We start from the raw sequence: 140,547 nt of genomic DNA, 5'->3' as shown, positions 1-140,547 counted from the left end.
AGATAATCGTTGCACCGAGTCTGCTCTTTGTCGGAGAACGCCGCGCTGCACTTTCGTTCGCCCGAACAGTATCCAGCAAAGAATCTGGCGACGGGAAATCTAGCCTCGGAGAAGATATCACCTTTGTTTGGCGGTGGCAGCGACGACGGCCGGAGCATGAGGAGCGACCGAAACCCGTCCGAACAATGAGCGATATCGCTGCATGAGGGAGGCGTGCTCGAAGACTGGAAATCTTACACACGGATAAGAAGAAATCTGTACCCAGCCCATAAACAGTCAACGGACGATCAGCGCCGGATACACGGACAGACAGACGAACAACCACGCACGCACAGGAACGAGAGACAGATTCAAAGGAGAAACAAGACACGTTCTCGCTGCCTATTGGAGGCTCCAGCGACTCTGGCAGCGGGAGCGGCGGCCGGAGGAAAAAACTTAATAAATCAGATCCGAACGTCGACCTTTGGACGGAATCGGTTGAGGGAATTCAGCCGACTCGCTCGCTCGCCCGTTCACGCTCAGTATCGACAATCCATAGCTTTCGCAATAATTCTGGAAGTAGGTACATAATCTCCGACGTCGAGGAAGATCCGGAGCTAGCTCGATCGCGGTTTCGCCGGATGCAAGGTTTTCGCCGAGAATGAATTTGGGATGGATCCGGGTCGACCCTGAGACCTCAGACCTCCGAAGACTCGTGAAGATTCCGACTCCCTCCGCGTGAAAACGCCTCCGAACATATCCCGGGCCTCAAAGGCTTGCGGAGAGCTGCCTTCGTCGTAGGAGCAATAATTTTTACAATTATTTTCGTAGGCTCAGTGGAATTATTTAGAACGGCAGATGTTGTTCTTAGAGAGGTCGGATAGTAACACGCGGAATGCGACATGTTTCCCGCGGACGGGAAGCGAAACGGCCTTCATTAAAGAGGCGAATCATCACCGAGGAATGTATTATGTTTGTTTCAGTAGATCACTCAGATCAAGTCAGTGCTCGAAGAATAATCCTCTCTACGAGTGTGATCACAGCGTATCCCTGGGCGTCCGCCAGTTCTATGATCCATGCCTATGAGAGATTCATGATCTCTTCCCCGACTCTGGTGCGAAAGTTAATTTCAGTTCCTATGAGATCACCTTCTAGCGATGAGGACGACCTAATTCGCTAGGCGGCATGCGAGATGCTCCCGGTGTGCAGCATCTCGCGAAACATCGGATGTCCAGTGATCAGTGATGAACACGGCGATCACCCCGCGGGATGAGTGGGCATTCAACTTCTCCGTCCGGAGGGTATTAGCTCACGACTCTGATCACTTCGATATAGATGCATCATCACGTAGATACTGCCTTACGGAGAAAAATGAAGATCACAATGACTAGATTCCGGTATACATGTCTCGGAGTCGGAGTTTCTCTCGCGCACCTCGATAATTTCGGATCGGGATCTTTCCAGTTGCTCTCCCCGGGAACTTCATCGGATGCTACGATTCGAGTTCAAGGTGAAATTTGAAAATAACCTGGAGGAAGATGGTCGTTCTACCAATACAAGACATCTTGCCGTCCCAGGGAGACTGGAGTAGAGATTGGAATACGAAGCTCGGATTTCGACAGAAACTTTCATAATTGGTCGGGGAATCCTCCCTCCGAGCGGAGATGACTCGATCAATTAGCCTCATCGGAACGTGATAGAAGCTGCGGCGAACTTGAATGAGAACAACTTGCAGAGTCGGAGCTCTCTCCGCGCTCATGGACGACTTTCGGTGGTCGAAGCCACGTCCGAGGTCGATCTCCGTTGGAATAAGCGATTCGAATGAAACTTTCGAGTGACGCTGACCGTATGGAGGTAGTTTATTTTTAGCGCTCTGTCAGAAAGTCCATGGTGAGATTGCCAAAAAAGAATCAACTTTTTCGTTGCTATCGTCGTGTTCGCTAGCGTCGGTCAGGTCAACTACCTCAAGCGAATTCTTAGGCCTTCATAGTGACTCACGAAACACATCTTTCGAACAACAGCTCATTATGAAGACCAACCCCACAACCCCCGGACCGCCCATAGTAGGGCCTCAGATGATCGCTAGATCATGATAGCTTTCGTTCCTCTTCCTGTCTTTTCTCGTGCTCGTTCGCTAGCTCGCCGTCCGCCCGGTCGGCCGGTCAACCCATCGACTTGTCGCTCTCTCCTTCTCTATGGTTCGTTCTCAGGTACTGGTGCTGATGGTTGCTTTATTACTGAGTGATCGCTCCGACCGCGAAGCTGATAGGTCGACTTGACGACTCGATCGCTCAGCGACATGAAAACCCCTTATACTGCACGCATCGAGAGTTGAATTATTAAACGTCGGCTCGATCATTGTCCGAATGCAACTCCATGTAGCAATCGAGCAAGCGGAGTAAGACCGTACATACGTACTCGAATCAGAACCCGCTCAGACTCAAGAAACATATCCGATGTTACCCCGGAAATCTCTGATCCGCGGTCGACTTCTGTGAATCGACTCGGCGTAGCGCCGGGTCACTCTCTGAGAATCTCTGAATTCTCCTACAGGCTCCTCAAAAAGTCGATGAGCCAATGCGCTCTTTCTCGAAAATACCAAATAATATTCGAAGAAATCCGCATATACATCGGATATTCTTGGACGTGAAAACTCCCGCTCACGGGGTAGTTTCGATGTGCCTCGTCCTCTATGTGACGAAATTCGAGGCTTTTTGCGACTTTTGTGTCGTCCAGACCAGATCTAGTAGTTGAATGCACCAATGGGAACTGAATCTACGGATGTATCTGCCGTTTATTCTCGTTGGTCATCCCTCAAGGCTCTAGAGGTGTCAAGGAGTGATCCCTGGGGACACCGTGCCTGAATTTAGGTCCATACAGTACATGAATGAGAAAGTATTTTCTCCAAAGATCCTCATGGGCTCGATACGCGGGACACAAGTCATCAAGCTGTGGCAATCCATTAACCGGTGAGTGGGTGAGCAGATCGTGGGGATACTGATGCCTTCGGAGCGACGCAATAATGAGGTATATGCCTCCAGTGAAGACGAATGGTTAATAACGAAAGAACTGTCCCTCACTCTCACTGTTTCGGGAGTCAAAAGGGAGAATGAGACGCAACCTTGAAACTAGTAGGGCAAAGACACGGCATGGGAAATTCTACGAATCGATCCACGGGGAGGACAAGGACGCCTACCGGATGATCAGCGCGACGCCGGGCGGGGGATAGAACGGAAAATGCGTCCTCTCAAGTATCTGGAGCACCATGATCAATGTAATCAAAAAAAGGAACAATTCGAGCAAGTAGTTGAACAAATGACTTTGGTAAAGGCGCATCATGGACATTTTTCCCCGAGTCGATTTTGATCCCCTTCTCGAGTGATTGAAAGTCTCGACTCGAAGAGGTTCCAAGGTGTCACACGATGCCTGAACACGAAAATTTAACCCATTCCGACGGGTCCGAGCTGAAGGTCACGGACAAGCGGTCATTGAACGTGACCCTAATAGGGTAAGCCGAGAATGGGGAAGTCGAAAATAGCTCGCGCAAGCACAGGAGCGGCTACGGACGTATTCCAAGTCATTGAGGCTTTTGTTCTTATGGAGCACTTCCTCCAACGTTGACCTTGATCTCGAAATTGACGTAGTGCGTTGCGTGACGGGCGGTATCAAATTCCGGTCACAGTTTTGATCCCTTGCGAACCATCGAACAAATCCTTTTCCAATGTTTGCCAAAAGACCTTAGGGCCTCCGCGGCTTCCGAGAAGCCGAAGGTTTGTTCTCGGAATACCCACCCCACCATCATTTATGCCCTTCTCTGCAGCCCCCAGGCCGCGCAGGGCCGGAGAAAGACGACGGGAGTAGGGGTAAGGGAACCGTGCCATACCCAGTAACCCAGTTTGGCGAAGGTCCTCGTTTTCCGTGGGGCGTTTTCCAAGACCCCTTTCTACCAACCACCCGTCCACCCACCCACTCTCCTTGACTCTCGTCGGTGCTGTCCCTGCCGCCGCTACGTTAACCCGCCTCTTTTGGGCCCACCCAGCGACCCAGTTTCGGATTCCTGGAATCAAGACACCACCCCACCGTCGGTGCCATCCATGGCGGCCGCCGCCCCCCACCGCCGTTTCCTGCTCTCGTGTTCGTCGAGAACGTTGCGTTTCGCTCAGTGGGTCGTGGACCGGAGCCGCAAAATCACCGAAAGGGACGGCTGAAAATCTTGGCGGAGACGGCCTCAATGCCGTTGACGGCCAAGGTCGGAGCCTCAAGGGCTGACGCTTGTCCTTGGACGAGGACCACGACCTCGGCCCTACATGAACCCCCAATTTTTGAAATTTTTCATCGCGGGAACAAGAATTGCTGATATCGAGGCGCATATTGCTGAGTTCGGCCTCCTGTCGTAAACCGTGATCTTGTCATATCGTACCTCGATCGAAACTTTTGTCTTCGTGAGGCTTCCAACTGATATCTGTTTTGATTACGGGTCAACTGGGGAACCGACTTCTGAATTCCCCCAAAAGCTTCCCGAAAAGATATCTCGAGCTCGTCTCGTTGTTCACTGTTGTCCCCATGATCGTTCCCCGAGAACGCGGCGGCTCCACGTCGATGTTCTTCAAGTCGAAATCCACCTTTGTGGGTCTTCCACGATATCGGAGTTTCGGATGAGAGATGCATGGTCCGCAAACCTCCACACAGACTACACGATAACCAAGCTAGAGCTCCAGCTTAGATACAGGCGGCCACAACAGAAAGTAAGTGCGCGCTGAACAAGACGATGCCGATGCTGCGAGACCCAGCAGGACCCGTGGTCAAGTTCGGTAAGTTTGACGGTGAGAAGGTCCAGACTACTGGTCTCATGGCGACAAGCCGCACCGCTGGAAACTTCGTGTGTAGCTGTGTTCACTGTCACCACGGCCGACGTCGTCGGCTGGAGCATTCGAGTGCGATAACTAATCAAGCCAAGGTCGCAGACGATGTCCGATAACAGCATGACCGGAAATGTCGGTAGCGAGAAAAATCAGAGGAGAAATATGTTCTGCAGAAGGTCAAGAACGTAGTTCGCGCGACTTCGGAGAGCTTGCTATGCACGAATACCTGATATGCTGAGAAGCGAGCGACCTGCGGAGTCGATTTCTCGAGTCCGCGTCCCCCCATATATAGGGCTAGAGGGGCAAGCGACTGCCAACGGCAGGCGGGCATCACCTTTTGTGGACACTCGCTCGGTGTGAATGACGTTGTCGCCGAGTCCACAAAAGCAACAACTGCTGTATACAGAGTTCAGTGTGTCAAAATGCAGAGCGGTCTCCTTAACTCCCTTGTCACGTTCCGGAGGAAGGCGGAAAAAGAACGAAGCAAGAATGGAAGCGTCAGGGCGAGCCAGACCGCCAGTCGACCAGTCGACCGAACGGGCGGCCCGCGTCCAGCGGCCTCGACGACCCTGGTCTACCCTTGTGCAACCTCATCCAATAAGCAAGCACCGAAGGAGAGTCTTCAATTAAACTTAAGACAAACAGTTTGGCTGGTCTCTTCTAACGAAGTGTGTCCCGTCGCGCTAATTATTCTTGAGCCGAGCGTCGCCGTCGTCGTCCGCACTGCCTAAGGCTACTGTTTCATTTGGGCTGCTTGCAGCTAACGCTCCCCAGCCGCCACCTCCAGCTTTTCTCACAACCAACCAGTCCGTTTTCCCTTTGCGACTGTGGTTGTCTCCGATCCCTCCAGGAGAAACCGCACCGGGTACTATGGGGAACCGGGGAGAAACTAGTCTGAGAATGAGCCCGGTATCACCTTCCTCCCTCGTGGCAAGTCAATCAGTCAGTCGGTCACTCGGCCGGTCGACTGCCTGGGGCCGGCTGCGGTCAATTAGACAGCTAACTCGATTGAGAGTCGCGAAAATATCTACTCGGTCCTTTATCAGTGCGTCCTCTGAAACCATCTGCTCGAATTCAGTTTTTCGGATCGCCAATCGCCGGCGAAGACCGACGACTCGTTCCAGTGTCTCGAAGGCCGCCGCGAAGGACGTCAGGCGATTGCGCATAGGGGGCATTCGAGTCGAGGAGCGGGGAGCAAAGAACGCATGCCCGCTAGCTCTGATATTTCACGGAACACATTTCGTGCGTCCACTCATTGCGACTCCCGAGGCAATGGGTCTCCGGTGACATTTAGGACCTCTCGAGGACCATACATACAAATCGTGTATCACACATAATCGGCATATAAAGTCCCGGCAGGACGGGATTTTTGAGTAGCTTCCCAATGTCGCGACGATGGTGAGGTTTGTACCCCAGTGCCGCGCCGGTGGTTGTCGGTCAGCGGCGGTCAGGAGGATCGGCTAGCTCTCAGGCATGTTTAAACGGGAGAAGAGCCTGAGGAGCCGTCCGGCACTCTACTGATCAATTTTGCGAAAAGCAGTTCGACTTTGCTGCTGAGGGGACGGCCCGCGGTATCCGAAAGTGGTGGCGGCTCTTCCCGCCACCAGCAGTAAATGTCCCGCATGACACCATAAATTGCAATCGAGCACGTTTTCGCTTGTGCTCTCTTAGTTCGCTTTCTCTCCGGACTTACTCGTCCGTTTGTTTTCTCGCTTTGGCCTCTGACGCCATTACAAGATTTCACTTGATATTTTTATAGGTTCCATCCTGAGGTGGGGCGAACGAACGCTCGAGCGAACGTCCCCCGCCCATCCGGGAGTTGCCCGCTAGCAGCGATTTCGGAATTTCGAGCGTAAATCGCTTATTTGAAACTCTCTTGAGAGTCACGGGATGAGGGCCGATTCCGCTCATGGGCGACCACATCCAATCGGCTATGAGGTTGCCATTCTCTCGGAACGGTTACACAGCCGTCTGAGCAGTGCATCGTCTTTGTGGAACTCCCCCTCCTTCCCCGCTACAAATTCAATATACGATTCGCCTCTTTTCACAGATCGACCGGTAGGCCGGCGTGCGTCGACGACGCCAGTCGTCGCTGTCGGGGGTAACTCGCCGGGGGTGGGCAGCACTTCTTTAAAGCTAAAAGGTCCGTCGGTCTCTGTTTGTAAATCGGTACCTGTGTATGTGTCCGAACCACTCAAATAAGTCCATTGAAAGCGGACACGCGGACGCTTCTAACCCCATCGACAGTTTTTTTTTCTGCACCGTTTTCAACCCTAGAGAACACCTCCGTCCCAGTCGTTCGTCGGTCGGTCGCTCCGTCGGTCAGTTAGTTAGTTGAAAAGCAGCTCTCGAGAGGAGTTTATTGAGCACGTTTCTGTCTTGTATGAGTTCTTCGCTCTTAAAAGAGTTCCCCGTCATTCAATTTGGTTTCTCCGATTTACTTTCCTCTTCGTCCGTACAACTTGTATCCACAGTATTCTCGGCTCTCCCGTGAAAGCTTCCTAATGCCTGCGTCAACTCGCTCTTCTCCAGAGCCTTGCCGAGAGCTTCCAATCAATCATTTGAGAAAACTCGAAAATAAATAATTTTTTCCGCTGCGAGCATTCAGCGCATTTCTGTCGACGTTCAGCCCGATGCTCGACGCACGGAATCGGCTGGGAATTCTCGGCTTCGGAAAACGCAGAAAGATAACCAAACGCGACGCAGGCAGCGCGGCTTGTCGACTCGCTCGGGAAGGGAGAATTGCCAACCGAAGGGTTTCCCTCATTCAGCACCGCCGTCGCCGGTGTTTCCCTTCTTTAACTCTGGCTTTCTTTTTTCTACGATTTTAATCTTCGCTTCTCGCACCCATCTTCTCGAGGTCTCTAAGGGATTCGAGGATTTCCTTCAGGTGCAGCGCGAATGATTCCAAGCGCCGCTTTCGATTGTATTATGTCACGCCCGGCAGTGAGCGGCGAGCATTCGGAACGGATGGGCTCCTCTCTCGGAAGCCCGGAGCGCATTCTTAGAGAAAAAAGATGTCCCAGTCGGGCGAGCTGTGTAGAGATACGCGCCGAACCGCCGAGTTGACGCCGAGGAGGGACGGCGAGGATGTAGCCGCAATCTGGGCGTAGATAAAACTGTCAAAGTCTTCATCTCTGGCAAAATCACGAATACTGAGCAGTCGGTGGCGTTCTTGAGTTTTGTTGTTCATACTTTCCGCTGAGATAAGACAGAGGGGCATGCCGTCCTAAAGAACCGTCCCGCGCGAGCGGACTCTCCAGACGACCGACCGACCGACAGTCGGAGTGAGTGACTGACTGACGTCAGCCGTCCTTCGGACAGCGTTCGCCGCACACATGCTCCGCAGACACGGACACCGTCGATTCGAAGCGAAAAGCTCCTATGACGCCGCTCGTGCTCTGGTTTTCGTTGAATGGAGTCCTGAGCAAAGCTCTGCTATTAGGAGATAAATTGGAATAAATTCCGTCTTTCGTTGAAGGAGCTGCCAGCCATCTCGCGGTGCGTGATCGGCGGATGCCCTTTGTCGAGAGAGAAGCCCGCGACGACGGCAATGGAACGTTCGATCTTAAGCGGCAGTGGCGAGCATTGCTTGCGAGTACGCGTTCCACGATTTCACGCCTGACGGTTTTCCCTTCCGCGCACCGGTTAAGCCCCCTGCTGTCCCTGATGCTACTGTCGCCGCCGCTGCTGCTGCTCCGACTGCTTCCATACCGCTCGGTGCTGTTGCGGCGAGGGCCATTGATGCTACAAGCGGGAAGACTCTCGCCAACGAACGACATGAATAGACGACAAATTTTGAATAATCGTCGTACGCCGGGTAGACGAGATCCGCCGAAAGGAAGCTCTTTAATGCGTTGCTGGCGCCCTATAGAGTAGCTCAATAGCGGCTCTCTTAAAGTTTGAGCGACGACGTCCTCAACAAGGTCGTCACCCGCTCGTGATCCGCTCACTCGAGCCTTTTATCAGTCGTGTCTTTTGACCTCAGTCGGAGACCTTCTCGAAGCTTTTGAGATTCCTGGCTGAGATTCCGTGGGGAGATAATGCTGCTCCCTCGTGCTCGTCGCTGTTAGGCTCTGGTCTCGATTCCCAGAGGATTCGAGACTCGTCGTTCGATAAGCGACCGTGCTTCTTTGATCGCAAGGCTTGAGAAGCGAAGCCTTTGTGGCGACTTCTCCGAGAAACCAGTAGCGGATCAGCGATCATCGAAAACGATGGACGGCCATTTCCGGATCACCTGACACTGTGTGGACCTCAACGTCTGCAAAACGCGGATGACGATTGGGCGCGAAGCACTCAGAATCAGGCTCCCTTCGGCTAGAATTTGCCCCCACAGTATTCCACCGTACGAAGGGACAGGGATTCAGGAGCTTTCATAGCGTCGGCGTCGGACCGGCCAGAGCCCGAACTCTGGTCAACCGTTCATGGGCTTTACAAACTCTCGTCGAATCCTGAATTTGACACCACAATTACCGGCGAGCCTCAGGATTCGAACCCCTTAATCAGGGATGGTAGCCTACGCTGGAAGGGTGTCGTTGCGCCGATGCAGATTCCGCTTATGGCTGCTAAGTGCGTTATCCACTAAACCATTTCGATGGTACGACTCGTGAGAGGAGAATCTGGAGACAGCGGGTGACGTGTCGATATTTTCCGGGACATCGGAGCCCATATCACGGGATCACGCCGACGCAGAGATCTCGTGAACGTGATGGTTGTTGAGGGAATGGGGTACAAGAGAGCGATGCATCTGGTCGGCTCGATCTCCTCCGGCGTCATGATATGTGCAGAGAACCGTTCCCCGCGCGGCGTATCGTCCAAGTGAATAGTCCTGGACGGGAGAATAGGTGAATGTGAGAAATACCGAGTGAGTCAGGTTTTTTGCTAGCGGAGAATGTCGCATGCATGGTCGTCGTCTACGACGTCTGTACTCGTTGGCTCCCGGTGCTCATTTGTGAATTGCTTTTTCGAGGCTGGCGCCTTCATCGCTGCCGCCGGCCGGTTCAGCTACCGCAGAGATGGCAGCGGCATTCGAAATTGGCTTCCTGGAATCATAAAATGGGGGACATCCTCCACACCCACTACTTAGCGACTTCTCAATGGCTGGTCTCCCCACTCACTCGGTCCCCTCGCGCCATCCCTTCATCGTCGCGCGCCCGCCTGCCTTCCTGCCCGTCTTGCTCCCGATCTCTTCCCGTTCGCCATGGGTCCGGACTCCTTCCCCAAAGCGGTGCCCGCCTCGTCGCTCAGTCGCTACACTTGCAAAAAGCACTGCTGCCGCCATCGGCTCCGTCTCGCGCAGGACTCGATGTATTAGCCGGAAGTTTTATGGCTGACTGAGGTATCGGGGCAGATTTTACTCGTCGCAGAGCCGTTCGTTCAAATTATCTTGAACCCGTTCCCGTTCCGATCTCATCGAGGGGTTTTCTATCAAGTTCTGACACCCGAAACTCGACACCGTCTCGCGACTGGGTCCCGACCGTCAACGGAATCTTGCGCAATCCCGGAAAAACTTCCGATGAACTTGAACTTCATCTCCCCGCGATATATATACTATGCCTGTACGTGGGAGCGAGAGCTCCAATCTCTTCGTACTAGGACCCTGTATGATGTGTTCGGCTCTTCTGGTGATTCGGCAACTGGGGAACCAGTCGATCGGATTCCGCCACAGCGCTTTGTGGTGGTGGGCGGCACACGATCCTTAAAGACCGCTGCCGTCCGAAAGGTCCTTTCGCTTGTGCACTCGTCGTAGGCTTGATTCGTCCTTGAATGATTCGCGGGAACCGGTTTGGCTCGTCGACTGATTCGGCGAAGTTGGTCCAAACATCAACCAAACCACCCCGGTCACCGTAACAGTCGACCGACGGAGGAACAGACAACCAGCCCCAGTTACAACCCACTGACCCAGTTTCGACAGCAGATCCAGACAGCACAAAGTTGGGGCAATCAGCTTTTCAGACCTATGAGAGAGGAAACACGAGAAAAAAACCAACCAACGGAAGTTCGCCTACTCATGCCGGCGGTCGATCGACCGAAAATGTACCATGAGTCTTTCAGAGCCCCGTGAAGCTTCAAAGAAGCCTCTTGTGGCTTCTAGTGACGGTTTTCTCACGAATCACGGTGCACATTATACCGAATCGGAATGACTAAAGGTTTTTTTTTGCGTCCCCGACTGTTTCTCCGCTTCCTCTTCCCTCCATGAAAGCCTCGTGAGCGAATCTCCGAGGAATCTCGAACTGTGGAAATTCAGCGCGATGGAGGTGAAATCTATAGATTTGACGAAAATATACTCTTGGGGAAAATCCCAGTCGGAGACGATGCAGTGAACGAAAAATTTAAGAGAAAGCGAGTGAATGTAAATTGAATCATCTGTCCCCTAGTAGCGTTGTTTCCCGTCGTTCGGCTCGTCTCTTCCTTGCTACCCCTGGTCCATCAATAATCTGCTATCGTCACATCTTATGTCGCCGCCCCTAGTCGGGCGTCCCGTTGTATTTCTATGAAATTCTAGGAATCTTCGACCCCCCGCGCCATTGTTTGGCGCTGACATCTCTCTGCTCGGCTTCCTTTTTGCTCCGCTCGCGAGGAAACACTGAGCAAAGGAGATAGATCTGTTCTAGGAATCTTGCAAGATCTTCCTACTACTGATGCCGCTGCTTGTCTCCTGACTGTGTATGAAATCACAATAGTCGCAAGCGAAACTCTCACCGTCGTTCGCGTCGTCAGCTGCGAGCCAGTGTCTTTGGCTCACTTTTCCATTTTTTTTGTCTGTAGCGAATTTCGAACGCATGAAGAGGCGTTCCAAGCTCAGGGAATCTCAAGCCGCTCGTGATTGGAATTGTTTCGCTCCGAGTGAATACGAGACCAAACTAGTGGAGAATTAGAATGATATCATAATGTCTTTTAGGTATTTTGAAATGTACATTGATCTTTACTGCACGCCGTGGGAAGCTAAACGTTATCATCCCGATGGAGCGCGAAAGCGAAATCAAATCCTCGCTGTATCGATGGTCAAGGAAATTCCAAAACCCATTTCCCGTGTCTTTCCCCTTGCTCCTGTGGCGAGTGGTTGATCCGTTCTCCGGGGCTTCATATCGAATTAAGTGCTTTCTGAATCGGTTCGAGCTTGTCTTCCTTCCTAGAACTAACTTGCTGCCATTTCTTTCCCTCTTCAAGCTCCTCTATCAAGATCGTCATTATCATCAGCACCGGCGGCGGCGGTGGCGGTGGTACCATGGAGTTATCTCTCTTCCCCGTGTCCCTCTCCGAACAACATACGAACTTCCGATCCTTTCCCATCTCAGTCAGTCCCGACACAGCACGGACGAACTCGCCAGTGTGAGCGAGCTAATCCGAATCCGATAATGCGCGATGTTTGCACATTTAGACCCCTCTTTGTTTCGCCACTCGTCCAGCCACCCATTCGGGGAGCGACCGACCGACCGACGGACAGACACACGAACGAGCAGACATACTTCACCTCTCACTCTCTTACGAACACGGCTCAGCACTCTCTCGTGAGGAACACTTCCGAGAAGTCGCCGATTTCTTCCCTTCTCTAAAGGCTTTCAATAGCTGCTGATCCCCGATTCGTGTTATCCAATTCACCCGCGGTCCGTAATCTTCTCACGGGTTTACGCCGACACGACGCGACGAAGACTGGAGCTTTTCTCAAAGGGACTTGTCCGCATCGATCAGACTACAAAAAGATCAGTATCCCCAGAAAGTGAGCCCGCCGAATGTAGGCACAAGCATCCGGAGCCCTCACCATGATTCTCCGTGCATCTACCCTACGGAGTTAGATTGAACGTATGCCCAGTGCGTTCGTACAAAAGTTCTCATACTCTCCCATTTGCGGCCTATTTCTTTTCTACGACAGTCTGCGTAGCTGCTCGCACGCGCGCAAAATGCTAAGCGCTCCTAATGAATTGCAGGACACGGACGTGGAAGCGGTTTTCCCCTTCCGGCATTGCAAGATTGAGTTTTTAGATCCGTTGGATTCTTGCTCTATTAGGGCCTGATGTCAAGTGGTAGCTGAGTGACTATTGCAAGGCCGCTGTGTTGAGGATGGGTGGGGTTTTCCCACGCTGGCCCTTCCCTCCGCCAACCAGCTCTTCTGCGAGGCCGCCACGTACGGCCTGGAGGTGGTTTCGGCCAATGAAACAAACCAGCCTGCTGCAAAGCGAAGCCCGAACTAACAAAACGTGTGCAGTATGGAAAGCTTGTTGTTTGCTCCTACCAAAAACATGCCCCGCCACGGACGCTGGCGCAACCGCTTCCGCTGGCTCTGTTGTTGTCGCCAGTGATGGTGATGCTCTCGATGTTGTTGTTGTTGTTGTTGTTAGTGCTCTGCCATTTGTCGACGGGGTCCCGACTCAATTCCAAGAAGCGCTTCATGCCAGTCCCCTCATTCCGATGGGGACTGCAGCGGCGGCGGTGTCCCCCTTTTTTTGGCTCCTTTCTCTCTCAAAACACTCTAATCAGATGAAGATCAAACAAGGTGAGTGACTGAGTGCCTGTCTGTCGATGGTGTGCGACTATTTAAGCACTCGGTGAGTTCTTGGTAAGCACCAGAATCTCTGTGTCAACTCCGAATCGGAACACTAAGCTCGCTGATACCCTCTGTCATCGGATACGAGCCGAATCGCGATCACTGGCAGACTATCCAGCGACTAATAATAATCATGGACTCGAAGGTCTTTTTTTTCCTCGCGTGACTTCGCCCGCAGCTAGGCACTCAGCTTCTGTAGGCCCATCATCCGGTCGGAGAGAACCGCGGCTAATACGTACGTACATCGAGGAGGACTCCTACGGCCTGCGGAATAGTGTCAAAGCTGACACCGTACAAGCGATACATTGGAACTGCTCACAGCGGGACCGAAAGAACTCTAAAACGGGAAAGATCGATCTATCCGGAGCAAGGAAGAGAAAATGACTGCGAGAGAAGTGTCGCTTCGCTCTTTGCGTTTTACTGCGCCCACGAGCCGGCTCGCCTGCTTGCACGCCGCGCCGGTGTGTATTCCTCCGTCCTGGAAGTTTGGAAAAGGCTCCGTAAATCTCCGGAAAATTGAAGACAGCTCTCCAGAAGGAACCACATGCAGCGACGATGCTCGTTTATATCAATGAATGAACCGTTTCGCTCTATCGAGCAACGCCATTTCTGATTGGGAAATATTGTTAATTATCGCGGCGAACTTTCAGAGAGCGACGAGAACGTTCCCAGTCGGTAGTCACATCTAGAAGATGGAAATCCTTCTCACACCGGTTGATGTCTGCCTATATCATGATGCACGACAGGGGTATCCTGCGAGAACCGGCCGCAATAATCGCTCGACATGTCGTGAACCGGAACCGTAGTCTGCCCTTCGATTAGAGCACGCTGCTCATTGGTGGAATTGACCATATGCGTGACATCTCGGTTGATCGATGACTGCTCTTTTGGGTCCTGAGGTTGCATGTCAGCTGCCGCAGAGAATTACTTTTCGAGCTCCTCTAGATCTTTTGGCGGCCTGCGACAGAGCGAGAAAGTGTGCCTTATCAGCCTAGACCACAGCCATTACTGTAACTGGTCAGCTCGCTGGGGGGGGGCGTGTTATTGTTTTATTCGCCTCGTACCTCCCGTGACTCGATCAGCTCTCGATGGCTCTCGATTGAATTTTTCCTCCCGGAGTAATCATCGAGACGCAAACTGGGACTCGAGGAATAAAACGCGCCCTCCGTGAAATCTCCGCAGTCTGCTCATTATCGGGGTAAGCTGGATGATGTAAGCGCTCGACCTGTTTCTCAGAGCTTACTCGAGAAGAAAAAATATTGTTGTGACAAGTCTTCGCCCCGCTTCGTTCAAACCGGTTGTTTTCTCAACGTCTTAATCACAATGTATCCCGTCTGCGATGAGCGTTCACTGTGTAACATCACTTACGAGAAGATGATTCCGCTCATCTCATGCAGGAGAGGGACTGCGCTCACGACGGCAGCCTACTGGGAATCAGCCTCATACTCTTTGGATTCCTCGCTTCAAGCTCTCCGGAAGACATGAAACTATTGGTTGCTCCGATTGCGGAGCCGTCATCCATCGGAAGGACAAGCTGCCGTTCACACAATGAAGGTACTGTCCCATGCCTCGGCTTGCTGTGAACTAGCCGACTTCGAGGTCGGTGGGGGGTTACTGGCTCGGATGTGGCGTGCCGCTTCCCATTTTGTCCCACGGACACGGACAGTACTTCGGAACACGGTCTGGCTCTTTCGGGTCTGATTTCGCCGCTCGAGAGTACAAAGGGAAAACAAACTGCAGAACCTGAGGCGGTTCTGTCAATGCTCCTCGTCGTTCCGACCGAGCTCCCGGGAATTCGATACAGACCTGCAGCGGGTTTCACACTCGCTGCTTCAGTTTTAGCGAAATTTTCAAATCGACATTCTCCTCTTGAGCTTCCGAGCTCGACTGATTCGACTCCGTCTCATTCGATTCTTGCTGTTCGTCTCCATCAATCTATTTGAGGTTTCGACTCGCCTGCATATCTTACGAAACGGCTTGTTCGCTCGACGTTCTCACCCTTCAGCTTGAGCGATTGCTCGGAGAAGAGTTTCCTCATTTATCAATAGACTTCGTCCGAATTTTCCCGCTCCGGCATTCATGCTCCGAGAGCTTCATTACGGTGAGTTGAGTCTGCAACATTAAAGTTCTCCCGCTGCTCGAAGACCCAGTCGGACGTTTCGCCCTATCCGGTTCGTACTCAATCAAACGTTCCAGCACAGCTGGCCGAACGAGAGAATTGGAATAGCAAGCGATCTGAGTTCGCTACCATCATGGCGATGAATACATTCATCTCTGAGAAATACTTACAAAGCTCACCGGAATATCACACTCCAAGCAGGGAACCGTCAAGGGACGGGGGTCTGTCAAAGACAGTTCATGCATGCACGCATGCATGCAACCATCCATCCGTTTGTTTATCCGTCAGTTATGAGTAGTTGAAGCAAGCCGTGATTGCCTTCTCAGCACGAATTCCTCAGATAGACTTTCGAGCAGGCCCACAGAAGTGGGTGAAGGGGGGGGGGCGCGAGGGCAAAGTCGGTACGGTGGAAGGGAACGAGGCTTCGATCTCGATGCTTGATATGAACGTTCGGCGGTCGAATCGGTGCCTAACTGCATCCCGCACCTCCTAGAGCGTAGGATCGCAGTATTTTCGGCCGACGCCGTAACCCGTATAACTGGATACGTGTGCACAGTGCCTTCCGAAGAGGCTGACGTGTCGTACGGACCGTCACTTGCCCACAATCGCCTTTTCAGGACCATTTGCATAACTTCGGGATCTTTTTCCGTTCTTCATCGCCCCTCGACGTCCGTCGTTCCGCCTGCACACCTTCGGCCGACCGGAGCATCGAGCAATCGAGATAGTCAGCTCCGGCCTGTTCCCTCCCGAAACAGGTGCCGACAGCCGCGGAGTCCATAAAAAAAAAAAAACAATTTATCGTTTTCTGGGTTGCTTCCCCTCTTTTCATTAGCCTTTTCTTTCTCTTCTTTCGTGAATGAGCACTGGTTGCATCGTCGACCATCGCTACCGAAACCGCAATTTTTCCCTCCCGTTCAGCACGCATTCTCTCTCTTCAGTACGAACTCTGAGATTCCCTTAGTCTTCGGAGGCGCATTGAGCTTGAATCTTGAATATTCGGCTATGGAAACGTGACATGGGAAGGTTCGGATTCGGGGAATCAGCTGCCTCCCAAATCCTTCCGCGTGTCGATCTCCCGGTAAAGTTCTCCTGACGCGAGTTTTTCCCGATATATTTTCCTATCCCCGTGCCGTACGGATGCCGGAACTCCAAGGGCAGCGTTAGTTCCCACCACCTCTTGCACGCGACGCGTTCCAAGGTCCAGCCGCTGTGGCGAATGACAGCTCCAACCATTCGATCGTGCAGGACTGCGGAAGCTCGGCAGTCCGCGAGGCAGAGCTCAATTCAGATACTTGCAGAGAGACTAATCAGGGACAGACTGCTCTGTTCAGATGCTTTATCGAGCCGCCAGAATCCACCAGAAAAGCCAGCCTGATTGCAGGAAAGCCATCGAACACAATGGTGTGATTACGAACCATCGGCGACGAGATAGGCGTTCTCGTTGGATAATAGAACAGATACGAATGTATGTATCTATCTATCTGAACAAGTGTACGTATGCATGCATTCGTACATATGCGCGCTCCAGGGAGATCGAGCCGTGTATGTTCGTCGGCAAACGACGTTTTCAATCCGCTTCCAGACCCGCTCTGCTCGCGAAGCTGTCGCGATAGAAACTTGTGAGCTCGTCCGTTCCCGGAGGGTTAAGCACGCCCCGAATCTGATGCGGGAGCGACCGCTGGCTCAAGACCAGTGTCGCACTGCATCCAACCCATCGATGGGATCACTTCCGTGACGGCTATGCGGATCATAGTTCGAGAGGAGCCTGGTCGAGGAGCAGAGTCGAGGTCGACAACCCGTCGTGCGAGTCAGAACTCGGAATCTGTTCTCTGGACTCAATGATTTGCATTATTTGGAGTAGGTATACCTGCTTCGACGCCCGGCCTCACGCGTTGGGTCAAGCCTACTTTTGTCTCGCGTAGCCTTCAGCCCAATCGCTGAGTGAGATAATAAGTTTCAACAGGCGTTGTTGGAATCCGCCAGCACAACAGCCAGAATAATTGATATAGCGCAGATGCCCGGAGATGCCGCGGTGGAGCTGCTAATTGTTCCCACTTGATTGGCACTCGTGTTGCATGATTTCGAATCGGGAGCAGAACAGCAGGGCGAGCCGGAGGGATTCGGGGTAGCGAAATAATGAAAGATGAAGAACAAGAGATCGTAAGAGCCAATGAGGTGACCCCTGGTCTCGTGCCTATATCGAAACATCTACTCGCGAGTCCCTGGTCGGAAGCCTCGCTATCTCCATCAGATCTCCTACTACATCCGCGGAACAAGTCTAATTTCCTGCTGTGATATGCCGCACCTCAGTGCGAGTCTGTTGCAAACTTTGTTAATCAAAGTTGAACTTTTCGTTTGCTTCGCAAGTTTGCCTCGCGACGGCCGTTTCTCATCAAGATCACGCGATACACAAGCTGTGCCTGGTGTTCCCCATTGAATATCGTTGACGAAAACGCCGACGATTCTCGAGCGCTTCCTGTGAGCATTCCGGAACAAGTGCTGCTGGGACTCTCTTGACTCACTCTATCTTTCGCCCAGAGTTCCGTCATTCGAGAGAGAGACTCCGTTTGATGATCTCGATCATCGATGGACCCTCCACGGGGACGATGCAGTGAAAGCGCCACGCCGAGAAACAAATTCGAGCCTACCGTCGGACGGACAGCAAATCGCATACTGTACGAATTTCCGGCCGACACGACATCCTTCGCGAATTTGCGTCCGGAAGGAAAACCATTCCAGCTGAAACCGCGCGAGCATCACTGGGACGTGTCAACGAGGACGTAAACAAGTGTTTGACGATCCCAACCGAAAAGCTTGTTACATAATTCAAGAATGAGGAACTTTCGGTTTCATTAAGGAAAACGCCAGAGTGTTCTCGTGATGTCTCGCAGCGCTTCCCGAAAGCGTCCTCGGTCGCGACACTATGTCACGTATTCCGAGCCGCGTCTGTTGCCCGTTTTCCGCTTACTGGACTGGAGGAAAAGCTCAAGAGCATAGTAATTGCTCTCTTCGTTCATTTCTTAATTTTTACTCCGGAAAACTGACGAGAGACAAACTCGACTCGGCTTGTCGGCCTCAGGGAAACTTTTTGATGCTCACGAGTGAGCTCCTGTTCCTCGAGAGGGAAAAAACATTCTCCAACCGGAAGCTCCGGCCTCCTTCTTCGCTCCACGATGAGAAGCGAGTCGCCGTAAATACATTTGGCTTTGCGTCGGGGCGTTTCCCTCGCCCCCCGCCGCTCAGCCGAAGAAGAGATTGACGAGGTGAGATTAGGCGAAGCCTCGTTGATTATTTCGCGGCTCTTAATCATTATCTCGGTGATGAAGTACATGAGCGAGGCTTTGATGGTGATGTAGGAACTGTCGTCGCATCGGAGGTCACTTTGGATCGAGCAGCAAGTCCCGTTGGGACCCGGACGTCTTGTCGATGATCAGAAAGTCCGGATGGCGCGTTGCACGCGGAGCACCGACTCCCATTGAGGTTATAAGCCTGTAAGCCGCCTCTGGAGGCGGACCATTCAATCTGTCAGGCCGTGGCGACGCTTCTGCTGGTTGGTTGCTCGTTCATTCATTCATCGAGTCAGTCGCTCCGTCAGTCACCCACTCCGTCACTAATCCTTCCGCCCTCACTGCTACCTCCCCCAAATAATAACCACACAACGAGCAGCAAAAGATTTGGAAGAGTTATTGTAATTGTTGTTATCCGATACTCGCACTAACGAATCAGAGCTGTAGAGTTTTTTGAAGGCATCGGAGTGAGCGGTCCTGCGATTCATCAAGTCGGAAGGTGAGCGCGCCTGAAGCATCGGCGGCTCTTTTTGCGCTTCATCGGAATCATCCTGACGCTTTGGATATGATGGACTGACAGGAACCTGACCATGTATGTACATGATCTCGCCGTCTCCTCATCTCGGATTAGCGTAAACGAGCGATGGTTAGGATCATTCACTGGAGCCGCAGCTCCCGCTAAAGTTCGACTCCATTAAATTGCGGATTCCGCTCGAACAAACTTACACGTGCCTGTTGCTGCTACTCCTCTCGCTTTGGCTGTCGCTGTCTGCCCACTGGTATCGGAGCTATTGCAGGTCACCCACGTCGGCCGAGACCGCGGTCAAAGGTTTCAGCAGGTGGAGCCCCTCCGAGGGATAACGCAAACCCAGAAGCGCGGATGCAAACTTTCGCGGAGGCTTACGACACTCCTCCGCCGACCGCCGTTGCCGATACCATACGCGGTAACATTCTGAGCCTGGAATGAGAGCTTACTCGGTGGAGTTCACAATCGACTACAGATGGGAATTCTCATTTGCGGAATAATCTTCCCTGGACCTAAGGTGCTTATATTCTTCTTTGATCTATCAGCCGGTCACTAGTCTCGGCTCACGACCGAATTCGGCCATATCAAGAAATCTCTCCCGCGTCACTTATGCAGGATTTTCATTAGCTTTGAACCGTCGGATGAGACCTCGTCTCTGGCCTCAAGTTATTTTCCAGTAATTTCCAAATCGCTTCGGTGCGACCGCGACGAGCTTCAGGACGCTCCAGGGACAAGAGAGATCATGGCTTCGCGCAACAATACAGCGAAAACTGGCGATCCATATCGCCTCGGCTCCTACATTGGCAAAGCACTGACTGCAGCCTTGCTCTCTGGCAAACTATCGCGTGGACGGTCGTCTACAGCTCGCTCTGCCTTGCTCGATGATGCAATTTGTACTAATTGACTCAGTGAAGAAGAACCTTCCGCGCGTTTTTTCCTCAGCGTAAGACCATACCAAACGCTCCACGTGCCACATTTGCATATGTATATATCTGATATGGAAGCGTTTCTTAGGCATTATCAACAAGGGAGCAACGGGTCGAGTAACTTCGTCAAGTCATCGTGAGAGCTAACCGAGTTAACTTATACTGTCCCTCAGGACATGAGTACCTCGAGATGCTTCTCATATTGTTGCTCTCTTCGACTCTGGCGAGCACAAAGCAACAGCATTTCAAGTTTTTCAACATGTTAAGAAGAGAACACAGCTGACGGGCTTCGCTTCCAGGTTCAAAGAATCGGGTATTCCGTCGAGGAACGCCTTTCCCTCCACTGGTTTCCCGCCGAAATATCTGAAATCTCGATCCAGTCAAAACCTTTCGAGAGCATCGCTCAAGTAGGTTCGACAACTCACAAATATTATTTCACTGCTCGGACACACGGTCGATTGAATCGACAGCTACTGACGATACGTGTGCATTTCCGTTGTGAGATGGCTAATTTAAGGTATATTTATATGCAAATGCCGGAGACGTCCTTCGTGTGCTTACCTGAGCGTCTTGCCATTCTTCCGCCTCACTAATTATACCTACCTTCTGAATAAGTTGCCAGTCGCGGAACATGCCATCGACCAATATCGAGAATCGAGACAAAGATAATAATTGACACCTTCCTCAGTGTATGCCTCATTCGGGCTGCGACTCTTCCGCTTCGCGAGGACAGAAGCTGAGGCCGGACTTCTGCTATACTTGAGGATAGCTCAGCACAATAGTTCTGCGGGCTCGGATACACGTAAAGGGCGCATGACGGCCCCCGTAGTGATTTTCCTCGATCCGCCACTGGACGCAGTAGAGAGTCCATTCTCTGTCCCAGGCCCTTCATGGAACTAATATCAGTTCTATTCGATTCCGGAGAATCTATCGCTAAGGTGTTCTGGTCGATTCTTCTACTCACGGATGGAATATACATCTTCATTTCATCTTCCGCCGCGAGCTCGGTCATCGGCTCCTCGACTCTTTTGCTCCTTGGACCACAAGCCAACTCGGGCCAGTAGCCGCACGTACCCCGAATACGCCCCCGGAGCGCTCCCACCCCTTGGTCTTTGTAGTCTTACGGCTGCAGAAACTGAGGCACGACAATGGAGTCCAATCTACATCCTACAAGGAAACAGTCATCCAGTGAGTCCGATTGGCCTCGTTGGGACATGGGAATATATTGAGCGAGCATCCTTGACTTTCCTCTTGTCTCTACTGTATGCATGCATCGGATGAGGTCAGTTTCGCTCAAGCCTCACCGATGACTCACAACGCCATGGAAGCAATCAAGCGAGTAGGAGAACGGAGTTGCCTCCTTATTATCTTTCTACTCGGCTCTCAACAATCGTCAAATACAATCGTCGACAAGAACGATCGGTCATCGCTCGATTAGCAGTCGGCCCGGTCCCCTGATCGAGGGAGCTCTCCGATCCGGCTCGTATGCAGGAAACAACGGATGTCTTCTGAATGCAGGTTCCCCGAAAGTTTCTGGGGCGACGTTTTTCTGTTCAGCGCCAGATTGCGTCGCTCAAGTAGACTCGAGTTTCTGGCTCCGCGATTCAGCGCCCACGCTGTGGTGAGAACCGTATGTGAATATGGTCAGAAACGGAACGAAAATGTAACGGAGTCCAAATAATGTTCTCTGCCCGCGAGTATCTGGAAAAGATATCTCTCGGCAAAGTTCGACAGCTGGCAGACCCGCTAGGAGGCTTTCCAACTTGGTGGCTCGGACGAGGCTAGTATTTACGAGAGGACCATTGGCCAATGAACGCAGATCTTCTGACCAGTACAACTTGTAAACTCATCAACATGCAGCCTGATGGCGTGTGTGCTCTCCGACGGCTCCGTTTGCGGCCGCGTCGGCTATCAGGAGCACATGGAGCGCCGAGAGCGAACAGGCGACTGGGGCATCAGACGGTCACTCGTTTCATCCAGGATGTTTCGTTTGGGAATTTAATCGGGGGGGGGGGGGGGGANAGACACTTCCATGTTTGGGAAGCCCTGCAGCGACGAGAACCATCGGTCAGGGTGGAATTTTCATGATAAGAAGTGGGGGGCTCTCCTCGCGGCTTGTCGTCATCATCTTGCAGTAGAGACGCGAGAATTATTCGTTTTTGCAAACGCGCTTTTTAATTTCGCTAAAACACATGGCCCATCTCTGTTAGTTTCCTCTCGCTATCCCTCCCACCGACTCCGGGCGAGAAGGAGAGCGAATGCAGCCGAGACCATTGCTGAGAAGTACATCGTGAGAGAGAGGGCGACAGTCGAAATGAGCCCAGTTCGAGGTTACAACTCTAGCTCACAGCGGAAGTTAACAAAGATAACAGCGATGCGTGAGACCTCCGGAGCCGCCGTTTTGAACTCGCGCTGTCACGTTCCGCAACGACTCTCGGAATGTCCTCATGGCCGCGCATGGCATTCCGTGACCATGCGTCTCCAGGGTGCAGTGTTAATTTGTTATCAGGTGAATGCGAATGTTATAATAGAGAACCATTCCAAAGATAAACACCACGGGTCACTCCGCAGCCAACCGTCGATGCGGTTCGCCGTTCGGGATATTTCCCTCTTGAGAACGCTCTCGCTCGGAGCGAACCAAAGCTTCCCGAAGGTGAACCTCGACTTGGGGTGGGAATCATGATTTCGTGTGTGTTCGCCGTTCATTTGATATTCTGGCTTTCGAACGAGAATAGACTTGCTCGACTTATCTCTCGGATCTGTATTCTCCGCGAGCACAATTTACGATTTCTGCCAGACCGCGCGGGTCCGAAGCCGCTAAGGGACGACGGCGGCGCCGGCGCACGTATCTTCTGAAGCCCGATTCCGTTCAGGTGACATTTCACATCGATACATCATGCGCTCATGTTAGCATGCAGCTGGATATGAGGGAGAATTCTTTTTGAAGAGGGAGCCAAAAAGAAAGATGTAATTCTTATTTGGCTCAACGCACATACATACAGACATACTTCGGATCCGTTTTCTGCTCTGAATTAGGCAGAAAAGCGGGTGGGCTGACGAGCAGGGCAGAGTGCGCGACCCACTCACAGCAGTTTACGGCGAGATTTAGCGTTCGCCGTAAAAAAAAGTCGGCTTTCACGCAGATAGCGTGTCCGGACGTGACACTTCAGTTTTCATTGCCGGTCGGAACGCTTTGAAACAGGAGGATTCTATCAAGTTCAGTGTTGACACCGTATCCGTCACATGAATTCCGCTCATCGTCCATTTCCTCCCGTCCCCCTCGCCGTGATCCTCAATCCAAGCGGGAGGATCGAGCTCCAGGTGGAGAAAGCGTAGCGAGGGCCCGAAAGCGATTGGAGTCTATTTTACTCCGTCGGAGTCAATGCACTTGGTAGTGGGACGCGTATGACCAGCGAGATTGTTGTTGGAAATCAGCAGAGTCTTTGAATTCTCGACTGAAACCCTTCAGACTGCATGAAACCTTTGCGAGCTGCGCAAAGCAAGCCAGCCGCATGGAGAATCGAACGGAGTGCAACCATTCTACTGAGATTAAGTTTGCTATTGACGAAACCATACTTCAAAGTCTGCTTTCGATTCAGAGCGGGCTGCGCTGCTCATGATATTCCACTGCGGAGGCTGTCGTTCCCGCGCCTAATCAAAAGCCTCCGGCCCCTCCTCAAGAATCAGTTTTAAACATTCATGATCTCCCCGCAGCTGCTCGTCAGGATTCGTCGTCAACGGGTTCTCTTTGTACGGATTCAGTCCAAATGAAGTATCCACACAGACTATTGACCGGCATTGACGTGCTTCAACATTTCTGCGCGGAGAAACAAACTCGAGACTCTTTATTAAAATGCTCGCATTCATCGGGTGAGCGAATTATTATCCAAGCTGGAAGTTCTGCTCGGAATTCCCGGACTCGGGAAGATTCTCATATCGGATTTAAAGCTCCTCCGTCCATATCGGACGGAAGTACCTAAGGAACTCCGTTTAAAAATTCGAAATACGAACGGACTGCTCGTCCTGTAAAGCCAGGCATCGAGTGCTGCGCCCCTACAAGCCCTTACAGACGGGATCCATGCAGATTGGTTACGAGGAATTGTCCCCTCGGTGAGGCAACTTTCTCCTGGAAGAGAAAACGACACTGTGTAGACTCGAAATAGGCGGGACGCTTTTCCAGAAGACCGACACCGATACGAATATCACTTACTTACCACAACGCACCAGTAGGCAGACTCTCTCACGCGGATGTTGTCAGAGGAACACACAGTACTTTTCTGTTGGGTCCATGGCCTCTTCCTGGGATCGGCGACAATCGGGAGATGTACCTGGAAGACTATAACGGGACCCTTGCGCCATGAGTCCAACTCGCTGGAATTATCGTCTCACTCCAAACATTTGTTAGGCAGCAGGATTCGCATCGAAATAATCAAGCGACAGACTTCTCAGGGAATGGCTCATTCGGATTGAGCGACGACCAAACTGAGCAGGCATCAGGAGAGATCTCGAGAGATCCGATAACCGGAAGAGAGTATTGGTGACGTGCCCTGCCGTTGTTGATGCTAAAATTTGTTGAAATGAAAAACCCCGTTGTTCCTCTCCGAAGTGAGATCGCCCATAAAGCTCCGGGTTTTCGAATCAGGACTTCTCCTTTGATCGATTCTGATTAAACTTTTCATTTTGCCCCCGTATCAGAGTTCGCGCTTGAAACTGCAACCCTCATCCCGGAATGTCTCCAGTGAGCATCCCGGAGTCCGCTGAGACATTGCGCAGTCCGAATAAGTTCCGGAGGTGCGATCTGTTACGCGCGAAATCGATCTAATGTCGGAAATCAACGATTCTGAAAAATCCCTGTTTCCACTTAATCGACACAGCATGCGGCCAACGGAGACGGTCACCACTCGAGCGCACTCACATACTGGAGCTCGATGCGAAAACATACTCGAACCATCAATTCGAATCACTCGAAAACTCTCCAGGCGAGAGCGGGGCGTGCCTCCCCAGTAAACTGATCGGACGGAAGTACCCGAGAAAGAGTTCATCCACTTCTAGAGTGTATTTTCCTGGCTGTCTTTGGCGCTGGACTCAAAAGCTCATTGGACGCCATACTCTGAGCCGTCGCGATGATTTGAGCGCACACGGAGCCAACGAGAGGGGAATCTAGGAGATGAGAAGAGGCGAAACGAAATCATGAAAAAGCGTTTTCTCAGTAAGTGGCAGTCACTGGTTGGCCATCTGGGTGGAAGACGCTCATGTTCCTGGGTCTGTTTATTCATTGCCATGAACAGTCAATCTGATTTACAGTATTTTACAGGGAACTGGGGGAAAGAGACGAAAAATCCGGCAACAACATGATGCCGAAGAAAGCCCTTCTCAAGAGAGAAGAGTTTCAGGAGAGAAAAATAATAAAAGTGGAAGAACCACGGAAGACGGGCGTTTCATAAATACAATCGACTGTTCTTTCGAACTCACAGTGAGCGTAGACTCCTGCTTCTTCTTTCTTCTGCTCGTCCTGAGAATCAAGAGCCGCCTTCGCTTTGTTCACACTCACTCTTCGTCTTTCCCGCTAGCCGCCGTGTCGATGACGGGAGGTTTGTCCGGGCATATATTTCTGCCTCTCTTCGAGGAAACATCTTCGTACATCACAACGCGGCTTCAGTACCGACGCCGCCGACGCCAACAAAAAAGCTTTCTCAAGAATTTCAGTGTTTGAAATCGCGAGCTCTCCGGATCTTATAGCGCTCCCTCTTCGCGCTCACATCAGCTTCTTGCTTCCCTGCGCGCCTGACAACCGTAGCTATCAAACTACATGCTGACGTTCGGATGAACTTTTTCGCGCACCGAAATTAGGCTCTGGCCGCTGAGCTGCAACACCGGCAATGAGAGTCTCACCCAGAGCAGGACGGCAATGCTCAGAAGAGCCGAACGGGGATCCCTACTCGGCCTACGATCACAGAAAGGTGAATCCGTCGGGAAAGCCCATTGCCTCCTCGTTCGATCCCTTGACCTCCCCATTCCGTCGAGAAATAGGTCTCGGAGAGTTGACGGGGAACCCCGAAGATTTTTCCGGTTGAATATGCGAAGCTTCTCGGGCGATGCTCCCACACAGGCTCTCGATGAGACGTCAGTTGGAATTCTGCAGAGAAGATCGACCGCCAAGCGATGGTGGCCAGATGACGCGAGGGTCCTAGCTGTCGAACCGATTGCTCCAATATTCTGGTCGAAGGGCGCGAGCCAGCCAACCCGTATTCGAGGCTTCGTGACCGCGGGAGTAAGCCCGGCAGAGGTCGTATCACAGTCATTCAAGGTTAGCAAGTGCGTTCTCTCCTGAGAGTTCCTCACTGGAACTCCTCCGCTCATGTCGTGGAACGTGCTTGGCGAGAATGTTCCGAAACAAGAGCCTTGATTGCGTAAGCCGCGGTCGAAGAAATGATTCGAGCGCCTTTTTTCTTTGATTCCGTAGACGCCACATATCTTGGTCGTCAGCCTGCTGTGAGGTCTTTTTCCGTGTATCCGTTACCACACTGTTACCTTCCCTCCCTCCCTCTCTGTCCACCGAACGCATTTCATGGGCATCGGTCTCATTTCACAATTTGGCGTTTTCTGTTTCAGATAGACAAAAGCCAATTTAAGGGTTTCGTTGATTCGGCGAAGAGACCCCCGAAAGCTCGCTCCCCTTTTCTCTACGCCTCTCAACAGCCTAATAGTGAGTTGGCCGGCGCAACGGATAGTGACCGAGCGCGTAATAAAACCATAAATTACAGAGGCATGCATTGACACATTTTTTTTTTATTCTCCCGAACGGAACCAATGAGACCTTTCCTGGAACGCATCAGGGAAATGCGGACGCCAGGCCGCTCTTCAACCAAAGACCGTGCACAGACCGTTGCCGTCCAACTCGAAAATATATTCGCATCGATAAAGAAGCATGAACAATTGTATGAGATACTCCTCGGATTCCGAATAATTATGGATCTCGAAGCTCAATAATAACTCTCGAGAAAGCAGAGGCTTCAGAGTATTCGAATATCCGGAGGTATCGAAGCTGAGGGCTTCCAAACGAGTTCTGAGGGAGAAGGGGGGCGCAGCATCGAATCGAGAGAGAGGCTGGATCTGTCATGATTATTGTGTCTGAACAAGTCCAGATCGTAGATAGTCAGCGCGCTGACTGACTCGCTCGTGTAAGGCCCGTGTCAGAGGAAGTTAGGAGAAAGTGAAGTGAAAGTCTATCCTCTCGAAGTATTCGTTCGTGTGCAGGGCGAAGCTCTGTCTTGAGTCGGGATTTCGACTGTGAGATTGAATCCAGCTACTCATGAATAAACATCCTGCGTTCATTTTAACTAAATAGACCGAAGGACAGCGTTCTCTAATCTCCAGGGCACGAGCAGTTCGTCCTGATCACTCTGTCTGAGTGAGATCGCTGCTGCTCATGCTTAATCCGATGCAGAGGGAATCTTAGCCGCCGCAAGCATTGCCGACAAAGCAGAGCAAGCAAGCAGCCAGCCAGCCAACATTTATGTAAATTGCCTCGGCTCAACAGGATATCCGAGGATTAGTTGTCGAGCTTCAAGTTTCTGTTCCTCTTTCAAATACTCTCGGTTTCTTCCAAGCTCGAAAGGCAAGAATACCACTCTCTCCTTTCTCGCTCGGGCGTCCCACCGCGCCTCGCCGCTCCCGATCCACCGTCCCGGCTGCGGACGCGGCCGAGAACCAAACGCGCGGTGCAACAGTTCGCCTGTTGAAGGGCTTGTTGATATCCAAGTTACTGTTCCGAGGATTAAAGTTTACCTCTGGGCCGCAACGTTTCCGTGGAACTCCTACGAACGAACTAGCGATTGCGGCGCAGCACCTAATGCCTCGTCTGAAACAATGCGCTCTACACTTCAACTTCCCGACCAGGAGCCGCGACTGAATTACACTCTGGAGCAGCGGCTCAATATCAAGCTTGCTCCCACGCAGCATACTGGTCCCAATAAAGCGTATCTGTTACGCCTTGGAAAGACATCCCAGACAACCTTCGCTGTCAGCCACGGACTGCATCCTGCTCGTCGACGGCGGCAACTTTCCACGGAGCTGGCGGCGAGAGTCCGATGCAACTTCCACTCGTCGCTTTACCCTTAGGTGCTGCCAGGCGCGGAAAGTCGAATGAAGCTCTTCGACTCCGATCATTGATCTTTGTGAAATACGCTCACTCCAGGTTTTCATATTGGAAAAAAACTCGGATGGGGAAGAGGAGGGTTCGAGGGGGGGGGTTATGCTGAAGTACTGGCGATGCTTAGCTGTCGGTAAATTGCATTTTCCTGTAGGATTCCATGGAGCGGACTTTGCCGCATATGCGCTTCTCTGAATATATCCTGAGAGCCAAACTCTGGAAAAAAGACGAGAATCCGCGCGCGAGATGAACCGCGTCCTGATATGCACGGATTCATCAATCTCGGTCGCCTTTTCGCTCATTTCCCTTGCTCTCTGGCGGGCTGGTTTTTCCTTCACGACGGGAAACTCGGAATGGCTCGTCTAGTTCGCCTGGAGTCGACGGTTACTTCCCACTGAGGAAGATGGTTTTTCACCGAAGGAGTGGGCAGGCCGTCCCCGGACAACGAGACTGCGAGATGCAGCTAAGCCATCGGCACTCGACACAAATAGGCATTTGCCCGCTCTGGGAGAATATCAGAGCGGGGAACTATCCAATAGAAACTATCCCTGAAAACTATCCTAGTCCTGGAAAGGCCGGCTCCAAACCAAGAAGGAAGTCGAATCTGGAACCCGAAAAGGAATCCTGAATCGAGTTCTCCCGCTCCCCCGAACCTTTAGTCGTTTTGAGACTCGGGATCACGAGGGGGAATGCTCCATCCAGAATTTTGAAATTTCTCGGTCTACTAAGCGGGGTTCTGACCGCAACGATGTTTCAGTCTCGACAGTGAGTAGTTCTGACCCTTAGAAGACGCAATGCAATCGTGTCTGAAGAAGAATTCAGTTCTGTTTCGAAACAAATGGGATGAATGGAGAGACAGCGGACCTCGTCAAAAGCGATGGAAAGTGCTTCCGAATTTCTCGAGGCCGAATCAACGATCGGCAAATTCATGCCAAAATCAACTCTGCATTTTCTTTTCTGCACTCTTCCTCGGTCCTGGACCTCGGAGGCAGGGGGCAACGGGAGTCCACAACGATCGAGCGAGCATGCAGCGTTAGCGTCGAATGCTGCCGCTCCTCTCGCTGTGCGGAAAGTCTGGGCGAACGCAAGAGGAGAGGATAATCGAATGGCGAAGATGTCTTATCACGTATGAGCACTTTTCAAGAGGCCCAACTGTTCTCGGGGCTTGAGAACGCCGGCCGTCGAATGGAAAATGCATTTGCGTAGGCTACTAAAATCACCTATCATCTCTGTCTCTCGGAAATCTCTCTATGTTTCCGTCCGAGAGTTCACTCAAGTAGTTCGTTCCCCTCTCCGGTTTCGCGGCTACACTGACTTGTGCTACCCCGCCGGATTTGTCCGAGGGCTGAGCCTCACCTGGCCGCAGACTCTTCATTCTCTCAGCATTCGACTCTATTAGGCGGGAGCTTGTTCCCCGAGACAAAAACAGCTGCTCGAGTGTACCATGTAGCCAACTTTTCCTCACTCTCACGCCGAGCTAATGGAATCGCCATTCCAATCTTCGGAGCAAACTGGGTCCTCAGTTCTCCGAGCTCTGAAAAAAAACTCGAAAGACGTCTCGCCTGAGACGGGCCGGTTTTCAAAAAAGTTCCCTCGTGGAAACTTCGCTGAAATGATCCGCGTTCCCCCAGGTTTCTACCGCTCGAGTTCGCATGATCCTAATCTCGAACTTAGGAAGCAGTGCACTTCGATCGGGACGTCTCGAAAAGGAATCACGCCCGGTGCCTCTCGTTTTCTGGAAGCTCGTTGACAGAGCTGGTTCCTTCCACGGTCGCTCGCCACGCCGAGCATCCGAAAATTCCTGTTCGATGTCAGTACGGCTGTCAATGTCGATTTCGACGCCGCCTTTCGATATCGCAGCAAATGATCTCCAAAGCGGAAACATTGAACAGAGATCCGGCGTGACGCCTTCGCCACGTATGCAGAGCGTCGCACAAGCCTCGTGCACCGCACACCAATCTCACTTTTGAATCGTCGAAAGTAGCACATGTTTGTACGTGGGTTATTTCTCGACATCTGAGACTGATTTCCCGAGACGTTCGGTTCGGATTTCGATACGGGTATCTCGACTAGGAGCTCATATGCGAGACCCGGATTTCCTCGCGATGCATTTCTTAATTCTCGCTCCCAATCATGGTCAGCCATCCCTTGAAGTCACCGCGCCTCCTAGGAGCAGTCTCCCATTCTGGCAGTACCCATCGAGTAAGCCCGTGTCCCGCCGGCCGGCGGGACGGCGGGTGATAAGACCGCATACATATGTGGCTCGGCTTATGCCGGGAGATAATTGAGTGCCAATCCGAAAGTCATTAACACCCTTCGGCATGCAGTATTCAGGCAATCAAACGTGCAAATGCGACTGTGAAAGGACTGCTGCGGTTCTCCCTTCCTCGAAATACAGAAAATACTTTCACAGCGGGCTTCAGACGAATCAACTTTGGCTACCGGGGCAGGCATCGGGTCGGTTTCCGGGAATACCGACTCGCAGTCCCGACATCCTGCCGAGCGGAGGGGCCGATAAGCAGGACATATAAAAGCCTAAAGTCGAGAATATATCACGGGACAAACATACGTTTCGAGAAAATATTTCATCGATGGCTTCTCCGCTGTGGTGGGAGCGACTACGCCCATTCTCAACTCTCCGTTACACAAACACCCCGACCGTGTAGCCGGGAGAAATTTTGTGTTATTCGCTACGTTCATCGATCTATTTATCTAGAGCCTATACAGCAAATGCGGAGCTCAGCTGATCGACATTCGACACTTATCCACGGGCTCCGGAACAAGACAGCGAAGCGTCAAAGGAAGATGAGTCCTAAACCAGGAGGATTCGTGAATAATTATTGAATCGCGATTCGAGGAAGAACGAATGGAGTGATTCTCGTACCGCGAGACTTCTCGACGTTTAGCGCAGGGCTCGACTTGTGACCAGACGGGAATATAATGACTCAGTTCGATTTCCTCATTCTCGCGCAAGCGACTCCTGAGAGCCTCGCTCGAGTGTTGGATGCGCGAGTGCAGATGCCGAAAAGCTTCCTGAGTGTTTATAGATACAAGCGAATGTGAGCGAGGTCTGACGCCAGCCGGTGACCAGTCAGTCTGACTGACTGCCATGCTCCTCAGCTGATCATCATGAAGGATATCAGGATGGCCAAGCTCCTCCCGCAGCTAGCTCCGCCTCTGAGCACGCGACCCAGTTCCAGGAATCGCGATACCCCCCGCTGAAGCTTGGCCCCCCAACCCTGGCCCTCGTGAAGCTCTGTCCCTCCTCCCCTCAGTCGGAGTCTTCCTCAGTCAGCTGTAAGCTCTGTGCGTGCTCGTGGAAGTTTCACTTTGTGTTTCGATTCCGACATCTCATGTAGACACAATGTGTTCAGCTCGGGCCGAGGCACGCCGAAAACGTGACCATCTCAGTGGGAAAATCAACTCCAGAGTCCGAAGTGACAATAGCTACGTCGAACCGAGAGTGGATCATCGCGCTCACTCACAGCGCAATTTGCAGTTGTTCCTTTGAGGTGGAGATGGTCCTTTGGGTTGGTTGGTCGCTCCGTCGCTCGGTCGCTTGGTTGTATGGCTGGATGGGTGGGTGGGTGATGTGAGGTGGGGTGGCCGCCAACCCGATTCCAAGAAACCAACCCGGAACGGGAAGTGGGTTGCGTATCTGACAAGCCATTCCGTCCATCGGCAAACGGGGAAGCCAGAGACAGCCAGCCAGCGAGCAACCATCGGAGAGGCAGAGCACCGTAATTTGTTTCGTCGAATTCGCTTGAGAAAGATTTATGGCGCTTTTCGTGTTTCTGCAGTGAACCGAAATCCATACGGGAATTCTGCTACGGTAAAATTATTCCCGCCAGGCCGACAGAAACGGATATCTCCGAGTCGAGAAGTTACTTCTCTGAAAGTGAAACTATGGAACGTCCACGCTTCAGCTCTCGGCCTCGAACGCTCCCAGTTTCCAACGTAGGGAGAAAGTCGAGAGCCCCTATCCCGCGGAACCTGCGTTCCGTGAAGTCCTGACGAAGGGATTGATGTTCGCAGCGTTGTCGTCCGTGGTGGATTCGCGTCTGGATCGATAAACGTTCGGGTGTTGGCGGCCGGCGCGGCGCCGTGATGGTACGTGCCTGAGCGTTCTTAAACATTCCGTAGAATCTCGGGATCCTGAAAGCGTTGATGGGCCTGCCGACCGTTGGAACGGTTACTTCGCTCAAAATGGACTCAGGGATTAGGGATCTCTACTCGAGAGCGGGATTAGGCCAACAATTTGAACGCACGATTCGATCTCTTTCATTCGTCGCATCTTAGCCCATAATGTTGAGCGGGAGCAAGTTGACACCTTGGTCACGTACTATGTGTCGCCTGAACTTGTTCTCGTCGTTTCGTCCGAACTGTGGTGAAATACTAGGCTTGAGACATTCTGTGTTCGTCCGGTCGGAATGGTGATGCGGAGGTCGTATGCGAGATGGCCATTAGCGACGACTAGTAGTTACATCGGGCGATTGTTGTGATTCGATTATTATAGATGGACATGTATCACCACTCTGTGCTGCGATCCGCTCGCCTTGATGAGGTGGTTGTTCATTCCTTGGTGGCCATCGTCGTCCGTCTGTCGCACCAGGTGAGATGAGTCTTTGTCTCTTCGATCGGCAAGAGGATCGTCGAGGGTCCCATCGTGGGGAAGAGCATAGATCGTTTCCATATGAGAAGCGGCGGCCATTAGTAGGCTCTATGGCCAGTAACACTTTGGCCTGAGAGCAGCGCGGGGCGCTAAGATGCCCCTCTCGCCTGCGACACGATCTTCTGCCAGCAGAAGATCGTTCCCCATAAGTACCCGACCTGGATATGACCAGATGGGCTTACGAATGAAAAATGGGGTGAACGATATCTGCGATTATTCTATCGGTGATGTCGCCGCGCGGGCTACGCCGCGATTGGTTACAGGGGTCAGGGTGAGGGGGTCAGGGGTGAGGGTTCACGCAATCGGAGAAAGAAAATATGAGGAATAGATCTCAAGAGACTATTCATGAATACCTGAGCAGATCGTTAGGTCACAGAAGTCCGACGAACGAGGGAAGTGGATACACGGAGTCCACACACGTCGGAGACTCGACAAGTGCAACCACTATCATGGTCTCTCTCTCAGTTTTGCTATAGGAAAGCGCAAGCGAGTAACGAGTTGGGCTCCGTGAGTTGAGAGGAATGTCTCCGATTCCGCACACTGCCGCAGTAATCAGCGGAGGAATTTTCGAGCTCTAAAGCGGCAATGAAGTGTCACATTTTCCTTTAGTTAGTTAGTCGTCAAATTGTACTCGGAGCGCCTGCCTCGATTTGAGTCTCACTGAGGTCGGCGGAGAGCTGGTCTCCCATCTTTCATCCTCCTGTGGAACCGCCTGCGAGCCCTCAGATAGCCGAGCCGACTGTCGAGCACTTTGTTTCCCGCTCCGAGTTCAAGTATGGCTGAGTTAATCGTCATTAAGAGAAGCGGAAAATGAGAAACTGAGGTATGCGATGGTCTATTGCACCGATTCAACGGACACAGCTGGAATTCCGGAATCAAGGCAACGCTCTCAGTCTGCGGGAAGATCACTGTTTCCCGTCAGTCTATTTCCGCGTATGCTGCTTGCTCATCCGATCCGTTCTATCCCAGGTTCCGGAATCCGTGATTTGCGTTGTGGGACTACGACTCCGATTTCCCGACAATGTTCGGGAGCGAGCCGAGTTCTTAGGCGGGAGACCTCGTGTAGGACCTTTTGTTGTTGGGTAGGACCATCCCTACAGAGATTCTGGTTGAGAGACACGCCGACGGTCGAGCGAGCGCAGGCACGAGCAGACGCACGGGTGCGCGAATCCGTTTCGCGGTGTTCGTCTGCCATCCAGACGATGTTGTCACCGATTTGACAGTTTGCCCTTGCTTTCCCTTGTCCATAGTTTGCATTGCCGCTCTCGGGAACGGTGGCAGCGTCGATCGGCATCCGGACCAATGAGCCCGAGGCGTTCCAAAAACAAATCAACAATAAGCTCGTCCTGTTGTTTCTTCGCGCGAAATCACCATCGTGTGCTCGACAATCGTCAGACGGACGGAGTGACGCACAGACAGACGCGCGAATCCAGACAAACGCATCGGAAACAGCGTGCAATAACTTAAGAGCCTAAGTCGATCTCGCCTAGGGCCATAATCGAACAGGACGAGAGGCAGAGAGGAAGTATGTATGCAGGAAGCGCGCGCGCGCGTCCACGCGCGAAAGTATCTGTTCCTCACTTCGATCTGTGACGGTCGACATTCTAATGACGCTGTCACTCGTCCTGGCAGGTGTCGGCAAGCTGTTGGTTTGTTAGACAGAATCATCCGCTGTGCGTCGGCGAGTTCGTCAGACGAGGATCGACAATCTGCGCGGCACGCGATTCCAGGGAGAAAGGATTCGTAGAAGAATTCAGACAAATTTGATAGCGCCCCTGCTACGGCGTCGTCGACGACGACAGCATTTGCTCAGGGAGACACGGAGAGCTAATCAAAGACTTGCATCGAGCACTTCCAGCAACACCACCGCCGCCGCCCCATCGAACGGGTTGAGGCCGACATCGAACAACGACGAGAGCCGAAGAATGAGAAAAGCCCTCGTCGCATGCGTTTCCTCCCTCTTCCCGGCGATGCGTCAGCGGCGGTGGCGACTACACTCCGTATCCGATGCGAAATTAAACTCTTTCTCCGAAGTCTCAACTCACCCGTAAACCGATCCGAACTCTGCATCGATTCCTTCGACCAACGTTCTAGCCGAGTACCCGACAAGGGTGCCGGCCTGCGCTCCTGAAAATCCATGTTTGAATGCGTACGGATTCTCTGTACATACTACGTGTATGTCAACGCGGACTCGTTGAATCTGAACAAAGTTCCTGCATTTGAACAATGCGTGACTAAGACAGTACGATATCTAGTCTCCGGCGATGCGTCGTCGGAGGTCTAATTCTTCAAATGCGCGTCCTGAATCCTCGACCATCGGTACCAGACAGCATCTTCGATACTAGTGATAATAATCACCTAATTGTCCATATCGAGATTCTTGCGAAAATTATTCCCATTGAATCCTCCCTCTTCCCGAGGAGCAAGCTCTGACGACCGCGGAGACATCGTCTGCCGATTCATTTGCTCCGAAACGGGGGCGAACTCTCCGAATCCTCCTCTCATCGAAGAGCACCTAATCGTTCCCAGTATGTCCTGCAGCGCTCTCGTGAGCTCAAGAAAATCGTCGCTCATCTCGTGGATCAAATGCAGAGGAATCCGGCTCGAGTCGACGTGAAACGTGCACGACCGCTGAGAGAGGGAGGAACAGATACTGTCGGACCTGGTTCGATTGACTCCTTCGTATCAGCTTAAGTGACTGCTCACTTGTCGAAGTCCATTTTCCCCGCAACCAACGACGTGACTCTCATTCAAGGTTATTGTCAGGGTCATTGGACACAACTGTTGCAACCCATTGACTTTGAGTGATATGTGTACACCGTGTGCCCGCTCCCGATCGCGCGTTTCGCTCGTCTTATCCACGGGAACAAAGTTCGCTCAAAGTCTATCCCTCTCGGAATCTTGACCGACGGTCCCTCCGTTCCCATCACTCACCGTTGCACTCGGATAGAGAGGACTGAGATCATCGAACAAGGTAGCTATGCTCCGTCCGAGAGTAGGTCCACCGTTCCGTGGGTGGGTCAGCGTATCTCCGTTTCTTCTCTCGGTAACCCCCGTTTCTTCTTCTGCCATCCAAAAGACCGAATCACGTAACTTCTCCGCATCGCTCGTGGCTCGCCACACAGGCGAACTCGCCCTGCTGCCCCCAACCTCTGCCTCGGCTCCCACAAATAACCATAACCACTCAGCATTGGAGCAAAGCGACTACTCTTAGGGATTGTATAAGCAAAATCAAATAAACTTAACGTCCCCCGCCAGTTGTTCGTTGACTCGCTTCATTGAAAGACACACTCATCTTCGTGCTTCTCCCGGTCGGAGACTCCAGAGTGGCAGTCAGTGCAATCTCCCGCGAACCACTTGCGAGCAATCCCCGTGGACAATCAAATTTTTCCCCCGGACGCGAGATCAATTTGCTCGGAATGATCGTCCGACGAGCAAGACGATACTGCAGCGTGCCAGTCTTTCTCGGCCTGTCACGTATGGACCTGAAATCGTGACAATGGCACAAATGTTTCTCCGTGAACCAATAGGAGGAGTTTGTTATTTTCGATGGAGATCGATGGATGCAAAACACACGTATCGTTTAGACACCGGGAGTTGACCCTCCCGGGTGGACTTGCCGGTGGACTTTATTCCCATTTGGCGACTATGAATTGAAAATATTCTATGAATTAAGACTATTCAAATAATTGTGACCATTCATTCAGTGCCCCTGAGTTTTGTGAGGTCAGTCATTAGAAAAATAACGAATTTCGCCTACGGAATTGCCGTTTTGCTGGCACGGTGCCTTTCATGACGATGGAGAGGTCGAAGATCTTCGACTCAATATGTCTAACCCTGCAGTAGGACTCTGTTTTCGTTGACAAAAGCCGGACTCATCCAGTCATCAGCTAGCTTCCTCTGGGCATCCGGCATCGGTAGATGCAACTGCATCGACAGGCAGCAGTAGACGTAGAGGATGCGGAGTTTGGGTTATGCCTAGTCTTTCCGGGTAGCGGTTTGTTGGCGTGTCCTCTGTATCTGTCCTCGTCCCGATTTCGACTTGGTATGTGCTCTATAAGCAGCAGCAGGAATGCAAACCTTGGCTCCCATCTTGGATCCCATCTGGAGCATCGGCAGGAGCGCCTGAGTCACTCGTTGTCGTTCACCGGCGAAAACTTCCGTCCATTTACTGAAAGCGGCAAACGCAGATGTGGGTAATTTCAAAATAAATGATCGATCTCGCAGTGTTTCCGTAACTGCTCCCCTGCCACCGAGCTCCTGAGTGGCGAGGACCTGACGTACGATGTGTATATCATCCCGCGTTTGTCTTCTTCGCCGTGCAGAAATTATTATCGGCGTCGCGCTGTCGCTCCGAATTGCAGTACAGTTCTGTTTCGACATCCTTTCCTAAATGGATGAACTAGAAGGAGACGCTCAGGGCCATTCGATGAATTCCCCAGGATGGAGGGGAAGGGGGGCACGGGGTTTGGACTTGAGCTTTGAGCAGAATGTGCTCGGTTTGATCGTCACAGGGAGCACGCATTCCCTAGACGTCGTCAATATACCTCCGCCGTAACGTCTTTCCTAACAGGCTCACTGATGGAGATGCTCCCATGGCACCAGGACGAGGACTCAGGTAGTTCACCGTGGCGTATTCTGTTTCACGGAGATCGTCTGCTGCCAGATGCCGGGTCTCGGAAGACACCTGCCCCTTGCGTCAAGTTATGGGTGAGCTTTCTTCGGAGCTCGGCTCGCAGCGAACGAATTCTCATTAAGACCGCATCTCGGTAGTGCCGACGATCTCGCAATGAACGCGAAGCGGTCGACTTGTTGTTCCCTCAGCAACAGTCTCCTCCCCAGTGTCTCTGAATAGACGAGACTCGCTCTCGCAGCTCCTGAGTGAGTCCAGAGCGCAATTCATTCAAGCTCCGTGGATTCTGTGATTCCGTAAATCGCGACAAACATCGTGAGCCTGTCACCTCTACTCTGGGATTCTTGTCCGCGGGAAGGCGTGCAATTTGGAGCGTCAGCGGATCACGGAATCAGTGTCACGTCTCACGACGTGGATTCTTCTCCGTCAAGGCTTCTCGGAGGAGGATCAAACTCCGTACACTCAACCTCTGCTCCTCGAGTTCCGACACGGATCCATCGAGAATCTCGAGCGATCATCTCAGCGGCCTGTTCTGTAACAGGCGCGTCCCAATCGATCGGGGAGTACGCTGCAAATACGCTCAAGGACTCTCCAAGCACATAGAGACTGTCTGTCTTGTGTCACGACTCGGCCATATCCCGCTTTTTCTCATGACGTCATGATTCATGAGCGACTCAGCAAGCACTGGAACTGGGGACATGATCACGGCTCGTGACTCGTTCCGGGTGTGTTGTCAAGCTCACAACTCTGCGAGACCCCCTATTGGCTTTGCAAACATTTGACGGCAACAAAGTAATGTAATCGAGTCGCAATTTCCGTGGAGCTCTCAGAGAAATCTCGCCCATGTTGTAAGCAGAGGTACGCGACACTTGGCGACGCGTGAGGAAAATCGTGCATCGGATTCTCTGGGAGCCTAGCTTCCCTCAAACGTCATTATTGCGTCGATTCCACGCAGATTCGGTCCTGGTGTCGAGTTACCTCAGAATGAACTCCGAGCTCGGAATGCATCGGCTGTAGGAGTTCCGCGTCGAATCCGACTCGGTCCGACTACCTCATGCTCGGGATCTGGGGTCATGTTCAGGCAGCTTCTTCCTCGCCGTGGACGGTGATTCCCGAAAACCTTCATACATACATACATTCATCCATTCGTCTGAGTTGAAAACATTCGCAATACCCGCGGCTTCAGACCGATCCGAAGAATTCGAGTCATTCTACTGATTGCAATAATATAGTCGCCCCGCCGCAGTGAGTTTCGCCGGCGGGCTCGGATATTTGAAACAATCCGCAGTGTGCTCGTGCTGCGCAACGGTTCCGCATAGGGACACCATTGCTCCCCAACCCGTTTTATCAATTAGACTCGGAGCTACTGCACAAACTTAACATTCCCATGACCCGCGAGGTTTTCCAGGAAGACATCAACACCCTTGATGTATCATTCAACCCCTCCTATCTCCCCTCGGTCCCTGTCTGCTTTCAGATTGCCATTCAGACTTAACAAGGCGATGTTTCAGTGTCGTTCCCTGGCTCGCTCAGTCGCTCGCTCGACCGCCCGCCTGTTCACTCGGTCGCGAGCGAGCTCGTACATTGGGCTAGCTAGCTCCACCACCACCGCCAATAAAATTCAGAGTCGGAATTCGAAGCTTCATGAGGTGGAAAGGTTAAAAAGTCTGAGGGGATTTCGTATCCGCGTTCTCCCTCACCTACTCCCGCTCGTCTGAGCAGCCAAATGGAATTCGTCAGTCGTGAAATCTGATTTCGGGAAATAGAAGGTTAGAGCAAGGTGAATAAATGATCGATTGGCCGAGATTCGATTTCGGGGATTTGATGACAATTAGCTTATAAGAAGAAGCTCCAGATTACGCGTCGACTTTCGGGCGCTCTATTATCTCAATAGCTATAATCCGCTTCCGGGGATCAGTACATGTTACGTGAATCATTTTCCGGGGTGAAACTTCGACTTGGAGCTCCGGGAAGTTTCAGTCTCATGGACAACGAATTTCGAACGGCAAGGAAGGAGACGAAAAGGTTCTTGACGTGAATGATGGATTATTGAGCTCAGGCGAATCTCTCCGAGAAGGTCGAAGTGTCGTCAACCTTCAGGAAAGCGTCAGAAATGGTCAGAGTATTTGGAGGAAACACGGGTGGTGAGCTCGATTACGTCTCGAAGGAAGGAAGTGAGATTTTGAATCGCGTAGACCCAAGCGACGTCGAAAATCCGCTGGTCCACGATATAGGCTGCCTCCCATTCGCCATTTCTCATGCTTCTACTCGAAACGAACTCTTCCCTGAGCTCACCCGCTCCTCTGCTCGCGATGACTGGAGCGTTCTGTCTGATGTCCTGCTCCTCCTCGTCACCAGTTCCAGGAACCGCATTGTCCTCCACCCTCCGGAGCAAATGCGGGCTTGTCTGCGCGGGGGTCGACACAAGCATTTTAGAGATTTGTGTTCAGGATGAGAAGGAGCCCCGGGACGAGAAAGGGATACGAGAACGCTTCCCAGCAGCTGCCATGAGATTACGCACTGCAAGTACATTTTCCTGACTCAGTTTTTCCCGCCCCGATTTTATGGGTTTCCGCTGAGCGAGACTTCGTGGATGTAAATGTAGAGTAGAACGCGATTAGCGAATGAGGGCCAGGTCGCGCGTGCTCGGGAGCTGCGACCTCTGGGTCGTTACGATTCAACCTTGGATTGATATTAACAAGGAATCGAGACGGAGCTCTCTTGCGGTCGAAGTCTCTGAACTCTTCGATTTTCCTCATCCCGAGGCCTCGAGACAGAACGTCCATGGAGCTGCAGTCGTATTTAAGTTCAGCCTGAAAAATGCACTACCTTCTCGCGGAATCCTCGCCGCTTCGAGATTCATCGGCCAGACTACGCTCTCCCTGTAATCGTGACTTTTTCAACTCCCGTTCCTACTGTGCTAAATTGACGAGAGCCCCTTCACTCCCCCCCCCCCTGCCCCACGTTTTCGGAGTCGAGTAACCCATCGGCAACATCGGAGATTTGATTGGAATTTTGTTTCATCTCGCTCGCCGCTGTCGCCGAGAGCACTGCAATGTGCAAAACACTATTAAGTTGCCAAGCACAGTGCGTGTCTGGCAGGCGTGACATCGGCGACCTCGAAAAGTCCTTAACAGATAGCGAGCGGAGCACGTTGAGCATCAGTTAAGCTCGTCGCCTAATCGTATTCACTCTTCTAGTCACTGTTTGATTTTTTCCAGCCTATCTCCCTTCATGGCGCTCAGGTCCACTCTATATTTTATCGGATCAGCGGCGCAAGTTGAATGTCGTGTTTTCCGTGTGGTTGCTGCGCACAGACATCAGGGAATAGGCTCTCCATATTCCACAGAGAGAGCGTACCCGGAAATATACGTTGTTTCGTCGTTGACTCGCGCCTGTCGCTCTCTCTTGCACATCCAATCGATGGTGCGCAAAGAGTTGGGTTGTCGCCTTGCGTGAGCGGAACTGAGCTTTGGAGTCTTGGAGCAACGATGACATCTTGCCCTCTCCCGTGCTCAGGATCGGGGACCCAGCGGGCTACCCCGGAACCCGATCTGGAAACCGATCAGGCTAGTCGTGAGGGAATTCGTCGCGGAAAATTCTCACAGGGAAGCACGTAAGGGGATATCCCCCTCCTGCGCACCACTCGCTGAAAATATCGGACTCTTGATTCCGGGAGAGACTAAAGAACTCGTTATCACAGCTGATCGTGTGACCTCGAGTCGATGGAGATGGAATATGGATACGTTCAGAACCACCATACATGGGCATAGACCCGCATGTTAGTCAGTGGATGGAGGCTTCTCTGCTTGGAAACTGTGAAGGACGGGAAGCGCCGGAATGTCGCGCTACCGCGATCCGGATCGGACCCAAACATCATCGAGCATCGATTATTCGAGCCTTCAATGAGCTCAATGCTGTTTAAAGTGTGTGTTTAGCGTGTTTGCGTCTATGTGTTCGTACGCGGGACTAATCTGTCGTCAGTCTCCATGCTCGCGGACCGCGCGCACTCCGAGCAGCAGAGGGAGTTGCTCTGTATTTTTGTTATTACAGCTGCCGAACTCGGCGGCGGCGGCGGCGGGTGAAGGAGTGAGCGATCATGCAGGCGAGCATGCAAGTGGATTTCGTTTGACACTTAGTTCACTCAGTGGGCGAGTGTGAGAGCGCTCGCGTCTGAAGTGCCTTTGGGTGTTGTAAGGCGCAAGCGGCCCTCCCGCAATCGCCCGCTCGCCCGCCGCAATCGCACTGGTGTCATCGCAGCCTTCCATCGTGCATCATCGTTGAGCACCGAATGCAGCACGCCGCTCTAATTCCTCGAAATTTCTCTCAAACAAGTTGTCGTCGTCGTTGTTAATCCTCGCCAATGATTACCGATGAGACGTGACGAATTCGTTTGCTCGCCCGCTCGTCGTCGCTCGGTTAGTTCGTTCCTCCGCACAACGTAAATATTTACTTCGCACTGCAAGTTCACGAGAGCGTTGCCCGTCGACACTCACTAGCCAGCTAGCTAGGCTAGAGTTTACTGGCAGCTGTCCGTAACTCGGCGTACATATCATTCAAGCTATCCGAACGTCCACGGCGTGGTGTGCAATCGTTCCGATAGCACAAATGATAACACGTAAACGACGCTTGCTCACTCTATTCCCTGTACGTTCATCATAGCTTTTCCATGTTGTCGTATCACAGAGAGTCCATCGGCGCGGCGGTGGGTCGCTCCGGCGACAAGAGCGACATTAAGCGATGGTTCGCTGATACCTGAGGTGGCTCACAATGCAAACGAGCACAGTTCTTTCGAGGGTCTTTAAAAATTCATTGCAGTCGTTTAACTGGAGAGGCCCCCGACATTTCACGGATTCGACTCGCGGTGTAGTTGTTCCAGACGTGTGGCCGCGTTCATGGCTCACGTTCATTATTTTATCCTTCGTTGGGATCAACATTGTTCCAAACAGCATCTCATTGCACCGTCGCCGTGCAGAAATCAAAGTTGCGTCGGGATTTATTGGCGGATGCGCGAGTTCCGGCTGGCGGCTTCGTCCGAGAACGATGCGATCGATGGTCGAAGGAATAGTTGGAGCATTCGCGGGGAGTCTACGATTTTCCATGTTCAGAAGCGCGGTGGTTCTCTAGAGCGAGCTCATGATGGACTGTGTTTTGCGTAAGCTTTAAAAGAGTTCGGAAGAGCGAATCCAACTTTATATAATGCTCCTTCCTGCATTCATCACTTACTAAACTGAGTTCGAAAAATACATCGATCGGGTGTTTCTTTATAATCTTCTCCCATGGTTTTCTATGGGCCCTCCAGAAGCTTCTTACGAAACAATGATCTATATCAGATTGAGTAACATAAAAAGCACTTTGATTTTCCTTGGGGAAGACTGGCGCTGGGGTAGAGAAAGTTGCGTGCCGATTGCTGCACAATTGTGTTACAGCAGGACCTCCTTCATTTTCATCTCCGATATGTCTTCGAATGAAGTTCTGCCAGCTCGACTTATCGATAGCAGTCTGACATTCCCCCCGGAGGAGAGAGCAAGGGTCGAACCGTCATCGCTGAATTGGATCTCCGCTTGCGGAAGAACCGCAGGAACAGTCGCTCTCTAAATATCCGTGCCTCTTGCGTCCCACAGGAGGAAATTGTAGAAGAGAGCGCGAAGTAGGAAATAAGCAAGAAAGTCGATAATATACACTCAATCCTTGGTCGAGAAAGAGAGAGAGAAAGATTCGCAACGCGATGCCGTAATCTGACGGGATAAACTTGTCTTAATGAGGACTTCGATCATCCAGGCTGAGATTTGCTTTCAGCGGGCCGCACGACCATCCGAGTGGATGACCCGCCGGACCGGTGGCTGTCTCTCTCTCTCTCGCTCGCTTACGGTGTGAAGTTATGTCATTAGAAAGCAAAACTTGGCTTGAGCCATCTACGGCCTGGGGTAATCCCGAGTAAAATATTAAGCCATCTATAGCAGCGGTCGTGCGCTCCGACTTCGAATGCCGGCGCAGTCGGGCGGTCTTTCACCCACTCGTTCATCCAGTTTTCGTTGACTGTGAGAGCGCTTCCCGAGCCGCGTCCCGAGATTTGCGGGGATGGATAAAAAATGGATATGTGTATCTATCAGCCGAAATGAGTAAATTATCCTTGTTTTCCCGTTGGTTTTTTTCGAGGGGAAAAAAAGAAGATCGGAATCCTCCCTCCGTTTCCTGGGATGAGATTCGCTCCGAAGCTTTTCCATGTCCGAAAGGGTAAAAATTTCGATCCGCTCTTCAAGTCCGGCGGGAAGCGCGACCGAAAGGAGCTCTAGTTGTTTTCCAGGATCCGAACACTCCTCGCCTTCAGTGTTCGGATGTGATAAGCCTCATGACAGATCCCTGGCCAGCAGAGGGCTCTCGTGTTTGTTTTAATCACGGAGTTGCCATGAGCCATGATTTAAACAGGATTTGAGAACGGAGCTTTTCGTTGTCCTTCGTCGACGGAGTGCGGGCTTCATTTCCCCCTGGCAGGGCACGTGTCTGAATTTATTAGTTTCCGACGGAAAATCGTGCCTCCGATTTTCCCATCCCGTATTCCGGCATGGTGTTGGATCGGGGAGAAAATTTAAGTCGGACCCCATCCTGAAAGAATTCCTTCTCTGGCGCCGGGGATGATTGTGTCTCGCTGGAGCATTCGGTTCGAACTGAACCGCCTGGTCGTGTACTCAGTCAGCTGAATTGATCGACTTCCCCAACCGCGTTTCTTCCGTTATGATGTTGATGACGGACTTGTGGGTTTCCCGGAGGCACAACCAATCACTGGATCAGATCGATGCCAACGAAAGGCTTGAATGATTCGACGACCATGCCGCGACTCCGGTGGAATGCCGCTCTCGGACTCTTTCACAGGCTTGCTGACACGCATCCACATGCTGCACGCACGCGGGCAGGCAAGCGTGCATTCACGAACGCTTAATTGAGCGAACGGTGGGGCCGATGGAGGAAAACGGGCGAACGCATGTGCGCACGCGATAAACATACAACCGTATCAACACCAATTGTCTTAAACGGTCTGAATAATATTTTCGGTCGCTCTCGGCGTCGAAAGGCATAAAGTTCGGATGTCGAGCCGCGTCCGTGCCTCCGTGGTATCGAATGACCCCGCGCTCTTGGAGTTCCAGGTGAGAACCCTTCGGCGTCGTCCACTGTGGACCATTGGATCCTCTTCCGTCTCCGAAATACAATGAGAACCGGCGATTCGACTTCTCATCGTCCAGCCTGTATCGGGCAGCCTTTTCCGATGCCGACGCGACGGTAGGGACGAAGCCGCTCATCACTAGACCTGCTTCGCCCGTTCCTCCTCGAAATCTCTGTCTTCTGTCCTTTAAAGAATGCCCGCTTTGCTTACAAGATGGGTGGAAGATCTCCTGAATGGAGACATCGTTGACCGGATCCCACGGCTGGATCACATCCATCGACACTCCCAAGAGCAGTACACTCCCAACGATGCGCCGCGGGGCAATTCGATTCCGGATATAGGTACTCGCATTCCACGTGAATGTCCCCTTCCGTGAATGCGTCTCTCCGATGCGAATGCTCAAGGGTGAGGGGGAGAGTCTTCTCGGAGGTGCCCGCGGACTGGCTTACAGGCAAATCTCCCCGAGGGCTCATTAAAGTGAATTGTCTACAAGGTCTTCCGCGCCAATAAGCGGAGTCAGTAGGTCGAGTCGGCCTAAGAGCAAGCCGAGCCCACACTAAAGCCTAGAACTAGGCTTTTACCAGCTATTTTTTCAGACGAATGTCACTCAGGAAGGGATTAAGTCAATTAATATAACAACGACACAAGCGCCAACAAGAGAGAAATCGGCCTAGTTAGCCGACGGAGATTTCCTCGAGATTTGGCTTTGTTTGATGTGGCAACGTCAAGACGTCCAGTCTGAGCCTTCAGACAACGAACAGATTGAGCGGCCGGCCGGCCTACCGACTGCCCCCCGCCGGCCCCTCGAGCTCGTTCTGGTCGCAGTTCTAGTTGAGCGCCTGTGTGTATCTTGGCGAGTGTAGGTTTCAATCAGCGAGCCCAAGGCAATTAATCGCTCAGCGCTGCCCAGTCACTTCGCAACTTGGAGAACAAAGTCGGCTCGCCATCTCAAGAGAGAACTCCCGATCGGGTACAGCTCTCAGAGTTCGGCTTTGAGATCAGGGATCTAAGCAGAGGACGAATGGATGAAAACCTCGGTGGATGAAGCACCGTCAATCTATTAATACAATTCCGAAACAAAACCGGATACCTACGTCGACTCGAGTGGATAATGCTCTCAATACTTCAAGTTTTCTCCGTTCAGGATATCGCTCGATTTTCTCACGCGACATATCCGTCGGGGCTTCAGGGTCGAGGCATGAATGAATCTCATCGCCCCGCGTACGAAATTGAAGAGCTCGATCACCCGGCGGACCCAGGGTCTTCCTCGCCGTCTCCTTACCGGGAGATCAATGAAGGAGGAAGGTTGTAAGCGAACTGCTATCATCAGCTGGGCGTCGGGGAACAATCGATTTCGGTTTTCGCGGAATCCCAACCTTCGCTGTCCAACCCGTCCCATCCTCCCGACGGTACGTTGTTGGCCCTAATGTCCCTTGTTCGGGTTCATTCCGATTTTCTAATAGAAGTGATTCCGGGAAGATGGATGTCTGCCGCACCGGTCTCGGAGGAAGTGCCGAGCTCGGAGCTCCTGGTATACGGCATCGAACCGAGAGTCTGATTGAAACGTTCATGACATCTGATGATTGGAAGCGAGAGATTGGAATTTCAACTCAAATAGAACCGTTCCAGTGTTTAATCGATTTCTTAACCCGATCTCGTCTGAGAGACACTCGGAGACGCTATGCGAAATATTCGGCTGTCGAGATATTTGGAAGAACCTTGACAAGGTCTTCTGTCGTACTACTATGAAGCATCTTGTTTGAACATCTGCACCGGAATAGAACACACAAATGTATGAGGCCGTCTGAATGAAGTCGTAGCATGCATGGCGGAGTAAGGCCTCGCTCGAGTTTTTGCCAGTGTTTGTCGACATGCTCCCTGTTGAGTCTTTCTCTGAGAAGCAGGCTAAACAGGGTGGAATGTTGTGCTGGACCGTTGGCTGGATGATGGGGCCGACGTCCGTGGGCTCTCGTTCGGTTGAGGTCGTATTGAACTTTCTCGAAGCACGAAAAGAGACACGGCAACGAAAAGAGGCATACAGCGATAAGGGTCCCCAACAACTCAAATTGGATTACAGCGGAAAGCCTTCAATTCTTGCTTCTGACATTGGACAATTCAGAATGTCCACCGTGCTATAGCGACACTCCTTGCATCATCCGCCGGAAGTGTATGCCTGTCGCATCAAGTTGCACTTTTGAGTTTCTCCCTCATCTTCAGAAAATACCAACGGGAAGTCGGATTCTCGGAGAGGGGGAGATGGGGGGGAGTAATTCCGTTCGGGAAATTATCGCAAAAGACATAAAAAAAACACCCGATATCCTGAAGTTCTAAACTCGCATCCAGAACACTGATCGACCTGGACTCGGAGCCCAAGTGCTCCAGACTTCGTCAGTTCCTCCTTTCTGAGATTTCGCGTAGGCCAGGGGCAGTTATCAACCAGATGGATGCAGAAGATGTTCTCGGTCTATCGCAGACGCGGTAGAAAATGGAAAATTGTGAGCAGGAGGACAGACCGAGCTCCTACCTAAAGACGATCTTCTATGGGAGAGAGCCCTCGAACTCTTCTATGAGGCTCTCGACGGCTCGATGATCGATGACATCCGTTCTGGTCGAAGGCTTCCGGGGGCCAGCGAGGGCGAGAAGTTCCGCGTATTCGCATTTAAGGAGTCCATCCCTCCGACGGTGGAAAGCATTTCACTCGGAGCAGCTCCGGAGCTATATAGCTGCCAAGTTTGAGGACTTTCTGAGTGAGCTGTCGACTGCGAAGCGAGCGAGGCCACATCCGGTTGATTCGCCAGCGTGTCCACTGGGCATCTCCGACATTTCGATACAGCCCTCCGGCTAAACTTGTTACATTATGATGCTCATTTTGGGACAAAGCCGGATGACGGGCCGCCTGTGGCCAACGAGTCATGCAAAACAGAGGAAGGAGGCACAATTTGTTCTTGCGAGCAGGTCTCATGTCCAGGGCGAGACTCCTCTCCGGGAAGCGGACGAGGACGCGATAGATAGAGGTGCAAAGGCAGGTTCGGATGCTGCCTAGATATTTTCAGAGACAATCGGCTGAGCCTCGTTTTCCGGATCCGAATTCGCCGCCAAAAACCGTCTCTCGCGAGAGAGGAGACGTTATTCTCGAGCGATACTTTTTGTTCCTGACGGTTTTGAGTCATTTCTCGAGAACCAGGCGGAGCTCTCGGAAGGATCGTTTCAACTCCGTACCTACGTATCCACCTACGTTCCGAGTATGGGGTGGAGGAACCTTTGGCTTGGTTTTAGGTGAGTCAGAATCCTGCAAGTATCATTTAATTTTGTTCGGATCAAAAAGCGACGTTCGCTTGAAATCGCGCTGTGGGGATCCGAATTTGCATAGTATGTAGTACGACGTGTTGAACAAGTTGGCGTGAGGGATTTAGCTTGCCGGCTAGATAGACTAGATTTTCTACCACGACAACTTGAAACAGGAACCAACTCCGCACAATGACTTGTGGCCCAGACTTTCAGAATAACTGGCTGCGTGGCTGCCAGGGCGACGTCGAGCAGCAAATCAGACTCCGAGCTGCGAGCTCGCCACCGAGAGGATCGTCTGCGATTGAATAAAGCGAGTCACATGTACCACCAGCGACCTGGAGATGTGAGCTTGCGACTTGACGCCTGCACTGCACTCCGTTGTGCTTGTCTCCCGCGCCTGCCGAGCATACGAGATAGTTTTCGCTGCGAGTCTAAATATCTCACTCAGTCAGCTAGTCAGAGCGACCGAGAAGGAGATAAATCGTCCAGGTGTAGCCGTATCTCGAGCAAGTTCTTAGTCCGGCCTGAAATTGAGACCTGAAACCTGAACTTCCCTGCGAAAGTTCATGAGCACGTGGAAAGTCAATTGCTTGCGAAAGTCCATCTGAGGGCACACCGTCATTCGATTGAGGTTCCGTCTCTCGCTTGTATAAGGGCTCCTTCCTCTCCATACCTCGCTGAGAACTATAGCCGGCAGGGTGGAAAATAGAACCTGCCCATCGTTCTACTGCGATGTTGCTGGATCAGGAAGAGAATAGGGAACAGCAAGGAAAGAACTACTATGCACATTTAGGCCGGCGAGATAAACTTCCAGAAGTGATTTTTTAGACAACCGTCATTTTCCCCCATTCAAGGTGGAATGGAACGTGCTGCTTCCTCAAGAGGACTCGGCGAGCTATGACAACGGCAATCTACTCGTTGTCGATGCCCCGAGACGCTTAAGACGACTGTGGATGGGATTATGGACGTTTTCGACTTCCTAGGAGTCGAATTCGAGGAGTATGAAAGGAGAGTCAGCCTCCCCATCTCTCTCCTGCTTCCAAGTCGCCACTCACGGACTACGGGCGGCGCCAGAGTGTCGACTTTACGGGACCTTCAGTGCATTTTCAGATATCGCCAGACGCCCGAAAAAAAATTCTGCTTGGAAGGAGCGAACGGACGATCGAGAAAACGAGCGGGAGCGTGCCCTATGAAACGTCGATGATAAAGTTCATGCGTGAAGAAGGGAGAGAAAAACTTCGAACGGGTCGCCTGCTGAGTTTTAGTGCCAAGTCTGACCAAGACTTTGTTGAAGTTGCTTGACCATGCTCGCAGTACATCTGCATTTTGTTTCGGACAGTTGCTGATTTAGCTTCCTGTAGATTATGGCTGAAGTTGAAAACACTCCCCTTCCGCTGCTGGATGCGGAGTCTTCGATACGAACTTCGCAACGAGCTCCGAACGGCGACCGCCCAAATAAGACATAGCCTCACGCTGCCGGCCTTCGCGGAGCGTGAAAGCCTGGCGCTGCACGGCCTTCCTCCAGATTCGATGTTACGCGCATTGCATGCGGTGCATGTTTGTGTCTTTGTCATGAGGTTCCATAAATAAGGATCGCGTACTAACTCAAAGTAAACATGGGGGCGTCTCACAGAACGGATCAGATCTCATGACGCTCATGGCGAAGTCACCCGGGGGAATTTAGCATGCTGGGCGGATTGAAGATGCAGGCTTCAACGGAGCGCTTCCTTAGTCCCCCCCCCTCCCTCCCCCACCGGATTCGATCTCCTACTCGGAGTCTCGAGCAACATACACATACACCAACTAAACGAACTCTATTTGTTTTTCACAAATTCATGCGATCCGCTCACAGAGAGTGGATCGACCGATCTCGCGAATCAATCGATTATTCCGCACGAGCGGGAAAGCAACACCAGAACTGCGATATCTGGCTCGGGCTCGGTGAAGCGGAGAGCTGCTGGATCCGGATCAGGAGCCGGGATCGGCACTTCCCCGGAGGACCGATTCGGAAACAATCAGAAAAAAATCTTCAGGAGGCGCGCCACCATCACCCCGAATCCTGAACTTGACCATATCGTAAGTCAGGCTCAACGGCGGTGTACTGCACCAAGCCTTGGTGGTGGGGTGATGGTGGCGGCAGCGGCGGCGGTAGTCATCGTAGTTTTATGCTGCTGCCCTTGGTGGGAACGGCTCGTAAAGTACAGTTACCCAGCGAGCCCTTGCGAGCGTTTGTGGCAGCGCCGTCTCCTTGTGAGAATCACAACAGCGTGCAAGTCCAGTGGTGGCATAAGTGGCGCGCAGATTCAACTTGGATTTGCTTTAGAGATCCGGGATGCTCGAGCGCCATTCATCCACCCGTCCGTCCGTCGATCCGTATCCTGCGCCACGCGATTGTCGGCGGCAGCGGGCGGTAGCAATGGCAGGCAGCCGACACGATTTATGCATCCGGATGCGTTAGAGTGTTCCACTGGACTCGGCATTGACTAGCGAAGTACAATAAATATTGTTGTTTATATGTTTGGAAGCTCTTCTCGTGTTGCCTCCTTCAGGAGGTTATAAAACGAGATACATGCTTACTTGCCGACTTCCTCCGGCGACTCAATGATTTTTGCTTGCTGCGAGCTTCAGTCACTCTGATTGAGTTTCCGCCTCGGCAAAAATACGAAAAAGCCGAACTCTCATCGTCGGGGAGGTCCGCTTCAGTCGGACGAACCGAGAACTGAATACAGATCCGCGCCGCGGAGCGCCGCGATTTCAAGACCGGTCTCGGAAAAACTGACGATGACGACTTCTCCACAAAGACCATTCGACGCATGGTCGGTATTCCACGCGGGGTAGCTCCCCCTGACGCCCGGCGAGGAGGGAGCCCTAACTCAGTCAAAATTGTCGAACGAGTAAAAAAACGAGGTGGATCGGTTGGAAAAGTACCCAGTTGACCGTTTCGTGTCGCTCGCTCATTGATTTTCCGAGAGGACCGCGAAGCCTTTTTCCGTCCTGCGAATTTTCAGGAGATCGACTGTGCTATTCGTTGCCATCGGGAGTCGCAGCGAGGCATCATGAGGTAAGGGTCTGACAGTCTTTCCGGTGGAGCGTGACAAATGAGACAACAACTCGTTTGGGGATCCGCTAGAAGCGATAGGTGTACACCTCTAAAAAAAGAGGACACGGTGAACAATCGAGTACCATGCGGCCAGAAGAGGCTTATTATGCCTCTTTTCAATGGGGGCAAGAACTGAACGCAGGCAGTCAATCGTTGACAAGCGATGCGTTGACGCGAGTTGCGCCTGCTCAGACGATAAAAAGCCACCGAAACGTTAAGGCAAAGTTCCAAGGTGCTCACATAAAGTTTCACTATGGGCTGCAACTTCGTGTGAACCTCGTGAACTGCGGACGATAGGCAGAGAGCCGCTCGTTCTCCCGGCAAGGAACGCTTGGGCGCTTCTTCGCAGTTCAGACTAAAAATCCTCCTTCGGATTGTGTTCTCCTTTCAACGAGTTGGTTGGATTTGACGATCAGGAGCTTCCTCCAACAACTTGAGACGACGCTACTGCTGCAGTCTGTCTGCTCGTCTGTCAGTCCATCTGTTGAACTGTAAGATCGAGTTGCAGCCAGCTGGTTGAAAAGGAATTCTGCAACGCGTCCCGGCTTAGGCCGAAATCCTCGTATGCTGCCGCCACGGATGTTTTGTGTGCGTACAAACGAATGCAAGTTTGTACGTCTTCGCAGTAGCCACCGGTGCTTTCCACCGACTCGAACTCGTTCTGCCCCAGACTGCTGGAAGGAGACAAACGTGCGTGCGGCCGATTCGATTTTGGAATAACCTCAATTCTGGGGCTTTGTCGGTCGAGAATCATGAGCGATTTGCTTAGAATCTGGCTTGGGCACCTCCAATGATCTCTCGCTAGCATTGCCCGGGCATTTTTCAGTGCACGTGGAAGTCTTCCGGAGGCCGCTCTCCCGGTGAAATCGATTTCGCAACACCCCAGACCCACTTACGCCTGCAGGGGGAGTCATCGCATCTGTGAACGAACAGCCACGATTTTGGACCGTTCACTTGAAGTTCGAAGAGGTTCCACGCGCCGATTTGACGAAAACAAGCGATCTCGACCATGGGATACGGCGCAGCTCGCATGTGCTCGCACGGGAACCCGTGCCGGAGACGTTGGTCCGGCTCCTGAGGGAAATCACGCTGTCTTCTATCGTGATTAAGGATGCGCGTTTGTCGCTTCCATAGGACAATGTGACCAAATTCCGTACCGCGCCTGCACCGTGGCGGATTGTCACTCGATATCGAGCCGGTGTCACGCACTCCGTGTCACCAAAGAAACATAATCCGTACTCGTGGCAATATCGTTGGTAACATCGTTGATGAGCAGCTTTCCCCCTCTTGCTACGTCTGCTCATTACAGCGTCTTGTTTAATATTAGCCCGCGGGCCGTTTACCTTCGGGAGTGGGCTTTCAGGACTTCCCTAGACACTCTTTTCACAGTGTATTTGCAGCTCCATTGCGCTTACGGCTGTAGGTCTTCTCAGTCGTTCGCTTGATTCGTAGCTCACAGAGGTAACACTGACTCGTTCGGGACGGACAGATGCAGACTCGCTGAAAGCGACCGCTCGTAATTGCGTTGCGGGACGCGGATCCCTCGAATCTTAGCTTGCACGTTCGCGGATGTTCGTAAGTCAAAAACACGCTCAAGCCGGAGAAGTAATCTCCCGTGGGTAATTCCACTCCGGATCGGATTGCCGCGGAGTTTCCATAAAATTGGAGAATCCTGATCGGAATCACGACGCCATCCTTCTCTGATGGTCTGGTACATCTGGTTCCCTCATTCCAGGGCCTAACTGGATATTTGTTCGAAGGAATATGTATGTTTGCATGGTCGCCGTAGGTTCTAAAGGAAACCTTCGGTGGATATACGTATTTACATATGAGCAAGTTCGATACGACGTATTCCGAGGTCGGCGGACTTCTAATTTTCACTGACTGGCGGACGCGAGCACAAGCTAACACTTGAGCACATCGTATCGTATTGTCGGAGAGGGCAGGCGAAACTTGAGATACTCATTTGCCCCAACTGGTGAAAAGTAGCTTATACTCGAAGAGAATTTGCATTCCTAGGACGGGGTCGACGGTTGTGGATCACGTTTTCGTTAAGTCCCCAACTAGAATACTTCAACGACGATGAGCCGCCCCAGGGAGAGTGCGTGCGCCGGCCTGCCGCATCGGCTCTGGCGAACTTTACGAGAACTCTTCCTCGCAAAGTGTCGTCTATACAGTGTAACCTAATGTGAATATTATTCCAATGCGAATTAAAAAAGTTTCTGCCATTCTCAGTTTAGGACGGATCTCAGCTCACGAGCTTGGACTCCTTCCGCCGCCGCCAAAGACGACGACGACAACAACATCGTATCCTTCCATAGCTTGGCCGACCATCTGTCCATGCGTCCGTCCGTCCGTGCGCGTTCGTCGGTCGTTGTCGTCGGTGACTCCGGTCGGCCTTAAATCTTAGACTTTGGATTAGTGTGAACGGCGGCGTTGGTGTCTATATAGGATCAGTTGACTTAAAATTTGGCACTTTCACCAGGAAGGCTTAAATTCATTAAGGAAGAAGCTGACGGTGACCGAAGCGGCTCTCTCAGCATTCCCATTCCGCTCGCCCTCGTCGCCGCCCGGCCTTTCTTCACCCAGAGCTGCTCGCTCTCGACTTGCAATATATGTGTGCAGGACACGTGGCCCCCAGTTTACAGCAGGAGAGTGAAGCATCGTCGAGGACAACGAGGACGACCTGCAACCGGAGGCCGCTAGCGTCACTCAGAGCGGCCGGCTGGCTGGCTCAGCTCTACACAGCATCGGCGCATGCATGCATACAGACAGACATCCATAGCCGTCCTATCGAAACATTACGCACACAAAATGTCCTTATGGAGAGACAGTGTCCCGCTGTGCTGTGTCATCCCTGCTTGCTGGTTACACCGCTTGACACAGAGTAGATTCGGTCGGAAGTTGAGACACGGGATGAGGAGGGGGCCGCCTGGCATACATTTCGAACTTAGTTCAAACTGGGTCTCGAACACTCCGCCGAACATTGCAAAATATCTGAGAAGAACATTCAAGTGTCCACGTGTGGCGCCGTCGACATCGTTCGACGAAAAAAAATGCTCCTCACTCAACCTAGACTCGACACTCGGAAACGATGTCAACGAAGACGTGCCGTAGCCTGTTCGCTCGTGTACTAATGCGCGCTTACTTGCCGTGATCCGGTGAAACAACGGGAAGCGGCGGGCAACCCGAGAACTAAAAAACTTGAACCAAGGGGAAAAATACCGACAGAGAGCAAACGTGCTTGCTTTCGTGCGTACGTTCCTGCCCGCCTGCGTCAAAAACCTCTCGCGCTAGACTAGGCCTCGCGAACAGCACGGCTCGGGTTGAGCTGTCGGCGACGACTGCAGCGGCGGCAACGCCAACAAGAACTTGGCAATTAGCGCAGATGCGTCTGTTACTCGACTGACTGAAATCCAACTTCGGAGCTTTCAAGTTTATAATCTGCAGTACGTTCGTCTCGAGCAGATAGAGGGATGGGTAAAGAACGAATCTAAAAAGCTGAAGTACATGGTAGACAGACATCCAACAGTTCGCTACGTTTGTCCCCCTCCTCCATCCCTCGCCCCCCACCCCTCCGCTCCCAGATCCTCATTCAGCAGCCACCCCGGACGACCCCCCTGAACTATTCAAGACCTGACAACTTGTTCATTAAAAACTTGTGACAGAGAATAACCACTTGAGATGCCCCTACCCTGCCCCCTTCTTTTGGGCTCGTGAGATCCCTTGTGTCCGCGCAGCAAATCTTCTACTTTTCCGAGCATGATCGTCCGGCCAGTCGACAAACCGCCCAACGGCCCGCTCTGACCCCCTCCCCCCACGCCTGTTCAAGGGGAGAAACACAGGCCGGGGTTTGACCGAAGTAAGATGTTTGAAGTTCAGAATCTCAATTATGAGGGACCACGTCGAGTCGCTGTACTGTCTTCCAATTGATTCCATGGAAACGGAACGACGAACTGAATGCGTAAGTTGAACATTCCGAAGTTTGAGCGAAGTCAAAAGCGGCATCAGCAATGCCGGGCGGGCATGGAACAAAGTTACGCTTGGAAGTCGCCTAATCCCGTCGTGACATCGACGACGATGGTTAGTCTCGTTCGCTCGCTCGTTGCTTCTTGACTCGCCGGCAGTCCGGGGCCGCGACCGTCGCTGCGTGGATTCGCGGTTAATGAGAGCAGGCATATTTGAAATTACCGAACGAGCGCTCTTGATTAAAAGTCGCTAGAACCAACGGTCTCGGTAAAATTTGGCGGGTGATAAAGTTCAGCTTGACGACGCCAAAAGGTTATATTGAAGGCTAGAGTCGGCGATCGGCTGGTTTATCGGCTGGGAGATGGATGTCAATCCGCGGCTCGATGGCTCGGAGCCTGAGCTGATTCGCCCACGAATTGCGAAGCAAGTGTTCGGAGCATCCGATCGGCTTCGCCGGTCAATTGTACGCGACTGGAAGAGAACCTCCAATCGACGGTGCTGTAGGAGTTCTTCGGTGCGAATATTCCCGTTGATTTCGGAATCCCAAGAACTCTTAAAGTCGGGTGGCGCGATAACTTCCCGTGTTGGGTGCTCCCGCGGAAAAATGATTGTCGAGAGTGCGGTGCTGAATCTGTGACCGTCGTTGGACTACCGAACTACCGGGATGAACCAATAAGGTTCCGTTTGTTTTGTTCCGTCTGAGTGAGCGCTCGATGTTCGACCGCAAATAGTGTAACGATGTAAATGCTATCGAGCGTGCTCCCCTGAATGTTCCCCTCTCTAAAGTGACCTGGAGATCCACTCGAGATCCCCTGCGTTCAACTGTCTTCTCCGAACTCGTAAATAAGCCTTACGAGAATGGCGGGCTGAGCGACGGCTCCTGCTTCCTCTCCAGTCGTTCCCTATCTATCTGTCGGTCGGTAAGTCTGTTCTTTTTGCTGCCGCCGCCGCTCGCTCGCCCTGTGTATCAATGACACTTCCTGTGACCGAGTTTCTTCTTCTGAATCTTACTTCCTCTCCAGCTCCCGTAGGCTCGGTGTTTTGCCTTTTAAGGAAGAGAGTCAGTTTTTCCTCATCATGATCTCTTCTACTCTTTCCTTGAATGGCCCATGATCCCACTTATTCCTCGGCGGGGAGAAACCATGTGGGATCAAACGACAGAGGTATCGATCGAGGGCGCAGGTAGATTCCAGCAACTGCTGTGCTCAACTCCTTCTGAGCATGGGTGTCCTGCATAGTTCGGAGAACCCCGCTCTTCCTCTCCATACGCGACGACAATTTCACACTGACGTCTACCCCAGAGGCTGCTTTTCGTGTGCTATCAATTACTCAATCAACAGCGTCGACACTTCTTGAAGAAGCAACTCGCCATAGCCCAGGACCGAAACATCAAACCCTAATCAAAATAAAACCACAGGGGGCGAAGTTCTCCATTTAGTAGCGGAGATCCCTCACGCCGGCCCACCCGCAGAGTCTCGTAACACCCGATGATGCTGGCATTCTTGGAAGGACTTAATATGATCATCAATTACTTTTTCGGAGCTTTCTTTGCCGGCCTTCCGACAGACGCTTGAGCGTCGGAATATATCGGTTTTCCAGCTTCGGCCGGTGGGGAAATTCACGCGTCAGGAAGGTCGATGGAGTGCACTGCTCACTCGACAGGAGAGCTCAAGCCTCAGAGAACGTCTGAGTCCGAGCGACAGTGGCTGAAAAAGTAGCTAAAGAATTCCGGACGAAGGATTCTTCTCCTGCTCTGTGTCATCGTCAGATGTCTCTTCCACATGCGTGATTCAAACGCGCTAAACGGCCCAAAAGTAGGAGAAATAACTAAGCTGGACCGAGATCCCGGAAATCCTGCGGAAAGCCAATAAAGAGGCCGCGCATTGACAGAGGGAAAGCCCGACTGAGAAAGTTGTTCACAGTTGCGCCTTTCAATCAACGGATTTTAGTTGACAGATCCAATGTTGGACGCTGCGACTCTAAGCGGAACCCTGTTACAACTCCGTTGTGAATTACCGATAAGTCTTCTGGTTGCATTAGTCCGAGCAATGAGAGGGAAGTATTTTTAGGGTCTCGACTACATCTCGCTGTCGTTCCTCCCCGATACCACCGATTCGCAGCTCCTCGTACTCGACACTCTCATTGAGTTTAAGCAGAATCCCTTCATTGACGGATTGTGGCAGCCGTTCAGCCGGCCGGTTTCCCTTAAGGTTTCGAAGCTCTAAACTAACAAAATAGGGATGAGCATCGCCATCGCGAGTTCTTTTGACGCCCACGACTTAGGTATTACGTTTCGATCCGGTTTGAAACTTTGGAGTCCGTTGATTGACGGGCTTACCCAGGCTCGATCGTCCAACGACGGAATAAGTGAGTGATTGAGTTCACTATTCGTCGAGTCAACCGAGTCCCGGTTATGGGACCCATCCGTTCGACTCGAGTCGCCGTGGATAGTCGGCATTCGTTGTGCATAAGAGATCAGTGCGATTCGAGTCTGATATTCTTCTCGACAATAATACTTCGGTTGTGGATACATCAGGTCGCATGAGCGTGACGAGCTGGACAACGAGTCGCACGGCAACTTGTTCGGCTACTCAGTGCCGCCTAAGGCGATCTCAAACATTCATACTTTGAGTCTCAATTCGACCCAGCCTGTTGAGAGTCCCCCGTGGACGGTAGTGAGTTTGGTCTACGAGTCCTCCTCGGAAATGTCCGATACACCTACCAAACTGTTAGCTGTCGGCTACCTGGTGGGCCCACCAACATCTCGGTGGGCCGAAACGATGGTTGGGAGTGGCCTTCGATAATTCCCGCCGGACTCGACTCTGCGCATTTTTGAGTATTGCGCAAATATCTCTCGGATCTCCTGTCTGATAAATATTTCCGACACGCATCCGATGCATGGCAAGCCAATCGCGATACTCCACACGAGGCATCATACTTCACGCCGCCGTGAACGATAACTCACAGGGCCTTCAGGAAGTGAGTTCCGAGCGAGTTCAATGGAATCCGCGTTGAGGCCTCCGGCCGTCGGCGTACCAAGCTCCGTCCGTGTACGAGTCCCAGCCCGGGCAGGATTGCCACGAAATGAGCATCGAGCGAGATATTTTGAAAACTCATCATACCGAGAGCCTAAAGTGAAGTCCTAGCGTAAATTGAGGGGTAGTGATAGGTTCGAAAACTCCGCTGGAGAGCCCGGAGGCTTGATGGAGCGTCTCCGAACATTCAGAAACGGGAAACCTCCGCCGTTTTGCGTTTTCTTGCCCGTACACACCGAGCCTCCCCCCACTATGTTCGTCGTCCGGGAGAGCGATACGTTCGGCTTTATCACCGACAACTCATTCGAGAGGATTCGGAGCAGCAACGATCTCGCGGCATTTTCTAATAATTGGGAGACAATTGATTGATTTATACTTTTGTACACATGACGCAGCCGCCCGAGCTAAACATGGAGATCGTCGCTGTCCTTGTCGCGGTCGTTGGCAGAAGCGTTTCGCTTCCGCGAAGAGAGGAACACGTCCCTCATTGTTCCCACGCTGGTTTCAGAGATTTATAGGGCTCAGTGAAGGAGGACTGTAATGCTTTTATAGAACTCGTTTGTTTATGCGCAGTCTTTTGCTTCTCGAAGACTGCCGATAAATGATAAGTGGTAGCTTTCGCGGAGACGGCGTCTCGTGTAAAACACTTCTTGTCAATGCGCTGAGGAGCTCCTTCGAAAGTCTCCATTAGATATCAGGAGTGATTGGCTTCCTCCGCTGCGAGCTGCGAGGAGTGTTTCCAAGGCTGATCGGAATTCAAGTCGAACTTCATGATCATTCATTTCTGGTGCCTGCCCAGCCGAGTACGGTAAACAAAGTCGAGCAGATGTCGGGATTAGTATCATATAAATTCCTCCAATTAGAAGCTCTGTGGTGACAAGGCATCGTAATCTACTCGCATGCGAAACCGGTTTCGTCATCATCGGTTCAGGCCCGATCAAAACCATCTGTTGAACGCTGGAATGTCTTCCGCGGATGACTTCTGCTTTGACGACCACCTGTCGGAGAGACGGGCCTCGTGTTCGCTCATCCTTTTTTTGCGTCCGGAGCTACTCACCAGAGTACCTGTTAGTCAATAACCACAAGCGCCGAGCTCTTTCTCAAGGCGCTTGTTTAACCTTGTGACAAACAACTCCACGATGCTGAGTTAAGAGCCGTTGCGAAAGCGTGCATCGCTCGGAGTGCATCGTTGTTTGCCAATAGATTCCTGGGCCAACCCCTTGTTCGTACGAGGGCAAAAACAAGCGGCGTTCCCCGTTTCCCAACAAGGACCGATTTCCCAACAGCCGGATGCGATGTGTCCCCGAGTCGGTCTCGCGGTTCGGCTTTTTTGCTTCTGTCACCAGATCTCTTCATCGTCGCCGCTGAGCGTTCGGATCGGAGATGAATGACTCGACAAGAGCCCGGCCGGAGCCGAACAATTCAAGATATGATTCACCCCTAGCTATCGATCCTCATGAATTCCATTCCTTCCCTAGGATTTCATTCCTTGTTTCCATGTATTCGAAGTCTGGCCTATGAAGGGAAGACCATTCGGATGATCATTTCAGACATTTGACTTGTTTTCTTCAGGAAAGACTCGAGCTCAATGTCAGCGGAAAGCCAAAGCTCCCCAAATTACATTTCTCCTTGATAGGCTAAGCGGGTTCCCCTTGAAGAGAATGAGCCGAGGAGGACGAATTTACCCCCCGTAGAGGGAATTCGGAACGAAACGTCCACGTACGCCAGACAGTAGCTCTACCCCACGAATTCAGATTCGTGTACTGCGAATGCGATGCGCTGGCTCGCGGAGCTCCGACTCGGGTTCGCCCCGCTTAAGATCAGTCGCGAAGAATTCGCCTCTGAGCTTCTCTCGTAGCCTCCGCGAACTCGTCGCTTGACACGAGTGAGCCTCGTGTCCGCGGCTCCTGCCAATCTAGTTTACTCCTGTTAGGTAGTTTCGAGGAGAGCTTGCGAGGGAGCAAATAGGCACCCAGACGCAGAGCATTTGAGAGGGGTACAACCGACGTATCAGCTCTCTGATCTGAGAAGAGACCCGCGCTGTTTTGTGATAAAACTCATTGAGATATGATATGCGTGAGCGGAGTATGACCATTTAGTGCTCGAATTTCCGAGAAGCTCGCTCTCTTCGCTGTCACGCGTTGAGGTCACTTCGGAAAGACCCGCGGAAACAGCTCCCCCTACAAACGACTTCAACGTAGTGGATCGGAGCATTTCAAACTGAAATCCAAACTCGTTCAAACAACATCGCGGAGAGAGGAATGGGGATGACTGAGTGCGTGCGTGTGGATTCATTGAAAATGCAGAATGTTCAAGTCTGCGAGCATCTTCTTTTCGGCTCAGACCAACTATGTGTGTACGCTGCATATGGAGATCTGACCATATATTGTGAAGAAGAGTTGATTGGCTCCAGCGGCGGGGCTGAGCGGTCCGGGCGAGAAGCAGACAAATAGATAGACGGGCGGGCGGTCGGTTGGACCAACGACCGGGGGAAAGGATAGTCAGTCAGTCAGTCGGAGCGATCCTGCACATCCCCGGGCTCATCATCTTTTCCTGCTCCCGTGGGCGGCGATGATCGTATTGTTAGCTTAGGCTAATGCGCGCACGCCGAATATCTGACATCATTACACTAACTCAATTTAACTCGCACGAAGACATACTCTCACTTTTCTCAAGTAAACCTCATTGATGCTCCGTCGTCGACTCCACATCCACTCTATCCGTGCTGCCCTCGCGCCCACAGTCGGTCGGTCCGCTCGAGTCCCGTTAGCATATGCCTTATCGTTGAATACTGCAAACAAGCAAACATAGTTCAGGATATTCGAGGCTGTTGGTTTTAAGCGTCGTTGACGGAGTTGTCGTGAATTTTCAGTGCGCTCCATGCTGGTGAGCGGCGAACGTCAGGCGAAGTCGAGACGATCGGGGGACGCACAGCTAAGTGAGCGAGCGGGCGAACTGAATTCAGCGAGCCGTCCATGCATTTCATACGATATCGTTCCGACTTCTCCGGAGAAAATATTCAAATCATCAAAGGGCCACTCCGTATTCCATATTGACTCGCTCTGCTTAGAAGAAGACGTCTCCACAAAGGAATACGGCAATGAATTCCGTCGTCAATCAGTAGACGACGTTGGTATTTCGACGACGATGTTGCAAGACCCTTTTTTGCTCGCTGTTATCATGTAGTGAGCCTTTTGAGCGAACGTACTTCCCTGCTGATGGCGAGTGCAGCAAGAAAGGACGGCCTCTGTCATTCCATTGGGTTCATCATCAATGTATCTACATAGCGAAGGAGCGAGGACGTATCGTCAGACTGGTTTTAGTACTTGAACTGATAGTAGGTGCTCACCTCGTGCAGCACGTAGACCGTGCGTCTCCTATGCGGAGTGAGCTTTCGAGAGCTTCCGACAATCTATGAGCAGAAAGACTCCTTTTCGGACAATATCGAGTCCAGATCGTACTTTTTTCAAACGAAATTCACCAGTTTCATACTGATCCACGACGAGAGCGCACTAGAGCTGTTCGTTCCCTCGCATACTCTGCGAACTTCGACCCTGGAGGGCTACTCGTGGACAGAGATCCCGATACGTTCGGAGGTGGCTAGGAAAGCGAGCCAAATCGAAGCGGCTCCGAATGAGGAGCTGCGCCGAGCTACAAGTCATTCGAAGTCTGAAGTATCTCTCGACTTTTGACGAGGTGGAATCCGATCCGACTGACTGGTGGCGACGGCCGATTTCGCGCCTCCACACCACTCCACGCGTTGCAGACTGATCCCAGCTCTCCCGGGGAGCTCGGTTACTGAGAGCAGGGGTAGAATTCGCGACGTGTTATTTTCGAATAAGCCAAGAAAATCGTCCTTGGAGGCGCTGCGGTTGGGATTCCGCGAACCTTTGACTTCTCCACCGTTCAACTTCAACTCCACCATTAACAGGAGGTAGATGTGCATTTCGTCGACGAAGTCACGATAAAACAGAAAGGTAGTCTCATTGAGCGTCTGGCTGCGGATTAAATGGACAAGCGGGTCGGCCCTGTTCGATTGGAAGGGGTTTCTGAGCGCCATTAGGCTTTCTCTTGTCCACTGCCGTTGGTTCTTCGGCATCGGGAAGCCTCCTCTTCCTGTTTTGGCAGTGTGGGTCACCGTTCGCATGCTCTGTTCCAACTCACAAATTCGCGGCTATCTGCCTATAGGCCTCTTGGAGGGGGAGCCAACGGGGACGAATCGAGTCAGCAACCTGCTTAGCACAAGGGCCTTTCCCAGGGGCCTCCTGCAATCACGGACTGACTTACTGACTGACTGACTCACTGAAAGACGTACCGACAAACGGAGGCATGGATGGATTAATGAATGAAGCGAGCGATATACGGACAAACTACGGAAGGGCAGCTGCCAGACTGAGGAACCTCCTGTTGTACGAAGGATTCCAATGCATATCGCATCGGCGGTTCTCCAAATCAGCCGATAATTTGTAATGGAAAAAACGAGCCGATTCGCTCCGAGAAAATCAATGACGCCGGCTTTGATTCCGTTGTTCGCAAACGTTGACAGGATGCTGAGGAGAATTTCAGCCAAAGTTTGTCCGTCAGTGGACGCCGTCCTTCGAGGGAGGATCCGTCTGGTCCATGAGACGAGTCTGATTCCGTCTTTTCTCGTCAAATAAAATTTGGCTTCGACATTGGAGCGAAGGTGCTCACCGTGTCTCTCTCCCTCTAGGCTGATACGGAGGCAGCCCCAACGGAAATTCGGTGTCGACGTCGCGTAGTTTCTGATGCAGCATTCGATCGACGAGCGAGTCGAGCATCATACAGCCAATTTTCTTGAGCTAGACGATACGGGGGTCATGCCGGAAGGAATCCGACAATAATGTCTCTCGAGCAGATTTCCCTGAACTCTCCTGTCAAAAGATCGGCGTGGGACAACAGCCGCGCGGGAGTCCATAATGAACGCATGCACATATGTGGACTCAAATTCACGATCGTAAGAATGTACGAAAGCCGGCGAGTCCGCTTGTCCGCGCTCACTACTAGTATCTGTATTTATATCTTTCAGCTGTGCTCAGTAATGAGGACTCTATGCTGTAGAGATCATTGTTTTATGAAGTGTTTCTGGCCTAAATTACATGCCGTGGTAAGTCATTAGGATAATTGGGTCGTTGCCGCCGCTGCCTTGTTGTCAAGTTTGAATACTTGAGAAAGAGCTCACGCTCGCTTCACGAGAATACGTCTGCGTCTGTGATAACGACTGGGAGGACTTGACCGGAGCAGGAAGGAAACGTAGGTACGAGGATGTGGTCGTATATTTTGAGTATATGGTGGCGCTCGCCAGGACCATAGCAACAACTGCGCAGTGCCTTCCTCCGCTCATGCTTTCGGCAACGAACAAGTGAGCAAACGCATGGGCAAAAAAGCAGCCCGGCAGCGATGGAACGGGCCCTTTTCGTTCGTTCAATCGTTCGTTCAGGGGGCCTCCCGCTTCCATCGCGGCGGCCGGTGTTGTTCGTTCGCTGGCTCGGTCGCTCGGAGGGGCCCCCTTCAAGGCCACCTACTGAACCAAAGAACTTAGTCGCCACCCGTTCGTCCGGCCAACCGGCTACCCACCAAGTCAGTCAGTGAGTCAGTCGTGCATCGGACGATAGGTTCAGGCGTCCAGCTATGGCATTCGAATGAGAATAGCGAAAGTTCGACTCGACGCTCGCTTTTCCTCTCGATAAAATAGGAATCGCGATCTTGGCGCGCCGAAGAGAAGTCCGGTTCAGCTAGCAGGAAAGCAAGCGGCGCCGTATGGTGGCCCTCGGAGAGGGAGTCGCTCAGATATTTCGGAACTCGAAATACCCCGGTTGGAACTGGTCGTCACGTAGAATATTTTATTGGAGAGACGTACAGTCTGACGAGATGAGAGATCATAGATGTACTGCATTTAACTGTATGGTGCCGAATAGACTTATTCCGCATTTGGGGTTTTCCGGGACAAGATTCTGTCGCATTTCATCCTGAGGGAACCGACACATCTCATGGGGCTATGTACGAATGTGGAATAGAAAAGCTACAGAAACCGAAGAAAACTATTTTCGGAAGAAGAAGCCCGGCCTAGGGCTCGAGCTCGACCTAGGGTTCGCGCTCGACCCGCTTTTGATGTGGGGAAAAGTCGTGCAGAAGGCCAAACTCGTCCGCCGCTCCCCCTAATGGGAGTCGGGATAGGCGGTGGTTGTGCTCGATGGTCAAAAAAAATATCGAAAGTCACAGACATCCCTAGATGTGTCAATCGACAACAACGGCAGCAAAGGAATCGTTTGCCTTTGCGGCGCACTTTTTGTTTCAGCGTTGTGAGCATGAGCAGTGACGACACAAATAAAAACAAAAATGATAACACGGAACTGTTGCTCCTAAAAGGGGACAACCTCTCTGACAGCTGGAGTTCGAAGGGTTGATCTGTAGCCATGTGGCTCCACCGTCCGTTCGCTCGGCTCGGTCCGGACTATACATACTACACGCTTGGTCACGAGAAGAACTCGTACCAAACGTTCGTGTCACACGCTAGCACAACAACGAGCACATGAAATGCGCATCTAACGCTTGCTTTCCGCAGTCTCAACGCGGACCGCTAAGCCTTTGTCTCCTATACCGTTTAATGCATCACTCACAAGGCCCTCGATCACATGTTGCCACAAAGTGTATCCGTCCCCCGAATTGTAACAAAATCGGAATCCCATTTCATGACCGGAAATTTCTACAGGTGATCCAAGTCCTACTGTCGTGACGTGCGGTGCTACCGAAAGCGCGGCGGAACCGTAGGGTTCTGGACGTTCGGGGCGCAGCTGAGTTTTCGTCGAAAATTCCCAAGTTGGTCGAGGCGATGCATCGCCTCGAATCCAAACAGAGCGGTGTCGCAGAAACAACATTGTGTTACGCCCTTTCGGTTTCGTTATGCAGCTTCCACCGGTTTTAGTCAGCGGCTTGGGCTCCCACCGAGCGCGTTGTGAGCGCGCGTTGCTCAAGGCCAAATGACGTCACGATGGGTTGACAGCGCAGCTCTGAAAACAGTGCAGATTCTGTGGTTCACCCAGAGAATATCCCGAGGATCCGAAAAGATCGGACGCGCTGCCATTCGAAAAATCTGTCCGAATCAGTCATTCTCAAAAATGAGTAGGAATCCCATTATCAAGCCTCAGGGTTTGCATGAACGTGCATTTCTTCGAATATATCACTCTGAGCTGGGTAACAATCAGAACTGAGCAGCACACTCGGAAGCGATATTTCATCTTGTATTCAAGAATCGTGGTCCCGGTCTCTTCGCTCCGGACTCTGTAATTGATGGAGCACTGCCCGGTGCAGCGGTCGTCGGTATGGCCAATCCACCGTTATCAGAATTGATTGCGTCAATAAAATATTTACCGCTTGGTACGGAAGTCTTGTCGACGACGACGACGACGATTCCCCGTCTCAGTCGTATGAAACTTAACGAAGGCGGATTGACGATTCCAGAGACTTGTCTGAAGGGTTGGGTTGGCATTCTACATCTTACGAGTTTAGAAACTTTGTTTATCAAGTGGTGCTGCTCGTGAGATGCCGTTAGTTTTTTTCCTTTCCATCAGCGTGTTCCTAAAATGGCATCTCCGAGGGCGACTACCAGCGCTCGCACAAACACAGGTTGCTGAGTCGCCCGACCCTCCAACCAAAGAGTTAGCCTTGAACTTGTCCGGTGACCCGCTATAGTTTCCTTCTGTTTTTCGCGGATGGGCGAATCGGTTTGCTGCCGGCAGCGAAACCGTCGGCTAACCACGGCCACTGATCCCAGTCCTCGAGAGTCTGTCTGGAATCCGGTGGCTGGCCATGCTGAGGTCAGGCATGCCACGCTGGTTCGGACCAACATGCTTGAAACATAGTCTGACCGGCAAAGAAACTCTCTAACTAGAGACTCTGCTGGCTACGACGAGAAACAATCTTCCGGATCAGGTTCCACATCGAATCAGCAAAGACAAAGTGTTGGCCAGCGGCAGCGAGCACGCGCGAAGCAAGCAAACTTGGATTTAAGCTCGAGAACGTGTTCGGGCATGTGGAGCGACGCTTGCACGCAGTGCGACAAGCTGCTGCTGCCGCTGCTGTTGCTGTTGTACTCTCCGTGCACACATCCTACTCGTTCCCGCCCACAACACCCTTGGACAGTACGAAGTTTCCGAGAGACAACTTATCCAGAAGCGTCGACTGGGTTAGGCCTGAAGAACTTTGTCCCAATAGAAACGCTCGGTCCGAAGCATCGGGTCGCTTGAGGCGCCGCCACCGCCAACGCCGCATAAGTAGGGGCTTTGACGGCTGCGTTCAGTGGTAATGAAAAAAGTTTGATCTGTTTACTAAGCCTTAACCCGCTGCTGCCACCACGCCGCCCGCCTCGTCCTCGGCCGCGGAGACTAAGAGAGGCCAAGGAAGGGCCACGAGACTCTCCTTTAATAAAGTGTTTGCGCTCGCGAACCCACAATCAGACTGCGCAGTACACAGCGACAGCAGCACAATGTCCATGGTCTTCATTGTGCTCGTCCAAGCATAATCTCCGGACCCGGCGATGCTCTATCAGCTACAGTTCGGACCGTCAGCCCGGTGACCAATGACGCTCTTTCCAACGGATGAGACCTGTTCTACGGAAGCGAGGCTATATCTCCTACTTGTTAGCGGAGAACTTCGGGAGGAGAAGCTGCCGAGCGGAAAACGCTTCAGTAGAGATCGGTTGCCAAAGGCCCGGATCTCGATCTTCTTTGATTGGATTCATATCATCTTTTCACATGTACATGTGATATATCATCTGATAGGACGAAACTGGTTTCATCCTCGGATTCGCGAGAATTGGAGGTAGATGGGACGTGTGCTGCCAGAACTCGGGGCTGCTAAAGTTTACTCGGAACTCTATGGTACTATCCACCTCGATTTCACGGCCCCATAACGTCGCAGGGGTGTCCATCCTTGAATTTTGAATCCGACTGCACAAAGATGTGGACACGCTCTCCGCATTCAGGGGCTTTCTTGTGACATGTCGCTTACCGACTTAGACGGACTACATACCTCGTCTGCGGGACCCTCAAATCGATACGTTCCCCCCTGGTCGCTACGCGACCACGCGCTATGATCGTTCCTCCCGAAATCATAGTTTTTGTTTGCCCAGAGGAAGTGATTTTTCCAAATACAGGAAAACAGGGATTCGAGGAAAACTGAATCTCCCTGTTTAGATTCGAAGTCCCGGGGAGCAATCGATGCAGCAGACTCGGGGACTCGTTCGCGGTGTGCTGTAGCTCCACAGAACCCGCACCTGAAGCCCTCATTCAAGATCAAAAACATCAAACCTTATGACTGGATATGGTCGACTACAACGGGACGTCTCCGCTAGACGAGAATAAGAACTGTCGCACCCATGACAGGATCGCAAATAAAAAAATTACAAATCGAAGGAGAGTAATCGTCCTTATCACAATCCGAACAGGCTTGATTCATTCCTCCCGGGTACAGGTGTTATTGACGAATAGCACAGCATGCCGTCGACCTACCTAAACAGCGGAGCAGGGACGCCAATCGGTGCTCTTGAACTCGTTGTTTGCGAGTTCAACATCAGCCATGACAACGCTATGGAAAAAGTTACCGCACAAGCGGCATCAACAACAAGTAGCTAGAAAGCAGCCCAGCGCGTGCTCAAGGGGCCCCGCCGCCAACGTTTTGCACCGTCACCAGCAGTGAAAACATCAGATCGGAAACTCTCATTTCGTTACGTCAAACGCCACTTGGGTCCGGTAGACTTCCATTGCGGCGATGCCCTTGAAAGCACAATCGCCCTCTGTGTTCCACCCTGTATTGATCTCGAGCAGTCGTTGCTGAGCTGGGTCGGGACGGGGTGGGGTGGGCCCTGCGCCCCGGGGCCTTCCTGGGCCCTCCCATTGTAGGAGTCGGGTCCAACCAGGACAAACTAGGTCACGGCCAGGGTCGGACCTCCATGCTCTCAGGGAACGTATGACATAACAACGAGGGCTCGCGATGGGCTTTCGACGGTTGCCTTGGAGAATGGGGTCTGTAGGTGTGTGTCACTGGGTGGAGGCTTCCCGTTGGAATACGGTCGATATTCTGTTGTAAAGCTGAGCAATGGATGGGACGTCCCTCGCCAACCGCGGCGTCTACCCTCGAAGGAACACCCCATCCCCATGAGGAATTATCGAGGAACAATTATCATTCGCGACCGTGAAATCTATCATAGACTGATTTTCATGATCCTCTTGAATTCCGAGCTCATTGTCTTTCTTCGAGAAGAGTGAAAACGGTCTCAGTGCCCTCGCGAGAGCGAGGATGGAGCAATAGACACAGCACAGAGGTCGAGCTAGAAAATTAGGAATATAACAGATTCTGTCCGACGATGCCACGCATTTGCGCACGTTTTCCTGAGTTCAAATAATGGAGGAGGGTTCCCATAGTACCTCCACGTTTCTTCCTTCACATTACGCTGCTGTTGGGCTGGGATCTTTCGAGCTCAGGGGATGCTTGAAAAATCTCAAAATTGGGTTTCAAGGACTGATCATGATCATGTATTTCTCGAATTCCCGTCAATCTTCCATTGAGTATGCTAGTTTTCTTTGTGGGAAATCCATCGATTGAGGGATCGCACCGAGAGTAATGCCTATCGCCGGGGAATGATGTCTACCGACTTGAACCGGGGCTCCCAGATTAGGAGCAGGCGGAAATCTATGAAACTTTCGAAAAGGAGGAGATCTTCCGTCATTCCCACGGATCGTCATGCCATCTGGTCAGCTGCTCGGAGCGTAGATTCGTTCGTTTGTTTGCTGCGTTCGAACCACCAGGAATGGAAGAAGCTTTCAAGGCCAACTGACGTCACAGACCCACGGCGCGGCGTCGGACCCGTTCGAGTCGGGGACAGTGACGCCATCCATAGCTTGGCTCGCGGTCCGAGTAAGCCGAGGCGGACCGGACAGGCCGGCTCGATGCTGAAAATGATTTGGCGATTTTCAACCGAGGAATAAAGTGAGAAATTTGTTCTCAGCTGACAAATTCGACATTGCGGAGCTGATTCCATTAGTCAGAATGATTGTCGTCAGAGCTCTCAGATCATTTCCAGATCATTTCAGATTGTGAGAAGTTCTGCCGAGTGTTTTTGCTTTCTATCGATGAACGAGGGTCGACGGGAATTCCGCCCGAAAAGACCTGGAGTCGCCTGCGCGGGGCGACTTGATACATGTCGAGCGAACTGTGTCACTTCTATCATCGCTCGCAGTCTTTCTCAGGCCAGGTGAAAAAGTGAGGAGCGTCGACGCTCAGTAAGTGGAACGAAATCTACATAAGTCAGTGTCTTCATACGTCTTCTCCTGTCCGTTCGAATCTTTTACCGATTCACCATTTCATTCATGTTATTGTTCATCCTTCCGTACGACCGCGCTCATATTCTCGGGCGGACGGATCGGAGGATCATGAGTCGGGCGCGATAGTATTCACACGGATCAATAACTGGAAATCGAGATCCTGCTCTGACTGAACGCAGGACAAGGATATGACGCAGTTACCGCGTGGAGCCTCTCCCGGAACTGCTTTCGGTGCTGTTGTTTTCGTCTAAACGCAGGACTGGCAGAAATCGTTGTTGACAATCAGGCGCAGCTGTTTCTGTGCTTCACTGATAAGTTTTTACTCTATAGACGACCTCATCAATCCTACGGAGCGAACGTTTGACGATGGTATGAATTCTAGATGCTGACTCCCTCGATGGACGGCGGAGATTTATTCCAATGGAAACCTCGTAGAAGAGCGATCCTGTTCTCAACTGAACCCATGCCGTCCACAGGAGAGCCGGGTGAAGCGATACCGCGATCGAGAGAATGATTCTATGGGGTATATTCTCCATTCGCGGGTCCGACTCTTTTCGTGGATAGCAGTCCGTACATACGAGACCGCTGACGGTCGCATATCTTCAATTATCCGGGGAATTCCGAGCTGCCTCGATCGATACTCTCGAGTATGCTCGCAATGATGTTATTTTTCCTGCATGGAACGAGTCAAGAATGCTCCTGGAGTCACTTTCTTTCACTTTCCGTCCCGCAGAGGGCTCCGGCAGGTCGCAGAAATTCATTCCGAGCGGGAATAGTCTAGAAATCTCCGAAGACTCGGACACAGCTGCAGCAGCAGATTTACCGAGACGTAGGTGTTATTCGATGAAATAAATCCTGAGGAGCACGCGTCGAGGAAAGCCATCATTTTGGAAAAAACTAGGAACTGCGGCGCTAAGCATGCGTTGGATCATTGAGAAATCTCAAGTCATTAGGTTTTTCGAAATTCATAGAATCGGGACGATAAAAGTGGGAAAGTCGGCTTTGAGAGTCAACTGTCTATGAAGAAGATTTTTAGCTCGTCGAAGCAAGCGAAAGACCAAGTAGGAGATTCGATGGGAGCTGCCGCCGCTGCTCGCCTGCCTGCCGTTGGACGTTTCATGACTCACGGTAGGCGGTCGCTCTGCACCCCAGCTCGTATCGTGGGCCCGCCCTATTGGGGCCCAAGCCCATTCTCTCAGGCCCACTGGGTCATTGGGTTTGTGGGGCCGTAACAAAGATTCTTCTCACTCCGCCGTCGCCACCGCCATCGGCACCACCCGGCGAAACTCTTCTTCTTCCTAAACTTAGAACCTGGCGTCATCATGCCAGAAACAGGTCATCGAGTCAGGCCTGCTATTTACCTGTTGTCCGTGCAGTCGGGAACGACTGAGGCGCGCCATAATCATTCTCAGCGGCGACGTTACGCTCGACGGCTGTATATTTGGATATCACGTATATCGAAGGACGAGAATCATAATCTCCGAGTAATCCCTGAAAATACAAAACATTTCATAAGAGAGTCCTTGTGTTTTTCCGAGACGCTCTAATATTCGGTTCAAGATCGCTGTCTCTGCCGTCCGTTGCGGTGAGATCTCGATTCGTCGGCCAGATGCGGAGCTGAGCTGCTCTCTTCTTCGGATTTCACTACTCGTGTCAGTCTCGTCAGCCCAACACGGAATATCATGAATGAGATCAAAACCGGATCCAATACTTCGCATACGGCCAGTGAGAGCGACTTCAGGTTGCAGGTCGCATGTGATTCTACTGCCGACGTCTGGCGAGGAAGCGGAGCTGGAAAATGAGGGGGACAATGATTGAGTTCTGTGATCATTTCTGTCCCGATCGTGTTCGGAGCTGTCAGTTTTCTTGGCGCTTCATCTATTTCGTCGCCGTCGCGACGTTTCTGGACATGGTCCTTCGGTCTAAACTTTCTACGTACATGCGAGGCCAGAGAGTGGTGAGCAAGATGTTCTACTGCTTCTCGGTTGTCGTCATTTCTTCGGCCGTCATCGCGACCGCCGAAAGACACACTTCCGCTTGCGGGGACAACGAATTCTATTTACATAGAAAACACAGTTTCCTTTCAGAATGTCTTCGACACCTCCAGAAGAGGTATATCGGATTGAATCGTGAAGCTGTTTGCTGACATGAGCGTGAGCGTACGGATTCCAGGGAGAGGGGGAAGACGTTCTCTCTTTGCGGAGAATGATTTATTGGAGCAGAGGGATATTTCTGGATCTTCAACCGTTTTATGAATGTGATGACTTCCGAGTTGAGACCACTGAAGCGCGTAGTGGCATCTGCCTCTCAATACGATGAGCACCGTCCGCCTAATGAGATGGAGTTAAATTAATACGGAGCACTCGATCGGCAACAATTGTGACGAGCGCAGTCGCTCGCATTCTGCTCAGACTCGGCTTCACGTGTGATTCAGGTATGCCGTCTGCGTTCTTACGGAGGGCCTGGGTGCAGCGTCACTGCTCGAGCTCCAGCTCTCGCCCGGATGACCTCCGCCAATTCAAATCTCAGGTTTCAGACAAGCAATGATGTGGAATAACGAATTTAATAACTCCGTCGAGTAACTCGCCGAATATGCTTCGCCTGTTCCTCCTCACCCTGAGCTGTAGATCGTAACGGAAGCGCAAACGACTTCAACTCTCCGGATTATATGTCTCCCCCGGATTTCGCTCGGACACACTCCAATTCCAAAAAGTATCTGTGGGAAGCACAAAATACTGATCGACCCCACAGAATCTGAGAGCAAGCTCGGGTTGCGATCTCGCCGACGCCTGAATGGGCACATCTCATCTCAAGTTGCGATGATTTACTCATCGTTCCCGTCAATCTCCAAACATTGAATCGGCATCGGAGTCACGGTTCCGTGGAAGCCGGGATCCCCCGTGTTCCCCGAACAGTTTCCCCGGGAGCCGCCACAGCTGAGACGCAGCGAACAGAGCGGCGCGCTAATTAAGAGATGAGTGAGTCCGAGCTCGGGTAGCGGGTTGATTAGAACTTTTTAAGGACAACCAACAGGGCCGTTTAGAGGGGTTAACGATGCTGTGAAACTTGAAAGGTTCCTCCCAATATGAGACCTTCACAATTTCCCCATGGGGCTGGAATAAGGAGGGATTTTTCTCTCTGGAGCACCGGGACCGCTTGTGCCGCTCACAATAATAATTGAAATATCCACAGGCAGTGACTTTCGAATTTAGAATCCCGTAGTCGCGGATAACACGATGTTCCGTGATAGGAGAACCAAATGGCCTCGAGCTGACACTGTTTATGGGGAAAGTGTGCTTTCAAAATCAGCTGGACGATGCTCATATGCAAAAACTATGTGCAATAAGGCACTCCACCGCCGAAAATCAAATTATCCATCGGTCGAGGCGAATGATGTTGGTCGCCGAGTGACTTGCCAGTGTGCCGGAGGCGGCGACCGCCCCGTTCGAGCTTTAATATGAGTTCTGCAGCTTCCACGAATCGCGAATGAAAAAACGAGTTTAATGACGTGGACACGTTCTGGGGTAAACATTGCTCCGGACCGCGTCCGAGATCGCAAGATGAACATCGCTCACGTCTCTCGTTTCTTCAAACCGTAATGAGAGCGTGGTGCTCACATCGAATGCGAGTAGGAAAAACTCGGGATTCGGCAGCGCGGGGATCATCCGTGGAGTGGTCAATTGTCTGGCGCGGCACCAGGGGGATTTGTACTCCATCTGAGTGCGAGCAAGCGAGCGACTCTGTAAGTCTGTGAGTGAGCGAATGTGATGCTTATGGATGTTCGTAAATGTTCTGACGTATCTAGTCTTGGCGACACTAAGATCTTCTTCATTGCTATTTGCAAGTCCGAAGTTCTGGCACGATCTCTGCACAAATCCGGGGGAGAAATAGTTTCGGTGAGGGAGAGGGGATCCTCAGACCGTCGTCGAACATTCCAGCGTGGTATTCTTCGCCGGGAAATCTTCCGGGATCCTTCTGGAATGAAGCTTCCGAATGTTCCACGGGGGCTCATGAGCGCTCCGGACAAACCTACTCGGCGCGGAAGGGACAGCACAGGTATATATGCGGATGACGAGCTCATGTTCATCCTCTGTAGATCCCCACCATAGTTCAAGGCCTGGAGAACTTGAATTTCCGAGCACCCCGCGAGATAGCTCAGAGCATTAATACCGAGCTGTTCGCGATCTATCGCTCCGAAAATCTCTTGCTCTTAATCCGTCGTATCATCGATTATTCCGAATTCGCTCCTTCGAGTAGATTTAGGCTCTCGCCTCTCGCATTCGGAGTTTCCTGACGTCACAAAATAGTCGATTTCGGGGATGCTCGAGCACGTCGCTCCCCTTCCCCCTCTCAGGAAGTGAAAACTAGAGACAGAAATTCGGTCAGACCGCTCCCTCCCTCGCAGCTCGATCTATTTTCTACAACAACCGGGAGCACGACCCGATGAGACCTCCACAGTTTGAACCACAGATCCGCGATTCTCTTCGGCGTGGAATCGCGCGGGGAAGGGGTTGCTGGCTGCGAAGGCTCCTAAATCCTCAGTAATCCTCTCGACGGAACGAGAGACGCATCCCTCATCGTCGAATGCATTCTCGGCTATCCGACGGATGGGTTTTGCGACACTCCTCGGGACTGGCGGTCCTTTGATGCCAGGTGAAGGGGACATCATTCGCAATTTAGAGACCGAATCGAAGCGCAATTCCCAAATCGCGAAGGCTCATGTCTGAACCCGCACGAACCCACCAGTCGAATTTTGAACCAGGGCTCCGTCCCTGCTACACTGCGCACAGTCACTCGTTCTGCCTCGTCTGGGTGTCGAGTTTCCGAATCGACTGCACTCCGAATTTGTGAGCTTTGACCAACGATACTTACGGCCATATTGTATACTTACAAACATGCTAGCCATGTTCAACTCCGATCCGCGGCTGGCTCCGCGAAACCGATGCCCTGCGAAGCGTTAATCGAGATTGCATGTTGAACACCAGGACGCAGTTAAACGAGTCCCGATCGGAAAGAGACGCGGTGTTACTGATCTGATTCGAGTAGTGCTACCGCCTGCCTTTCGCTCGTCCGTCGAGTCATGGAGTGAGCTCGGAATGCAGGCGGCACGATGGGCGTCGATAGAGGAGTGGATTCAACACTTCAAAACTTAATACGCTAATTGAGTTGCTCCAGTTGATTCCATGTGACGGTCAAAGGCCTGGGATGCACTTTCGCTCAACATGTATGATCTATGCGCGAGTCCTGATGGGACCCCGTATACATATAGCTGATCTACGCGTGTCTTGCGGTAGATGGCCCCTTGCTCGGCATCCCCATCCCGTCGCTTCGCCCACATCACAATGATACGTACCTAAATGTCCAGCGAGCTCCAATGCTCACAAGATACAATATGAGTCGTATGTTTCAGGTGATAGCAAGGCGACCGCTGAGTGGAGACATGTTCTCAGAGGGTCGTTCGTCATTCGGGAGGCGGGGATCGCGCTGACGTGCTCACATCAATGATGCGATGGTTTTTGAGGGGCAAGGATAGAACGTGTGACCCATAGCGCGATCCGAAACGTACCGTGTCAAGTCAGTTCGGAATTCCAGAGAAGCAATCGGGAGAACAGACCTGGTGAAATTGGCTTCGCGGAGCGACGAGAGAATCGGATCCTCCGACTCACTGACTGACAGATTGCCGGACATATGGATAGACAATCGACAGTTGTCTATCTGAGTGAGACTGTCAAGGAGAACAGACTTCTCTGGAGTTCGGAGAAATCTTCTGCGGCCGGCAACTAGAGCAGATCTACAAGAAACCACTACTACCACCACCAGGCGTCTCCGACCTGCAGACGGATGGACCAGGAGTAGCTTTTAAATGAGCTTCCTTCACCGGCTGCTCTTCGTTTCGCAGAACTCAGACCCTACAACACAACGCCATTTGCTCGAGAGCACTGTGATTGTGAGAGCAGTACCCGAAGAGAACACTATGGGAAATCTCGGAGCGAGCGAGTCGCCATCAGTTCGGAACACATCCGTCACTCCTTGATCCGCTAAAGTGAAGGGAAAAAACGAAAACAAATAGTTCTCGGAGAATTCTTGTGCTGGAATCATCTCGAGACACCCCGGCCCCGAGAATTCGAACTGGTACTAACATCGTTTGAGAAAATTCGAGGTACGTCTCAGGAACCCACGGGATTTCTCAAATTCCGTGGCCAATTTACGAGCTACGTAAGTTTACATGAATTTTTAGTCCCATTGGTATACGCCTTGAGCACTCGAACGAATCCCACAGGAACCACTTAGGAGGAGTTTATCCTGTGTCTAACAATCTAATAGGAGCCGCAGGGAAACACGGAGATGAGGCTATCATTACAGTGGGAGTGCACGATTCGAAAGGCTGCTCGTTCCGTATGTGCTTCGTAGCGTTCAAATTTCATTCGTCAACCGAGACCGCTGCCTACTGAAATATAAGTCGACGAAGCCTGCTCGAACTCCCCCACGAGTGAAATCGAAACCTTACAACAAAATAGCCGCTGCTATGATACCGGCAGAGGTAGGATTTTCTTCCTTGAACAGCTATTCCTGTCCGAAGCAGGGGGCTCTGGGAAATCAGTTTTAAAGTCGATCCGCATTGGATCTGAAGCAAACCTCCGACCACGATATAGTTTTCACTATGGACTATGGATGGGAATGAGAAGCCGCGCAAGCGTTCTCGGTTTCTAGCCGGTCGGAAATCTTGGGAGCTCGGAGACGAACCTCATCGAACTTGGAGTCTGAACTACTCTCGGCCTGAAGCCCAACCCTGAATGGAATTCTCGACAGAACTATCAATATAACTGTATTCTCGCCGAGAAGCGTCAACTTCGAGATTCAAACACAAGTGGCGCCCTCTGTGTCGAATTCCACAACCAAAAGGCTGCTAATCAGCTGATTACTTAAGTTGTTCGGAACGCACTCTTCCGCCCACGTTTTCTCGCTGAATCTCAAGCGAATCTATCCAACGAGAATGCCTGAATGGAGAACAATGAGTCCAGTGAGAGTTCGAGACCTACCGGTGGTGATCAGCTGATGACAGAATCGTAAGTTACCGAAGCGCGCCGAAGAAGCGGCCCGAGAAACACGTACTAACTATCGGCGTTGAAATACTTGAGAAACTTCTGACCTTTGCTTCCGTTGAGGTCAAAGAGGCGAACGAAGAGAACTGTTTCCAATAATCTCTGACCGACATAGGGCGACAACCCGAAATCCCAGCATAGTGCGCGTGGCTCCGGACTGTTGCAGTCCTTCCGAAGCGTTCAGAAATCTCGTGGCGCGATGTTTGAGGGTGAAGCTCCCTACTCCAGCCTGGGAGGTTGGGTATTATTTGAATCCTCTGAACCGAGATCGAAAGGCGAGTCTCTATCTTTACGATCATCGATGGAATGACCGACTCGAAGATTCAGACACTTCTGAGATATCCATTTTCATCTTCAGATCCTGGTGTACAGTCTTGAGGATCCGGGCCGAACGAAGTGTCTCGTGGTGAATGAGGATATGACTTACGTGGAGATCGTCAGTGGATTCAGACGCGACGTATCGAGAATCGAACGAATTCTTTCCAGCTTGCACCTGGAACGACTCTTGCAAGCCTTCCACGAAGCCACGGTCAGTTCAAGCAGGAGTTTCTGATCATTTCAAGAGATCATTCGAAAATTAAAGTCCCGAGTTGGAAACCAAAATCCCCGTCGACTATTCACCGTTAGCGGGTATCGATTCCATTTAAGGTCTGCCCAGGATGGAGACAGAAGTCTCTCGCACAGAAACCGGACGTCGTCCTAAAGGACCAGTTCTACCACGCGATCAATTGTTGGGGCGTTGTGGATGTCACGAAACCGACGTCGAAGCTGTGTCCTGCCTGCACGGAAAGTCAGGTGAGTCGGCCCGGTTGTAACTTGTGACACGAGCGGGATCGAAATTCGCCTCCACCCCTGAGTCAGAGAGGTCGGGAACTTACGGCGGAGAAGCTGAAGACACGAAATTCGGGACTGATTGGCGAGAGATTTTCTTGCGGACAATGCTATCGATATCCTCCTCGCAGCGCGTCCACGCCGAGCCTGAAAAGGTCGAGGTTCCACCTGAAGTTCGAGAGGTGCAGAAGAAAACTGTCCAGAAGTTCCGATGCCGGATGAGAGTTCATTTCTGCCGCAAACGAGCGCAGAAAGAAGAAACGTGCAGCGAAGCTGTCTGTCCTCATCAGATGGTCAACATATCCTTTGAGCACGATAATCGCAGGTGAGAGGAGAGCTGTCGAGCGGAATCGAGGAATCACTCGGTGCGCATATCCCGGAAGCGAGTCTGAGCGTAATCCCATTCTGATCTTGTAACTGGTCTCTTCTGCTCAAGGATGACCGTTCTCCTGGATAAGTTATTCGAGGAGCCTCCGGATGTATTCCAATCCGCAATGATGACCATGACAGGAATGGGCCGACGAACTCAGGTCACCCGTGGCAGTAAGCGAAGACTGGATGACACGGAAGAGCGAGATCCGCTGCAACCCCCACAGGCAAGTCCCGTGGGTTTTCGGAAGCAAATCAGAGCAGGAGATCGAGGCACAAAATGGGCTGAGTCGCCGGAGAGACTCTTCGCCGGATGCATCATAGTATGATTTTTCGCAGGAACCTACGCTGGACAGAGGAAGCGCTGGAGACGTTATCCGATTCCCGCAGTGCATCGACAACACTATGATTCTTCAAATTCAACAGGTGTTGAACGACGGTCGAGTCGAAACGAGACAAGTCTATTTGAATAGTATCGATGAAGGTCAACCAATGTTGGAACAAGAAGACGGAGCTCAGCTCCCGATTCAACTACAAGACCTCATATCCGAGATACAGGATCCCGAATTGCCGACTTATGGTGTCGACGCCATCATCGGTGTACCTGGAGCCGTAGATCTCGGAGAAGGTCTGCCGAGCGAAGAGGCTGGACTGGGACTCGAAGATATGCAACTAGAGATGGATAATGCAAATCTCTGAGGGAGCGACATCGCATGTACAAAAAAATGTAAAGAAAGCAGTGTTCTGAGCGTGACTCCCTCCAGATTTAGAAGAATCCGGGCGAGCGGAGCTCACTCTGAGCACCCTTTGAATTTTTGGATAATAGACGGAACGGGAAACGGAAAGAATAAATGCGTTTTTTCCAGTAAACATCAGCATTTTCAGTACCCTTCGACACTCGAGCGTCTTAGAACTGCGTTAAGTGATTGTTTGTGCTATGACTTGGGTGAGCCTCCTTCGCTTCTGGAGGCGGAAAGCCCGGGAACGGCCTGAGCGCGGCAGGGCCTCGGGGCCCCGTAGCTCGATCGCGGAGCTTCCGGAAAACGACTCTGAGGGAGGGATCGAGTAAACGACGTCGAGCTGATATCAGGCATGATGATATGGCTCATGCCGCTCTCTGTCCAGAGTCGCTCCTTCGGCTAAGATGTCCTAAATGTCCTGGGGAACCTACATAAGAATTCTGCGACCGGAATGCGGGTAGAGTTGATCGCTCGAGAGAAATCGAGCCCGTAGGGTTTAGCGCAATATGGATAGGCGCCATTGTGACACCCTTCCCCACATGTGGAGAGAGTTTGACAAAACCATCAGCTGACGGGAGCTGGACAAAGCTGCAACGCGTTGGCCGACATGAATTGTCGTGAACTCGCCGCTCGATCTCTGCAAGGATGCGGCGCGTCGTGATCTGAGCACTCCAATCAATTCAGTCGGTACTCGGCAACATCGTGAGATGATCCGCGGCATCGATCCCACCGCGCAGACTGTGTTGGGAACTCTGCTAACTTGGGGTCTGACTGCCGCCGGTGCGGCTTGTGTCTTCATTTTAAATTCTAGTCAGGTGCGTAGAATTCCGGTATTAATCGCGGGCAGGTCGCGAAGCCTTTGAGGAGTCCCTCGCTGTTTTGTGCCACGTCGAGTTTCTCAAACTGAGCAGCCATTCTGCAGATTGTCTGCTTGCTCGCTCAGTCAGCCGAGCGTTGCTTGGCACATAGCGCGTACCTAGCGCCAATGCTCGCCCTTGCAGCTGTTGGCTCGCTTCATTGTGTGTATCGCGTAGTCATCGATGATGTGCAAGCTCTCCCAGAACAATGGAAAGGCGACCGAAATTATGGACTCATTACGCTAGATAGCTTGCCCGGATGCTAGCTAAAGGAATTCCTCAGCAAAGCAATAATTCAATCATGAGTTCTGTTCTACGGCCAGATTTCTTGGAGATGGAATCGGGGCGACTGAACGCTACATACGAAAGCTGGATCACTGCTCTGAAAACTCGACGGCTCGCCGGTCTGAATCCAGAATATTAGGAAATTCTCTCATGGCGAACCAAGACGAACTCTCGGTTCCGATCTCGCTCTTCATTTCTCCATTCCACGAATATCGAGATCCTCTATGATATCTCACCCCGTATTCGTGTAATTTTGTCATTATTTAGTCGGCTGAACTTTCGCATCGCAGAGCGATATAACGTATAACGCTCTGCGAGAAGGGAATGTGTCTCCGCATGTTCGATGTCCAGCCGATATATTTTCTGAAATTACTTCTGAATTTTGCAGAGGAAGGTTCTCGATGGGAGTCTCGGCTTCGCGGCTGGGGTAAGCTAAGAAACAACTTCCCGCAAAATATTATCATCACTTATACCATATTCCACATAGTAATCATAGAGAGGGGGAATGAAGGTTTTGGGCAACTCATTTCCCCCGTGTTCAAGAAGCTTTCTAGTTGAGGGCGAACGACGGGCGATTGCAAATGAGCATGTCCGCAATCTTCGGCGGACTGCACCTCTTACATCGCTACACCGATGAAGCGGAGGGAAGCTCTCAGAATCTTGTTCGCGGAATTCTTCTCAAAACCTAGCTCGTCCAGTAGGCAGAATGGTAGTGCAAGCATATGCATTCTGATATCAATGATATAGACAAATGATCTTCGTACGCGAAGCTCGAGTATTTGTATCAAGCGAGTGTCGCCGCGAATGCGGAAAGTCTTTCGTGGGTATTTTTGAATGGAGTCCCGTCAGCAAAGGATGGGAGGACCTCTCCAAGGAGATTTTTCTTCTGGGCTCCTCACATTGATATTTCGAGACATGAATGCCTGGACTCCAAACATGCAGGAGTGATCTCCCAGTCAGAGCCTATGCGGGTACATTCCTCCGCGGAGCCCGCGTCCTGGATACTACTCCGCCGCGTATACCCGCTGGTGATCTCATTAGGCCGGGCTCCTCCTTTCGTTTCAGGTCATGCTGGCTGCATCTTATTGGTCTCTCTTGAAACCCAGTCTGGAAATCGCCACGGGATCCCATGGCGAGCAATGGTGTTTCATCCCAACATCTATAGGCATTGTGGCGGGCGCTTTCTTTGTATATATCGTCGATGTAGTGATACCGGAAAATGTTAGTCAATGCGTGGAGTTGATCAAGACGTATTTCCTTTTCCATAACCGTCATCCACTGGCATCCGGAAACGCTTCGAATGATTGCTCGGAATGTTTCAGAACACTGTTAGAATCTTGATGGAGACTAATCCGAAGAAGGACGATGATCATACCCGAAGGATGCAGGATGCATCTCTTCAGTGGAAGAGGATGCTCATGTTGATCATCGCCATCACCATGCACAATATTCCCGAGGGAATGGCGGTCGGCGTGGGTTTCGGAGCCGCGAACTCGACTGACGTGAGCTCCAGAAAGATGTTCTGATCGATTGCGAGATAAGAACTCTAACCTAGAGGTTTCGAGAGCCCTCCGATGCGCTCGTCCCCTATTAATTTCATGCTGCGCGAGCATTGATTCTGTGAAGTTCATTACAGGCAGCAACTTTCGCCTCGGCCAGGAACCTCGCTATAGGTATCGGCATGCAGAACTTTCCGGAAGGACTCGCCGTCAGTTTACCGCTCCGTGCCGCCGGCTTCTCGAAAAAGATGTCTTTCTGGTAATTACACAGACCACACTCGCTGAAGTGCCACTCGCCCCTTATTGATTGAGTGCATTCACTCGAATGTTCCCTATCAGAGAATCCCTTGAGATGCTACTGTGCTTCCGGGAAGCCCATGAACGAAAAATCGTAAAGAGCGACCTCCCGGGTCACCTAATCCGGTTCGGCTGGGCTCATTTCTCTCGGTCCGATACAGCGTCGATTCCAATCGCTCCTAATATGAGGATGCTCTTTCCATCCGTGATTGGACCGACGACGAGCAAGCATGGGAGAGATGTTCGATCAAATCGAGAAATTCCTCTTGAAGGTACGGGCAGCTGAGTGGAGCCGTGGAGCCTATTTTCGGAGTTATTGGATGCCTGCTGGTGACCTATGCCCAAGTAATCCTCTCATATGCATTGGCTTTCGCCGCTGGAGCTATGATCTACGTCGTGGTGGATGATATCATCCCCGAAAGTCAACAATGGTGAGCATGGACCTCCTCCCGAATGCCGACTGACGAATCGCTCGCTCGCAGGAGCGCGTAACATTCATCGTGGGCGACCTTCTTCGCGATAATCTGATTTCGAAAATTCTCGGAATAAGTATGGCTTATGCGGCAAAGTCACAATGGGAGGAAGCAGAGCGATGAGAGGGGGTCTCCAGCAAAAGAGCTCACCCGAAAAATTCTAATTCTCGTTTCGCTTGCAGTGGTAATGGAAGAATCGCATCCTGGTCGACCATCGTCGGTTTCATCGTCATGATGACTCTGGATGTAACGCTCGGCTGATCTCTGAGGGCCGGTGGTTCTTTTCGTATCCGATTGCTATTGCGAATCCCTATTCGCGCGGAGAAAAAATCTCCTTCGGAAAACTTGACAGTCTCGTCGGCTTGGAACATCAGCGGCGTGGTTCCGCAACACTCCCGTCTCATTGGTTGCCTTTGTACTAAGAGAATAAGGGACTCAAGTCAAGGGGCTGAGACAATCTGGATATCGAACAGCTGAGAAGCAGGGTTCCCATTCAGATGGAGAATCAAGGGGGCCCGTGGGGGCGAGCAGCTAGAAGACAACCAACAGATGACTCGACGCTCAGTCGCAAGATTATAAGAAACTCGATACGATGCTAGTCACCGGGAAACTGGTTGTGGTATTTTTGGATACACGAGAAATATCCTCGCACCTACAGATCCTTAAGCCCTTGTTTTGTGCTAAGCCTGAACTCCAGATTCCATGGGGTTCATCAGCGTAAATCAAGTACAGGTTACGTCGCGTTCCCATCACGTCATTAAATTACATTCTGTTGTTATATCATGTTCGGTGATCATCCCTTCCCTTGTCCCCGAATAAAAAGACGTGGAGAAACAGGATCCAGGTCGTCATTTTCAACTACAGGAATCGAAAGACACACAGCGTTTCTTTCCACCTCGGGGAATCGAAAATCTATCCACTTGATTCATCGAGGTGGTATTCCACCAGCGGGTTTTCAGCGTTCCGTCTCGCAGTACACTTGGTCATTTCCCACGCGCCCCCGCTCGCTGCTGTCCTTCAGTACATGAATAACACTCGATAACATCACCCCCAACTTTCTGAAACTTGATCATATCCCAGATCTAAGGACCCTACACGAGCGAGCATCGGGAAGAGACTTTCAAGGGCAGAAGAACATTCGTAGGGCATTCCCCATGATGGGCGCCTCGATTGTGGTGTCTGAAGCGGCCCGCATACACCCGACCGAGTATACAATTCTGTTTCCCTCCCGTGGAATTATCCGAATGAGAGGGGCCGAGCGTTCGTGTGAGCTATGCCGAACGTTTGGGCGCTCCACGAGGGCCGATCGCTCTCTTCGCTAATCGAAGGGCGATTGCTAGGCTGTAGATTTGCTCTCAGGAGTCTTTCGTCGAGCCTCTCCAGGTTTACCCACCGATTCTTGCATGAGAAGCAGGGATAAAATGAGAGAAAGTAGCCAAGCCGCACTTACAATAATCCAGCATCACGGGATTCACTGATTCCTTCGGGGAGTTTTGGAGAGTCGAATCCTCGGATAAGCCAGCGCCATGAACCGCGAGAGGATCACCGACGTCGCATCGATCCTGCGTTTTTTTGAGCTAATTGGGCTGAGGCTACGAAAGATTCGCGAAATCTTTGGCGCGAGAAGAATATCGTCTAAGGCTGGTATTTCTCATTTAGAATTCCTCGCGAGACGCTCAGGCTGACCGCCGAGTTCCCACGGGGGATCTAGAGGGGCCGCCATGGGGACTGGATCGTATTGAATGCTCTAGATCGGAATGCCTGATGGCTCTTGCTCGTCAAATTCTCACTCTTTAAATATTAGGAACGGTTGGAAGACGATCATTCCCATCGGATTGATGATTGCTTCTCGCGAGGTCGGAAGATTCCTGAAGATCCACGGGGTACACAAGCTCCCTCTCCTCCTCGTTTGAGGAGCATCAATTGGTCAGAATATGCCCAAGCATTTCCTCCTTAATAGTCCGAAAAATCGTGAGGAGGTCACCCCGGTAGTTAACTCTCAGCGAGAAAACCAGGAAGCGACCAGGGAATGCGGAGAGATTCGGGTGATCCAGAACGCATTTGAGACCACGAATCGAGATGTCTTCAGCAGAATGAGGGCCTTTGACCTCTTCGGATAAGATTTGTACTTCGGAATTTCTCTAGGGATTCTGCCATCCATGAAAAACTTGGCATAAAACACACCTGTACACCCCGTCGACGGGATACCCAACCTACTTATGCCTCCCTCCTAGGAATGGTACTGAACTCGTCAAATCCTACGCCAAACGCTATCTTCTTCGACTCAGAGAGCCTCAGTTTTTTTGTAAAGTGGGAACTATCTACAGGAGTTGCGCACTCCACACTGTGAGATCACGCTGAATCGCATTTGAGGGGTTTATCTCGGACTTAGGCTCGAACGCCTTTAATCCAATGTTTCTCCCAATCGGAGCAGCACCCATGCGGATAAGGGAATAGATCCGTTCCCAGGTATAAAAGGGCTACCGCGCTGTCTCCTCAGCATCCAGAGTTGACCCTTGAGAACCGTTCAAGATGAAACTGTTCTCGGCCACCCTCATTCTCGCCCTTGTGGCCTACAGCTGTGAGTACACTCGAACTCCATTTCCTGCGTTCGGAAATCTATCGTCTACGGTATACGATCGTACACATCGAAGATCATTATCGATGCGCTCTAATCATTGCGAATTTTTGCTTCCAGCTGCTGTTCCCGTGGAGTGAGTGTCTTGAATAGTCCATCGGAATCGCCACTCGGACAGTCGGTAAATGTCTATGGTGTTCAGAGTTCGCCCTTTAAATTTTTTCTTCGGATTGTAGGCACGACGAGGACGTGTCGTCCGAGTTGACCGTCGACGAGTTGGTTGACGCCGTCCAGAGCATCGAGTCCCTGGAGAACATCGCCACGGAGGATCAGTCGTACTTCCTGAAGAAAATCAAGCGGGCCATCAAGAGGGTAACATACGATCAGGGCAGCGAAAGTACTCGATTCATGGGGCCTCATCCGGGAAGTGTTTTCCGCTATCATCAATCCTTCATATCTCATTTTCGTAGGGAGTGAGAGTCGACGTGGGAGTCAGAATCCGACCCGCTGTCGCCGAGGCTAAGAATGCTTTGACTCTTGAAGAGTTCCAAGAACTTATCGACTCCTTCCATGGCCTCGAACAGACGCTCCCTTCAGATTCTGACTACGGATTCGGGAAGAAGCTCAGAAAGGTAAAAGTTGGGTCCTATGTAGCTTTCAATCATCACCTCCTTGAGGTTCAAGCATCGCATCCCTTTCTGGAAAAGAGGAGGTCTCACCCGCTCCAGTTATCGAATTACGCGTTCAGCGGCGGAAAGATCAAGGTGATCTAGGAGCCTTATCGAATAAGTTAACCGGATATTCCCAATTTCCAGGGACTGAAGAAGATCGGGAGAGCCATCGAGAAGGGCGCCAAGAAGATCCTTGAAAGGGGAGTACGCGTCACCATTCCCTTCTAAACTGGATCCGAACGACGGATCAATAATCAATGGACGTGATAGAATAAATTCGACCCTACCTATCCCTGTCATCCGACCGGATGCTTCATTATTCAATCCGAAAACATAAATGTCTGGCACCCCTTCCCTGGATAGATCAGCACAGTATGTACCTATTCCAAGATGAAAACTTCATTCCTTCGGGTGGTCGGGAGGTTCAAGAGCGATATTCTAGGCTCTGGTACCGCCGCCTTCCCATTATTGGCGAGTTCCTGCTCTCGATTACTCAGCAGATTCATGCATCACTTCTAGTGGGTTCACGAAGCCAATGTCCAAGTCTGAACTTCGGATTATCTCCCTTGCGGAGGTTGGACACCCTCGAAGACACCACACCGGCTCTTCCTAGAGTTTCCAGGCACTTATCCCAGTTCCTCAAAAATAGGAGTTCCTCCAACAGAGTCCGACAGTCGAGCGCAGGAGCAATGGAAATCACCGATGGGTAATAATACGAGTTAGGACATAGAACATGGAACTAAATTCAAAAGACACGGGACAAGCATGATAGAGATACATGCGCTAAGATGAGTATGTGATATTTCGGAAAAAAGGGTTGAGAGATGCGGGAGATCGTCAAATTCAGGGCTCAGTCATCTTTATTTTTCTCAAAGTATTCCCATCGTCATGCACACCAATATTCGATTCCTTTAAATGCAGACCTGTAATCTGTTTTGTGTACAACGGTATATTTAAATGAGTTCTCTCTATCATTTTGACGCACCGATTCGGAAAATATATGAAAATATAAGTCATCTTGTAAAACCTCCTGCGCCTCAATAACTCCATTGGCAGTTTACTCTCGGTCCCGACGTCAAATCTGGCTCCTGTCAAATATTGTGAATAGCGTACACACAGAAATAACTTAACTAGCTCTGCTAGGAACGCTCTTCCTGGATACAAACAGAGCAAACACAGCACCGCTGTCCGCTAACTAAGAGAGTCCGAAATCGACGATTCGAACACTCTCAGAGCGGAGACCCTTCAGGCACGGAGGGCTCGTCCTTTCATATATACGTGAAATTCTCTCGGCAACGAATGCATGACTCTGAGAGAGAAACAAAAGGGTCACGCGTCACGCCTCATTGGACGATGAAGTTTTTGTAGGACCACATCGATTTGAATTGCTTCTTAATTCCTCGCATGAAATCAGAGGGTTGCACAACCAACGAGATGTCTTTTCCTACGGCACGCAATCGAGGCTCTATCTCGGATTTCTTGAAGAATAAATTAATGGGACGGTGATTCACTTCGGTAATCCACCACGATGTGAGAGCCATGCCGCCATCCAGAGCAGTCGAAACCTGAAACAATTATAGTTCTGGTCAGTGATTGTCCCCGCGGGGATTTCTTAGCTTCGGAAACGGTACTCGGCGTATTGAAAATCTCCGCCGTCTTACCATCAATGGCAGGCCGCTCCGGTGAGCAAGTCCTCCTTCAATAACTTTGAGGATTTCGTTCGTGCCATCCCCCATGACGAGACCCAAATTTTCACCTTCGAAGCTCCGTTTAATGGCCAACGCTTTCCCAAACGGTATCCGATGTATTGTGAGTTCCACCGTTTGATTGTAGATAAGGTCTTTGATGGTTTTCTGTGCATCCGACGCACAGAAAACCTTCCGACCGCAGATGTTGAGCAATCGATCCCCAACATGGAGATGTGACTTCATTGACGGCTTATTCCAGCCAGCTATGTACACCGCCCCGCACAGATCCACCAGGGCCAAACTCCCTTGAAGGTCCCGCTTTGCGAATCTGACCACAACCCCGGCCTGATGGGTCATCTCCTCCTGTAATTTGAGTATCTGGGACTCCCGAATCGGCAACTGGCCTGTGCTGGTTCCACTGATCTCGACGTAAACACTTTCGGTTATCTGTGGCGCGAGGACGTGTGTTTCCGACGAGGTGCCTTCGAACGACGCAGGTGTCGGAACGACCATGCTGTTTCGGAGTTGAATTTTGTCGTGGCTGGTCCCCTCGTGTGCGGCTTCTTTTCTCAGCATTGCTCTCATAGGTTTGGGACTTAAGGTTGGTCTTGGCTCCGCAGCCGAACTTCTGCTTCGCACAGGGACGTCGGGTGCTCGGAAACCGCTTCCGCCAGACGACGGTCGTTGGCTACTATCACAGTTATGACCGTTGGTGGCGAACACTTGGGAGTACTCGGTGTTGCGTTCGATTAGTCTCTCGGATGGAGACGGACCCGTGCCGTTGGTCCCCGCCCCGACCTGACCCGCACAACTCCGAAGAGGATTTACGGCTTCTTCACGATTTGGCTCTGAATGAGTTTGTTCCCCGAGTCCACCCGTGTACGAATGGCGTTTGTTTCCGACGTCGGCTTCCACAGTCGCTCTCCGCTGTCGGGATGCGTAACGTGCGGATTCCGTCCGACTCAGCGGTCGGTCGACCACGGGGAAAATGGGTTCGTAGATCGGGCTGGACTCGGGAGGTTCCGGCAGAGGTGAGGTAGGATCTCTGGGTCCACTCGCACCGTGGGCAGCACTCGTGCTCGGTCCTGAGTCGTGGCTCGATGAGGACGAAAGGTTGCTCTCGATCGACTCTTGACGGAAGAACGTCGCACTACTTTCGACCATGTTGAGAAGACTCCTCTGAAAGCGAACGGGATTGCGAATGACGCTCTTAGGGGAGACGCGGTCAAACAAATGCGACTAGCCAGACGTGACTCAGCGGATATTCGCTCCGCTCGACAGTACGATTCTCTCGCATCCGCTCTCTCAGTCCAGCCTCAAGAACCACCGCTTTGTTTACACACCGAGAAACGTGAATTCCACAATCACAATTACCCTCATGTCGGTTAATGCCGGACCGTTCGGAGCAGGTTCCTCGATTGGCGTCGGAGGCAGCGGCATGTTCTGCCGCGGATGTGGAGGCTTTGAGGGCTCGGCGCTGTATTCGTTCTCTTTCGGTCGAAAAACGCCGCGGTTCCTTAGTGTCTCCGTCAGAGTGTGAACCCAATCCAAGGTCAGCTGTTGGCTCTCTGTCGCCAGCCTGTTGATGATAGTAAGAAAATACGCCATGAGGAAATAAGGCAACGACGGCACGACCGAAACAATGCGCTACCCACGTCGAGTCTGATTTGTCATACTCGTCTGGGACGCTTCATTTGGATCGGGTCGATCCGATTAGAGAGGGATCAACGGAAGAGGAAACGTCGGTATCCTAGGAATATACCGTCGGCGTCGGCTCGCTCAACCCGCATCCGAATGACAGCAGAACGTAACCTGCGCTCTCGTTTCGGAAAACTTCTCCTACTCACAATGGAGCGATGATTCTCTCTCGTCGATAAAACATTCGAGACTTGGGCAATGCCACTCAAATAGTGCGGGTTGAGAGCCGGCGATTCGATCTGCTCACCTGAGAACTTTGTTCTTAAGGGTGACGGCGAATTCGAAATATTCCTCCTCAGGACTGACGAGCCGGGGTGATATGTGGAGACAGTCGTTGAGCGAGAACCTGTTCGGAAGAATGCTTCTGAGCTTAGCTAATGCTCTCGGTGACATTGACGGAGTCCGCAATTGTTATCTCATGCCTCGGGGAGCCCGAGTATCCGGATATAGAGTTCTCGAGCTCCTCAGGAACAAATATGTTACGCCGATTTTTCGAAACAGCAGGCGAGGAATGGTGGCTCACGGAGAATCGCCCGCCGCTCTCGAGGAAACGGGCCACTGCCGACGCATACTGTCCATGATTCCTCTCGATACCCTCCTATCTCGAGATATCTGCCCCAGCCCCCATATCTCTTCGTGAGACGAGAGAGTGATGCCGCGATGATGCACAACATGATTCACGAGCCCGAGCTCGAGCTAGACTTCAATGAACGAACCTTGCCACGGGCTTGTGATCCGCCGAGCAATGTCGGTTGTCGTAGAACTCCAGCCACGGTCCATCTTCGTCGTGTATGCAAAACGAAACGAAGAGATTCTCCAGATGCGATTTCGGCAATTGATCCGATGTTTGCAGGTAAGGGATGCATCGGAGCCACCCGTTGCGGTGGATCTCACGAGACATCGCTGCAAGCAGAAAGATATAATTAGAGCGGCGTTCGGCTAAATACGTCCGTTTGTATATCCATGGAGGTGTTGATGAATGTGTACAATAACTCAGAACGGGATGACACCACTAATTCCACGAAGAGCAGCGTTAGGTTCCGATTGATTCCCCTCGCGTCGTTCCCCATTCGAATTCTCGTCCGGGCAGGAAGCCGGCGATTTTTTTTCTCGACTCTACCGCCGGTCGCCCATGTTCTCCGCTCATCTCCACCGTCCGAGCGGTTTTGAGGGCCGGTGGGACTTTTTCCGTCTTAAAATAATGATCAACTTCCCAGGAGTCTGCGCAGATGATCCCGCGTCTATCTCGCAGTCGCTCTTCCTTAACTTTGAGACTTTTGATCGACTCTAGCTCTCCCTGATATTCGATATCTGTTTGAAATCGATTTCAGCGACGGAGGGACCGATATCCAACCTCGTCTGCCGACATGACTCAAGCGGTAGGTATCTCTTTCAGCAACTTAAACTGTGAAGGATGAAAATGCTCCATGTGGACACGGGATCAGGGAGAAACATCCGTGAGCCGACGACGAGGTGTCTCGCGGAGGAGCACGCTCCTGATAAGCTCGGCGGCAAAGATTTGCTTCCTGGTTCTAATCAGTGTCTTCGCCTTGTCAAGGAACCATGGAAGCGGTTCCAATTGATCGCGAATAACGAAAGGGATCGGATGAGATCTCCTATCCCCGTATCCGTGCTCTCACTCGTCAGTTGTGTCAACCGATCGGTACTCGAACTCGCGCTCACTGTCGCCCGGCACTCGTTCCAGCTGATGGCGGAAACCGTATTCCTGAAGCGCTATTCGAAATGTCACTTGAAGAATGGAAACGCTCCCACCTACGTCCGGATCCGACACTCTGGCCCGGAACGATGTCGATCGATGCGAACCACAAGCGATCGGTCGAGCGTCATGCGGATCTCAGAACTCACATCGTATCGTGAAACAACTCGATGATGTGCGGAGTACTACTCGACTTTGCGTAGCTCGTTTTCGCTTTCTGCCCGCTGGGTGAAAACATGTTCAACTACGAAAGCTGAACACACCGGAGCGAACAGTCACTGGCGAACAGACACCGGGAATGAGACACAAAATTCGCAGCACGCATCACAACGTCAAGTTGTGAGAGAATGATTCACTGCTGTCGCGAGATATAACACTTATGGTCGGAAACTGCCCGATGACGGTTTCTCCAGTGTTGTGGCTGTCGCCGATGGTGGTTGTGATAGTGTGGTCTCTTACCGACGTCGGTGACTCACGTAGGGAGACCCCTGAAACATTCGTCGATGTGCCTGCTGCTTGCCTCCGCAGTGGACAGAGCTGGGCGGCCTCGCGGAAGATCAGGATGTTGGCATTCAACTGCCTTGCTTGCCTGCGCTCAACGCATGTCCAGGGCGTCTATGGAGTTCCGGTTAAGAGAGACCGATCTTCCGAACGAACGAGCCTCCCGTCCATCGGTGGTGCTTCTGGCGATGCGGCTGCTGCTGCTGCCCGTCCGCCTGATGTGTTTTGATTCTCGCTGCTTCAGAACCCGTGTGACGTCACAGCCAAACGTTGCTGGCTGATCCAAGCGCCCTCTTCTGACGTCGGATAGAAGTTCAGTGTTTCGAGCAATGGATTCAGAAGCTTTCGTTTTCTCGCTTTCACCGCTTCCAAGATGGTCCGAGTGTCCTGAGCGCGAATGCCTCGGATTCACGTTTTCCGTTGAACGTGGAAGGGCCAGATGGAGCTTCAAGATTGGATGGCAAGGAACAAACTTCCGTTTCATTTGTTCGAGTCGTAGAAACGGTGAAAAGGAGCAGTCGGCTCCTCAATCCTTCGGAAACAGATCAAAGTCCCTCTAGTAACGGACATCGCAAGGATAGAATTTCGCAACACGAACACTCGAGATAAATTCTGAGAAAGCTTTATTCGGTATCTCGGAATGATGACGCCTCTCCCGACATTTATGTCATTACGCAGTTTTTTATCGTGCAGGGAAGAGCCGCCAACAGGTCGTCTTCTCTCGGCATTGCAGGCAACCATGACTAGCGCATACTGCATTCGTTCCGCTCTCTCCACGTCCCTCAGTCAGATCGTCGATTACTTCAAGACCAAATGTCAGATGAGCAATCGCCGCCAGGATATCGAATCTCATGGGCGAGTACCGGTCCCTCCGGCTCGTCCCCGAAATCCACCAGGAAATCCTCGTCAACTGTCAGCCCGCCCTTCTCGGAGTCTACGTTCAGTCGGACCAGCATGGATCCATTCTCGAACATGTCCGGATAGAATTGCTTATCCCACGCCGAAAAAAGCGATGTCGTGAGGTAGAGCCTTTTGCCGTCTAGTGAAAGCTGCAGCATTTGCGGACCTCCCCTGATGCGTCGCCCTCGGAATCGAGGCAATTCAAGCTGGCTCTGGAAGTAGAGAAGAATATAAGGTCTACGATCCAAGACTGAATCCAGGATCTAAATCTTCGAGGAGACGAAAAAGTCTCCGAGACGGAAAACTTACACCATCATCCTTCGTGACTTCGTCCCGAATGCTACCGCCGACATAGCACTGAAATCGGAAGAGCTCATGAGTTCTTGGACCGACCTTCTGTGTCACAGAATTCTGAGCCCGAGAAACGGAGATCCGCAGCGCGTTTCGTCCAGCATCACCCGAAAAATCGATTTCGATACTCACGAGTCCGACAAGTTTGGGGTTCGCCGTGTCTTCTATGTTGTATTGTCGTACTTCACCGGTGAGCCAACACGATAGATAGAGAAATCTGGAGGACAAGAATTCGGCGTTAGTCGACTCTAATTTACCGGAACTGAATGGATCCCTCGGATGACGTCGGAAGCAGACGAACCGGTCGTCGAGCGAGAGTAGGATATCGGTGATCACTGCAGGCATTTCAGGGAGCATCCAATTCTTCACCCGTGTGTTGGGAATCGAGATGACCTTCTGCGCTTCCCACAGTCCATCTTCTCCCAGGTTGAAACGGAAAATCGCGCTAGAGATCGCGCACCCCACGAAACCTTCGGAAGGATAATTTCTCGTTAGGAACGAGAAGACAAGCGATGTAGAGGCTCAGAAAGATCAGCTACGCTGTTTTTCGGAGGGATGGATTCGAACTCGCGTGATGCCCAGTTCGGACAATCGAATTTCCGTCACAGGGGTATCCGGAAAGTTGTCTACCGACTAGGTCGATGAATCTATGACAAAAAAAGCAACGGACACTCGAAATCTGAGAGCGTCCGACTCCTGTGGGCTTGGGGGCGCTTGATCACCTTCGGTCTTGTCTGGATCGTGGAGGAATCTAGTCTCGAGTGGCATGAAGCCCTCTCGGCCAAGATCGATTGATTGCAGATACTGTCCTGTGGACCACTTCCAGAAGTGGATTTGATGCCCGTATTTTCCTTCGCCGAGGTGCGCAGGGTCGAAGCCATTCTCGAAGACACTGGAATGAGGTAATTGATCGTCAAACTTCCCGACGTCCTGTTCCTTCGGCCGAGAAGTCTTCACTTTTATCGCCACAGATTACGGAGTGAAACTAATGCCACAGAGACGAATTCGGGAAAGAATTGCACTCACCGTGGCGAGCCCCATTCTGAGCTAACCATGACATCGTGGCGCGGCTGGTACCAGTAGTCGTAACTACGAAAGCATCCATCAGCACTTAATTGAATTTTCAATGTCCTCGCAGCCGTGTTTTCGTATTTGCGTCTGACCTTACCCGAAATCGGTCCTCTTGCTTCCGTAAAGTCCAGCCGTCTCGGCGCCACGACCGGGCTCAGTTATCGGCTTGAAGGTTTTCCCGTTCAGAAGAATGAAGCTTCCTATCGAATGGAAGTTTTGATCCATATGAATCGAGAACTACAAATTGCATGGCTTCCCCGGACTTCTTCAACGACCGCGAAGTATATCTGACTGAGGCCGAACCCAGCGGGTCAGCATCTTCTCGAGGGAATAGTCTCCTTAATAAATCGCACAAGACGTCCAGCCCGATGAAGCCGAAGGCCTCGGCGAGGATCCGGGTTGAGGTTTTTTCAGGTTGAGCCCAAAGGTTATTAGAGCTGAATGATTATATTCTAGGGAGGCTTGTAGAACGTGGTACCTTGATTGTTCCGCTCTTTGTCCCCCATAGTGCTGATCATCACATTTCCTCCGGGTAAACAGTGCGGCGTGTGACAAGATGACGCGTTGAGAGCGTGAATCTCTTCCGGTTCCACCACTGCAAATAGGGATGGTTCCCGCGGATTCTGAAGAGAATTGATCCAGACTTGCCCGCTGTTTCCTTCTTGTGTACCGTCCTCGCTCAAGTGTCTGGGGAGGCATGCCTATATCAACTAGTTTTTGAAGTGTTTACCTCGCCCACATGGAACGTGTAGATCCGATCCGACAATAGGCAAGGGAGGACAAGTTTATCTCTGCGCGCATCTGGGTCGTGGTAACAGGACGAGCAAGCGTTCCAATTCATGTGGTGTAATTCGTCGCCTAGATGAGGTACAGGAGTCCGATGGATGACCTCGAATGGAAGAAGTGAACAACAGTCGAGATATTAGTCATTCCCTTCAGATTTTAGGCCCGTAATAATGGTCGCTCTCGCTAGGCTAGTCACCCTTAGGTTCGGACTTGCTTCCGGAGACCTTGCGGCTGTTCCGAATAAGTTTCGGTCGATTCGAGTCCGGATCTTGGAGCTCGGAACTCAGCGTATCGCGAGACTACCCGCATTGGGAACTCTTGGGTTTACCTTCAGGTAGTCCTGCGAGGAAGGGTCGATATCGATTACGGCCAAGTAGTCAGGTCGCTTTTTCGTAGGCACGATACACGGCACGTATAAGAGTTTCTCACGCGGTCCTTTTTGTGCCTCCCTCGGCGAGGGATATCCCGGACCCCCACCGCAGCAGCCTGCGGGTAGAAAAAGCTCGGTGAGCCAGAGCCGATGGAACGAGTGACGAGATCATGGCTTATGCCTCAGAGAGCGACAGATCGGATGCGTCAGTAGAAATATCCGCTCACGGGAACATTCGAAGTGAATTGTCAGACGGATGCAGCGTCCCGACGGGACATCGGTGCACGTATCAGAAAATTTCGAACACTCGGATACACAGGCGAGGAAATTTTCCGCGACGGATTCTACCTTTCTGAGATCCTGAGCAGCTCATCACTGAATTTTCCTCGAAATCGTTCGGGACTCAATCAAACACGCTCGTAGTCGGAAGTAGACTGAATCCGACGCCGCTATCGGCGCGGCGTCGACACTACTCTTCGCGAACGAGCGGATGGAAAGGTAAGGGGCGCATGCGCTCAATCGACGAACTGATTAAGCTGATGTCTGTTTGACCACAGACGATAGAAAATGTACCTAGAGGCAACAAACTCTTATCTAAAGACCCTGTCAAAACAGTATCGACCTAGTTTAGAGGCGACAAGAAATCGGAATCGATCACTCAGCCTCTGGGAGATCGATCTCCGTCTCCAAGCGTAACCCATCTCGAATCTCGAACCTCCAGCCCCACAGCTCTGAAGCGTCGACCCTTCCTAGCGGCCGATGCGATCGATGATCGTTCGAAATATTCAGTCCCTCCGACTTTGTGTGTATCTACAGACTGACTTCAACTTCACTACCATGGTCGATAGGTACACTTCGAGGCTCTTTAAGTGACTTTCAGGATTAAACAACTATCCAACGTGCTTCCGCAAGCTTGAAACTCCGCAACCAGAGAGACCTGGGACGAATCGACTATCGATTTCTCGAGAAGTCCCGACAATTCTTATGAAAAGAGCGTGCATATTTTATTCGTCAGCATCTGCTTCTTCGCCAGTAGTGAAGTCAGTCGAGGCTGGAGATGCAGATTCACCCCTTGGATACAAACCATTTCGATTTCGGTTTCAGGCAGTGGCGGAAAAAGTCCTCTATTTGTTTTCCATTGCCGAGAGAATTCCCGAATTCGGAGCGGAGCAAATTACCATTCAAAGTGAAATGTTTCGTCGCGTTCATGTATGCTGCTGCTGCCTACATCACAGTGAGTACGATGGGAGAATGAATTCCAGCTCGGGAAGTTCCACTTGAGCCTCGACTGCTTCCGCGTGAATCGACTCCTCCGATGAGCCGTCTCTTTCGCCGTTTCAAAAAGTCTGCACCTTTCCAGGTTTGTCAGATGTTCCTGAGCCTCACGAAAGTAGCTTCGAGAAGAAGTCTCCGGGCGCTCATTGTGAGCACCAAGGCCGTATTCGGAGCCCTTTCCGTACACGTTGTCTGTCTGGTCTACCGCGACGTCTGCAAGTGGGTTGAGCGTCATTTGCGTTTGAGTTCGGGAAATTCCACACAACAACCCCCCATTGACAAGTTGAGCGTTGAGGAAAATCTCTATGATGAATTTTTTCAAGACGCTTGGATGAGGACTCAACGATCCTGAGTGCGTCTACGGTGAACCCCGACTGGACCGGGAAGGGTGATCTCTCACCGCGCCCGAAACGCGAGGGAAGAGCGCTCCGCATCGTAACTGTCATTGCTATGATGCTTTACGCTATTGGACTGGCCTCTTCGATCGTTTCGGCTCAGGTTATGCTCAATTGAGGATTTGGATAGGTGACAAATCGCAGAAGACCGAGAATTCGAATCTTGCGGCAAGGCATCGACCGAGCGAGCGACTGACTGAATTATATGCGGATCACAGGTACTCAACGAGGTGGTCGGCCTGGGCTTTGGGGCGCCTATTTGGTGGGATTCGATTTATGGAGGATTCCGAGATATCGGCTTCCTGTCAGACTCCATCATTTGCAATTGTGTTCTGCTGATGCCTCCAATTGCGATCAATTGGTACATCACAATCTGTTCCTGGACACATGGACGGGTTTGTTCGGAGATTGAATTTTTCGCAGGATATTTTCTCGATGACACAAGCGCCCCGCATCAGTCGTTTGTTATGACGTAGGACACATTACTCTCAGGTGCTGTCCTTCCGCGAGAGGATTCACGCGTTGCTAGAGAGCCCCGAGCGGTCAGTGAGTGCGCTCGAAATCAAGTCACTGCAGACTTTGTACAATCACCTATGGTCGACCGTCTCCTTGTTGGACGCCAAGCTGGGCAAGGCGGTCTTCATGTGGTAAATATCTCACAATGCTCCGAGAGCTCTCCACAACAGAGGCAGCGGAGCAGTCGTCAGTGTTTGAGGCTTCTGAAAGGCTCGTTCGAATTACAGGCACGCCGATCTCATCCTGACCGTGATACTGAGCGTCCGGGGCATTCAGAAGTCTTCCTCAGTACCAACTATGCTCGAGTGTGCATCTCATTTCGCATACTCGGCGGTACTTTTCTTCATCGTAAGTTACACAAATATCCACCTCGACGATCTTCTGAGCCCTCGATGGAGGAGTTCTCTCCGGAGAGACTTCTGTATTCCTCCACGACCATCTCCGGTCTCTCCTCAGGAGATCAGATGGCTTCTGGCGGGGCGCTTGGACATCTGAGTTCGGGGCGCCGTTGACGAGGGAGCTGATCGCAAGGGATGCTACTTCGCAACCCTCCTTCGTCGCCGGAGACGGTTTCCGAAGCAGCGACCCTCGCCCCAGCCCGACCGACCGTTAATGCAGTCCACGCGATTCCGCATGTGATCCTCCGACAACTCTGACCGCTCGAAGGTCGGCTGCCTATCGATCAATGTCCAGATCCAACGGATCTTTCCCATTCCTTCCAGATATCTCTCGTCGCGGCGAATACAGTCGTTGAGTCGAGCAATATCGACTACGATCTCTGCCGGTTGGTGTGCCACATCAACTTCAGTGACTGGAGAGCTAGCAATCAGATCATGCTCCTGCAGGTGACAATTTTACTCGGAAGTGCCGTCGAATTATTCATTTGCATCAGTTAGTGGATGTACAAACTCCCTCCGCGATCCAAAGAGCTGACCGCAGATTTCCTTGCTTTCAGGAAGAGATCCAGCAATGCCCTCTTGCGTTCACGGGCTGCAACTGCTTCACGATTGATCGCGGGTACATCTTGACCGTAGTCGGAGCAGTGATCACTTACGCGGTGGTCCTGCAGCAACTGATCTGAACCCATCTTCGGAGACCGTGATTAGCGGAGAGTTTCCGTATTTCGCGTGAGCTTGAGGGGTATATGAGCGACGAAACGAGGTGAACATCGCGTAGCGTGAGGATCAGAGAGAGCATCTCGAGCGATATGTGATCAGATAGAGGATGTTGAGTCTTACTTCACGAGAACCTGAGGAGAGAGGAACCCGCGGTCAATTCGATCAGAAGCGAGCTCGACCGAAAATCCCTTCAACAGGAAAGATAGACGACGGTTTGCTCGCCTAGGGGTAGCCTTCGAGCCTAGATCCTTGCTACATGTATGGTACAATAAGAGTCTTCGGGTTGGCGCGTGATGGTTCCGACCGCCTCGCCCCCTCCTGAAACTCGGATCGCCACCCCCTCCCTCCTTCTTCCCAGAAAGATATCCCGAGCGCCTCTGACTCATACCTCGTGATGATCATTTAATGTCTTGGATCGGTTTTTGGATCCTCCGGAGTCAAGAGCTCTCTTGGTCTGCCAGAAAAAAATAGCGCCTGCGCTGATAGTTATGTGTGGCCGCCAACACGTCGAGTCGTCAATCTGTATCAATCATATCGATCGGGTCCGTGGGAACCGCAACGGTTTTGCAAAAAGTCATCGCTGCATCGCCTAGTTATCGGTCCTACGGGTAGTCTGAGGCTGTTTCTGTGATGGAACTCCCCGGACTATGTGGATAAACTGTCAATCCTTCACGTATGAGAAAAAAATTATACAGGATTTAGATGTGTACTACCATTCGAGAATGCATTGAAGAACGGAGTTTTCGAAATTCCGCTCGATGAAGCTTGATTGCCATCAAACGAAGAAACCCAGAGACGCCACAATGCTCGGGTTCCCTGGCAAGCTGCGTAATCGATTCGGGAGCTGCTCTCCGGATGAACGAACGTTCCAGAGAAGGATTCGACCAAATGCCGACACTTAATATCGAAGCTCCTCACTCTCGAACCCGATCCGACCGTCAGTCCAAAGGCGAGTCGGAGAGCGGTGCGACTTTTTTCCTCCGTTATATCTCGTGCCCGACCCCTTGGCTGTGCGGCACACGACTCGGATCCGTATTGATTCATCCCCGAATAAGCCTCGGTGGGCTCGACAGACGCCCGTCTTGGAGCAGTTCTGTCCCCAAAAGCATTGCAAGCGAGACATCGCAAAACTCTCCTCAATCGACGGTTTCGTTGCTCTGCTCTAATCGGGAGCACCCTCGCCCCTGTGAACCCTCTCGGTCTGTTGGCGTCTCCACTCTATAATCGGGAGCCCGGTAGTTGGCAGCAAGCGCTCTTGTCGATTCCCAGTCTGGTACGTCTTTCTAAAGTGTCCACGGACCACCCCTTCGGTTGCAGTGTCACGTGTTCGATTCTGCCTCATTCGAGAATGCGGAAGGCTTCGAGACCGAGCTCTTCCCTGATGAAATCTTCCGGGAGCTCGAGATGTTCTGAAGATCGATCATCGGAGTTCGGTAATCCGAGAATCCAGTGTACCTGTCTGCCTTGAAGGCTGCTTGAATCGTTCCAGTGGACATTCGTGGATTATCCGGGATACTGTGGCAGCATCGTCCGGTGAAGCGCAGAGTGTGACGGGGACGGGATCTCCAGCGACGAATGTGGTTTCATTGATGGCTTTGATTGGTCGTCGACATTCTCTAATATCCGCGACCTTGGTCGATGCAATCTGATTCATTGATGTGGGTTACCAGCCCTACGCGGAGAGAATTCTGGGAGAAAGACCGATTGCCCATGGCTCTGAACGAGCTTGGACCCCCTCAGAAGCCGAGGCCCCGTTCAGGGGAACCAGGACGAAAATCCAGAACGGTCCGAGGATACTCTTGCTCTCTCTCGGACGCATACCAGATCCGCACGTAACCGGTGCGCCATATCGGCGAGCTGGGGGCTCCTCGAAGGGAGCCGCGCTCAGACGCCGGCAGCAATAGCCTTCCGGCATCCCAAGCGTGAAGTAGTCGAAACGGCCCCCTAGAAACCATGTGTCGACGCAGAAATCATGGCGTCGGCGTCCTCGACAAAAGACTTTTGCGCCACTGGTCGGACTTTTGGTTTATCCGGAATCAATTGCGTGTGTCCTGACGGGAAAAACGGTGTTGAAGCTTTCCTTATCGTTTCGTTTTTTTTGCGCCGCCAAGTAAGGGGTGAGTGCTCAGCGTCAAACATCATCGTGGCCCGCTGTCAAGCGTGGCTTCACCAAATGGCTCAAAGTTCAGCAGCGAACAAGTTTGCTCACTTTGCGTGACGCTCAGCTGGGTGTCTTTGTGTCCGTCTGTCGGGGTGTGTAGCTGGGCGTCCTTTCCAAGCATCTTCCAGTGATAGTGCGAGGCTCGTGGAAGTTCGATATCGCCACCGACTAACTCGACTCGTTTTCTCGGATATCAGTGCACATCACATCAAATCGGCAAGGCAACACCGAGTGAGCAATGAGACGTTGAGCGAATGATATCGGAGCTCCCGGAGAAGGTTCTCCTCCGAACAATTTGGCTGGAATTTGACCGTCACAATGCTGAGGAATTTTTTCGTCTATCTTTCCCTCGGTGAGTTTCCCCTTCAACTCACACTGGGTACCTCGTCGACCGGATTCGGCCTGTCGAGAGCACTAAAAGCCACTCATTTGATTGTTGTGGAATCCGAAGTCGTTGATCAATCACCCGATAGCTAAAACTTCCGGGGAAACCCCTCAGTTATCATCAGGAGATTTCTCTTCGTTCGCTTTCCCGAAAACCTCCGCGAGTTTGTCGTGGTCAGATCAGTGACGCGTGCCGAGTTCAGATGAAAATCGCTATTTCTCTCCTTCCAGTGGTATTCTTTACGGCTCCTCATTGCGACTCCGTGAAAATCTTCGTCGCGATCTCACCTGGTCTCCCTAAGGCGGTTGACAATGCTCATATTCGAGAGGTTGCCGTTCATATCACAGGCCTCAATGCGACTCTTGTAAGTGTGTATGACCAACGTATATTTTCACCTACATAGAACTGAAATCGCGCGTATAAGCGCGCCCCGCCTAGGGCTCGGACACTATTTTCTAATCTGTTTCGGTCAATTCGGGTGGAGAGGGCTCAACCACAAGGTGAAGAAGGAGACTGAATATTCTGCGACCGACGCCTCAAAATAGAGGAGGGTTCCGCCATAGAAGGGGCTTGCTCATACGCGGGATTTCAGAGTACGTGTCGGTAGGGTCGAGGTATCGGTCGCAGGTATCCTGCTGCCAGACTCATCGGAGCCAGTCGTTCCACCATGGGTAGTCGAGATTCAGACGAGAGTCGGAAATCAGCGTCCGTAATTCCTCTGCAAGGATCCTCGGTTTTCAGCTCGGCGAATCGACGCTGGTACTCGCACGGGATGCTGAGTTCCGTTCCGTCTTGAAGCGAATCAAAGTCTACGACGAAATCGAAGACGACGAGAATCCGAGCGAAGGAAGAGTGTTCACAGGTTTTGTGATTCCACCGGTATGTTACCAGCAAGCAGCCGGATAAGTCAATCAGCTTCAGAGCTTTTCTCGTTCGCATATCTGTATGGAGAGGCACCGAGCACATGTGTTGTTCCTCCTTTCAGACGAATTTCAGTGCCAAAAAACCGTTCTCCGAATGCGTGGGATACTTCGTGAGGCTCGAGTGGAAATCTCGTTCAGTAGCTTCGGCCTGCTTACGAGTCTACCCGGACTGGATGTCCGAGCTCGTGGACCAAGAACCCGCGACGGGTGAGAAAAATGCCTTCGTGTTGAATATCCCAGGAGAGAAAAACGAACGGACCACCAATCCTCCGTTGAACCGTTTCTTGTCTCAAGGAGCTCGGTTCCAGGTAATCTGACGTTGAATGCTTTGGCGATCCCTGGTACGCATAACGCGGGCGCTTACAGAGTATACGACGCTTCCTCGGAATCTGTAGTGACATGGTAAGAGAGACATCGCTCCAATCTAGCGCAGCCCTATCTCGGCTCAAGGAAGTGGGGCACACGAACACGTGACGACGGTCGGTCTCTTCTTTTCTCTTTGATCTTCTCCCCTTCTGTATTCTTCCTGCTTATCAATTTCAAAACAGCGATAAAACAAGATAAGGGCTCTTGGGGACCTTGAACTTGAGGAGGACCGAACCACTGTGTTGACGGACACGTGATCCGGCCAGATAAGAGATTCTTAGTTCCGTGAGAGTTGGGCGTTGTGAGGCTCACGCTTCGGATATTTTCCACGGCCAGGATGGAGCATCGGGGCTCCTGTGGGTGCCGGCACTTCGAAGTTTGGAGGGATTCATTATTTCCGTGAATTATCTGATTCCGGGAGCATCCTACACGGTCCGGCTGTTCCAAGGCCCTCCTTAGGCACAATGTTCTCCTTCCGTACCAACGTTCTCTGCACCGCTGAGAAATGACGGAACCCTCGACAAATATCATTGAAAACCTCCCGCTCCAGGTATCGTGATTGCCAAGAGGAAGATATCTACTCACAACTTCTTTACGGGAGTCGTTTCTTAGACATTCGGCCCGGGGTGGTGACCGTGAACAGTGAGTTCAAGATCCTCCTGATGAGTATTCGTTCCCGAAGGAAGCTCAAGATGGCACCCGCTATCTCCGGAATCACTGTATTTTCAGACACGCGTACGTACTGGGTTTTCCACGCTGCGTTCAGAACCGACAATCTGCTCGAGAAGGTTCTGGATGATGTCAAGCTCTTCCTCGACGAGCACAAACGCGAGGTCAGTCCCGATGCTAAATTCTTCCCGACGGTGCCGCTATCGAACAGAACCAGGAGAATATGCGTCGGACTGAGTTCGTCAGTCGGGACATGTGTCGCGATTAGACAACATAAATTCGTCATGTTCTCAAACCGGTCTTTTGATTGAAGATTGTATTCATCGATTTCCATGAGTTTCCGTGGGGGTTCAAAACGACTTCGGACTACGCAGCTCTCGGTGATATTGTGGAAGGAAAACTCGGTGAGTGAGGTAGTCGTGACTCGTGATCAAAGCACCACGGTCACGGCCGGCGTCAAACAAACACCGTCTTCAATTGACCTGGGCTAAAAGTTTAACCGAACTTCGAAGGTCCCTATATGCTCCAGTATCGACCGCACATGATCACCCTGAACGAGGCGATTGCCCTAAACCAACGCGCGGTGGTCACGTTCGATCAAGACGATGCGCTAGCGCGACGATTTCTGCCAGGAGTGAACCATGCATGGGCGAATACAGATAATCTGGATAACCTCAGCGTGAGGCTTCGAATGATGCAGCTCAGTAGAAGCGAAGGCAACCGCCTGTACTCAGCCATGGCTCAAATCACGCCTAAAGGTTCGCAATGTGTCCGGTGCTCTTGCTGAGATTCCGGTAGCTCGACGAGTTAGCGATTTATCACACTTTCGATGATCTCCAACAAAATCCTCATGGGATCGATTTTATCTCGTACAGGCGCCTGGAACATAATCCTCGATAAATACCAAGGAGGGGTGCGGGGATTATCCCATAGAAACAACTTCAAAGTAAGCGGAAACTCAGTGTTCCTCGTTCCCAGTATTGTTCGCTGTGTCTTGTCCTCGAGTCGAATTCTCGCTTCTCGCTTCGCAGGTGTTGTCGTGGTGGCGGAATTCACCCGAGTACCAGTCGACCACGAACCTCATCGCAATGGATTATTTAACTTCGAGCAGTGTCGTCGACCTTTGTCGGGACATCAACCTCGAGCGGGGAGGTCAACTTTCGAAGCGACAGTACCATGCTAAATATTTCTGATAAATGGTATTGTACGGATACCTTGGGACTCGTCTATGATCCATTAATTATTTATCGCAGTCATCGGAATCCAGGAAATCGAGTATACCCTTAGGTAGCTTCATTGAATTCCCATGTCGGCTTTGCACTGATTGTACCCGACTCGGCATGGCCACGAAACAACAGCCATTGTTTCGTGTCCGACATGGTCATCGGTCCCTGAGGATCGATCTCATGCCAGATTCATAACAGATCCTGTGGACCACGGACATCTACGCGCGGTCTCCTGAAAATCAGAGAAAATCAAATTATCGCGCGGTCTCCCTCCTTTCTATCATCGCTTCCAAGCAGCATCCCCTGGCATCATAGGGAAATCTTTCAGCCCCTGGTCCAGCCCCCTTCATGTTGTTCAGAAAGCGGATGGCACCAAAAGACCGTGCGGTGACTCCCGGCAGGTGAACGCTGTCACTGAATCGGATCGATACCCTCTGCCCCATATTTACGATTTCGCAGGGAAGAAGCACCATTTTCTCGAAGATCGACCTGGTGAAAGGGTACCACTAAATCCCGATGGCCCCGGAAGATATCCCTAAAACCGCCATAATTACCTCCTTCGGTCTCTGGGAGTACACACGGAGGCCCTTTGGTCTCCGGAACGGCGCTCAAACGACCCAACGTCTCCTGGATTGGCTACCTCCCGTTCCTATTCGTCTATCTCGACGATGTCCTCGTCGCATTCAAAGGCAAAGCACAGCATCTCAAACACCTGAGACTCCTCCTCGAGAGACTTAAGAATCATGGTCTCGTCGTCAATGCCGAAAAGTGTAACTTCGGTCTATCAACTGCGGATTTCCTCGGACACAGAGTCCCCAGCAAAGGAATCGCCCCACTCGCGAGCGAAGTTGACGCTATACGCTCATTCCCGCAGCCGAAAACAATGCTAGAGCTACAAAGATTCGTTTGGATGGCTAACTACTACCATCGCTTTCTTCCACAAGCTGCTAAGGTTATGTCACCGCTGTTCCTCGCATTGGACGTAGACCCGAAATCCAAGAACGAAGCAATCCTGTGGGGAGACGATCGGTGCTTTTGACGCAACGAAAGAATTACTCGCGCAGGCGATCCTACTCGCTCACCTTCTGGAAGGCGCACCTCTCGCCATCGTTACGGACGCCTCGGAGGTGGCAGTGGGAATTCTTCAGCAGGAAGCACCAGAGACGAGATACAGCGCGTTCGACAGAGACCTCCTAGCCATGTATCGCGCTACGCGACATTTTCTCCACAACATCGAAGGCCGCCCCTTCACAATCTTCACCGATCACAAGCCGCTCATTCTCTGCCTATCCAAGAGGACCTCTCCCCTTCCTGCAAGGCAACAGCGGCATCTGTCCTTCATTGCCGAGCTCACCTCAGACATCAAACACATCTCCGGACGAAGCAACGTGGTCGCCGATGCCCTCTCGCGGCCTTCGGAGGTCGGCGACGTTTCGCTAGGGATTGATTACTCCCAACTTGCAAGCGACCGGAAAGAGGACCCAGAATACGCGAGAAGCGGTAGCGTAGACTCTGGCTTGAAGGGGGAACACATTGACTTGACTCCCTCGGGGCCGCCCCTGCCGTGCGACATCTCCACAGGTGTTCCCGGACCCTGGCTCCCAAAGGGTTGGCGTCGGAGAGTGTTGGATCTTCTACATGGGGTGTCACACCCGGGGGCAAATACGACAGTCAAGCTTATGTCGAGGCGTTTTGTCTAGCACGGACTAGCAAAGGAGATACGCCATTGGGCTCGCTGCTGCATCGAGTGTCAGCGTTGCGAGGTCCGTCGCCACGTCAGAAGCGATCTCGGTCAGTTCACGAGCCCTTCCGCGAGATTCTCCCACGTACACGTTGACATCGTCGGACCATTGCCATGCTCCGCTGCCTTGCAATACTTGCTCACGGCGGTTGACACGTATACCAGACGGCCCGAGGCGATTCCCCTCAGAGAGATAACGGCTGGAACCTGTGCTCGCGCTTCTCTCAACTCCTGGATTTCACGTTTCGGTGTACCATCCCATGTCACGTCTGACCATGGCGGCCAATTCGTCTCCGGCCTTTGGACCTATCTCGCCGAAGCGCTAGGAGTTGTCATACACCGTACGACAGCATTTCACCCGCAAGCGAACGGCATGGTGGAACTTTTCCACCGTCAGCTAAAAGCGGCACTGCGAGCGAAACTCACGACTTCGACCTGGCTCCGGGAGCTTCCTTGGGTGTTACTGGGCCGACGCGCAGTTCCAAAAGACGACCTAGATGCTCGAAGGCCGAGCTGGTCTACGGCAGTGCATCACGACTTCCTGGAGAGTTCGTACAAGGGACAGCCTCCAAGAACCCATCAGAGCGTTTACACGAGCTTCGCAACAAAGTCGACACGCTCATGCCTACACCACCGCGCTGGCAGCGAAGGACGGCAGCGACGGCCAAGTCCGACCCCACGCGCGCTCTGTGGACTTGGAGAAAGTCGTCGGAACCCTAGAGCCTGGCTCCAGAGGGCGGAGCCGTGGTCGGAATCTGGTGGTATAAGTACAGATAGTGGCAGCGATTTCCTCCTTCGGCCTGTTCCTCATTACCCGATCGAAAGCTCCATAATCCTGACGGCGATGCGTCCCTCATCGTTGTACCCACAAGTCCGGGTACGTGCCAAAATGCTGCTCGCCGGAAGGGAGCTTGCTCGCATACGTCACGCGTTTCTTGCATCCGGTGAAATCAACAGCCAACCGTCGCGTCGCTGGCTCCGTCAGGGCTCCACAGTAGGGTTTTCAAGACGCATCGATCACTGTCCCAGCACATCTTCCGTCACGTGGGCGTCTTGCGTAGGTACATCCCCGAGCCGATGCGTCCTTGGAAGCTTCCCTCGCGAAGCCTCTGAACACTAAAGAGACGGGCTCATTTATCTTTTTCGCATGTTTCTCGAATTATTAACAAGCCCGCTAAGAAGGCTGAACGAATAAACTCACCGAGTGAGATATGATTCTCAGTCCATCCAGCACCGAGGGACAGAAATCGAGAACGCCTGGGGGAAGAATCGATTCGCGTATGGAGTTGTCGGAGAAACATGGATTTTTTTTTGAATGAAGGCGCTCGGCTTCATTAGGAATACGGGATTGATTAGAAAAGTCCGCCAGGGCAAGGCCCTGTCAGTGGTCAGCAGCTACGTATATCACGAAAAGCTTAGGGTTACCTAAATCTGGGCAACGTTGAGATCGTAGCTGAGATGTTAAAGACACATAAAACTAGCAAACTAACAAAAAAGGACAAGGACCCGATCAGCGGTTTCGGATGAAACGAATTCTCTTATCGTCTTCTTCCTCTTTGCGACAGAGAGCTCTGTGTTGTCGGAGAGACCGGGTTCGGGCATGTCGTGAATTGTGGCATATCGGTTCAAATAGTACTTGTCGGATCTGATAGTTTCACATAGCGGAGGACGGAGGGCATACGCATACCGAGTCCGGTGGGTGTGAGCAGATCGCAGTAGATTCAGGGTCTCCATTGTCCTATTGAGGTTCCTGATGCGGCACTCAATTAATAGACATTGAAGATAGAGACATTTGAGGGGGACAATCCCACATCTACGGTAGAGCTCTTACATCGATTCGCCGACTCTCTTATTCATAATTCCCCCCACGACGCGATTCTGGGGGCTTTCTAATGGCTTCAGACAATTCGCGAAAGCCGAACCATTCGCCAGAATACAGTCCAGGTGATGTGACTCGAAGATGGCACGGTAGACAATCGTTGCGGTACCCGCCGAGGCCGATCTTCGCAGTCTGTCTAGGGCATCGGCGGACGTGCGTAGACGCGGGAAGAACTTGTTGATATGGAGCTCCAATGACATTTTTTTCATCAAGCTTTACACCAAGGTATCTTGAAGAAGAGACTCTATGAATGACTTCGCATCCACAAACATCATTGGCGGTAGGAATCACGAAAAATAGACGGGATACCCTCCAAGGTCGGGTGAGAAATGTGGATTGAAGAAACCCCGTGAGAGCTCAACCTAGAACCATCAGGCACGCTATTCCCCTTCGAATCCGTGATCCCTACCCGGTAAGGCGTGGGCAGAGCCTGGAAATTTTCGGAACTCTTCACGAGATCTGACGGTGTAAAACCGAAGCTCTCATGTGAATTATCGCACAGTGGCGGGATCTGCCTTCAGTGATTACCTCCTTGGTAGTCCCGATAATATCCGACCCTCCACGAACGGAGGATATCGGGTCGCCGTGATCGGCATTCGGACCCACGGGAGACGACTACTGATTGACGAACTGTGTGCAAGGCCTCAGGTATCCAAACGGATCCTAAGCTGGCTTGAAATCGGGACAAACTCCTTGGAGTCCGTGGGAGTCCTCACGGAGAATGAGGCGCTCCGATCGGCTGCTGTCGAGGTAAGCACCATAACAGGGCTCGGCATTACCCCCGAAAGATTTCGATGAAAGCCTCCTCATCGCTGGATTCTATTTCCCGCAGCTCAGAAGTGCTCGAATGTTGTGGAGCTCTGTGCCTGAAGCCGGTGCGATAGTGGAGTTGGACGCAAACGGGAAGGCTTTACAATTGCCGGTCTTTGGTGAAGTCTCTGAAGTTTCGGATGAAGATGGCGATCTCTACTCGGGGAGTTATCGCCAGACGGGCATCGTGAAGCTATCCGTGAATCCCATCGGCCATCAACCTTCAGAATGATTCGGGGACATCAATCTGCCGGGATATCGGAGCTGAACCCTTTGGGCGAATCAAGTATGAATCACAGGACTATCTTGAAGATTAGGGTTAAGCTCCGATATCCCGAAAGCAGAAATCCCGAACATCCATATGGAATCTGATGATCCTCTGAATATGATAGTATTGTAAACGAGGGCTTCCCGTCTTCGACGGTGACGCCGACGCAACGTCCGAGAGAACGTCGGAGCGACAAGCATTGGCGCCAAGAGTTTGTGTTTTCGATTCCTTGAGTTAAACTCAGCGTTCCCTAGCCGTGGGAGCTTCAGAAACGAAATTCCGACTTCGATCGGGGTATCCGGGACCTCGGGATCGAGAGCTAAGAAGGTTTTCCGGTCACTAACTCTCGGAGAATCTGAGCCAAATTGCGAGAGACTGCTTGGATTCCTGGTTTCGTATCGGAAAATCGGTGCTGCCTCTTGCATAAAATCAGCCCGTTTGCGGAGGGAAAGAATTCTTTGGTGGATCACCGTACGTTCCTCGCGTCCGGAATCTCCCTCCTCGTGAATCTTGAGACGAGAAAAATTGCGGTGTTTTGCTAGGGTCGCCGAAGTTGATCTTCGTAATAGTCCCCCTAATGGTTCTCAAACTTTGCTCGGGCTCTGACGACAAGACGTGTAGTGCCGAACATCGGTCCAAAGAGGAGGAGCGGGGGAAATAGACCGAACACGCCTTTCGTGTTTTCCGTTGGTGGCTCCTCGTTATTATTATATACATATCGGGAACCTAAACCTCAGTCTCATACCTTGGCGAAAAACCTATGAGACCTCCGAGTGAGAGACGGCTTGCAAAGTCCTCTCAACCGAACGTGCAGGGCGTCATGGATTCACGAGGGCGTTAGAATCGGCGTATCCGTTTTTCATTCCGAGAGGAATTTTTCTGACTTTCCTTAAACCCACGGCCTCGTCTTCTCCCTCCCTCCCACATCCTTGAGCCCAGCAAGCCAGGTTACGCGTCAATTGGATCTCTTAAAGAGCTTTTTGACGGTTCATATTTCACCCCGGATCGAATCAAACTCAACCTCGTTCCGGATCGGAATCTCCTTCTTAGCCATTCACGGGTTCGGGTGAGTCGCGCCCTTCGATGCCGGGTCCGGAGACTCAGTCACAGAGGAGTCTGGCCATGTTTTTTTTAATTTTGAAGATAATCTATTCTTTATTCGCTGCCCGGCACGTTTATATTCATAGGTACATTGGGAACTACTTCAGGCAGGCATCCCAAACTATCGGTCTCCTAGGGTCGGCTCATGGGATGTCGAATTCCGTCGAGTTCGGGCCTTTCCCCTGCCTCTCCCAAGTCTCTTCAAAATTTCCCCCACCGTTTCTGTGACGTCTCTCCAGTCTCTCTCTGAGTTCATCTTCTTTTCCACCAGGTCGGGGATGCTTGGAGCCGACAGCCCGCCGCGCTCCCTCGAGTATGCCGGGCACCTTAGAATTCTGTGTTCCAAATTGTCTTCCTCGCCGCCCTGACAGTAGGGGCACGCCTCGGATGGGGCTCGGTCGATCCTTGTCAGATATGTTTGGAAGCTCCCATAACCCGTCAGCATCTGTGCTGTGTAGTACGTGTGGTCACCCCATTCTCGATCTTACCAGAGGTGGACATTCGGGATGCATTTCTTCTGTTCTTGTTCGATTCGTAGAGCTTCGTCCTCCCCTCCGCCCGGAGCGTCCACGGAACGATTCGTGCCAGCACGAAGGTCGTCTCCGTGGCAGCTGTTCGGTAGCCTCGTGCGATTCGGATGGCCTTGATTCGTTGAGCTCGTTCCAGGGCCTTTCAGTTCTCATGTAGTTGCAGTGCGCACGGGGACCAGATTGGAGCCGCATAATGAGCCATGAGTTCGGCGACCGTGGCCAATAGCCTCCTCTGTTCTTTTGATGCGCCATATGTCCGCGGGAGGAGTCTGGCCATGTTGGTCAAGCCAATTCTGCGGAAGTAACTCCTGGTCGTTTTGCCGTTCGCAGCCACTTTTCTTCCAAAGGGTGCATGGCGTTCTGGAGACTCCTGTCTAATCTGCACTCTACGGAGGCAAAAGTCCTCGTCTGAAAAAGATACAGTTAATAGGTCAGGAGTGGGGGTCGACTTCCGGCACGGTAATCGCGGTTGCGACAAATACCGCCTTTCTCCTAATTTCTCGAGGACACCGCGATTATCTCCATCGCGAATTCATCCCGACTCTCCAGTACTGTGTTCGTGGGAACTTTTTGATTTTTCTCGTTATCGACGAGATGGACCTCCTGATTAAATGGTTCGACGTCTCTTGTGAGAATGAAGCTATTCTCGAGCTCACGACAATCGCATACCACAAGTCGTCAGGGAAGCTGCGGAGTTATTTCTCAACTGATGGAGCAGCCGAACGGTAGCCCACAGCAAGCTTTCCCCGGGCGTTTCGAGTGTGACCAGACCATGAGCATGGCCGAAAAATTCGTCGTATAGAATGTACTCTGGTTCGAGGATGACGACCACGCGACAGCGAAACTTCGAGCATATCTGGCGGCTTCAAATGAAGTTGTTCATTCTTCGTCAACCTCAACTTTCTGGATGAAAGCATCGGTACGATTCCCAGAGCCCTCCCAAATAGCTTCTGCGCTTGAGCGTTCCCATCAATAGAACCCCGAGACTCATTCAGAAAACTTATTCCATTGAGGGACTTTATTTGCTGGAGAGTATACGAAAGTCATATTATTATCAAGCTCAGCAGAGCGGCGATTCTTCTACCTACGAACTAGGGACTGCGGCTCTTCAGGGAACATTCGCTTCAATTCACTCGGCTCCCGACGAAATCAGTTTTTCTAAAAAAGGTCAGTGTGTACTTCTGTACCTGTACACACTTTCCGATCAGTGAGCTTATCATTGAATTTTCGATGCAGTGTCGAAGCCTGATCTGCGGGTTTTCCTTCAAGTCCTATGCACCGTGAGGTTCAGAATGTCGGCGAGTGCCGCAAACTCTTTGCTCAAGGCTTTGATGTGCTCGATCGCCTCAGCTTCTGCGGAGGCCTCGTTGAACTCGCCGAAGAAGTTTGTCGCACGGCTTAGCTCTGCGCAAAAATCCTCGGCGGCAGTTTGTTGCCCTTGCGCCATCAGTATCGAAGTTCTCCACGTGAATATGAGGCCGCATAAGAGGAGCGCTATTTTTCCAATGCGGGCCAAGCTCATTCCGCGGCAGCATTGCGCCATCCAGTTCTCGGTCCGCTTCTGCGCACGTTTTCTGTGCTCTGGAGATTCCCCTTTCATTTGCGCTCGCCGAGGGCTAATCTCCTGGTCTGAAAAAGATATGTACAGTCCATAGGTCATGAGTCATGAGTGGCATGAGTTATGACTAGAGTTGCGATAAGAGAGGACACTCTTCTCCTGCGAAAAGGAGGATCTTTGCGCGGACTTCGGGACCGGGACGAAAAGCGGACATCGAAAGCGGGCACTGTTCCATTTTTTTCGCCATTTCTATGGATTTAATTCAGCTATCCAACTATTTTCCCAATGAGCAACACTCGAGTGAACTTCGCTGTCCGTAAACGATCATTCAGAGACGATTCGCTGAGGAGAAAATTTCAGACCCATCCCCTTGGACTCGCAGTCGGCCCCTGGCTCATTTTCCTGCCGCCGAGACCTCGGGGCCGAGAAAGAATGAACAGCGAAGAAGTTAAATCTTTTCCATCAAGTTCAGAGGTATTTCTCCGAAAATTCCGAAGGGCGAACATTTCCTTGAAAACCTCGAGAAAGCGGACAAGAATATATTGTACGTACTCATATTGTAAGGTGGTTTCTCAAGGGGGGAGGGGCTCGGTGCGGCTGATAGGGCTAATCGCGAATCGCGAGGGCTGAAGGGCTGGAAAACCGGAATGTCGAGCTCACCGGAGGCTCGCTGAGGGACTCGGGCGATCGGGACTCGGGACTCAGGACTCAGGGCTCGGGTCACGGACGGTGTCAGGATCCTGCGGATTGGTCAGGGCTGGGGGCGCACAAAATGAAGGGGCGACTGATAAGCCGAGTGACTCTATCTTTCGTTGCGATTGTTTTCATTCTGCCCTCCTTCTCGATTCCCTTGCAATTCTATTGGCTCCGCCGTGCCCGAGGGCAACGCCGCCCCTCGAGCGCGGCGGGAGCCTTTGATTTTGTATCTCTAGCAGCGCACGTCGTTTTGTTACAACCTCTCTCAGCCGTCCCTCGTTCTCCCCGGATCCGCAGGGCGCACTGCATCCGTGCGCTCACTAGACCTGCCGATCCCGGTTTCTCTCGGGGCATCTGTTCCTGATTCACACATTCGACTAGCACTCTAGGTTCTTCCCTTGAGGTTCCCTTCCATCGACTTCATCTCCGTCACAATATCGCCGGCCTTGTTATGACTTATGACTTGAGACGTGCAACGCTTTCACCGATCGACGACAGCCCTTATATTCCCGTAGACCTCTGATGACGTTCAAGGAATGTCTCCAGCTCAAACGATGAGGATCAGATGATGAGGAAAAGATTCTGAAAAAGCCCGATAGGGAATTCCCCTTCTCTTTCTCAATTATTCGCGATGCTTGCTCAATAAACTCAGTTCCTTTCTTCTGACTTCAACGCATCTTCTCACGGGCCTCGACGGTTAAGAATGATTTCCCATCGCATAGTCATGTATCCAATGACTTCTGCCTCGGTCGACAAGATACTGACTGAGAGTTATCCGAAAAACAGCCCAGGTCGGTCAAAGGCATATCGATTCGGGAGAATGTTGCCGAAGGTAGGTCCGAACCGACCAAGTCAGAGATGCGCGCCGATGAGAGACGGAGAGCGATAGCGCCTATCGAGAGTTGAGCTTGTAATTTGAGGAGGAGACTTGTCGATCGAATAGAAAAGGGTTGAGCAGATCACAAGACATGCCCGCGTTGGTGCTTCTCGGAAGTCCACGCCGTTTGACGTCAGAGAAGAGCGCAAGGAGCGCCCGATCCCAGATTCGTCGTTCGAAACTGCCGGTGCGGATCAATGTCATCATTGGCGTGCTCGCCACTAGCCACAGTCAAGGCGCTGATGCAGCGGGTGTAGAAGCTGCTGGTAAGGCAGAGCGTTAGCAGAACCGTCGCGACTTCTGCATGTGAACTTGCTGCTGGAGCTGCTGCTGTATAACCAATTGCGAGTTGAAGTAGTACCGAGTTCAGTGCCGTTGGAATCCCAGCTATCGACCACAGAGACCTTCCATACCGTCGAAGAAGTGCCGAAATCGGATTTTGAAAGTTTTCCTAGGGATAATAATTCGACATAAGCGGTGTCCGTCTGATACCGCGCCTGTGTTTGCGAAGTTTGGAAAAATCTACGGTCTGGAGCATAACACACCGACGATGGCAAACGAAGAAATTCCCGAGATCGAGCTTATCATCAAGGTTAGTGAAATTATCCTGAACTCTTATCCCAACGGACGTTTTCCAACGGATGCCGAAACGTTGTCAACGGTTTCCGACAAGGATGAAATTTCCTCATCCCTTCCAACTCTTTGTTGTCGACGATCCTCGACGATGTTTGTCCTTGCGTCCACGTTCGCTGATTTTTGAAAGACAGCTCGACCCGCCGAGAGTTCGTCAAGCGCTCGACGTTGAACTTTTCGTGGTCTATCGACCTGAAATCGAAAATTGCACATCGGTATTTCTGAAGCTCATCGCTTTTGGTTGAAGCTCCCGGAGCTGACATTGTGAGCATTTCATGCACATCAGAATGACAAGCGCCATTCGCTCAACGAATCTAACGCAATCGGCGGCCGCAAATGAGCGCCCGCGGACTCGGAATCGGAAGAAGCCCCGGTGCAGAGGAACGTACCTACCTGATCCGGCAAAAAATACCGTCGACGATACGGCGGAAGAGAGCTTGGTAAACTCCCGGGCCTCTTCTGCTGGGCTGCTCGTGGCGGTAGTTGTGGCATCGCCGGTGTTTTCTTTTTGCCTGCTTGCCTGCCTGACGGTCTCCCTGCTCAGCTGCCTGTCTGCCTGGATGGCTTGCCGGATAGCAGCAGGAGCAACGACGGCAGCGGCGTCAGCCATAGCGTCTTTTTCGTATCGAAAGCACGTTTGCGGCGTTGGTGGCAGGATCGACTCGAGGTTTTCAGCGTTACCCGCGATCCTCGATCCAGGCCCTATGTTTCCGTGACCGGTACGCCGTCTGATCTTTAGCGGCTCCGTGCCGGAGACTTCGGCTGACTGGTTAGCGCATGGCGGAGGATCTTACATTCTTGGTGTATGGGTCAAAGTCGAAAGCGCGTAACTTCACCGATTTACGTGGTGTTCTGGCAGGAGCGCACATCGAGTGGCAGCAGCGGAACTAGATCATAGGACACCTCGGAGACCACCCGCACGCCTGGCCGCAACGGGTTCGATCGACCGTCAGTCCACAGTGGACGAATATCATCGCCAGGAAGGCTGATAGTACACCTATTTCTGCCAATAACGTCGCGGCTTTCGCTGTTTTTGAGTTGTGGTTTTATTGTTTTGCGGTCGCGCCCATTTTCGGCCTGGCCAGGGCTGCCGAAGCAGCAGAAGTTGCGGTGGCGGCGGCGATGGCGACGCTCGCTGTCTTAGATATCCTCCCAGCTGCGCGGAATTTGCCCTACCGTCGACAATTCGCCAGTCCGTCAGTCAGTCAGTCAGTCACTCAGTCGGTCGGCCGGTCGCTTGCGGGCTCGCTCCGAAACAAACCATTTGCTGAGTTGAATACGGCGCACCATCGGCTCGCTCTGTAGGTACAGCTGCGGCTTCCTTCTGACGACTGAACGACGGCGATGACGACGACGACAACAACAACGATGACGAAGAAAGGCACACATACTGACAGAGCCAGTCAATCGCTTGTTTGCTCCCACTCAAAGGTAGATTCTGAGATGGCAGGCCCCAAGCCTACCGAACCGACAAGGAAAACCACCGGGTCCGAGGCAGAGCTTAGGGTTGGGAGAATCCTCTCGGATTTCCACCATCCTCAGCCGGGAGTTATGCGGGTTGTCGAGAGGAGCGGTCGGAGGTGGCACAACGCTCAGACGGAGCTTTCTATCGACTGATCGTTGATCGATTCCCTAAAAAGTTGACGTGGGCTTTTTTTTCCCGATTGGGATTTGACGGTGAGGAATGACTCAATCATTTTGAGAAACAATCTCCATTCGGCTTTCTGTCCCAGGTGAGCAAAAATATAAATAGCTGGTTCCAAATGCAACCACCATCGAGTTTGATTGATAAATAATAATCGCGAGGTGTTGCCACCGCGACAGCAGCGCTGAATTCCGCCCAAGGTCGGCGAGCCGGCTGCAGGACGGATGAGCGATGGACAGGCACCGGAATCGCGAGTAACAAGCACGAGTTGTGGTCGCTCGGTCACATGCACCGCAACGACCGCTGGCTGGTTGGCCTGCAGGCGGGCGGGCGGCGGCGCTGCCTAGATTGTTCCCCTGCCGAGTTACTTGCGATACTGCTGCCGTCGCTTTTTAGAATGGTCTTCTGTCCGTCTGTCACTTTGGACAGCCGACGCGAGGTGTACCGCCGCGTCGCCGTTGCCAACGCCGCCAAGGTAGCAAGACGGTGAGCTTGCGAGTGAGCAACGAATAGTCGGCCCTCATGGATATGACTCACGCCGCAAAATTCGGGAAAACCTCTCCGAGAGGGCGACTCTGGAACGAGATTTTCATTGGACAGCGACAGCGTTGCCCATCCATTTCAGCAGACTGCGCTCTGACGGCAAGAAAATTCAGGTGCGCTTCTCGATTATTCGAGAACCTCTACCGAACCTTCCATCGGGATGGCGATCGAGGTTCCGAGATGTCGATTTGCCACCCATTCGACTCCATCGAACTCGGGGGTGATCACTACGCTCTCCGTTTGTGACCGAGCGGCGAGATTTGTGAAAGGGCCCAATCACTCACGGTAGGTATGAAGAGCTCGCGTCGAAAAAAACCCGTCAGTTCCCAGGGTAACAACAGAGTGCTGTTTACAACGGGCTCTTCTAGTACCTATGTAGACTTATCTAACCACGGATAGCTCTGTCGGTGGCTTGTCACAGAACGTCTCGCTCTCACCGTGGCTCAATCCATGCAGTCGTCCGTGCATGCATCCGTACGGACATGTGTCCGTGGCCCTCTCGATCCATGCAGCTCTCCATCTCCCATATAGTGTTACACAAGGAGCTCAGGTTTTTCCCCGTAATTTATTAGGTAGTAGATACAGAGCTGCAAAGTCGCTGCTCCGAGCGTGCGTTTAACTTCACGACCACGACTGATTCCGTTGAGAAACACTCCTGATACCTGAGCCGCTCAAGATTTTCGCTTCGCTCAAGCTTGGGTGATATAAGGCGAGAGCTACAGACTGACTGAGTGACGGACGGACCAGGAATGGCATCATGGAAGCTTCAATCACCGGCGAATTCAGGCATGCGGACTGAGCAACATTGAATGTTTTCGCGTAGAACATGCCAGCGCACGGATCACATTGTTTGATGGTCGCACGGTACGGGTTGACATCGACGACGAGGACAACGCGGTGACGGTAACAACGGCAACAAGAAGTCTACAGGCAGCGAATGAAATTGATGCTCGATCCCATCGTTGTGGAATAGTCTTGTGAATCGTGTCTTGATTTGAAAGTCGTAATGTCTTACCTTGTACTGGCACAACGCAATCGATATATCGCTCATCATTTAGCGATGTTTGAGACGTCATCGAAATATTCGAATGGATTGCTGGGATAGGATGAAATGAGTTCCATCTGAGATCCTCAAAAAATGCTAAAAAAATTTCGGCGCAATGCAATTCAAAAGAAAAAATCAGTCATTCATCACTATCGGCGTTCATCCGCTTCGTGATGCGGTTGGCAAGTTCGAATTACCTACTTTCAGTGGTGTCGCCATTGTAGAAACTGATCACGAGTTGACTGCTCCAGACAGACAAGTGTTTTGGAACGGAGTGAAAAACAACACATGTTCGGGCTAGGGAAAGCGAAGGCAACAACACGTAATAATAAAGAGGCGTTCCCCTGGGTGCAACGGAAAACTACTCAAATAGTACTTGAGAGAGACATCGACGCTAAATATACATATATATATTTATATAAATATATATACTGAGCGTCATCGTGCGGTTCGAGTTCCACCGAACGACGGAAAAAAAGGAAACGTTCCCAATCGTGCGCGTCGTGGCTTGCTGGGAAAATATGCGAATCGTCCCGGAATCTTTGAGGGCGGTTCGATCATCAGCAGAGTAACGAAACCTCGAAGCTCGCCGATGCGTCATTTGATTAAGCCCCTGACTGAACGAGGCCGTATGGGAACTCGCCACACGACCATCCGACTGCGGAATCGCGATACTGTGCCAGACACGGATCGGCGTCCCTTCCGAGTGAGTGGCATCGATTCTACTTCGGCTTTCGGGTCCTCTGAGGGATGACAGAAGCTGTCAAGCGCTTCCCATTCGGCGAAAATGTTGACGGAAGGGTGAAGTAGCGTTTCAGTTAGCAACCGCCAATCAGAGCTTTTGTATCCCCGGGCCCGACGTTGTTCGAGATGGCCTATCGACCGAGCGACTGAAATATGTTCAGCTGACCAGCCACAGATTTTTACGTCTAGACAACTTCTGGCGCCCTTCCGTAGTCTTTTTTTATCTTGTGCGGCAGGTCTTTACCGGCCCGTGGAACGGACGGCACGCGACCAGTGGCGACGAGATGGAAACTCAAGAAATAGCTCTACGCGGCATTCCTGATTTCGCCTATACTTGAAAGAGAACATGTCTATACGGCGACCGCCGAGACATCTCTATCAATCCATCTAGGTGTTCGCAATACGTAAATAATTAATCGAAGTCGATCGGTAATAATAATAGCTCATGATATGTCGGTCTTTGTGTGACTGCCTCCCGAGTCGCTCCTGTTTCAGGAAAAAGGGAAAGTTGTTCCCTATGCGATCAAAGAGCTGTCCCATTTCGATTGATGTGCAGCGCTGGTCGTCACTGAAGCCCGTCGTATCATTTTTTCTTCGCAATAAAAACGTCGAATCGAATTCGGAACTGTTGTAGTTACATCTCCGTCGACGTCAGCCGCTCACTCTCTTCCTCGACATGCCGTATCCTGCTTCAAGGTACGCTCCTCTTCAACTGCGAGCCTCTTAAGATTCTCTCACTCCTCGCCGTCATCACTCCCTTGGGAGCAGAATGTCGACCGCGAGACACGTTTACTGCCGAAAGTTCGAGATATCGAAGCAAGGAGTCCGCGTTCTGTGAGCATCCTTGAATTGCTTGTGACCGCATTGTCTCGTACGTTGAAGGTTGCGGAAAGCTTTCCGTGCGGATCGGAACCGGCTGAAATGGTCGAAGCTGTTTTCCCTGAAAGTTGTCTCGAGCTGCTCGACGTTTTTTTCTTCGCTTTGCGTCGTCTCAATTCGACCGCGACGTGTTCGAAGTGTCCACGATGAAATGAATCCAGGACCGCCGAGAAATTATCTTGTTCAGGCATTCTCCTCCGACTGAAGCTCAATCATCTCCACTGGATGGCGGAGGCCGATAATTGACAATGAAATGGATTGTCGTAGTCCGGAAGAAATATTTCTCTGGAGAATCCAATCACGACCCCACAGGGGCCAGACCTCTGGAAAAAATGACAGATCCTTTCGCTCGATCGAGCTGCGCCGTAGACTCCCGCTAGCGAGTCGGAGCAATCGGAGGTCGAGCCTCACGTCTCACCGTCGGCCGCGATATCGAGCGTCGGGCGTCGAGGGAATAGATCGACGCGGGGTAGATATTCGAATCGGCTAAACTGGCTCAGAAATCGATTTGCCGTCGTGCTTGCCCAAGAATCAGGTGGGACATAAACATGAACAGCCCTTGTCAAATGCTCGGTTCGTTTGTCGCTCGCTCGCCATCCTGCCCGCCTGATCGGTTCGCGGGTCGAATGTGGCAACATACCGCGCAGGCTAAACGTTCCGCCGAAGTTAAGCGTTCACCGGGCAGCGAGCCGCAGACTATAAACGCGCAGCAACGTCGTTAGAAACATTATTTGCTTTCCGGGGCGTCGTCGGGGTGGGGCAAGAATGTTGCGTGAAAATCTCGAATGCGCTATGAGTGTCGCCGGGATCTGCTGCGGCTAGAGGGGGACTACCTGCCGCAGAGTGGAGATTCGTACCTTGGCTGTCGAAGTTTGCTCGAGACGTTTGACACAACGAGGCGCGGTCAGTGCTATTTGAACTCCCGCATGACTCGGACAATTCGACGAAAGAACGACGATGAAATGTTTTTTTTGCCGTGATAAGCACCGAGAACGCGATAAAGTCTCCGCGACAGAAACAGTGGACTTCACGTCGTTGGAACGATGCTCAGGAGTTCACGCTACGGCTCTGTTTCAGTGGTTCATAATAGAATGAATAATTCCCCTGTCCATCTCAACGAGAAGTGGTTGCGGAGACATAGGGAAGGAAAATTTCTGGTTTTTGACGAACGGCTGGTCGACCGGGTGGCTCTAGCCGGAATGGACTGACGCGCACTACCTTTATGGTGGCTACCATTAACTTATTAACCTGTCCGAGCTTGGCTTCCCGCGAGGTCGTCGGGGGCTCCGTTCTAATTTGAATCCGGCCACCGCTCAGCTGGTGAAATGTCCATGGGGACGATGTCCCGTAATACGCAACTTATGAGCGTATCAATCGCGAATCGATACGCTCAAAATTAATCGACGAGCTCGGCTGTGATCAGCAGACTGATCTCATGGACTTCATCGCGGCAGACTCAGTCATTGTTCGTCGTTCCGCTGGGCGCTGGCTGACTGTGCATCTGAGAGGATGGATGTGCTTTTGAAAATCGTTCAAACGCGCTTCTGTTGCTCCGCGTTAGCCTTGGTCGAAAAGGCAGGGAGAACGAGCGGTCAGAAAGACTCGGTGCTTGCTGCTTGCTCGCTCGCAAACGTCGGCTTGTTCTGAACTTCTGTCAGCCACCACCGCCATCATTATCAGAGCCGCTCTTCGGCTTTGTGATGGAAATTCTGAAGCTTACTGTTTTGTTGTTCTTCGGAGCTCCTTCAGGTTTTCCGGAGGAAGTCTTCCGGTCTCCTGGAGTTTTATGGTTGTTGATCGAGGTGACATTAGTTGCCACGCTTTCCCCGCCGAGGAGGGGGCGATGGCGGCGGGCGTCGGTCAATCGGCGCTGAAATGACCAATAGTGACCGCGGTTTCCAGCCCGATCAAAACACCGTGGCAGACCGCGATGGCGGCGGGCCTCCTCTCCACTCGATGAGGCGTTAGCCTCCCGTGTGTTTCGACCCTAACGAACACGCGCGCTCACACCTCACACAAGGGATTTTGTTGTTGTTCATAAACGTTGAGAAAAAAAAACGACCGAACGAGGGTAGCTTCGGTTTTCTGCTCGCGGCGGCGAACGCACAATCGACGCGAGCTGTCGCCTCACATCGACCACATGCGGAACTAATAGAATTCCGTGAACGACTATAAAAGGACTTTCGCTGTCCGTATATCTTCACCTATCTGTTCGTCGTATTGTACCCGACCGTGGCTTCGGCTGCTGAACCTTCCATTCGAGTCGGTCGGACTAGATTGGTTACAGCCGAGGGTCGTCGTGCGTTAGTTCGCGTCGCATTCGCCAACGGAAAAAAATCACACAGAACCATGATAAGAAGTTGACGCAGCAAAACGCCTTGAGGTCCGTAAAAGAGACGTCGGGAGGTGCGCGAATCGACGCGCTCCGCGCAGTCTCATCTCTGGCTCCTGAAGGCTGTCTTCCGTAATTCTCGGAACTCTCATCAGCGGAGTCTTCTCTGGAACAGTTGATGCTCCCGTGAGAGCCGGGGTTGGAAGTTTTCCGCGGGGGATCACCTCACTCTTGTCAGCTGCTCGGCCATCTGAGCCCCCGCCCCTCGGCTGTCGCTTGGCCTCCCCCCATCTCTCCGGTCTCCGATTGATTGTGCCTCCGGTAGAATTCAATGGGAGCCCCGCGGGGCTCCTTTTCAAATTGCTCGTGGCGGAGATTATCCAGCCGCGACTCTCGGTCGTGTTATTCGGCTCTAGTCGCTAACCTCAAAATCACTGAAAGGAGGCACGACCGGGTCTGCCGACCGCCCAAAGTGGAAAAAGCAGACATTGTTCGAGTTCGCTTCCTCGAGTTCTACATCTGCATCTTGAGAAGTCTTTTCTCTTGCGAACCATGCATGAAAAGAGACATATGGATCTCTGTAGAATGCTGAGCTGAAACCACGGGGATCTGCTAGAATTTGGCGCACGATCCTGAAAGTTCTTGTCGTCTATATTGCACAAAAAGCCCGTAAACTCGACGCCTCCGGCAGATAGAACCGTGCTACATTGCGGCTTCTACTGACTGATAATCACGCGCGAATGAGCCTGTGACGAGTCGGTGCAGAATTATTGTTATGCGACATGCGACTTTCTGGATGATTTCTCGCGAGCGGCATCCCTGTGTAAATGACACTTGTAGCGATCAACAGAAAATCATAGCAATTATTATCGACCACTTCTCACTTCCGAATGCATGTAGTCTTCCGAGGTACCATTCATCGCAGATTGAGATGGACATTTCACAGCAGTGAATGAGCCGGGACCCGTCGGAATTCAGGCGCAGTAAAGTTGTAATCTCGACGTCCCTGAATCGAAGCGCGAAGTGCCTGACGCTCTTCGAGATTAGACGTGGACTTTGAGAAAGAATTTATGACATTTTTATCATCCGTCATCATAATGAATTCGAAGGAATCGGAATAGTAAGAGTGGATCTCACATCCGCTCCGTTGGCGTATCCGGAATAGCCGTGTTTGATTATCCCGTGTACGAGAATTCACGACCATCGGGACCAGGGTGCGGCTTCTCGAAACAAATCGCTCATCGGCCGACATCGTTCGGTCGGATTGGACAAGTTGTGGAAACAAAGCGGGAGAATATTCTCCCCGCGAAAAGAACTCATCTATCCGCGTATTGTACCTAAAACACGAAGTGCCCATGAGATATTCTAACTAGAAACGTCGATGGCGGCCTGGCTGGTCGAATAGCCCCGGCACCGACTGTTGCTATTCAGATTTTGGGACGAGACTCACGGATGAATTCCCTACCGGCGGGAGGACCGGAGGAAGGTGTCATAAACATCGATCGGTCACATGACGTGGTCCGCTGGAAGAGCACGTGAGGTGCTCACAGAAGTCCTACGAGCCACGTAGCTGCCTTGGGTGAATATCTGCTCAGCTGTACCATCTAGGTCAGGGTTAACCTTGGTCGAATCGGTCCCGACGAGTGGTAAACCTTCCACGGATCAAGGTTATTTCCATTGAGGCAAACTAGAGAAAATCTCCGGCGACGTCACGGACGGACGCAGAACATCCTGGAAACAGCAAATCTGACCGAGCGGATCTCTCTCGTCGGCGGAAATCGATGCAATCGTACACATGTCTGTTCTAGCATGGCTCTATCGGGCTCGATCCGAACAGAAGAGATTCCGCGATCGCTGATCGGCAGTCTGATATTCGCTACCACGATCAACGCCTTTCGTGCTGCCTATTGCAGGAAAATCCCGTAACTTTTCCCATTATGTAGTTCAGGAGGCCGGCGCAGATAAGGCTCCTTGAGACGTCTCGTGTACCGTCTTGCGTTTTTCATCTCATGAGCTCTAGCAGAAGTCCGTCGTCAACATGAGATTTACAGCGCTGCTGTCGAGTGAACGCCAACTTGAACCAGATGCCATCTAGCCAGATAGATTTGCTCGCAAGACGACCATCGCGGCGTCAGCGACGAAGCAATCCTTACTACACGAGTGAATATCCAGATGTTAAAGTGGACCGAGGGAAATTTGCTCTCGGCTGTTTGCATGTTTTCGACGGAGCCGAGCGAATCGCGGAGGAAATACCGTCATGTTTTTTTTCACGGTCATCTTCCACGCCGATGATTTCATCGAGGCGGTAAATGGAGGAGTGAGTGTGAACGAATGAGCCTTGAAGGAAGCCGTCACAACGGAGGAGCGAGGAAGTAATAAGCTGAGAAATCGGACGAGCCTGTCTAGACGTCAATTTCTTTCTCCATTCTGTGGGAAACCCTGAATCGGCCTCAGAGCATGAGTACGAGTCCTCAGTCGGGTATCGGGTGCATAGTCACATCGAAGACATCCCGTCTCGCCGGAATTTCTTAGCACCGACAAGATGATTGCCAGCTCTAATCCTGCGCAAATCCACCCTGCCAAAGCTTGCTCTTGACACTGAACGGTCTCAATAACATCCCTGGCGTCATTCTTCGCTCTCGTATCGCGGAGAATTCTCGCGGAGCTCGATGGACCTCTCAGGTCAAACTCGGAGTAGATTCTTTCCGGCAAAATAATCCGGGGGGCGTTGCTCGCAAGGCATCTGGAAACGCGATACGCCTTTCCACGTTCCTCGAGACCTGTCTCAGTCAGCCTTCCGGAGCTCCACGGCCAGCTTTCGCCATGAAGCTGGCATGAGCTCTCCTTCGATGGAAAGCACCCAGTTAGCGCTCTGAACAACTCAATTGACAGATTGCTGCTCCGTACAAAGACGTCATAGGAACCCGTTGACAGATCACGAGATGCCGTTCGAATTATTCGAAGTCGGCGCCTTGGGAGCGGATGCTCGAAAAAGACATCCGACGGACCCGAATCTCCGCATTCCTCGATGGCTGTCTCGTCTGTCGAGACCGACAGAATCGACAAGCAATACCCCGAATCGACGAAATGGAAAAATGACTTGTGGCTCGTGGCAATGTATGTAATTACAGCTGGTCGTTGTGTGGTCTGCGGAGGGAAAAGGACATCTCTTGACACGCGAATAATGAGTTCGTGGCACAATGCAATAATTTTGGTCCCTCACGAATTTGTTTGTTTTGGTGGAGTGCCTTCATAGTGAGTGGGAGATGTGGAAGTCGATGCATCTGCGGAATAAGGTACAGCCATCGTTGTCCGAATGACCGCATCCTCGGACTGTCTCGAGTCTTCGTTTTGAAAGCGCGCATATGCGGTTTTGCCGGGCGCACCCTTTCTAACCGAGTTTTCTGACCAGAAACCTCGTCGACGTTGCCGCCTTCGGAAGATTCTAGACAAGAGAGGAGGAGAAAATGCATAAATATTTGACAGTATCCTGGTGGAGTGAACTCCCGCAGTTCCGATGCTAATCGACCGCTCTTGACGGGTGGCGCTCGATGCGAGACGGGTGAGACCCTCGCGGAATCGTGGCTGTCGTTGGTGACGACGCGACGGATCTTCCAGCGTTCCGAGCCATCAATGCGAGCTATTCATGCGCGCACCCTTTGATTCAAGTTCGAATCTGACGCCCTCGGGTATTGTTTCTGGTGGACGGGTTAGTGAGAAGGAGCAGCTGAGCATTGAGTTCGATGACCCCCGCAGCCGCATCTGATATCCAGCGAGGTTCTCGGATTGCGGTTGACGGACATCTTCCAATATGGAAATAATGTCTCCGCTCGATTTCTGGAGGCTTTCTAAACAACCTTCGGGGGAGCCCCGCGATCTATTGTTTGAAGTTTCCAAGCTGAAACCCGCTTCGGTATTTATCGGTTTCAGCAATGCTCCTCTTGGAGCGCCGAAGTATTCATGGGGGGAATCTTTGGCTCCTGCTCCCCCCTCGTGGACCCGTGATAAAATCGAATTATCAGTTGGTTACGAGTTACGACCCTGGAAATTCCGGAGATCCGGTGGAGATAACTAATCGGACGGCAATCGACGAAAAAATTTCCCTCTTTCCGGTGTTCCTTCGATCGTCGAAGTTTTTTCCTTTCTCAATGGCGACAAACGCCGGGCAATGGGTTCATGATGAGTGATTGCTGAAATCGAGTTGAATCTGCCGAAGACCCGACTGTCGGTGGAATCGACAATTTTTTGTGAGAATCGGAATGGTCCCCCCGCAACCGGGTCGCTTCCATCGCTTCTTTGTTTGTTCGTGTGGCTCTGAAAAGACCTCGATCCATATCCAAAAACACTTTGATGGATTCGCCTCGAGATCGTCATCGTGATCAGGTGTCGCTGTTTGTCTTCTGACGAAACGAGTGGTTGCGTATCAAGGAATTTTGATTCGAAGTTTCTTGAAATTTCCGCCGTCTATCGTGTCTGGAAAAATTGGAAATGTCGGGAATCGGAGCGCTAGCGGTTTGGAGTCTGAACCCGCCAAACGGAGTCGACAGCGATCTTATGTCCGAACGAAGTTGAAGGTTGCGGAACCCGCGTCGATCTACAGGAGTATATAGGTTTTTTGCCGAATGCCCAGAAGGTCGGCCCGGAAACACGTTACACGGCTCGGTGCGATCGTCGTGAATCATAAATATCCGACTATTCCACCGAAATTGTAATTCTCAGATCGACGTGCTCACTGATGGGACGAATCGTTTTCAAAACGGCCACGGAACCCGCAATCGAGCCTCCGCGGCTAAATCAGATGAACGAAAAGAAACAAAGAGAAAACATCTTTGTCGTGGGAGTCAGTGTACACGCATACTAACTAGATGAGAGTCAAGATATCATTTTTTACTGCGAATTCCCATGACGTGGACGGGCCGCCGCCACTCGTGAAATACCGTCGATGTTTCGCGACGTTGCCTGGCGGCCAGAAGAAATACTACTGCTGTGGCGGCGGCTGGAGCTCCACGTTTCCAGCTGCTCGTAGAGGGCTCTGACCTCGTCGACAGACGTATTTCATTCGGTTAACTGGTCGTAATCTTTCTCCAAGTCCGGGCAATCCGTGCGACCAGCTTTTCAGTGATTTCGGACCGAATGTCCCGAGACGACAGGATCCAGATAAATACGAACTACAAGATACAAGACGAATGCTTTTTTCTCCCATTCAGTTTTCAAAGTTGACGCTTCCGAACGATCTGCTCGCTTCAATTCTTTCAATCTGTTGGAGGACTCCGACGGACAGAACGACTCCCGCAATCGAAAACCAAAAGATTCCCAAGCGGGTGTTTGCGACCGATGTTCTGTGAGAAAGTCTCGACAAAAATTTGGGTCAGATTCTCATGTGTCGCAGATTCTTCATCAAAAGATATCCCGCACATGGACAATTTTATGCTTTCGTCGATTGGCCATGACGGTTTGTGCGGTTCTCGCCCTGGATCCCATCCCTCACACGACAGAATCGATGGGCGCCATTTGGAGGAAGGCTTGATTCAGTCTCGTAAACGAGCACATGGGTTCCGGTTCGTCAGTCCGTCTGACAAGCGTTACGTACTCGGGAGTTGATACCGTCTCATGATTGGGTTGCGTAAGCTCGTGGTGCGAACGAGAGCGCGACTAGAACAAAGCGCTTGAAGGGATCCTGTGATCAGCGCGAGAATCTGCGCTTTCCGTCATTAATTCTGTCCACCGTTACAGAGGAGTCGCGATAACACGATCCATTACCGCTAGCTCGGAAACAATTGAGTTCTAGTGAAAGTTAACGTGAGCGGTATTAAATTCGGCGATGAAGACCCTCTTACGTCATGGACGTAAGAAGACAGCGTAAGACGCTCCCGAAAATTATTCGCCCCCGCACCGTCTTGAGCGGCATCAATCGAATGTGTGCCAGTCAGCAACGCCGATTTCCTCAGCGAATATGAGCGCCCTTGCTCTGATTTGAATTCATCCGCATCTGGCCGACGAGACTCGCCCCGCGATCGGAAAAACGAGCCGCAAGCCTGGGAGGAAGAAAAAATCTTTGGAAAACTCTCCTGTTTTGAAGATTCGATACGTGGCCCATCACATGAAAAATTCTGTCGAAGTGACCCGATGAACTCGCTCGGCACGACGAGAAACTCCGGCAGGCCCGTTGCGTCTATGGCGCGTCAAGCTCTCCAGCTGCGAGCGACAAGTCGCAGTGACCTGAAGCGAGTGATATAAAGACGAAAATTTGAGTCAAGGTCGCTACGGTTTCGCGACGGACTTGTATATACCGGCGGGGGCGTTGTCTCTCATTCACTAGCTCGTTCGCGCATTCATTCATCCGTCGCGTCCGTCCGTCCCTCATTGACACCGTGCGCGGTCAGATCTGCCCGCTATTCTACGATCGAGCGGCTAGAGTCGGAAGCGGACAGAATCCGCTGACCTGTCTCTTGCGGACCCGAAAAACGTCGACCGATGTCAAGAACAGGCGGCTCTCTGTTCAGATCAGCAAACGTGCGGGAAGCGGCCTTAGAGCACTTGATCCCGTCGTAACGGTGAAGAAAGCTCTCGGAAGGAGAAAAATGAAACGAAATGAGCATCATCGGATGGCGTGATCAATGTGAATCGAACTCTGAGGGATCGTCTGAGAGATAATAAGCGGGAGGAAAGAATGGGAATCCGCGCCAATGATGAAGATGACTCGAGAACGACATCGTTCCTGTTATTTCATTCTAGCGACGCTTCGAATCGAAAGACATCAGTGCCTGGCTCACTCTGGTCACGAGTTATAGCGATAGAATCGGTTGGAGAATCAGTTACGCTCTCCCCGAAGACATCGGACTCCTTCGAGGAAAACAGATACGGGAACATTTGTATGTCGCCGACGTGGCTCTTCTGAGTCTGACTGACTGAGCAGAAATGTTCTGTATTCCGTGACTCACAGTCGTTCGACGTACCACTGTCTGATCGAGGAATTCATCCTCAATAATGAAGTTTCCGGCTTGGTGGATTTGACGCCGAAGGAAACTCCGATAATGATTTGCTCCTGAAGCTTGGACATTAGCGTACTTCTATCGACGTGTAGCCGCGGATCGTTCTCCTGTTTCCTTATTCTCAGTATGCACAGCGTTCGGCCTCGGTGATTACACGGCGCGTCCGTCGGGGACCGCTTTCTCCTCCAGATCTCACACGTAAATTGCTTTGTGTACACGTTTTGTGCGCTCGCGGTCATTTATGCTTGAAGGAGCCGCTTTCTGATGGAGTTCACTAAATGTGAGATGCCTCCTTCTCATCTGAGAGCTTTCCAGTCGGAGGGTCGAGCCGGAAGTAACTCATGATCGGATCGGTTAGAGCTTTAAAACGGCGGTATATAAGTCGCCATGTTCTTTCACTGATTCAGAGCTGATCTCTTGGCGGACCATGAGAAGAGCTAATCCTATTAGAACGATCCGAGGCCAGGAGTCGCAGGTCGCAGCCCTTCCCGGGCTCTCAGTCCTCACGCGAACGTCCTGTATGTATACATGAAGGGAACTGTCGCAGAATGGCTAACAATGTAATTTACGGTGGTGTCCTTCAAATTATCTTCCATCAGATAGGTGTCTTCTTTTTCAGACGACGAGAGTCTATGTCTTTATGCAGTAGGGTCCTTGTGCTTACTTCTCGAGAATCGGAATTCCGTGGATTAAGAAATTTTATTCCTACTTTGAATATTGAAAGACAGTAATAAATAAGTGGCGAGTTGGCCTTTCCGCGACTCGTTTTCATTCGGCATTGACGGACCTGAACAGGACTCTATAATGGGGGAATTTTATCCGAATAGATTTTTGGATTTTAACGAACGCAGCCATCGTATCCATAGAAGCGTAATGCATTGCGTCTGCGAGCGTGAAATACTATCGATGCGCCGACGAATCAGCTGAATGTTGTGTCTTCTCTGGAATTCCAGGCTTCAACCATTGACGGCCGACGAAAAGGAGCGTGCCTCTTCTGTCAGGAGTATTTCATGGACCTCTATCTCCTGGCTGAGCTGAAAACCATCTCTTTGAAGGTGAGTGAAGTGAACTGAATTCTGATCTTCTTCCACCTATACCGTTCGGGGCTCTGTATACGCAATTCGCAGCGCCAAGCTAGCTCACCATCCCTCATGGGCGTGCAGTGCCGGCGCCAGACTTTTTTTTTTGGCGCGGCGTGACCGCTGTTGGGAATGTCTCACCGAGAACATATGCGCATGACGTGAATTCTTACGATGAATGATCTCTGTTCATCACTCCGATGAAGAAGTTCTCCGATGCTGCTTGTTAACTAAAATGTTCCGTTGAAATCCCCCGCGGGTTATACTCAACGAATTCATACTATGTTTATGGAATTCTCGCAGAGATTTCCCCACTCTCATGAAATCGATTGATCTGGAAAATCGGGACTTCCAGCATTGGGGCGCAATAGCGGGTCTAGCGTCTCGCCTGCGCTGCCACTGTGCGCGTGGGCGGTTATCAGTAGGCCTCGTATCGAAATCAGACTTCGCGAGAGATGTTCTCCTATCGATTATGCTCTCGACGGCAGATCTAAATGATGCACTCACCGGTAGCGAATCAATCGTTTTGGTGCCGACGCTTCGCCGCATGTATGTTGAGTAGGGCAACTCGTGCGCCGTATTGTGATGTCTCCGCATCACAATGCTAGTTGATCTACGCAGCGAGTTCGCGACCCGCCCAGACGAGCGAGCATCGCGAATCATGCGAAAAGGCTCGCTAGCTAAACGTCAGCGTTCTGTCATCGTGTTCTGACAATAGGTTTAACTGCGGGGCTACTTGCTGCCCTTGAGTTGATTCCGGCGAAGCGTCGTTGCGGCGGCGTTAAGCATCGGGCCAGCAACGAGAACCGGCAGTTTCCGATAGGGCGAGGAAATCAGCCAGAGAACTAGCTTGTGAATGAAGTGCACAAATGGGGTGTTGCTGGGATTATACGAGGAAAACCTGTCAACTTCGTTAAGAAACCCGCATTGGCATCCTTGAGGCCCTGCCAATCAAACCGCGGATAACGCGAATGTGAGGCGGAAAAGGAATGATCCGGCTCGATGCCACGGCTCATCTCGTTCTCCCAATTCGCGCTCAATGACTGCCTGAACATCCAGATCTGTGCCGGAGTGCGGAACTTCTCAAATGAGATACTCGATTTCGAACGACCTCACTGACTACTGACAGAAGCATCAAGTATCGACAGAGCACCCGGTTCGTGCCCGAGAAAGACCGAGGACACTATCTAATGATGAGAATCCCGTTGATGCTTGAGAATGAGGGAAGATAGAAGGGCGAGCTCTCTCGTGGGGCCTCATGAGGAAGATAACACGGAGGTGAATTCTCCCGAAAATGTCAAACAGCATGTTGAGCACGCGACCACGCGAGCCGAGCGATGGCACAAAGCGTGTCACGTCTAAAGGAAAACAACTTTTTTCGACCCTGTGGGAAATTCCCTTCTATCCGGTAGTACGGTAGCGACAGCGACAACGACGACGACCACAGCCACTATCACGACCACGGATGACATGATTCAACTTACGCAACGCTGAGAAACACACGGTTTTTTTCGTGGATTCCCGTCGCTCCGCTGTTCTTCGTGCTTTTCACCTAGACGAAACTCCCGACATTATTGGCACTGCCGAGACAGTTTCACACCAGTAGCTCTACTGAGTGGCCACTGCGTTGGTGAACAAACATGGCTGAGATACATTCCATGCGATTGTTCGATGTGTAACAGTTTTTATGTACCTCATTCCTAATTGCGTCCTCAGACACGTGGGATACCCATTTGACGATTCCTAATTATACGTCCACGCGATGTCTGATTTCTTCATCTTGAGATTACACTCATTTTCTATCATTGCGCCGGAAGCTCTCTCAAGGAAGGCGGATTCCGTTCCAGGTGACCACTGTAGACATGCTGCGTCCTCCACCCGATTTCCGATCAAACTTCGATTCGACTCCGCCCCCGATCCTGATCGATAATGGGCAGGCTGTTCTCGAAAACGAGAAGATCGAACGCTACATCATGAAGAACGTCCCTGGAGGACATAACCTATTCGTGCAGGACAAAGAGACCGCCACTGTCATCGAGGACTTGTACAGCAAATTCAAGCTGGCCCTTGCGAAGAAAGATGATGCTTCCCGGGGCTCCCTCCTCAAGCAATTGCGCAACATTAATCAGCATCTGGCCGAAAGAGGTGACCGTTTTCTGACAGGAGACACCATGTGCTGTTTCGACTGTGAGCTCATGCCGAAACTCCAGCATATACGCATCGCCGGTGAGTGAAGATGAAAGTGGTAAATCCCACCGTCCCGATATTTCTTCGTTGATACCTCCCAGTCGTCGGAGTCTCACACCCTGATATCCTGCAGGAAAGTATTTCTTCGAGTTCGAAATCCCCCACGATTTAGCCGCCCTGTGGCGCTACATGGGTCAAATGTACAACCTGGACGCATTCACACAAAGCTGTCCCGCGGACCAGGACATCATCAACCACTATAAGCAGCAAATGCATGTGAAGTTGTCTCGACACGAGGAACTTGAGACACCAACATACACCAACTCGACCCCGACAGAAGGTGAATACGCTCTATCATCGGCTCCCGTAAACATTTCGTCACCCGCACTGATAAGCTTCTAGCGCCCGAGACAGCCACATCCTGTCGTAAGGAAGGCCACGCTCGCTCCTAATGGCTTCCAGTGATCCGTTTGCCGGTGTGTTCGCTCGATCTTATCACTCTCGTGTGGCTCTAATTTTCCGCTGGACATCCCGTTATCGAGTCGGCTTTGTTCTTTCGGCGCTCGTTCTCGGAGTATCTACTTTGGATCGTTGTTGTTTGTGCTCTTGCGGATTAGAATGTTCTCCATGAGTCGGTTGGATACCCCACATATCCCGTACGATCAAATAACCTGTTCCTCAGAGATTATTCCTTTGAGTCTTGAGCATAAAGTCGCGAATAGGGTCGGGCAAGAAGCAGGCGATGTTGAATTTGCGGTGATCCATCATTCACCCAGCAATACGGGAAGCCTAGAATCAGTGAATCTCCGATCCCTTCGAGATCGCCCTCTCCGTCTATCGGAGTTGAATCTTTGGAAGTTGAGAGCCCTGCGGTCAGACTAACGGTGTCCATCAACATCTCAGCCACCAATAGAAATGATGAAATATTCAAATGCATGTTTCGCATAACTCACAATCGATAGCATGGTTCCCATTCCCTTCATTTCTCTTTCTGTATGCCATAGGAATCGACTCTAGACTCGATTCCGATCCTCTATCACAATCAGTTAGTTCCGGTTACATTCAGTATTGAGTCGAGACCCAGTAAATGGCTTCCACCCACCTTCCGAGCTTACGGAAATACGAATGATATATTCTTTCAGCGTCGATGAACGGCAACGGCCATGCGCAAGTCAATGGCAACGGGAACGGACACATCAGTCCTTCGACCTTGGAGTAAATTCACTTCATCGCTCCGCAAGCTCATGTGTGAGGCAGGCTCTGCCACCTTCATTTCGTTCGATTAGTCCCCACCATCTGAGATCGATGAGATGCTGTTACTGTTATCAAAAGAGAAAGGGAGAAGAAAATACTTCTGAGCAAAATCTAGTTTGACTTCCGATTTCCTTGGCTGTATACGGATTCGGCTCTGAGCGTCGGAATTATTATCTGCTTGGGATCAGGGAACATGTTCTAGAGTTGGAGCATTTTAATTATTATTACAGTCTGAGTGAAGATGGTAGCGTGAGTGTGTATAGTGGTGGCCAGAATAGACAGCAACGAGCTTCTCATGTTCCACTTCAGTCGGTTAGCCGATCGGATACGCGTTTTCCAACGGAACCAGAAAGATTCCAGATCGATCAGGAGTTCTCTCTTGATATCGGGACGATTTCGGCGTCGGCTCCCGAGGCTAACTACTTTAAGGAAAATAATATATTGATAAATAATAAGATTGAGCAGAGGAACCACACATCAAGGAATTAGAAACACGATTGGATCGCAAGACGACGCGAGCTACCCGCAGTTGTGTTGCTGCCTGAGACCGCATGTAGATAGTTCGCGCTATAGATAGCCAGTGTCAGACACGTTTCCCGAATGAATACTGGATGTACGTAGCTGCGCGAACACGGAACACGGACCCTCAAGGTATACAGGAGGGCCAACCCTGAAACAATATCATATATGGTACATACATAGCACATAAGTAGAAATCTGGACCTTGAGCCTCGTAGAAGCCCCGACCTTCGGTCGGGGAGCCGAGCTAGTAGTGCCCATACCTAGGTAGAGCGCTCGAAGTTGATCATGTCAGAAATCTATACCAATCAAGTGGTATTTTATCCAAGATATTTTCACGGCAGCTGATTGCCCTCTGTTTTTCGACCTTCCTCTAGTCCGACTGCAGTTCGCTTGATGGTCTCTTGATATTCCCAAGGAAATGTTCAAGACCCCATATCGGTCAGAGAAGAGAAGCGAGTGGAACCCGGTATCAATTTATAGGTGATATATTGCTAATGGTCGAAGGAAATTTAGCCGATGGAGAAGTAGGATGGACATCAAGCTGAGCTTGGGAGGCGGACGACTTGGGACCTCCAATCAGTTGCCCGATTCCGAGTACCTGGGTTTCCGAAGACATCTAGACAACCCCACAGGCAGTAGAGTTTCTCTGTGTTTGGGTTGATTCCTGTATTCCGAAATATCACTGGTTACCTGAAGAAAGCATTATAACACCCAACGATTATTATTGGTCGACATATACCGATTAAAGCCTCGATAGATCAAATCTGTGTTTTCATTCATTTCCCCGCGTCTGACTAATCGTTTCCTCCGAGATTCACCGGCCCAAAGTCGATGGAGAAGGATAGGAGCTAGCTTGAGCGACACGGTCGCAATGTAGTCCTTTCTCGCATCCCATTCCTTTCCAGAGCAACTCGAGCGATCTCTCAGGAACGGTCGGTCACATTCCATGCATTATTTTCGAATACTGTGGTTTATTAACTGGATCAATTAGGCCGAAGTCGAGCTTGGATTAACCAACGAAAGTCAGAAAGAATCACAAAAAAAGGTACCGGTTCTACCAAAATGAATGGGGTGGTATCGACACATACGACTGATATTCTTTCACATGGTCAGATCAAACCCGACTCTTCGGCCATCGAATGGAAGGAAGAATTTCTATTTCGCAGCAGTTCTTTCGGTCTACCGATTTCCGTTATTTCGCCACGGCTGAGCACGACAATCTTGTCATAGTGTACGACTGTGTGGAGTCTGTGAGCTATGGTGATGACCGTACATTCTTCGAAGTCTCTGCGAATATTCAGCGGTTGTTAGTCTCCCCGAAATTTCTTCGCGCCTATCCGCGTTCAGTCAGAGAAACAGTTTTTTATGCTCAGAAAAAACCTCTTGATCGTTTCCTGGATGAGCGCGTCGGTCTGCGGGTCGATGGCAGCTGTCGCCTCGTCCATCACGATAATTCTTGATTTTCTCAGGAGTGCTCTCGCCAAGCAAATGAGTTGCCTCTCGCCCACGGATAGATTTTCACCACCTGTGAAGCAGAGAAACATAACCCGGGGGATGAAACTCGAATCGCTGAATTCTGAGGGGACTCTTCAAGCCCGAGCTTTGAGGATTGACTGCCGTCACCTTCAGCGACCTCGTGCTCCAGGTCCGTCAGATGATTATTCAGATGCGCACTTTGTAGAGCCCGGCTTAGTGCTCCGTCGGTGTAGCGTTCTTCAGGGTCCAGGTTCGAGCGTATCGTCCCTTGGAAAAGAGCAGGTTCTTGTGGGATCATCGTGAGCCTTCCGCGAAGATCATGAAGCCCCAGTCTGAAGAGTGTATTTGCGAGCGTGACTGCAGAGAAATATCATTCTGCCAATCCGAGGCGACGCTCCCTTAGGAACTCACTTGGATATGTCGATGTCATCGATGAAGATCGCGCCACTAGTCGCCTCTAGGATTCTGAATAGGGCGAGAGCCAAAGTGCTCTTACCGGCGCCAGTCCGGCCGATTACACCCACTTTTTCACCGGGCCTTATTTCAAGGTTTATGTCCTTCAAGGTTTCTCCGGCTCCCTCTCTGTGAACCGAAAGTCGAATAGTTCACATTCTCGCTCCATCTCCTCGATTTGCAGAAGCTTCGAATCGGTAGCGTCGAGCTAAGCGAGGGGAACGACCTGTATCTCGTAGAATAATGGACGAAGGAGATTTTCCCATGAGTTGGCCAATCTTTGGCGAGGACTGCTCCATTTTCAACCTCCCAGGGTGCTTCGTTCTTCACTCGTACGTACTCCTCGATCCTTTCGGCTGCAACGACGGCCTTCTCCACGTCGATTGAGACAATGATCATCCAGCTTATCGAGTCACAAACCAGCAGCAAATACGAAAGCACCATTCCCGCAACTCCTGCGCTGACGACGTCGCGGTAGAGCACCACCAAGCCGCATATGATTGCTGTTATAAAGGCGGACAGGATGTCCGCCCGCAGACCAGCCCAGCTGAGAGAAGGAGCACATCATAGATCTTGAACTTGGCGTTTCAGCTGGATATTTCTAACCCAGTGGAGCTAGACGAGGGAAATCCTCTGAAATGCGCCATACCTTGAAGCAGCTATTGAATGGAAATAACAATTCTGATTCACGTCGACCCTGACTTGGCACTTCCGCGCGAAGTAGACCTCCTTTCTGTAGGCTCTGATGGTCAGTATACCGTTGATCGATTCTGAGAAGAGGTTCAGCACTGGAGATCTTGTAGTCGAAAGGAGACGGCGGAATTGACGGGCGGCGCCGATGTAGATCTTCTAGCCATCATGCAATAGGTTCCCGATTCACATAATCCCCGCTCCAATGTTCCAAAAATACGGAGAAAAAAAAACTTGCGCTCCAAACTTACCTGTAGGAAAGCGTAGACGACGCTTACGGGGATCACGAGGAGGAGAACCATGGGTATTTGGATGCTGATCAGGATTAGGGTCGAAACGACCTGGGATGACGCATCGATCCATTCGTCCAGATGTATGTACAGCTCGAGATCAAGAACATTGACGTCTTTTCCGAACCTGCGAGTAAGTTGGACGTAGCCTTCGGTACGAACTCGATCCGCCGAAGATGACCCGTCCACCAAACCACTAACCTGTTCAGAATCCTTCCGAGAGGCGTCGAATCGAAGAACATCATCGGAGCCCTCAGGATTTCCCACAGCATCGCAGAATGAAGTTTCGTGGAAGCTGTGAGACAACCCATGGCGAGACACACTCCAGCGAACATCACCGACAGCGCTTGGCCTGCACCGATGTAGAAGTAACCGAGGATCCTGGACACCGACAAATCGCGGATCTCATCCAGAGCTTCAGGGCCATGGGGGGAGAAGGCGTCCTCAGGCCTACTGGAGTTCTTCACAATCCGTCCCGCATCGTCTGTCCAATGGCCAAGCCAGATCGTCGAATAAACCTGCCCATCGACTCCATTTTAGAAGCCGAGCAACTCCCCGTATTCCTCTTGAACATTTCCGGGAGAAACTTCCCAGGGAGGAAAACAGCATGAAGGGGGCTGATGGGAACTTCCGACGCTGGAGGCATCAGTCTGGGACTCCCAACAGACTTCGTGACCCTCACCTCAAGGAATCGATGAAGCGAGAATCCAGCCGCGACGAGAATTCCCATGAATCTCCCGAAGTGGCGCAAAAGAGTCATGTATACGGAACACTGGATAGCCCCGATTGCGATTTTCTCTTCCTCGATCAGGGTGGCGGCTCCGAGCCTAGGGAATTCATTGGCCTGCTTTTTCGCATCAGTGTTTCCACTCAGCGCGTGTTTCTCGGTCCCCTCTTTGGATTCGGTCGATTCAGTTCGAGAAGTTTCGAAAAGCATACTCGATCTCGGCTTCGATGTCTTCGACATGTTTTTCACGAGTCTGTTTTTCTCTGAAATTTCTTCATAGGTGCCGATGTGTTCAATCTTTCCATCATCGAGGAAGATAATCCTATCGACGAACGGAAGGAGCGACATCGATTGCGTAACGAAGATTCGTGTTACGCTCCCCAGCACACCGCCGGGTCCAATGACGTTCCGGAACAGATCAGAAGACACGTGAGCATCCAGTGCACTCAACGAATCATCGAGAAGGTAGATGCTCGCTCTCTGGTAAACGGCTCGCGCGAGACTTATCCTTTGTTTCTGTCCGCCTGAGAGATTGACGCCTCGTTCCCCGATTTCAGTCAAATCGCCTCCTGCGAACCTCTCGATATCTGAGTCCAAGCAACACTTGTGCAGAACTTGTTTGTACCACGCCGGCTCGTAGGATGCCGTAAACAAGATGTTCTGTCGCACGGTTTCGTTTTGGATCCAAGCTTGCTGTCCAACGTAGGCGATTGGTTCCTGTCCGAATTCAATTCTAATTACCAGAAGATTATCTCTCCGCGTTGATGGGGTCCAACCTTCGACATCGAGCGCGACGGAGCGCAAAGTCTACCCGATCGCACGAGCAACTAACATTTCTGACGCTTAGGCTGCCACTGAGTATTTTCATTTCACCGAGTATCGCATGCAGCAGCGATGATTTTCCAGACCCCATCCGTCCACAGACGGCCAGAAGCTCCCCGGATCTGACGGAGAAATTCAAACCCGTCAAGAGCGGAGTCGTCCCCAGCCAGGCTGCGTCCAAGCTCAGCAAACGGATATCCTCGCCTAGAATGATTGACGGAATCTTGAGGGCTCTCACGGAGAAAGCTATGGGCTTGTAAAACACTTCGTCCGCGCTCTACGTCTTTACCTGGATCCAACGAGTGAGAGATGTCAGATCGTTTCACTTCCTCGAGCATGAGGTAGCTTTTGATTCTGTCCAGAGAAACCAAGGCTTTCAGGAGTAGGGTTACATTTATCGGGAAGAATATAATCGCCCACTTCATGTTGTTAAACAAGAAGAGCGATATGAATGCCTTGTCAGCGCTCAGAATGTTTTTCTTATCGACCAGAATATAGGTTCCAAAAGCTGCGGTTGACACCTGGAAAAAGATTGAGTGTTCGCAACGCTTGCCATCCCGCGGCTCTTCCTGGGTTTTGAGATGTTTCCATGACCTCCCCAATTTAGAATCTCGTCCCCGAACGTCATGTTACCAAGAACAATCCACAATCCCAAATGAACATTATCGTAGTCTGGCCGAGGAGGTACTTTCGCAGCCAATCGACTTCGCGCGAGCGGATATCCTCGACTTTCTTGATGAAGGCTTTCTCCCAGGCGAAGAGTTTTATGATTTTCATTCCCGAAAGAAGGTCATTCAAGGCTTCTAATCTCTTGTCCTTCTCCGTCGATTGCATATTCTGTGAGGAGAAAGGAATTTTGTGAGGCCCGGCCTCTCCGAGGAGTCTCATAGAGCGTTAAGAGCTGTCGTCGCCTACCTGGAACCTCGTTGTCGCAGTACTGATGAAAACGGTCAGAGGTAGACAAAGTATTATGACGAGGATCCCAGCGAGACAGGACGGTCCTAAGTACAACCATACGACGGCGATGGAACTCAATACCCGAACGAAGCTCCCCCAGATCAAGGTTGAGAATTGCAGGAACTCGAATACGTTGTCAACATCGACCGACATCAAGTTCAGCAGGTTCCCCGTCGTGAATTTCCGGCTCTCGATGTACGTTACCGAGAGGCTCTACGAAGAGCACTGGGTTAGGGAGAATTTCCTCGGCAAGGCACTCCGAACGAGGATCTCATGTGACTCACTTTTTGATAAATGGCCCCGATGAGGGCAGACCGTATCTGGGCGCCACCGGTCGCGCATGAGAAATTCAGCCAGTTCAGCAGGAAGGCGATTCCCACGTTGTTCACCAGTAGATAAGCGCAGTATCCATACCCGACGGTGTGCGGCTCCGTGGAATCCACGAATTGAATCATATTGCTGCGGAATCGCGGATTTCAATGTGTGAACGAGAGTCAGACAGGGAATCAAGGGCTTTTTGTGGGAAATGTACACAGATACCGGATCTCACATATAGGTAGATGATAAAGACTCTTCGGTTGGAATCTAACCCACCTCAAGGCGACTACGGGGAGTAGTCGTGCAACATCGAACAGTAATTCAAGCAGAGAGCTACAGATCACGAATTCCCAGAACGCCTTCATGAGTATCTTAGACATAGACCTGGCTGCCGGGTCATTCTTGGTAGGGGCTCTCGACCGAGTTTCCACGCTGGAAATGGACTCGCTTTGAGTTTTATCGATCGTTTTCTGCCACACCCGAGGATCGGATCGAGCTCTGTGTTGCAACCCAATGGGGAATAATTCTGAATACCACCTTTTTCTCCGCTCTCCAATCCATTGACTTCGGAAAGCTTCCCAACAATACTCGCTAGTGTATTTCTTCTGCAGTGGAATTAAGTCACTCATTTGGATGAGTCGACGATATCCTTGCCATATCAGTCTGCGGAACGATCCAGCATTTTCTCAGGATACTTGGGATCGAAACCGATCCTCATCTTCAACGTGAAAGACTCTTATCAGGAAACTTACGACGAATAGTTTCCCAGAGTTGCGGCACTCCATAAATCTGGCCAACCTTCGGACACTGGAGTTCTTAGCTCTCCCGGTAGACTGAAGGAATCGGATGACTGCGAAGACTCCCCGCGGCTTCCGAAAAAGATTGTCCTTGATTCGCTCATGGTGATTTTCTCGACTCTCTGGGAGTATCAGTTCTGTCGCTCTGAGGCTGAAGAGGAGTGATGGAATCACGACGGGAAATGTAGCTTGAACTTATTCGATTGTCTATGCTTGGCTCCGAAGTATTGAGCTTCGAGAGCGGGGGGAATTTTCCGTCCGGCTCTCGAATGACAGGAGAAATTCGAAGCACGACCTCATGCTAGGACAATCTGTCCTGCTATCGAGAATTCGAAGCATATTCAGCGATCGCGGACGAGAATCTTCTTCAAGGATGCAAACTCCGCGCCGAGAGCACACGTCAGGCGACAGATCCAGACTCACGGTAGGCGACACCGGCGTTTCTCCTTTCGGATTCAAAGGTCTCGCCGCGCAGAGGGGGTCACATTCGACTTAATACTTCGGTGAAGCGAGCATCTCAGCGAAACATGGGGAGGGGAAACACGAAAATTCTGATTCCAGGGGAACTTCTGCTGGAAAAGAAACGATGTTGCTCCTGGCCACTGGCGAGAGGGGAGGAGCTCGTCAGCTTGGCGCTGCAGTCAGCTCGGCGCGGCTAAAGACTCCGAGAACCTTCGGGATGAGAAACCCGAAAATTACCGGACTTCTATCTCGGAGCATAGAGCTCTCGAAATCGGAAGGGAATACTCCGGGGTTCTTCGGAATGAGAGACCCGAAAGTTATCGGACTTTTATCCACAGAGCTAGAGATCTCGAGAGCGGATACCCCGAGAATTCCGTCCATGCGAGATACACGAATCGATCCTTTCTAAACAGGAGGAACAATGAAATATTGTCTGGGTTTTCAAAGTAACTGTTCAAAGTAACGTCGCTGGAGCTCAAATTCTGAAATCAGGGAACTTCCATACACAGAGCATGGGGCCGCGAATTGAGCTCAAATTCTGAAATCAGGGAACTTCCATACACAGAGCGTGGGGCCGTCGCTGGAGCTCAAATTCTGAAATCAGGGAACTTCCATACATAGAGCATGGGGCCGCGAATTGAGCTCAAATTCTGAAATCAGGGAACTTCCATACACAGAGCGTGGGGCCGTCGCTGGAGCTCAAATTCTAAATCGATCGATCGAGCGGGATGGCAGACGGGAGGAAGATGACCGACCGCAAGAGGGTTCGGAGCCCTTCCGATGAAGGACCGCATTCCCAGTCGCCGCCGAAGCAGTCCACCATGCCC

General features: G+C 51.6%; 8 protein-coding genes and 1 long non-coding RNA gene across 11 annotated transcripts; 5 read left to right on the top strand and 4 right to left on the bottom strand.

The window, feature by feature from the left end:
• The first annotated feature begins 76,511 nt into the window (after window positions 1-76,511).
• On the top strand, window positions 76,512-78,688 carry LOC108864144 (uncharacterized). Its single transcript, XM_029111200.1, has 7 exons — window positions 76,512-76,661; window positions 76,813-76,972; window positions 77,056-77,226; window positions 77,346-77,492; window positions 77,660-77,853; window positions 77,965-78,124; window positions 78,237-78,688. Exons 1-7 carry the CDS (start codon window positions 76,597-76,599, stop codon window positions 78,594-78,596), a joined length of 1,257 nt encoding a protein of 418 aa, XP_028967033.1. The 5' UTR covers window positions 76,512-76,596; the 3' UTR covers window positions 78,597-78,688.
• A 539-nt stretch (window positions 78,689-79,227) lies between these two features.
• Window positions 79,228-82,886, top strand: Zip48C (Zinc/iron regulated transporter-related protein 48C). Its single transcript, XM_003742398.1, has 7 exons — window positions 79,228-79,452; window positions 80,168-80,206; window positions 80,845-81,000; window positions 81,102-81,281; window positions 81,416-81,537; window positions 81,848-82,006; window positions 82,231-82,886. The coding sequence occupies exons 1-7, from the start codon at window positions 79,345-79,347 to the stop codon at window positions 82,307-82,309; spliced, it is 843 nt and encodes a 280-aa protein (XP_003742446.1). The 5' UTR covers window positions 79,228-79,344; the 3' UTR covers window positions 82,310-82,886.
• A 1,581-nt stretch (window positions 82,887-84,467) lies between these two features.
• On the top strand, window positions 84,468-85,601 carry LOC100900114 (uncharacterized). 3 transcript variants are annotated; one of them, XR_001951174.1, is made up of 5 exons: window positions 84,468-84,629; window positions 84,747-84,762; window positions 84,863-84,998; window positions 85,097-85,258; window positions 85,442-85,601. It is a non-coding gene; the product is annotated as an uncharacterized LOC100900114 (long non-coding RNA). The 3 variants fall into 3 exon arrangements; XR_001951175.1 differs by having other exon boundaries at window positions 84,527-84,629; window positions 85,170-85,258; window positions 85,442-85,542; XR_001951173.1 differs by having other exon boundaries at window positions 84,550-84,762.
• Window positions 85,602-86,202: 601 nt separating this feature from the next.
• Window positions 86,203-90,938, bottom strand: LOC100899832 (uncharacterized). The gene is made up of 6 exons (XM_003742397.2): window positions 90,860-90,938; window positions 89,400-89,586; window positions 88,931-89,029; window positions 88,360-88,564; window positions 86,959-88,164; window positions 86,203-86,862 (listed from the first exon to the last, which is right to left on the bottom strand). Exons 2-6 carry the CDS (start codon window positions 89,582-89,584, stop codon window positions 86,641-86,643), a joined length of 1,917 nt encoding a protein of 638 aa, XP_003742445.2. The 5' UTR covers window positions 89,585-89,586; window positions 90,860-90,938; the 3' UTR covers window positions 86,203-86,640.
• A 576-nt stretch (window positions 90,939-91,514) lies between these two features.
• LOC100904271 (methanethiol oxidase) lies at window positions 91,515-94,853 on the bottom strand. The gene is made up of 11 exons (XM_018639174.1): window positions 94,728-94,853; window positions 94,338-94,495; window positions 93,954-94,112; window positions 93,702-93,846; window positions 93,321-93,423; window positions 93,179-93,241; window positions 92,875-93,044; window positions 92,454-92,622; window positions 92,285-92,369; window positions 92,111-92,158; window positions 91,515-92,013 (listed from the first exon to the last, which is right to left on the bottom strand). The coding sequence occupies exons 1-11, from the start codon at window positions 94,750-94,752 to the stop codon at window positions 91,705-91,707; spliced, it is 1,434 nt and encodes a 477-aa protein (XP_018494690.1). The 5' UTR covers window positions 94,753-94,853; the 3' UTR covers window positions 91,515-91,704.
• A 5,309-nt stretch (window positions 94,854-100,162) lies between these two features.
• Window positions 100,163-103,380, top strand: LOC100904129 (PI-PLC X domain-containing protein 3). The gene is made up of 11 exons (XM_029111199.1): window positions 100,163-100,196; window positions 100,460-100,593; window positions 100,971-101,108; window positions 101,215-101,378; window positions 101,450-101,554; window positions 102,069-102,160; window positions 102,248-102,351; window positions 102,501-102,591; window positions 102,700-102,945; window positions 103,063-103,133; window positions 103,219-103,380. The coding sequence occupies exons 1-11, from the start codon at window positions 100,163-100,165 to the stop codon at window positions 103,378-103,380; spliced, it is 1,341 nt and encodes a 446-aa protein (XP_028967032.1).
• Window positions 103,381-110,748: 7,368 nt separating this feature from the next.
• Window positions 110,749-112,018, bottom strand: LOC100903982 (uncharacterized). The gene is made up of 2 exons (XM_003742424.2): window positions 111,853-112,018; window positions 110,749-111,371 (listed from the first exon to the last, which is right to left on the bottom strand). Exons 1-2 carry the CDS (start codon window positions 111,854-111,856, stop codon window positions 111,007-111,009), a joined length of 369 nt encoding a protein of 122 aa, XP_003742472.1. The 5' UTR covers window positions 111,857-112,018; the 3' UTR covers window positions 110,749-111,006.
• Window positions 112,019-113,132: 1,114 nt separating this feature from the next.
• Clic (chloride intracellular channel protein 5) lies at window positions 113,133-133,491 on the top strand. Its single transcript, XM_029111203.1, has 5 exons — window positions 113,133-113,465; window positions 128,640-128,741; window positions 130,613-130,991; window positions 131,086-131,292; window positions 132,095-133,491. Exons 1-5 carry the CDS (start codon window positions 113,424-113,426, stop codon window positions 132,169-132,171), a joined length of 807 nt encoding a protein of 268 aa, XP_028967036.1. The 5' UTR covers window positions 113,133-113,423; the 3' UTR covers window positions 132,172-133,491.
• Window positions 133,492-133,837: 346 nt separating this feature from the next.
• LOC100903834 (multidrug resistance-associated protein 1-like) lies at window positions 133,838-139,362 on the bottom strand. Its single transcript, XM_029111198.1, has 16 exons — window positions 139,214-139,362; window positions 138,738-139,124; window positions 138,428-138,602; window positions 138,102-138,356; window positions 137,820-138,023; window positions 137,476-137,707; window positions 137,197-137,390; window positions 136,320-137,081; window positions 135,839-136,155; window positions 135,599-135,764; window positions 135,307-135,506; window positions 134,884-135,204; window positions 134,616-134,786; window positions 134,352-134,536; window positions 134,109-134,253; window positions 133,838-134,015 (listed from the first exon to the last, which is right to left on the bottom strand). The coding sequence occupies exons 1-16, from the start codon at window positions 139,360-139,362 to the stop codon at window positions 133,838-133,840; spliced, it is 4,041 nt and encodes a 1,346-aa protein (XP_028967031.1).
• Between the last annotated feature and the right edge of the window lie 1,185 nt (window positions 139,363-140,547).

Source organism: Galendromus occidentalis, unplaced genomic scaffold (assembly GCF_000255335.2).
Source record: "Galendromus occidentalis unplaced genomic scaffold, Mocc_1.1 scf7180000077384, whole genome shotgun sequence".
In the NCBI taxonomy this organism is placed as follows: Eukaryota; Metazoa; Arthropoda; class Arachnida; order Mesostigmata; family Phytoseiidae; genus Galendromus; species Galendromus occidentalis.
The sequence above is the reverse complement of the archived record's forward strand: the minus strand, read 5'-3'. Positions and strand labels throughout refer to the sequence as shown.

Bases quoted from the DNA above. Each gene is read 5' to 3' on its own strand.
- LOC108864144 (XM_029111200.1), top strand. From the start codon at position 76,597: ATGGAGAACAATGAGTCCAGTGAGAGTTCGAGACCTACCGGTGGTGAT. The intron at 76,662-76,812 runs GTAAGTTACCGA...TGACCGACATAG, and splicing joins GATCAGCTGATGACAGAATC to GGCGACAACCCGAAATCCCA. The intron at 76,973-77,055 runs GCGAGTCTCTAT...TTTCATCTTCAG, and splicing joins CTCTGAACCGAGATCGAAAG to ATCCTGGTGTACAGTCTTGA.
- Zip48C (XM_003742398.1), top strand. From the start codon at position 79,345: ATGATCCGCGGCATCGATCCCACCGCGCAGACTGTGTTGGGAACTCTG. The intron at 81,282-81,415 runs GTGAGCTCCAGA...AGTTCATTACAG, and splicing joins GAGCCGCGAACTCGACTGAC to GCAGCAACTTTCGCCTCGGC. The intron at 81,538-81,847 runs GTAATTACACAG...TTCCTCTTGAAG, and splicing joins TCGAAAAAGATGTCTTTCTG to GTACGGGCAGCTGAGTGGAG.
- LOC100899832 (XM_003742397.2), bottom strand. From the start codon at position 89,584: ATGTCTCGTGAGATCCACCGCAACGGGTGGCTCCGATGCATCCCTTAC. The intron at 89,030-89,399 runs GTTCGTTCATTG...TCTTCCGAACAG, and splicing joins GATCACAAGCCCGTGGCAAG to GTTCTCGCTCAACGACTGTC. The intron at 86,863-86,958 runs GTAAGACGGCGG...TAATTGTTTCAG, and splicing joins GGAGCGGCCTGCCATTGATG to GTTTCGACTGCTCTGGATGG.
- LOC100904271 (XM_018639174.1), bottom strand. From the start codon at position 94,752: ATGAGCTGCTCAGGATCTCAGAAAG. The intron at 94,113-94,337 runs GTAAACCCAAGA...CTTCCATTCGAG, and splicing joins CCTCGCAGGACTACCTGAAG to GTCATCCATCGGACTCCTGT. The intron at 93,424-93,701 runs GTACCACGTTCT...TCCATTCGATAG, and splicing joins CAAAGAGCGGAACAATCAAG to GAAGCTTCATTCTTCTGAAC.
- LOC100904129 (XM_029111199.1), top strand. From the start codon at position 100,163: ATGCTGAGGAATTTTTTCGTCTATCTTTCCCTCG. The intron at 102,946-103,062 runs GTTCGCAATGTG...TATCTCGTACAG, and splicing joins GGCTCAAATCACGCCTAAAG to GCGCCTGGAACATAATCCTC. The intron at 103,134-103,218 runs GTAAGCGGAAAC...CTCGCTTCGCAG, and splicing joins CCCATAGAAACAACTTCAAA to GTGTTGTCGTGGTGGCGGAA.
- Clic (XM_029111203.1), top strand. From the start codon at position 113,424: ATGGCAAACGAAGAAATTCCCGAGATCGAGCTTATCATCAAG. The intron at 113,466-128,639 runs GTTAGTGAAATT...CTGGAATTCCAG, and splicing joins AGATCGAGCTTATCATCAAG to GCTTCAACCATTGACGGCCG. The intron at 131,293-132,094 runs GTGAATACGCTC...ATATTCTTTCAG, and splicing joins CAACTCGACCCCGACAGAAG to CGTCGATGAACGGCAACGGC.
- LOC100903834 (XM_029111198.1), bottom strand. From the start codon at position 139,362: ATGAGCGAATCAAGGACAATCTTTTTCGGAAGCCGCGGGGAGTCTTCG. The intron at 138,357-138,427 runs GTGAGTCACATG...TGCTCTTCGTAG, and splicing joins TCGGGGCCATTTATCAAAAA to AGCCTCTCGGTAACGTACAT. The intron at 135,507-135,598 runs GTAAGTTTGGAG...CATGATGGCTAG, and splicing joins TCGTCTACGCTTTCCTACAG to AAGATCTACATCGGCGCCGC.